The 144,179-nt window shown below is 44.7% G+C and overlaps 1 protein-coding gene and 1 long non-coding RNA gene across 2 annotated transcripts; one reads left to right on the top strand and one right to left on the bottom strand.

Annotated features, from left to right (window-relative positions):
• The first annotated feature begins 44,385 nt into the window (after positions 1-44,385).
• Positions 44,386-83,722, top strand: TGM3 (transglutaminase 3). Its single transcript, XM_084774233.1, has 13 exons — positions 44,386-44,489; positions 56,704-56,877; positions 57,364-57,603; positions 58,277-58,395; positions 59,721-59,849; positions 63,661-63,838; positions 63,939-64,074; positions 70,072-70,175; positions 71,782-72,027; positions 75,608-75,916; positions 78,833-78,990; positions 82,536-82,669; positions 83,083-83,722. The coding sequence occupies exons 1-13, from the start codon at positions 44,483-44,485 to the stop codon at positions 83,228-83,230; spliced, it is 2,082 nt and encodes a 693-aa protein (XP_084630359.1). The 5' UTR covers positions 44,386-44,482; the 3' UTR covers positions 83,231-83,722.
• Positions 83,723-101,274: 17,552 nt separating this feature from the next.
• On the bottom strand, positions 101,275-139,085 carry LOC311593589. Its single transcript, XR_014777772.1, has 2 exons — positions 138,861-139,085; positions 101,275-102,109 (listed from the first exon to the last, which is right to left on the bottom strand). It is a non-coding gene; the product is annotated as an uncharacterized lncRNA (long non-coding RNA).
• Between the last annotated feature and the right edge of the window lie 5,094 nt (positions 139,086-144,179).

Below are 144,179 nucleotides of genomic sequence, written 5' to 3'. Positions count from 1 at the left end.
CTCTCCAGCCCCTGGGATACTTGTTAAGCTTTTACATCTGCCCTGTGTTACACACTAATTCTGTATAATCTAGGATCAGCCTTACTATTTACTCCACATTGGCTGAAAAGCAGTAAAAGCACATTTCTGATCCTGTGCTGAGACTACAGGTGGGTTATAAACGTCTTAAGGATAATAGAAAGGATGGTACACTACCTTGTTTCCTCTTAGTGTCTTTTGGATGAATTTGTGATTTCTGTTTCCTTCTGTATGGCCCTTTTGCTCTTCCTATTGTAAAACATATGTGGCAGATAGTCCATGAGCAATCATTTAAACCCAATTGAATTAAAGAGGGGAGGGATAGCACAGTTATTCACAATGGTGCTATATGTAGAATTAGGAAGGTTAAACTGGAATTCTGGTCCTCACTCTCAAACTTTGTGTGAATAGCATGGCCTTCTTGGACCCACTTTTCATTAGCACAATTAAAGGATTCAACTAAATGGCCTCAACCTTTTCTTTCAGCTTAATGATGCTCATGAGTGGACTTGATTAGTCTTACAGGGCAATCTATGGAGGGGGAGCCCACTTGGGGTGAATAAGAGCCAGCAAAACAGGGACCAGTGGAATACAAGAGTGTGTCAATCACTCTCACAGGATAGGAGCCCAGGCCAAGCCCAGTGAGGCCAAGAACTAAAAGGAGACTGGGAAAGCCCAGGAGGTTGCAGGTGAGACATCAAATGTGTGCAAATAGACAGGGACAAGCCTGGGAGGCCAAGTTTTAGGGAATAATAACCCTTCAGCCCCCTCCTCCCAAAGACTTGCATCATATTGAAAAGAAAATAGCTATCGTCAACACTTCCATAGGTTTAGGGAAGAGAAAGCCCTACATCCGGTACGATACGTAGCCTGGGATGAGTGATCAGTGTCTGCATCACAGTCTGCAGACAACAAGGACATGAAACCTGTGGATGGGAAACTCGGGTCCACTCGTGTTGTTCTGCCAGGGCTTTGCATTCCCCTCTATGGATGAGCACTGGTCACATCACTGGTTTTCCGGTCTTTAGCTGTGGAACAAAAAGTATTAAGAGCTTAAACAAGTGCTGAAGTTGGCAAAAGGTGCCCTATGGTTTGCAGGGTTCCTACAACCTCTCTGCAGATGCTGCTGGAGCGATGGGTCAACGTCTCTGAGCTCTTACCCTGATCGCTGATGCTTTTTCTGGTTCCGGTTCTGAGATTTGTTCTGTTTCTATCTACTTCCTTTTGGTCCCACGCTTTAATGGTCATTCAAAGAGAACAGAGTTAAAAAACAGTGTCTCTGGGTGCCAAGCGGATGCCTTCACTTCCAGGCATCAATTACTTGACTCAGACCATTCTCATCCTCATCCCTGAGCCCTATTGTCCCCTCCCCAGCCCAATCCAGGGCGTGGCTTTTAGTCTCCCTTATCCTTTCCACATGCACCCATTCGTGAGATGCTGTGACGCACCCAGCCGTTCCTATTCCTCCTCTCCAGGGTTAATGAGTCACAGTGGGCCATAAAAGCTGATGTTGAAAAGGAACCTCACACTTGGATGAGACTGTTGGATGTACTCAAGGCTCCATCACACCGTGGAAGTTGCTGACTTTGGCAAATTTTGTCATCTGTCAGACAAAGACGTTTGATGCTGGTTTCACAAGTGACCCGCCAAGCCAGTTTCAGGGAGCACTCCGGGAGGAAACACAGCCTAAACATGTGACTCTTCTTCCTTGTGTTTCAGCCTTTTAATGACAGTGGTGCTTAGCTGTCATCTCTGGAGCTTCTGTGAGATGCCAAGCACAAAGTTATATGCTCCACGTAAGTTCGTTCATCTCTGTAACTCTGCAAATTTCAAGATGCACTCTCTGTTCTCCCAGAAGACCCAATCCCTCAGGCTTGTACCTATGTATGCACCAGCTGCAGCCTACCTTCCCCTTTCCATGCCTCCTGTAGAACCCAATGACCATCCCATCCTGGCCTTCCTCCCATCACTTGTCGCTGTGTCCCAGACCCAACTTGGGCGGGCCCTCCCTGCTGAACTACAGACCACACCTGCCAGAAGACTAGGTAGGTTGTCCTCAGACTTATGTTCTCTGTTCTCCCAGCAGACATTTCCCTCAGGCTCATCCCAGATGCAGCCTCCTTGCTCCCCTGTCCATGCCTCCTATGGACCCCACAGACCACCAAGTCCTGACCTCCCAGAAATCAGCACCTAGACAGCAGTGGGTCATGACCCTTTTGAGAATTGAGTACTCTTTTCAGGGACTGCCTAAGACCATCAGAAAACATAGATGTTTATAACAGCAGCAAAATTACAGTTATAAAGTAGCAATGAAAATAATTTTATGGCTGGGGGGGGTCACCAAAACATGAGGAACTGTATTAAAGGGCCACAACATTAGGAATGTTGAGAACCACTGACTTAGACCTATAATCATCCCAAAACCAGATGCCTAGACCCCAAACCTAGTTTTCCTGACACAAAACAACCTGGGGCACTAGGAAAAGACAAAACCTAAGAATAATAGGAATAGAGGAAGGAGAAGAATCCCAGCTCAAAAGCCCAGAAAATATTTTCATCAAAATCATAGAAGAAAAAAATTTCTATAAGGTACAAGTAGAGAGAACCAGAAAAGAAAGTCCTCTTGCCACATAATAATGATAACACTAATCATTACAGAACAAAGAGAGTCACATATAGAGGCCGACCTACTGGAATGACATCTGTGTTCTCAATGGAGACTCTCAAAGCCAGAGGGCCTGGACAGATGTGCTGCAGACTCTGAGAGGCCACAGATGCCAGAGCAGACTACTATACCCAGCAAAACTTTCAGTCATCATAGATGGAGAAAATAAGATATCCCACGATAAAGTCAAATTTAAGCAACATCTGCCAACAAGTTCAGCCCTAACAAAGATGCTAGAGGGAAAACGCCAACCTAATGCCAGAGCAGACTACTATACCCAGCAAAACTTTCAGTCATCATAGATGGAGAAAATAAGATATCCCACGATAAAGTCAAATTTAAGCAACATCTGCCGACAAGTTCAGCCCTAACGAAGATGCTAGAGGGAAAACGCCAACCTAAGGAGGTTAGCTACACCCATGGAAACACAGGAAATAATCTCACACAAGCAATCTGTAGACCAGGGAGGTTAGGTAAAGAGGAGGGCTCTGGGTGGGGGACATGTGGATCTCCTGGGGAAAGAGAAAGAATGGATTTTGCAGATGGACTGGAGGGTTCAGGTGGGAGGGAGGGTGGGGTGGAGGGAAAGGATGTGGCTAGAATTGGGGGGGGGGCATGTGAAGGACAGTATGGAAACATAGTGTACTAGAAACTTCCCGGAATCTATGAGGGTTATTCTAGTGAGAGTTCTTAGTAATGAGGAGTAAGAAGTCTGCACTGCCATCTCTTGTAGCTAAGCATGGCTCCCAGTGGTGGGACTGGGTTGCATTCGGTTGAGTTGTTGGTCACTAAACAAGCCAGGCTGGTGCTAGGACAGAAGATCACTCTCTTCGAACAGTCAGTGGAGCCCCATCACCAAGGACAGCACCCACTCAACTCATTGAACATGGAAAGGTCGAGGTGGCGCCTGCATGGAGCCTTCACCCCTGCATTCTGGTCTCTCTGGTCCAGGAAGGTACTCTTGCAGGATACCAAAAGAGAAACCTAGACACCAACCCAGCCCCAAAACCCTTGACCCACAATCTGTCCTGCCTGCAAGATGTGCAGGGGCGATGGTGGGCAACCAAAGTCTGATTTAACTTGAGGGCCACCACTCCACACAAGGGAGCTCATGCCTGACACTGCTTGGATGGCCAGGAACCTGAGACCAAATAGCCAGAGACCTAGTGTAAAACAAAACACAACTGGTCTTTAAAAAAAAACCCAATGAGATGATTTTTAAGTATTTTCTGCTATGCTCATAGATCTGTGCTACATCCAGTCATCATCAGAGAGGCTTCCTCCAGCAGCAGATGGGAGCAGATGTAGATGCCGAGACCAACAGCCCTACATTATGTGAAGAAAGTCTCCATTGGGTCCCTCCCCTAGGAGACCCAGGAACCCCTTGGAAGAGATGGCAGAAATATTGTAGGAGTCAAAGGAGATGTAGGATACCAGAACATGGCCTGCTGAATCAAGTAAGCAGGGCCCATATGGGCTCACAGAGACTGAAGTGGCAAGCACGGGCCTGCAGGAGTCTCCATCAGGCCCCGTGTATATGTGTTGTGGCTGTTAGCTTGGTGTTTTTGTGGGGCTCCTAACAGTGGGAGTGGGTGTCTCTCTGACTCACCTCTCTCTGGACTCTTTTTTTCCCTGCTGGGTTGCCTTGTCCAACCTCCATATGAGGGCTTTTGGGGCACCTTCTTGTATCTTGTTTTGTTGTGTTTGGTTGTTGTGTCTTGGGGGTCTGCTCTTTCCTGAAGGAAGGGTGGAGCAGGAGTGGATCTGGGGAAGACAGAGGTGGGGGACATCTGGGAGGAGTGGACAGAGGGGAAACTGTGGTTGGGAGGTATTGTATAAGAGAAGAATCTATTTTCACTTAAAAAAAGAAGGTATGGGACTTTAAAAATATTCTCTCGTTTTTTAAATAAGTCACAAAATTAAATCTTTGCCTCCATCTATCTGATCCTATGGTCCATTTTCTTTCTTCTTCCTCATGAAGAGACAATATGCTAGCTGTGGGTTTTGAGGGCGTGTGGCACTCTTGATAGAAAAATCAAAAATAAGAGGGAAAAAACTAATAATAAGTTGAAAGTTATTATAACTATATTCAGAAACTGAGAACAAATTATAAAGTTAAATCTTATTTCTGAATAGAAATAGAGATTGACATCAATGTAGACAAACCTGTCCTTGAATCCAGATTTTAGACTCTTTGAGACAGTATATTTGTCTATAAGTGAAAGGTCAGTGTCGGTTTGTAATGCCAACTGAAGGCAAATCATTATTAGTTAACTTGGAAAGCAGTCATCTTCTCAAGGATTTAAAAAAAGATATATTTACTTTTACATTTATGTATATTTGTATGTATATTACATATATGTATATTTCAAATATACATAAATATATAATAAAATATTTATTTTTGTTTTATATGCAAGAATGCTTGCTTGCGTGTGTAGATGTGAGTAACATGAGTGGCTGGTGTGGTTGGATCCTCTGGGACTGGAGTTATAGATAGTTGTGAGATGCCTCGTGGGTGTTGGGAACTTAATTGAGGTTGTCCGTAAGGGCAACAAGTGCTCTTAACCACTAAGCCTTGTCTCCAGCCCCCTTAGAGATCTTCTTAACCAAGACTGGGTGTAGCAGAAGATTCTATTAATATTTACTATTAACACATATAATTATTACGGCAGCTATTACTTAACCCGCTGTTATAGAAATAAAAGCACTTCTGGGTGCTTACAAAAGTTCTACAAGTTGGACGATGGTGCTGCAGCCGTGCATATCTGTAAAGGGTTATTATCACTTCTACTCATGCCTCCCCACACACAGCCCTGGAGACACTGGCTACTCGTTTCCCAAGGGACAGCATGTTATACCTAGACCCGCTGGAGGGCTGCCCTGTGGGGCGTTCTGTGAGCCCTTGGGTTCACAATGAGTAAGTAGTACAGCCACCACAGATTAGCCCAGATCCGCCACCACATCAACTGACCATCTCGCTTGCCCTGCTCCCTTTTATTTTATCTTGGGTTATTTTGTCCCCTACGCGTAAATCCTCCTTCTAAACTCTTTCCATACTGTGTTGAAGCTCCCTGACTCAGGCTTTGGTAGAGTACTAAACACACAGTAGCCACAGCTATGACTTATTACAGGGAAAAGACACAAAGCAAAATCGACAAAGAAAGGCGTATGAGGCAGTGTCCAACAGAAAACAATGTCCCGCGCCACTTTAGCAATCCTAGCAAATACAGTTCTACACGATATGCTGAATTTCCCTGGTGACTGCGGGTCTGATGCATCATTTTCAGGAGAGCTGACCATGCTTAGGTAGTCAGAATGCTTGCTGGGGCCAGTCATGCTGAGGACCTCTGCTTAGCCTGTTCTAACCTTGCAGATGCTCAGAAGCAAAGCCAGGGCTTAACATAAATCACACTGTCAGCACAAATGCGTTAACACAGATACAGAATAGGGGTCTCTCTTACCATTCAGGAAGTGGTGGGGCCCTTCCATAAAGCTGAGTCCCCAGTTGTTAATCAGCAGCTGATTCACAAGTAGCAGCCGTAGCGGCCGAATCACTATGAATGTAGCAACATTTATATAACTCCTGATTGTATTATGGTCCTTCCTGCGTAATAATGTGCAATAATGTGTAATAATATAAATGAGTGTGTTAAAAAAACATAATAAAAAAAAGAAGAAGAAGAATGGCAGGATTGAGTCCTGTGATGCTCTTTTCTTCACAGTCACTTCCTCAGCCCTTTCTTAGCCAAGGCACCTTTAGAAAATAAAAACTGTCACCAGGACCCAGTGCAGGATGGCTGGGGAAACCTGACATATGGGTCTTTTCTGCCACACAGGGTTCCTGTACCAAGCCAGGACAAACAGCTTTCATGTCCTATCCCTATAAAGCTTCGTAGGATCCTAGAGTTTTATGTGAACTCCTTTTCAGCTCTGCCCTGATGCCTTCCAGGGCAGAGGGAAGCAAAAGTCTTCCCTAGTGGGCCCACCTAAGGGCACCGCTGACAGTGATGGGGGCACTGTAAGCAGAGTGTACACTACTAGCCAGGCAGAACAAGCTAATGGCCTCCTTCCTATTCGGCTTCCTGGAGCGGGGTTAGGGCTCCCACCACAGGCCTCCAGTTCTTTCTAAGGAGCTGAGCTCAGCCCTTGGTGGTATGATTGCCTGAGGCAGTGAAAAGGTTGTCAAACCGAGGGACAAAATTACTGTCACAGACAAAACACTTATATGCAATTTAGCTAGAAAGAGACACCATATCCAGGCATCAATCAAGGCTAAAAATCATAAATTTGCAAAAATATTTCAACATAGATTTATATAACCTCCCACTCCTTTTATCCTGACCAGTCTAGAAAAGTCATTCGGGTCTTGAGCGCAGCTGAAAATCCATCAGATGAAAGCAACTAAAAAATGCTTTGTTGTTGTTGTTGTTGTTTTAACACCAAAAGCATGTTTGCATCTGGTGAGTGGCTCTCTCTGATTGGTTGTCTTATGCTGGAGTACCCACTAGGAAAAAGTAAAGCTTATCCTTATGGAGATGTATTTGGTTTCTGACACTCTACTGTTTCAACTTGAGTTCCCTCATCAGTGGCAACATGCAGGGTAGTTTACATTCTCTTTTCAACTTTCCCGTGTTGGTTGGGAAGATCACTCTAATTTTGCATAATTTCATAAATTAAAGACAGTCTAACTTGAAAACTTCTTGACATTTTTTCTTCAGTTCTAGTCAATACACCCAGCAAGAGGTATGCCTAACTAAGCAGCCTTGGTCAAGGTGTGGTCCCATCCAGTATTGATCCATCATTGGCTCCTCTAGTCTGTACTGAAAGGTTGTCTGACAGGTTGTCACAACTGTAGGACACATTTTCCTGGAAGACAAGTTCCTCCTTTGGCTGGCATCAGGTCTTAACTTTTTTCTTTTTGCATGAGATTCCTGAGGGGACTCCTGGTTCCTTGGGGGCCGCTGTTTGAATAAACAAAGAGCCAAAGGCAAGGGCGCACGTATTTCTCTTTAACGTAACTCTTTACCATCTCCTAGGATGGTTTCATGTCCCTTCTCTCTTCTTTCCTGGCTTATCTAAGCTTTGACTCTAAACGCTGTTGCTTCTCCCCACCTCTCTCTCCTTTGGATATACAAACTTTTGACATCTTTGGCTCACTCAAAGACAGTTGGACAGGCTTTTACCTCCTACCTGGAAGAAAGGACAAAGCCACAAAGAAGATTGGGCACCACTCATTCATTTCAGCTAGATTCACCGGGGCCTCGAACAAACAAACTTCTTTTGAAGTTGGAGCATCATCTTCAAATTCTACAAGTAACAATTGTTATTGTAAAGGCAAATACGGAGTAGCCTATGGACACAGATTTAGGTTACTCCAGATACCGTATTCCAATGTGGTGAACATTTCATTACTTTTTATAGTAACAGAACAAAGAAAGTTTTAAAACCAGATAGTTTAAGAATACATTGCTAGGAGTATCAGATAGGTGGGTGACAGCAAGGTGGGGAAATCTTTGTTCCAGGCATCAGATGGTATCTGGTGACATTCTTGGCCTTTGATGGAGGCTGGGGGTCTGTTTGTAAATTCTGAAAGGATTTGCCTAGCAGTACAGAAATGTTGGGACAGCTTTGCTTGCAACAGAACCTTCCTCTGCTTTTGGTGAACCTGGCTTTGGAACCTAGGCTCATAGAAAGTGTAATGGCCGCTAAAGCTGCTTCAATCATGGTTTCGGTTTCCTGTCTCATGAATTCAAAGAGTGAAACTCATGGACCATAGACAGTGAGTTTTAGAGAGTCATTGATTATAGATTCATAGGTGGAAGCTTAAGAGGGAGAGGGAGAGGGAGAGGGAGAGGGAGAGGGAGCAGAACGCATCTCTCATAGAAGGGAGGTCCCAGGAAATAGGGAGCCATCCAGCTCTTACTCTGGTGGCTTTACAGTGACTTACAGTAGATACTGGGCTGAGGTATGGGGAAGGAGATGAGCTGGTCAGTCCAGTTGGCCCAACAACCAGGTCTACAGGTGTCTCCTTTCAGTTTTAGTCACATCCTCACCCTGCGGATCCAGCACATATCCAGATGGAGGTGATGGTTTTTAAAAAGGGGGTAAGAAGACAGTAGGAAACAGACTCTATACTGGAATCCCTGGCCTCTGGTGAGGTCGTTCTGGGAAGTGCTTCTTTAGGGTGCCTCCTCTACCTGCCCAGTTCCTGTCTCCTGTTCTCATCACTAATGACACAAAGATGTTTGTTGGGTCAAACACAGAGATGAGCAATGAATGACTTTTAGGAAGGCTAAAACCGCCTAACATAATTTGACTTTGAACATATAAAATTCCAACTGTCTATAATCACAGTTCTAATCAGCCAGCGACCTTTGAAGAGTCCTTACATGGTTGTCTTTGTTTCTGGGAAATTCAGTAATCAATTTCCATCCTCCCCTTTCCAATAGTTCTCATTGTATCTCAGAGTCTATACTTCTGGCCAGAGAACTTACGACACTTACGTTGGGGACCCCAAGACTACTTCCAAGTTTAGTGATTTACCAGTGTTACCAAACCTGGGGTCACAGTCCATACTCCAAGAATCCAGCTTCAGCAATTCAACCTTGAGAAGCCAATTAGGATAGACAAATTTATGTTTAAAAGGCATTTTATCCGATGTAGCCCCATTGGGGGAGAGTGACACAGTGATCTAGTGGCCCCCTCAACATCCATCTTGGGGGTCCTGAAGTAGCTAAGTTGCCCCAGTCCTGGCACCATCCTTCCTACCATAGACTGAAAATAAAAAAAAAAAAAGTGGATTTCCAATCTTTTCCCAGTGGAGTCATGGGATCACTTGACCACATTTTTTTTTCATTTTCTGTGATTTATTCACATTGAGCAAATCTTTTCTATTTGCCGTTCATACTACCCATTTCTTTAGTGTATTGAGATAGGTAATCAATCATTCCTAGCCTTCTGGGCTGCCAGAGACCAGAGTTTTGACCCCAAACTCCAGTTATAATTCCTCTCAAGTGTTGTCTGTGAATTATTCTACCCATCTTATGGGTATGAATTATGTGTGTATAAATGTTTGGCTGTGTATGTGCATCTGTCCCATCACTTTTAAAAAGAAAACCTATTTGCAGTCCAAGCTCTTTGGATTATTAAATTAGTAAATCCTAAATGCTCCTTGGATAAAAATGAATGGAAGACATTTCCTGGAAATCTTCCCAGAGGCCCTCTTGTTGGCTTGCTTTTGTTTAATTTGATGCTGGGTTGTAGTTTCCTTGAAACAGTCTGGCTATGTAGGTCAGGCTGAGCTCAGGAGGCTGACTAAGCTTGTCAAGTGCAGGGATTATAGTGTTGTAGATGTAATGTGCCCTCCCAGTGAGAAACCGGTCCATATGTGTAGCCTTGAAGGCAAGCTCTTGACTCAAGTTTCTGGCTCACTGGTGCTGATGCCCAAATACAAGTTGACCCCAACAAAAGATTTTTGTTAGTTTATATATACCTTATGCTTATGCATTTTACATACTCTGCCATCCCCAAATCTCTTTCAGGTCATACTTCGAACAATTTACGCAGAGACAGGAGACTGTGCTCCCCTGCTACTACAACTGAGCAGAAGGTCTAGGTCCAAACCATGCATGGTCCTTGTGGTGCTATTTTCTTTTTCCCTTGTCATTGAAAGACAGGTACTAGAGCCATGTTTCTCAACCTGCAGGTCATGACCCCTTTGAAGCCCAAACTGTCTTTTCATGGGTGTCACCAAGACCACTGGAAAACATGACTTTTTCCATTACAATTCATAAAAGTAGCAAAATCGCAGTTATAAAGCAGCAATGAAAATAATTTAATGATTGGTGGCGTTCACAGCATTAGGAAAGCTGAGAACCACTATACAAGGGTGTCAATAGCAATGTTCTTTATAAGAGCTAAAGACGGCAAATAACCCACCTCTAGATTTCAGGATGGATAAAAATTTTCTGAGAAAGCACCAGGTTGATTTCCCAAGTGATTTTTACAAGTTTACACTGGAGAAGTGTTCTCCGTTCTCACATCCTCCCCAGCACGTGCTGTCAGTTGCGTTTTTGATCTCAGCCATTCTGATAGGTATAAGATAGAACCTCAGGGTTGTTTTGATTTGCATTTCCCTGATGACTAGGGACAGTGAGCATTTCTCTAAGTGTTTCTTGGCCATTAGATATTCCTTTGTTGAGAACTGTCTAGTGCTGTACCCAATTTTTAATTGGATCATTTGGTTTGGTGGTGTTTGATTTCTTGAGTTCTTTATATATTTTGGATATTAGCCTTCTGTCGGATGAAGGGTTGGTGAAGATCTTTTCCTGGTCTGTAGAGTGTTGTTTCATTCTGTTGACAGTGTCTTTTGCCTATGAAAGCCTTGTAGTTTCCAGAGGTCCTAAGAAATAATTCTGGCAATATCTTTGCTGTATAAATCTATGTGCCTAAGCAGTCAGACTTTTAGTCTCCTGTGCCAATGAGCTCAAAGTTCTTCCCAACTTTTCTTCTAACAGATTTAGTATGTCTGGTTTTATGTTGAGGTCTTTAATCGGCTTGGACTTTAGTTTTGTGCATAGTGATAAATATGGATCTATTTGCATTTTTCTACATGTAGACATCATTAGACCAACACCATTTGTTGAAGATAATTTTTTTCCATTACATGGTATTGGCTTCTTTCTCAAAAATCAAGTGTCCACAGGTGTGTGGGTTTATTTCTGGGTCTTTGATTAAATTCTGTTGATCAACCAGCTTATTTCTAGGCCAGTACCATGCTGTTTTTATTACTGTTGTTCTATAGTACAGCTTGTGGTGAGGGATGGAGATTCCTCCAGAAGATCTTTTAAAAAGGATTGTTTTAGCTATTCTGGTTTTTGTTTGTTTGTTTTTCATATGAAGTTTAGAATTGATCTTTCAAGATCTGTAAAGAACTGTGTAGGTATTTTGATAGGGATTACATTGAATTTGTAGATTGATTTTGGTAAGATGGCCATTTTTACTATGTTGATCCTCCCGATCCACAAGTATGTGAGATCTTTCTATCTTTTGATACCTTCTTCAATTTCTTTCTTCAGAGACTTGAAGGTTTGTTTTTTCCACACAAGTCTTTCACTTGCTTGGTTAGAGTTACACCATGATATTTTACATTATTTGTGCCTTTTGTGAAGGGTGTAGTTTCCCTAGTTTCTTACCCACTGAGCCAGCCTAAAAATAGTGATTTTTAAAAACACTTTACATAGACATAAATGCACAGCTTATTTTCCTTTCTTCCCATTTTCTTTCTTCCTTTCTTTGTTTTCTTTTTGAAAAAAAAAGTTTACCTCATTATTTATGTGATGTGAATATGGTTATCATGCATGAGGGTTTATGTGTGTGTGTGTGTGTGTGTGTGTGTGTGTGTGTGTGTGTGTACGCGCGCGCGTGTGGACTGGTGCCTGTGGAGGCCAAATGAAGGCTTCAGACCCCCTTGAGTTTGAGTTACAGGTAGGGGCTGTGAGCTGCCTCACACGGGTCCTGGGAGTTGAACTTGGTTACTCTGAAAGAGCTGAATGTACTTTTAACCACCTAGCCATCTCTCTTCCTTCCTTCCTTCCTTCTTCCCTCCCTCTCTTCCGTTCCTCCCTCCCTCCCTCCTTCCTTCCTCCCTCTCTCCCTTTCTCCTTTCCTTCCTCCCTCTCTTCCCCCTCCCTTCCTTCCTCTCTTCTTTCCTTTCTTCCTTCTTCTCATCACCATGTATTGGAGACCTAGGAAATAAAATGTCAATCTGAGAAGGAACTTGGAAGGACTATAAGTACCCTAATTATAAGTTCCACTTAGGATACTGCTGTGAGGCACACAGTGTGTTCAGTCCTAATAAGGACAAAACCTCAGGAAGAGGAAGCCATGTGCATAGTGACGTTAGAGCTAACAGCCTGGGAACGGGAAACAGAGGCCCAGAGAGATAACATCACTGACACCAGATTCTTTTTGTTGAAGGATCCAAGTCACCACTAGACATGAGGGACACACTTTAATGTAACTAAGAGTGTTCCAAGCCAAAATATTCAGTGTCAATAGAGTCCATGTGAAACTCTTCACCATCAAATCTTATTCTTCCTTTAGGGTCTCGCTAGGATATGGCTTCTAGTGAGAGCTGTACTGTCTCTGTTGAAGAGGCTTCCTCTCAGAGCTGTGAGGTACCTGGGCTCCCGTGCCTCAGGGTACCCCTGGGATGCTGTCCCAACTCAGGGCTGGGAAACCTTCCCAGCTCTCACAGTTGCGGACACCCTTCCACCTGAGTACCAGTAGGGAGGCCACACTACCCATCCAACAAAAGCAGCCACCACAACGTAACAATGGCTGCAAGTCTGTGGGCATCATTTTTTGTTTTTTTGTTTTTGTTTTTAGCTTCCCATGTATTATCTCTCACCTTGCTCTCACTTCCAGACCCTACCCTCTCAGTTCACAAGTGTTTGTACAGGGGCAAGACACATCGTGTGGCCAAGCTTGTCATCATGCCGGCTGAGCTCAGGAAGAAGTTTCCCCTCTCTAGGGTTGTCATGCACCAAGATTCAAATGTTGTAAATCATATGCTGGTTTAGAGAACAGACTTATCCAGGTGTGGTGGCACACACTTGTAATCCTAGCACTTGAGAGGCAAAGACAGGCAAAGAACTCTATGAGTTCGAGGCCAGCTAGATCTACAAAGTAAATCCAGGACAGCCAAAGCTACACAGAGAAACCCTGTCTCAAAAAAACTGAGGGAGGAAGAGAGGGAGGAAGGGAGAGAGAGAGAGAGAGAGAGAGAGAGAGAGAGAGAGAGAGAGAGAGAGAGAGAGAATGTGACCTACAGGAAATTTCTTTGGGTTTCAGGATATGGGTAAAATATTTTCTGGAACCAGCTTAGAAACACACTTGAGGCGGGGCTTAAGTGTGTACTTCCTGGCTCCTGATTCTTAGAAGGGGCAGAGGTAACCAGAAAAAAGCAGAAAGGTTCATGGAGTGAAGATTTTAAGTTATTTTTATCTAATTTGTATAGCCAAATTAATGGAAAAGAAATACAAAACCAAAGAAGCCAAACAACTTATCAGAAGCAAAATTTGGTGTAAAATGCATGTCATGAGCTATACACACTGAAACAGGAATAAGCATGAGGAAACCAAATTGGTGATCACTGAGGCAAATCAGGTTCTGCTTGTGGTCTGAGGCAAGTGGCTCATTCACACTGGCAACCGAGAGCAATAAATCAGTTCTGCATTGTTTTATAGTATCAGCCACACTGTAACGGTGTTCTTAGCGTATTGCCCAGTGAATATCAAGATGGAGCTCACTGCTCAATGGGGCTTGTTGTGGAATATTGTCAAGAGACCATTGTGATATCACATTATGATGGAATGCAGATTCAGAATGCTGCGGGAGCACTGGCAGCAGCTCATAGTCCCCAAACCTTCCCCAGCCCTTCGTGCCAACCATCCGGCTACATGAGGTTGTGAAGTCATCCTCCTGACAATGGGATGAGACACAGTCATGCCCTGAGCTGGGGATAAAAGACAGACACCATCTTGGGAGAGCGTGCATGCTGCCCTGGCTTGGGTTCTGGTGTACCCTTGAAATCGCTTTGCTGAATTACTTTTGCTTTGCTCATCCATTCCTTTGTGTGGCATTGAGACTATTTCTCCACAAAAGGAATCAATAAGCACCAGGAAGAAGCATATAAGGTTATGGATATAGAAACACACTATTGATTTTTTAAAGGTGCTATAGAATAAGAGAATTTTTTAGGTTCTGTCAATTTGGTCCTAAAGTAAAAGACTGCCTTTTAAAAATGTGTATTCCTGCTCTCTCTCTCTCTCTCTCTCTCTCTCTCTCTCTCTCTATATATATATATATATATATATATATATATATATATATATGTGTGTGTGTGTGTGTGTGTGTGTGTGTGTGTGTGCATGTGTGTGTGTATAACATATCATATATAATATATATGATAATATACAGCACATAATGATAGGCATACAGCCTAAGCACAGGATTTCTGACATGACAGAATTTGGCATGGGTTCCCACAAGTTATTACTGAAAGATGTATATCAGTTCATCTTGTAGTGTTTCAAATTTCCCCATCCTCACAGTGCTCTCGTATGGTTTATCCTTTCCTGTTGATTCCTGAACACATTTACCTTTCTCTTCATCTGAAGAGTTCCTTCCAGAGTCCTCTGATGAAATGGCTTAGCAGTCAAAATTCTTCTAGCCTGCTTGTATCATGGAAAGATTTCCGTTCTCTTTTAATTATGACAAGTAGTTTTATTAGTTACCGTAGTGTGTGTTGGCAGCTGTAGCCTTATAGAACTAAAATGCGTCATTCTAAGGCCATCAGCTTTTAAAGTTTCTGTTGAGAAATAGCTGGTTTTTTGTTTTGATGAGCCTGCCTTTAAGTGACCTGGTGCTTCTTTCTTTTGGCTTTTTTTTCACAATTTATTTATTTTTTACATTTAGTTTTTTAACTATTCTAAGACACAGAGTATTTCTTTATAGTCCTGTCTATTTGGTGTTATATATATTTCTTGTACTAGGAATGTATTTCTTTTCCCAGAGTTTGAAATTTTTGTTATAATTTTGCTGAAAATGTTTTTAATATTTTTGGGATGGAACTTTTCTATGTGCATGATTCATAGATTTGGTCTTTCCAAGGGTCTTGTATGTTCTTTTTGTATACTTTCGTTCTTCTGATCTGTTTCTATTACAAGATTTAAGTTTACCTAATGAGAATTAATAAAAGCTTAAAGGCATAAAGATCAAAACAAAAAGAAACAATAGAAATAGTTAATGTGTAGAAATGAGCATTACAGAATAACACAACATACTAAGCTATGGTTCTCAACCTGTGGGTCATGACGCTTCTGGAGGTCTCCTACCAGACATCCTGCATACCAGATATTTACATTACAATTCATAACAGTAGCAAAATTACAGTTAGGAAGTAGCAGCAAAAATACTTTTATGGTTGAGTGTCACCACAACATGAGGAACTATATTAAAAGGTCACAGTATTAGGAAGATGGAGAGCCACATTAAGTAACATTGTTGGTCAGAGAAAGAAGTACATCTAGAAGTAAATTTAAATAGGAATTCTTTTTTTTTCCCTCAACATTTTTCACTGTGTATGTGTATACAGGCGTGTGTGTGCATGTGCGTGGTGTGTGTGTGTGTGTGTGTGTGTGTGTGTGTGTGTGTGTGTAGACATGTGGAGGTCAGGGCACAACTTATGGGCATCAGTTTTTTCTTTCTACCACGTGGGACCCGAGGATGGGGGGCAAGGACTCCCACTTCTGCACGTACTTAGGCAGGAATTCTAACAGGGCCATCAACGGGAATCTAACATTTCTCACAAATAGCCAGGAGCCAGTCTAACTAATCGTAGTCTTTTGAGTGTTAAGTAAATAGCAGCTAGAAGATTTAATTATAGGGTAATTTTCTGATGAAAGTAATTCTTTCTCCTCTTCTGAGCCCCTTTATAGTTTCCTGGCACATGCTCTCTCCTCACTCTCACATAGATACGAATCTAGAAAAAGTTAGAAGCTAAGATCTGAGTGAGGGAGAATGTGTGGTATTTCTGAGCCTCGCTTAATATATATTTTCTGGTTACATCTATTTTTCCTGCAACTTGTCTGATTCTTTTTCTCCTTGTGGCTGAGCTAAATTCCATTGTGTATATGTGTCACCTTTTCGTTATTCGTTCATATACCAGTGGAGATTTAGGTGACGCCCTTTTCCTTCTTACTATGAGTACAGATGAAATAAACCTAGGTAAGCAAATATGTATGCAAATAGAGCTGTGTGGGTAGATGCCTAGTCAGTGGTGTTGCTGGATCACGGAGAAGCCCTATTTTTAGCTTGTTGAGAAACCTCCACGTGGTTTCCATAATGGCGGCCCCAGTTCGCGCTCCCACGTTTACCCCACACCTTTCCCAGCGCTTGCCATTTGCTTTCTTGATAATGCCATTGCGAAACTTGTGAGATGAAGTCTTAGGGTGATTTTAATTTCTGTGATGACCAAGGATGTTGACACTTAAAAAAAATACTCATCAGACATTTATATTTCCTATTTTGATAACTTTCTGTTTAGCTCCTCGGTCCATTTTTAAACTGAGTTTTGCTCCTGCTCCTGCTGCTGCTGCTGCTGCTGCTGCTGCTGCTGCTGCTGTGCTGCTGCTGTTCATCCTTTGTACATTCTGCAGGTGAACGTTTTCTCCCATTCTGCAGGCTGCCTTTTTACTCCATTAATAGCTTCCTTTGCACAGAAGCTTGCAAAGTTTATTCAGTTCTAATTGTTCACCCTTGGCCCTTCTTTTCTGAGGAACTTGAGTCCCACTCAAGATGTACCAGAGTTTCCCTGTTTCGTGAAGTATCCCCACTTTTTTCTCTCTAGCATTTCCAGAGGTTTTGGTCTTATCTTAAGGTCTTTGATACATTTGAGGTTTATATTTATTTATTTAGAGACAGGGTCTCACTATGTGGCCTTGGCTGGCCTGAGATAGAGCAGGCTAGCCTCTGACTCTCAAGTATCTGCCTGCCTGTGCTGGGATTAAAGGCATGCATTACTATGCCCAGCTTGGAGTTTATTTTTCTGGAGAGTAGAAATAGGATCTAGTCTTGTTCTTCTACATGAGAATGTCCAGTTTTCCCAGTACCATTTGTTGGAAAGGCTATTTTTAGCATCTTTGTCAAAAATCAGATGATGTAGCAGCATGGACTTATGTGTGGGTCTTTTTTTCTGTTTCATGACTACATGTATGGTTATGTGCTAGTACCACACTATTTTTATTACTGTGGCTCTGTAGTATAATTTGAAATTAGGTATGGTGATATCTTTGGCATCATCATCATCATCATCATCATCAGCAGCAGCAGCAGCAGCAGCAGCAGTAGTATTGCTCAGGATTGCTTTGTCTATCTGAGGTTTGGCTTTTTTGTTTCTTTTTTTTCTTTATTTGTCTTTCAAATGGATTTTAAGATTATTTTTCTCAGTATCTGTGAAGAACTATTTTACTAATTTTGTGCAGAGTGCATTGTATTTATAGCGTGCTTTGGGTACGAGGCCATTTCCACAATGCTGATTCTTCCAACTTAAGGACACAGGAGTCTTTCATCCTTTTAGAATCTCCTCCAATTTCCATCTTGAGTGATTTAAAGTTTCATTATAGGGGTTGTTTGCTTCGCTGGTTAGTTTTTTTTTCCCCCTAAGGTATTTTGCTTTGTTTTGACATCATTGTGAGCAGGATTGTTTGCCTGGTTTCTTCCTGATGGTGCTTGCTGTTGGCATATAGGAAGACGACAGGACTTGTGGCACTGACTTTTCTCCCCCACCACTTTGCTCGAAGTGCCTCTCCATCTCTCAGAGTTTCCTGGAGAAGCCATATATAGAATCAGAGCACTTGCAAACAAGGCACCTCTGACTTCTTTTCCATTTGCATCTCTTTGTTTCTCTTGGCTTCTGCTTGCAGCTAAGATTGCAAAGTCCACATTGAGAAAGAGTAAATTGAAGTCCTGCCTTGTCTTGTTTGTTTTTAGTAGAAATGCTTTGGGTTTTCCTTAGTTTAATTTACTAAGGTTGGATGGAGATTGTCATTCACAGCTTTTATTCATTCAGGTTTGTCCCCTCTTCTGAGTTTCCTCAGGACCGTTATCATGGAGGGTTGCTGGATGGTGTCAGCAGTCTTCTCTGCATCTATTGAAATAACCACATGATTTCTATCTTTGAGTCCATTTATGGGATGCACTAACGTTATTGGTTTGCATGTGCTGAAGTATTCCTGCTTCCCTGGATGATGACAACTGAACTTTTTAGTGCTGTGTTGAATTTGATTAGCAAGTATTTTGTTCGCATCTATGTTCATTATGGAAATTGGTCTATACTTTTTGTTTTTGTTGTTGCTGTTATGTCTTTATCTTGCTTTGGTATCAAGATAATGCTGGCATCATAAAAGCAGTTCTGTAGCATTTTTCTACTTTATGGAATTGTTTGAGAAGCATTGGTATTAACTCTTGTGTGAAGGTCTGATAGAATTTGATAGTGAATCCATCTGAGCCTGGACTATTTTTAGTCAAGATATATATATTTTTTTTAAATCACTGCATCAACCTGTACATTTTAATTACTTTACTTTTGTCCCTGACTGAATTGTAAATCTTCTACCTTGTTTTGTGCCCTCGTTTGCTTTCCTCCTATTTTATTGTGTGGCTTTCCACTGAGCATTTTATTTCGTTTATTGATTTTTTTTTGTTTTCTGTATTTAAGATTTTTCTTAAAATTTTATTTTTCATTATATTGAATTACACTTTCCTAACCTTCTTAAACTTTCTTGTTTCGTTCAGCTATTTTTTGCTGTCTTGGATCTCATTCCTAAGTTTTTGTGTCTTGGTGACTTTTATATATTTATAATCATTTTTTGAATTTCACATGTAATTCCATAGAAGTCCTAGTTTGTAGACTATTACCACAATCGATTTGGGGGGGGCACATGTTGCATTTGTCTTCCACGTTACTTGTATTTGTGATGGGGTCCACACAGCCGTAGTTAAGCTGTTGGTAGAAATGTTTATTCAACCCATCTTTCCTCTTTTGGTAGAAGTGCTTCCAGAGTTTCAGAGGGGCCAGAAAGCAATAGGTTGAAGTGTAATTTCCAGACTGTTGGGCTGCAGCTCCTAGCACCAGGCTCTATCTGCAGGACACCCCTGAGAGCAGACAAAATTGTTGGAACGGAGTCTCTTCCTCGATGTACTATGTATTCCAGTTGAACTGACCTTTGAGCTTCCAGGTGATTCTCCCCTCTGGCTCTGAGCTTGCCTTAGAAGCTCTGGTATTACAGATGTGTGCTAGCACATCTGGGCCTTTACGTGGGTCACAGGGGTTACCCAGATGCTCTAGCTTTCACTGGAAATGCTTCACCCCTTGAAAAAGCGAGGTAACGGCAGCTCGATTTCTCCTTAAATTATCTCCAACATCAGTGGCATCTTCAGCAACCAGGTCTTAGGTCAGGTTGTGAAGGGTGATCGATAGTCTTGGCAGTAGCTTGTGATGTTTGGGGGGAGTCTATGGGGCTGCTTTGTCCAATGACTCAATGAGATGTAACCAATTTCTGGCACTAGGGGTTTTACTTGGTAGTGTATGGTGTCTAGTTGGGCAATTACCTCCCGCATTATAGGGTAACACTTCTAGAGTTATAGGTTTATGCTTCTAGAGTAATGGGTTTCCATAGGTCTTTTCCAATGGCCCTTAGTGTTAGTTTCAAATAGGTCCATCTCATCTTCTCTCCTTACTCTGCCCACCCATCCCCCTGCCATTTAATCTTTGTATTCCAATTTTCCCTTTACTCATTTCTAACTCTATTCTATTTCCTCTTCTTGGATGATTTCCCCCTCCCATGTCTATTATGATCTCTCTAATCTCTGTGAATATTCTAAATGAAATAAGCATATTTTTTTTAAGGTTTACAAGCTTGCATCCACATATAAGAGGAAACATGCAATATTTGTCTTTCTGGGTCTTGGTTAGCTCACTCAGGATAACTAGACCCATCCATTTACCTGCAAGTTTCGTAGTTTTACTTTTCTTAACAGCTGAATAATAGCCCGTTGTGTAAATGTCCGTTCCTCAGGTGATGACCATCTAGGCTGTTTCCAATTTCTGTCTTTTGTGACTAAGGTAGCTATGAGCACAGATGAACAAATATCTCTTGTAGTAAGATATGACCAAGAGTGGCATAACTGGTTTTTGTGGTTAGATCTATTTTCCGTTTTTGGAGCTAGCTCCAAGCTGATTTCCCTAGGGGCTCTACAATTTTCACTCCCACCAGCAGTGAACAATTGTTCCATTTTCCCCGAATCTACTGTCATTTGATTTTACTAATCTTGCCCATTATGACTGGGATAAAAAGAAATCTCAAAGCAGCTTTAATGTGTTGAGGGTGGGAGCTGTGAGGCCCTTGACAGAGACTCTTCTGCATCCTTTATTCTCGAAGAGTTTCTGTGGACAGCACTGGCCAAGTTCTGCTGCCAACTCAAGATGTAGCATGAACCATCACCAAAGCTTTAGTGGCCTCTGTGCAACCAGGCAATTGTTTTTGAGCAGGGAAGACCTTCAGTAGTGTTCTCTGTTTAGGCTTTTATTTTCCAGTGTATCTTACAATGTATTTTGGCATGGCATGGCCACTGTCCTCAGATGTAGTTACCTACACAAGCCTTGCACAGAATGGAGTCTGTCTAAAGCTTTCCTCCCCCAACAAACTCTTTCAAGATTCACTCCCACTACCCAACTTGATGTACTTTTTCTTAACTTATCAAGTCTAATTTGCTGCTTGGGAGCATGGTGGGCCTACCAGTATTGCACCCTTAAAGAAAGCCGACTTCCCTCTCCTGGTGACTATCAGTTACTGATAGCTCTTTGGCTAAGGGTTAGGACTTAATTCATGTGTCCTCTATAGTCTATTCCAACAATGCTGTGCCTGTTTCCATGCTGATGCAATGTTTTTATTGGGCTCTGTAGTATAGTCTTAAATCAGCCATTTTGGTGCCTTTAGCATTATTTTTATTGCTCAGAATTGATTTGGTGATCTAGGGGTCTTCTGTGTTTCCATATGTATTTTAAGATTGTTTCTATTTCTAGGGAAAATATTGTAATTTTCATTTCCTTGAAATATGTAGGTTTCTTTTGATTTTTATGGCCACTTTTGCAATATTGATTCTTCAAATCTGTGGGCTTGAGCATGCACACATACCTGTCCCTCCATGTGTGTGAGTGTGCAGCTATATAAATGCCACAGTGGGCATGTAGAGGTCAGGAGACTTTGGGGGAGTTCACTGTGTCCCCCAACTTTGGGCTGTGCATTCCAATTGAACTGACCTTTAAGCTTCCAGGTGACCCTCACATCTGCCTCTGATCTTACCCTCAGATGCTCTGGTATTACAGACATGTGCTAGCACATCTGGGTCTTTAACATGGGTTTATACAGCCTACCCAGATCCTCTGGCTTTCACTGCAAATACTTCAACCATTGAAAAAGTGAGGTAACAGCAATTACTTTTAATGATGTTATTAATCCAGTATATAAAGCTATTTCCATTTTGCTAAGCGATCATTATAAAGATTATTGAGTTTTTTTTTCCTTCATAGCAAGTGTTCAATTTTCAGATTAAAGGCTAGCCATAGCAACTCCTACATGTCGAGGCAGAAGGATTACAAGTTGAGGACATCCTGGGTCACATCAAGGGAACCTATTAAAAATTATATTGAGATTGACTTATAGACTACGGTAGATCAAGCATGTTTCAAGCGTTTTGTTACCCCATGAGGTTCGTAACTATCACAGTGGCAGGGAAGTCACTTCAACTAAGGAATCGGTTTTCTTCTAGGGAGCGATAAGGACAGCATATTTGAATCCGTTCTCTAAGTATTAGTGGAATACCTCCTTTGTGCCAAATGCTGTGGTCTCTGTCCTGCAGCCAAGTCACTTAGGACCTTAGAGCAAGCTATTTCCAATCTCAAGGCCTCAGACTTCCTCCTTTGCTTTTGAGAAAATTAAGATATCTGGGGGTGGGGTGGGGGGGCAGATATGCAACAGCCAGAGGAAAAAGTATCTCCGGAAATGATTTGCTTAATAGAGAAGTCTTCAAAGGTCATTGGCACCAATCGCTTCCATTGACTCGGTACATAGGATGCTCACAATCTCTTTATTATGATTGTCAAAACCACCCAACCTCATCCATGGAAGCAATGAGTTGTCACACTCACGGTGTCACTGAGACCTTGATTTCATCACAGTGTTACAGGACGTCCTTTTGGGAGGTTCTAAGGAAGAGCTAATAAAACAAGTCATAAATTCCAAGGACTGCAAAATACTATGCAATCATCCCCATCTATTAGTGTATTTAACTGTGGGAAGATGTCGAGGTGTTGCAAGGAGTGCTGTGGGGACTTCATACTGCCATTGGGCTTGGAAATATAGTCACCTTTGTTAGCTTACAGGAATCCATGACTTATGTATGGCTTTAGCTTCAGGAGAAAAGGGAAATGGATCTATCCCCCATGGAAACCAGTCATCATTCAGCACTCCAGACAGGTGGGCCATCACAGGAAATCAAGTTGCCATCTCTCCTCTGGGAAAATTATTCTACACAGAGATTTAAGAAGGAGAAGGACTCAGAAAGTAGAGGTGTCAGAAACTTATTAAGTAGATAATGATCAGAAAATCGACTTAGGTTGCTGGACGAACTGGTGTGGTAATTGTCAAGCAGACAGATGAAAAGGCATGGCGATTGCTAATACAATTTCAGGTGATGAGCACTGAAAAAATAACCCCCAACATTCATGCATGGCCTTTCGCTTAGCAAAGTGCTTCCACAGCACTGGAGCCTGTACGTTACGCTGCTCAATTAGCAGAAAATGAGATGGTGAAAGTTATGGAACCGGTAAATGGCAAAGCCATCTGTAGGCACCGTGATTTTTTGCTTTTGTTTGTCCTTTCCATATCTTACTGTTGTTCAGACTGAAAACCAATGCCTTTCCCATCTTAGGGAATCTGTGGGGCTTTGTAGAGGAGTGAATGCAGAGAGGGCCTTGCATTTGAGCAGTATTCTAGCTAATCTAAAAACAAAGGAAGGTGGGGGCCTTTATTCTTTCACACACTTTTGTTTCTTATAGGCAAGGCAAAAGGAAAGGACAGTGGCTGTTCTTTTTCTTTACAGAGACAGTTATGTCTGCAGCTGGTTAATTGACAATAATGCCCAAGTGAAACAATGCCTGGACTTTTGAACTTGGCCTGTTCCCACGGTTCAGCTCTCTTTCAATGTTGGGCATTAGCTGCAAAACAAAGCTTTCTATCAGCCTTGAAATCATGTGTGAAAACAACTGGTACCTATAACTTCAGCTGTTGGTGAACTTTAATGTTCAGTAGATTAGGTATAGCGAATGCCTTTGTCCTGCACTTCCCTCTTATAGTTAAAAGTGCACTTACCTCATTTTCATGTGTATGAACATTTCACTTGCACACATGTGTGTGCCTGGGCCCAAACCTGGGTCCTCTGCAAGAGCAAGTGTTGTTAACTCTCCAGACCCTTTACTTGTATTTTTTTTTTTTTATTACACTGGCTTATTAGGACAAAATCTCATCCTAAACTGAAGGTCATCTGTTTTTCCTGTGCTTCTGGCCACAAAAGGTCACCACTAACAAACACTTCCCTGGGAGTGGACATTATACATTTAATTTAAAAGAAAAAGACTATTCTAGACCACATCTACATGGGACACAGATTTATTTTCATGGTATACTTAATAGTTCACCAAACCTTCCCACATACTGGTACAAAACAGATATCTAGACCAGTGGAATAGAACAATGACCCAGAACTAAACCCACACAGCTACTCTCACCTAATTTCTGACAAAAGCATTTTTTTAAACACACACACACACACACACACACACACACACACACGAGAAACAAACTCCACATCCACGTGTAGAAGAGGGAAACTAGACCCCTATCTCTATGCTTGAACAAATATTCAAAATTAATCAAAGATCCAAGGCTTGAGAGGCTAGAAAGATAGCTCCTTGGTTAAGAGAACTCGCTGCTTCTGCACAAGACCCAGATTTGATTCCCAGCATGCAATGGTGGTTCACGAATGTCTGTAACTGTAGTTCCAGGGGATCTGATGCCCTTCTCTGGCCTCTGCGGGCACCAGGCATGCAAGTAGTGCACAAACATACATGCAGGCAAAACTCTCATACACATTTAAAACAAGAAATGCGGGAGGGAACATATATGTGGCCTGCAACTTCCAGAGGAAAACAATCAAGGTATATGCAAACATAAAGAAGTTTTAAAAAAAAAGAATTCTGGCACAGGAAACAACTAAAAAAAATGAACAAATGAGATCACATGAATCAATGTGTGCACAACTAATGGAACAAACGCCAGAGTGATGTAGAAGCTTCCAGAATGGGAGAAAAATCTTTGCCAACTGGAACACAGGTAGGGGTTGATATCTTGAATATATAAGAGACTAAAAAGACGGACGCTGAGTTATTTTTAATACTGCATTTGCTTTATTTTTAATTGATGCATAAAATGTTGCACATTATGTGGTGAGAGAGTAGTGTTTCGATGCAGATGTACATTGTGCCGTGATTTCAAATCCTCTCTCCTGTGTGTTTGGAGACAGGCAATGCAGTGTCATTGGCCACAGTCTACCCTGTGGTGAAACAGTGGCCCAGAGCTCACCGCTCCTGTGTAACTGCATCTCTCTACCCCTCACTGTCTCTCCACAGCATCCTGCCTCCAACCTACTCCTACCTTTGCCAACCTAACCATTCTCTAGCTCAATAGGCTCATCTCTTTATGATTCTGGCCATAGTTTAAAAATCATTCCTCATTTGTCTTTATGTACCTGGCTTTATCTCATTTAACATAATGGATCTCCACTTTCACCTCTGCTTATTGCAAGCAACAGGACTCCATTACTTGTATGGCTGCCTAGAATCCACTACGCATTTACCACATTTTTAATCCTTTCATCATTTGACAAACATCTTGGTTGAACATCAGAAATGTAAATAAAGAGAGGAAAAGTGACTATTACTGGAAAGAATCCTTTATAAAAATGAGTTTCAATCCATAGAGATTCCTTTACTTGATTTTTTTTAACAGTTTGTGAGTTTTCCACTTTAGGACAGTTAATTTTATTTATTTATTTAATTAAATATTTTTATTTTTTATATATACATTTATGTTATTACACATATATTCAATTTTTTCCCCAGCCAACAATGTGCTAATGAACTTAATAGACAGTTCTTAAAAGAAAACACACAGATGGCCAGCAAATGTTTGGAAAGTGTTCAACATTCTCAGCCAGCAGGGAAATGCAAGTTAAAACTGCTTTGGGGGCTAGAGGAAGCTCAGTGGTTAAGAGTTACACATAATTACCCTGTTATTCCCGAGGACCAAGTTCCATTCCCAGTACCCATGTCAGCAGCTCGTCCCTAACTCCAGTCCCAGAAAGAATTCAGCACACACACGCACATGCACACATGCATGCATGCACACCCAGATACACATGTATACACATAACTAAAAAAAATAATCTCTAAGAAGAAGCTGTTTTGAGATTCTATTTCACACTGGTCAGGATGGCTAGCATCAAGAAAACAGTTGCTGCCAGGAGTATAAAGAAAAACCCTACTGTGGATGTAAACTGGTATAACCACTATGGAAATCAATACAAAAAATTTCCCCCAAAATAAAAATAAGACTGCCACATGAACTGCTAATACCATTCCTGAGTCTATATCCAAAGGACTAGGCCTAGCATTCCACAGAGACCCTTTGTTTATTGGTACATTATTCACAATAGCTAAGATATGGAACCAGCCTGGATGAATGGATAAATTAATTGTACATAATCACAAACAAATTTTATTCAGCTGTAAAGAAAAATGAACTAACAGCCTTTTCAGGAAAATGGGTGGAGCTAAATATCCTATGTTAAAGAAAATAAGCCAGAAAAATCTCAAATGCAGAACCTCTCTCTCTCTCTCTCTCTCTCTCTCTCTCTCTCTCTCTCTCTCTCCTCGTTGTGTGTGGGATTATCTGTGTCTGTGTGAGCTCTGTGTGTGTGTCTGTCTGTGTGTGTGTCTGTGTGTGATGAAATCAGTAGTGGACAATGAGAAAAGAAGGCATCTTAAAGGAGGTGAGGGTAATGAAATCTATGTGAGGTGGAAGCAGAAAAGGGCTGTGGGAGGGAGGGCCAGCAAACGAGGGACAGGTAGTTAGTGAAGGGGAGGGGGGAAGAAGGGAGGGGGGTGAGAAGAATAAAACAAATATGCACACAAACCCATTGTTTACTGTGCTAAGTAATGCTAGTAAACGTTATTTAAAGAAGAAAGAGAAAGAAAAAGAGAAAGAAAGAAGAAAGCCTTTCCACCAATGCAAACACTGTTCTAGAAGGATCTTGCACACAGTGCTCGGCACATTGGCAGCAATCAAATATCTTGAGTAAACAAATCAATCTCCATTGACAGATAATAAAACTGAGGCCCCAAGTGGGTTCATGGATGCGAGAGAGCCACGCCCGGGATCTGTATTTTCCGAAGTCGTCATCTGATCCAATTTCATCTGCCCCTTTTGAAATACTCTCCGTGGACTATAACGGGGGCGGGGGGGGGGGCCAGTCACACTTTTCCTGTAGTTTTTCATGAAATAGAGACCTGGCAGTATCTAAATTCTCTCTAGTCGTTCCTACTCACTGCCATGGCTACACGTTAAACAGTTATTCACTCCCCCTGGAAAAGCCATAAAAATATCAAATTAGCATTGGCTTCCAAAGTAGCCTAAGGCAGAGCGAAAATGGTAGGGAACAGCAGCCAACTTTCCAATGATCTATCTCATCAAGAAATCAGGCAGGAGAGCTAATCCATGAGCCACCAGGCACAAGTGTGAAATAATAACTGCTTGGTGAGAAAAGTAGAAAGTAAACATGTGGGAATCCCCCCGAGCAGCACCTGGCATTAATGTCTCTCCCAGATGGGAGAGCCAGATGGCCCCACTGAGAGAGTTTATTTATTCTCCGGGAGTTTCGGTATTGACGACAGAAATAAGAAATGGCTTCATTTTGTATGTTAATTTGATATTTTTTTGAGATTATAATAGACTTACACCATTTCCCCCTTCCCATTCCTCCCTCCAAACCATCCCATACACCCCCTCCTTGCTCTCTTTCAATTCATGGCGTCAAAGGTATTTATTATCAAACCTCACAGGAGGAATGGATGGTGCAGTTAAGAATGAGGGAAAGGATGCGACCACAAGTGCAGATGTGTGTGGACAGGTGTCGCATTGTCTTCTTTTGGGAATAATTGGGGTACTAATGGGTGGTCTCTACTAGAAGACCAAGGAAGCAATACCGGGCATTTCCCAGCACTCAGCTCTCCAAATTGAAGGGGAACTTAAGTTGACGGTTCTGTCCAACAGCTCCAAAGTATTGCACTACTGCTGCCGCTGCCGCCACCGCCTCTGCAGCCATCAATCAGCCTGTACCTGTCTTCAGTGCTAACAAGTCCACCATCCTGTGACACATCATTTCCTTTTTTTTGAGTTCTATAAAGTATTGCTTTAAGCTAAGCCCAGACCTCAGCGCTCATCCCAGCCAAGGCTAAGAGTGCTTCGGGACAACAGTTCATCAGTGACTAATCAGAATGCTTCTGTCCAGGGAGAAAATAGTTACAACTTACGAAAACCATCTGGGTTTCCAGACCTACCAATGCCAAGACCACCTGCCTGGCCACATATGAGGCTTGGAGGGTGGACCACAGAGATGCTCTGATCTGAGGAGGTACTTCCCTCTGGAACCACTCCTTTAAAAGTTACTGTTCACAGGTCAGAGGAGCAATACAGAATGAAAGGACCACCAAGGCCTGTGCTAGGTTGTCCAGCCAACTGGTGGCACCATATTGACACCTTAGTGTTGTCACTTACTGTTCCAGGTCTTGTTCTATCCTGCAACTGTGGGCCTGGCAGGGAAAGGGATTACCCCACCCCTGAGAAGCCTCCAGAGGCAGCTGACGCCTCCTCCTCCTCCTCCTTACTGGCTACATAGCAACCCCACCAAGCCATCTCTTGTAATTTTTAAGTTAGGGGAAAAAAAAGTTTATTCAGAGCAAACAATCTTACCAGCGTTTCAAAAGAAAAATCCCAGGGCAGGCAAGCTACAGATCCCAACATTGCCTGGAGGAGGGGAATGGAAAAGAAAAGGCGCAAAGTGTGCCTGTTTAAGTGGGCATTGAGGTCAGCTACAAGGAGAACAAGCATCCAGCTTTAGGGAAAGACTGAAGAATATCAACTTGCCATACTTAGGCTCTGTCCAGCATCTGTCCAGGAAAGAGACAAAAAAGAAGAAGAAGAAATAGTTAACGCCTTTCTGAGTCAAGACTCAGACACACAAACAGGCACTGCGGAACCTTACGGCGGCTGATGGGACTATCCCATCAATGCACTCTTGTCCCAGCATGTTAGGTGTAATGTGTGCTTTCCCAGCAGCAAGTCCCACCCATCTGAGACCTCGGAGGACTGAACGTAACTTCAGAGGACATACAGCCAGTAAGTGGACAAAAGGGGGCCACTGAGAAGCAGCTGTAGATTGACAGTGGTTTGGCCTTTGACTAGCTGGTCTCTCCCGTGGAACATCCACAGAAATTCTGAGGCAAAAGAAAGCTCAAATCCAACACCCTCCTGCTTACAGAAAATAAACAAGGGCTCAATGGCGCACACCTGCAATCCCAGCACTCAGGAGACAGAAAGTAAATAAATCCAGACCTGTAGCACAGAAGTGACCTATGCAGGGGCACATAGTTACATATATGTAGAAGGATTTTGACTTTCCATGTTAAGTGACCTAGGTGTCACACTGAACATCAACCGCGAGCCAGCAAGTACAGCAGGTACCTCAGCTTGACTGGATCTCCAAGACCGGGAGACCACAGCTAGCCCTGTTCCTCCAGTGTTGCTTGCTCACTTACAGCCTGGGTTTGGATCGCTGACTCATCAAGATCTCTTTCCACTGACATTCTGCGCAGGTTGTGGGGTTAGACACTCCAGGAACCACCCCCTCACCCACCAACTGCCATTGCGGTGTCAACAGAAGTCAGAGAAATGTACACGTAAGCCAATTGCTTTTCAGGATTGTGAGAGAATTTTGAGGGAGGGATTGGAACCAGACAACGGCTTGCTATTTGTGATGGATGAATTAGCGACACAGATGGTATCTCAGATTCCCACATGCTGGAACATTGCAGGGGCTGGACAACTTCTGCCCACCGAGGGCTTCCCTAACCTCAGGCCGTGGGCCTTGTCAGTGCCAGCAACACAGTGCTGTGAGGTTGCCATCATGTCTCATTGACCCCAGTGTCTGGCATGTGGTGAGAAGGTACCTTCTTAGTGACCAACAGCATTATTTATGGGAACAGGCAACACGGAAATGAGACCATGGTGTGCTCAAAACACCTGGCTTTGGATTATCTTGCTGCTTAGACATGCCTCTTCTTTTTTATACTTAAAGGGATGTGAAGAATAAGTATTTTCCAAACTATTTTGTAAAACTCTGTGTGTGTGTGTGTGTGTGTGTGTGTGTGTGTGTGTGTGTGTGTGTTTCACATATAAACACTCCCTTTAAGTAATGTGGATCACGAGATGTACCTGAGCTCCCTTTGGAGGCTCGCATAGAGTTTATAAAGTCTCAGAAGTCCTACAGTGGCAACATTAGCTTCATTTAGCCAATTTCCTCGAACAGGTTTTGATTCTTCCTCTTCAGATCTAAGAAACCAGTATTCTAGAGCATCTTTTTTTTTTTTTAAATGCTGGATTAGATAATCCTGAAATGCTTTGGTAAACCATTCTCTCTCACCCAGAGGTGATGAAGATTGTGGTGGAGAGGACTGTGGACTTTAGCATTAGATGACCTGGCTTCAAATATTCACTGCACTCTTTAATAGTTGGGCGGCCGTAGGTAAGTCCCTTAAAATTCCTTCCTAGGATCTCCTTATCTGTAAAGTGGGCCTGGTGATGCCTACCTACTGGGATTGCAAGCTATTGATTGGTGTTCAATAAGTTAACAGGCTTGTTTAACAGTATCCATAACAGCGGTTGACACGCTCCCTGCCCATAGTAAACACCTGTTACTCTGCTGGTTACTTCTCCACCCGTCCCTATCTCTGATGCTTTAGACCCAGCCACTATCGGGGGAGAATAGCAGAGAGGGATGCCACGGCCAGGTCCTCACATGAACCTTTGCTGTTCTTTTGTTTTCATGGACCAGGTGCTTGGTAGGGAGACGTAGGTGAAGGGGCCAGAGGGCAGGTGGCCGAGAATCCTGCTTCTGTTTATCAACCAAGTGAGTCATCTGTGCTAGGCAACTAGGTGCTGTTGGGGAACTAAGGGAAGTTGCAAGAATGCTTTCCATTTGTCCCGGGATGAATGCCCACAACCTACGACTGTGGTAGCAGGCCCCACGGAAGGCCTTGGGTTTGCCCAGGCAGAAGGCAAAAACATTCAGGAGGATCTGGCTTAGAACTCTGAAAGAGTAGGATTAAGAAGGCTTCTGACAAGGCCATGGCCACAGTGGGAGATATCTGGAAACAAAGCCATCACCTGACAAGCACGCATCAAATCTCCAGCTTGGTTGTTGGGGATGACTATTGTGAGGAGAGAAACAAGGGAGGGAAGGCTGGATGTTGGCGCTTCACTCTTTATGGGTCCTGAATGAGGTTCTGTGGCCTGAGCTTGCTTCTGTATGCTTCTCTTCCTACTCCCTCCCCACCCGAGAGCAAACTGAAATAAAAGAGCACAGGTATTGAGGACAATGGTGGTTTTGAGTGCTCCCCTGTCTTTGCTGTCTGTATATTCCCGGGGAATTACTTCATCTCTCAAGGAAACTTCGTTTCTTCCTGGGTGAGGTGACAATAATAATCTCTCCCTGGGAGAAGAGTGGCAAGGGCTGGGGGAGTCGCTGCTGATGGGTCCCAGCTTGTGACACACTGAACTCTCATATGAAAATGCTTTTGTCACTCCAAACATGTTTATTTTCATATGCCTTAGTACCCAACACAGCAAGGTCCGGTATGTCATTCACTGGTACAGGTTTAAAGTGGATATACAAGTTGGAAAAATAAAATAAAGGATTTGAAGGAAAATACTTAATAAATAAGAGCAAAGCAGATGTGTACATAAGGGAATGCTCGGGTAAATGGCTGAGGTTGGGAGATCTCACAATTGACAGGAAGGCAAGTGGGGTCAGGCACATAGAAGGAGGTCATATCCCCTCCTGTGTTTCCATATCCAGGAAAAGGAGGGAAGCTGGGCAGAAAAAAAGAGGGAGGTTTACATTTTTCAATGTGCAAGTCCGTGTTCTTCTGGCTAAAGCTCTCAGAGGTGTACAAATTGCCCCTTCCATTTTCTCCCAGCGATAGGTCTTAGCTCCCCATTAGGACATCCTCGCCCTAAGTCCTTTTGCCTTAATGGGAGCATTGTGGGTTCTAACAGCTTGTACCAGACGCTGCCCTCCGTCTCCAATACGCCTTCTGGAGACTTTCAGGTGGCAAATACTCTCCACAGGAAAAGGGAGGGAGGCAAGGAGAGAGCTAGAGAGAACAAGAGAAGGGAGAGAAAAAAGAGTAAAAGAAGTGTAGTGAGGTAGGGTCTAGGAACAGCAGGGTCAGATCACAGCCCTCAGCAATGAAAGGTGTCTTTCTTATTTGCTAAGACTCCCTCTCCCTCTCCCTCTCCCTCCCCTCTTCCTCCCTCCCCTTGCTTCCCCCTCCCCGCCCTCACATAGAGCAATGGATATCCAGAGAGGGTTAGTGACTTTCCCAAGAAAACAGAGTCCCTGAACTCAGCTGTCTCAATGTTTTGTCACATTCTTTGTTTTCCATTGTAGTGATCCCTAGCTCTAGAAGGACCAAGTAGGTCTTCTTTAAAATGGGTTCATCAGTGAGGATAAAACTAACACAAGCCAGGGGCTAAAGAGCATTAAAGTCCCAGGCCCTGTTAGGTGAAGGGCACAAAGCAATGAACATTAGAGGAGAGCCTGCTGCCTTGCGTGAGGCTTTGCTCCCCAAACGGAGGGAGGGCAGGACAGGGCATGACTGAAGAGCACGGCTCTTGCTGTTCCCACCAAGGTTGAGCCGAGTTCCTTAGATCCTCAGATAAATGTGTTTTGTTCTCATTTGCTTTATGACTTTAGAAAGCATTTCGGGTTATTTCGGTTATATCATAGTGGTTGTACTGGGAATCTGATGAGTTTTCCACTTTGTTGTCGTTATCACGGTCACTTTTTATGCTGTGTATGTGATTTTGTTGTGGTGGTGGGTTTTTTTTCCCCTCAAGGCTTTCTTCTATTGGTGTCATTGCTTGAAAAGACAATGTATGTACGAAAGGCACACTATGACCAGCAGGTCTATGTCCCATCTCTTCTTTTTTTTTTTTCTTTTCCCTTTATTAATTTATTCTTGTTACATCTCAATGGTTATCCCATCCCTTGTATCCTCCCATTCTTCCCTCCCTCCTCTTTTCCCCTTATTCCCCTCCCCTATGACTGTTCCTGAGGGGGATTACCTCCCCCGTATATGCTCAGGTGCCTCACCTTTGACCATGTCCCCTGGAGGGGGAGACCTGGTGGCACTCAGAGGAAGGACAGCAGGTTACCAAGAAGAGACTTGATACCCATCTCTTCACTAGCACTAAAAAGACACTTTGCATTGGACATGCAAGGCATGTATGGCAGCAACCCAGAAAGACAACTCTCTTTCTCGGCTCCTCACGGCTGAGGGGAGCAGTGACATTCAGCTTCAACAGAGCTGATTTCACCAGAAGTGGCTGAGGCACCTTTCCAAGACAGCTCATTACACAACCAGCTGCCACTGCTCTTTGCCCTTCTGCCTTCCTGCCAGAAACACAGGGTGTCACCCAGAGGTGCACGAACTATCTGTGAGCTTGGGGCCAGATAAAGCCAGATAGAACAAGAAGCAATCCTTAAAACCATGTACCAGCCCTAGATGGCCTGTCTAAACTTTTCATTTAGAGAGGAGAAAGATAAAAATCACTTGTGTGACTAAGTCCCATTCTTTAGGACTCCGTGACATGCAGCCAAATGAAATTCCCCAAGGACTCCGGGCATGGTGGCACACCTATACTCACTTTCAGGTCTTAGGACACAGAGGTAGGCAGATCAAAAGTCCCACTCCACCGTGGGCCACATAAAGAAACTCTGCCTCAGGTAGCTGAGACTTAGCAGTGGTATTTCAGGGGTAGAGTACTTGCCTAGCATGTGCAAAGTCCTGGGCTCAATCCTCAGTACCACAAAGAAAAACAGCAAAATCAGTGGCTATAGTTTTCCTCATCATCGGGGTCCTAGACTCTCTTCCCAGAGAACATGACAGCATCTTCTTTTTAACTCTTCCCAGGCATCATTACCTTGCATACAAGGATAACTGGATAACTACATCTATGCCTTTCTTTCTTTCTTTCTTTCTTTCTTTCTTTCTTTCTTTCTTTCAGGCTCTAATTTAAATGTAGAATCCTCAAACTTACGAGTGGGCAGGGGATAGAAAATACACTATGATCACCTTGCTCATTGACTCACACAGAATCAGGAACGGTAGAGGTGGCCATGTTTGTTGACAATCACCGTGCCGAAGGAGTGACGTTGCTGATGGGCTTGTGGGAAATGAGATAATGTAGTGGCTGAGGAAAAACCGAACCCTGCATCTCCCAAGGTCTCTAAGTACGTTAGAGACAAGCCTTGACTAGACCCCAAACCCCCAGAGAGCTAATGCAAGGCTTCTGTTTCACCCAAATGTTGAGGACGCAGACTCGGAGTCAGAGAATGTGCTGGGAAAATCTAGAGAAGTGGGGTGCTCGGAGCTTGCTGGAAGGAGACGGGAGAGTGATGATTCTGTCTCCTCTCCTGATCGCTCAGCAAAGGCCCCACAGATGTTGCCATATTGTGAGGGGCAAGCCTTGTTTGGATTCTCTAGACACTTTTTATGTCAGAAAAGTGAACAAAGCTATTTCTCCAAGCATCTGCTGACTTCTGTTACCTAGTCTGACTTGCAGTAGACAAGGCTGTAGCCTCACTCTCACATCACTTCTCTGGTTTACAGTTATTGGCATCACCCTGCTATGAGGACCCGTGCCGTGCCAGAACAAACCTCAGCCCTTTAAATTTGATGAGTCTCTTATTGTATGGCTCTCTTTACGGATGCACAGAGCTAAGATCTACACGCGGTGCCTGGGAACCCCCACTTTGCTCCTGAGCAGGAAGATTTAGCAGTGGGTTAATCTGATGAAGACCAGCGCTTCCAGTTAAATGCAGCCAGCAGACAGTAGATCCCCAACCATGAATTAATGGAGCAACTGGGGAACCAGCTCCGTGGAGGAGAACTTGTCTAGCAAGGCAAGTACAGTTCTTAGCACCAGACTCACTCGTGAAACTTCTTTAATCCTTTAAAGAAATCAATAGCAAGTCTTACTTTTAAAAAAATAATAATAATGGGTCCTGCCATGGCATTTGCATATGCACACAATGTACTTTGATCATATTCCTTTTTTTGCTCTCACTGTCTCCCTTTCAGTTCTCTGTCCTTCCTCTAAAATAGGTCTCCTTCCACTTATATGTCTCTTTTTCTTTTAATCTACATTCTGCATATGACAAAAATATGCTGCGTTTGTCTTGGACTCTGGCTTATTTCACTTAACATGTTTTTTATCCTCTCGCAAATAACATGACCTCATTCTTAATTATGGCTAACTAAGACGCACATATATGATATACCTCACCTCTGCTTTGCCCCTTCATCTAGAAATAGGCACCAAGGCTGCTTCTGAGACTTGGCTACTGTGAAGAGCACAGAGTGACGTGAACTTTGATTTCTGTAGGTGTGTATTCCAAGAGAGGTACAGCCAAGGAACTGGCTCTGACTTAAGTCATCCAGTATGTGACGAGATCAAATGAGGACAGACACTGTGCCTTTTGCACTTGCCCATGGCACCTTATTTCAGAAGCTACCAAAATTTCAGTATTATGGCCAGGGGGTCTTGAAAGCAGCTGATAGAAGAGCTGGTCACGTGCTGTCAGGCGTCATCCAGATGCATTCAGACTTCTCCCTACCTTTGTGCTAATGAGAATGCCCTTTCTTCCAGTTTCTCTTATATCTTTTATGTCATAGTGACACTGATCCCTGTTGTATTGGATTCTGTGCATTCTGGTCTCCTCTAGTTTATCACCATTTTAATAAAGGCAGGACTCTACTTCATTAATCCTTCCTCAGAAAAAGATACCTTTCTTATGTGTACATAATTTATGCATATTTATTATAGACACTGCTAAACAACAGAGAATATAAAACATTTGCATTTTGTTACCTACATTTTAGACTTTAAAATCTTTTCTGTTTGTTGAAGATATATCAAAATTGTTTATTTGTTTGCTGGTTGGTTTTTCGAGACAGGGTTTCTCTCTGTGTGTCCTTGGCTGTCCTGGACTCGCTTTGTAGACCAGGTTGGCCTCGAACTCACAAAGATCCACCTGCCTCTGCCTCCTGAGTGCTGGGATTAAAGGTGTGCACCGCCACACCCAGAGATATATCAAAATTGGATCACTCCAAATTCATGGTCATCCAGACTGTGTTGGTTACACTCAGTGGGTTACAGAACAAAACACGGAGACACAAATGTGGGGAAATTAGTTGGAGGAAGGAGAGAGGGGATAGAGATGGATGGAAACCATCAAATTGCTTTACATACACCACGAAGTTATCAAAGAGTAATTTCTTTAAAATGTGTCTTATATCTTACTCCATGTAAAAACGTGTCCAGGGAGTTTCTTGACTGAAAAGCAACGAGTGACCAAGATGACATCACAGAAAGACAGTTGGAAATTCCAGGTGCGCTGGCCATTGTGTGCCTGGCTGAGGTGAAAGGCGCTCATCAAAGGAAATAGCTTTGGTTCTGCAATTAAGGTCGCTATTTTGTGATTGTAGGTGAATCATTCATTTATTTGTAGGTCTTGGTCCTTTATCAGAAAAGTTAAAAGCTGAGCTTGATGGCCTCTGGTCTGTTTTCTTCCAGATAATCTGCATGATCGAATGAGCTGTCCTTGCGTTCTCTTTAGCGACAACGTGGCCCTCCAGGTGTGACATCAGGAGCCACATGGTGAGTTGCATTTTTTTTTCTGTGTTTAGTTTTCTTCTTCGTGCTCACAGATGGCCAAGCCAGTTTGGCAAAGAAGCAGATATGTCCAACAGAGACTTGCAACAAGTCAAGATCCACACTGATTTCCTTCCTAGGTCTGAGAACTTAGGGCAACCACTGGGACTGAACGTGGAGCCAAGCCCTCTAGTCTTCCCTACTGGCTCCAAGCATCACGCGCTCCACATAAAGCCATGTGCAGCCAGTGGAGCACAGACTCTCGCTCGCTCTTCTGGCATGGGTGCCTCTCCTTGATCATGATTTGTCTGAAATGCATCCTCTGTGATAAGCTGATCTCACTTATCTCCATAATCTCTTTCTGCAAGTTTCCTGCGAGTGATATGCATACCTTTTGGCTATTAGTTTATCATCTTTAAAGTTATCTGTTGCTTCTTGTCTGACTTCCTAAGTAAGGGCATCATTTAGAACTCACTGTGCTACCCGGAGCACACAGTCAAAGACACACACATAGACCTGACTTAGAAGAGATGATCAGATACCTGCTCTTCCTATAAGGTTTTGTTTAATTGTGTTTGGGCAGAAGTAGAAAACTGCGATACTAACAATCAAAGATGATGTTTTTGACATCAGATTCCCAAGGATCCACACCTTCCTGCTCAGCCCTGGATTGTTAACGTCATCACTAAGATCAGTAACATTGGGCTGTAAGGCTCAGGCAGGGGCCTTACTAAGGTTCGGGCTTTCCTGAGCAGGACTTGGGTCAGGCAGATCCTGGTGGGTCCACATTACCTTATCAAGAAGGTTAGCTTCTGTAAGCTAAGTTTCTTAGATGTGAAATGGGTTATTGTTTCCCAGGAAACCTTGGAACTTTTAGGAATAGTGGTATGTGTGTGTACACATGTGTGTATGTACATATGTATGTATGCACATATGTATGCATGTATGTGTATGAATATAAATATGTATATATGGGTGCATATATGTATGTATGTGTGTATGTATGTATGTACATACATATGTATGTATGTGTGTGTATGTATGTATAGCACTCCTCTCCTGAGGTATCTTGTATACCAAACATTGTCCCATAAATGGCACTAACAGACTTAAAGTATGTATTCTTGGGTACCTTGGGTACCTGACATGACACCCTTCTAAAGGAAGAGGACAAGGCAGTGAACCTGGACACTTACAAGGGCTGTGGTATAAGCCATCCGATTCCACACCACACTTTGAAGGTTGAGAAGAATAGCAGAAAGTGATAGAATTAATACGAACATGTCCTGGAAGGCCTGGGTGCCAAACTATGGAATCCAGACGTTAGGCCACGGAGAGCCACGGAGGCCTACAGGGATTACAAGGCAGTGGGAATGAGAGGCTTCCTGGTCACGATTCCTCAGGAATGTTTTCCAGATGTGAGAAAAGGTGGTTAGTGTTAGATAAAGGAAAAGCACCGTCACCTGAGGTCTTCATGAGCAGCCGAGGAGTGGAGGGACGCGTCTCAGCGTATCCGAGGATGAACTTCCTGATCCTTTCAGTGCGTTTTGACTCCAATTTATCAGCGGCAGCATCATATATCCTCCACACTGGGAAGGGTGAGTGCGGGCTGGACACCAGCGCTCAGGGAGCTGGCTCCTGATGGACGTCCAGTTGGCACTGGAACCAGCCCGGGAGCTGTCCACATAGACTGCTCTGAAAGATGTGAGACCCAGAACTAGAGTTGTCAGGGCGGGGCAGGGTGCTGGGGACCACCTGAGTGGGACAGCCTCTTTTCTTGTTGCCTTAAGAGGAGGCAGAAGGAAAGCACATGCTTTATATTCTTTTTTTAAATTTAATTTAATTTAATTTTTTAATTAATTTACTCTTGTTACATCTCAAAGGTTATCCCATCCCTTGTATCTTCCCATTCTTTCCTCCCTCCCATTTTCCCCTTATTCCCCTCCCCTATGACTGTTCCTGAGGGGGATTCCCTCCCCCTGTATATGCTCATAGGGTATCAAGTCTCTTCTCAGTAGCCTGCTGTCCTTCCTCTGAGTGCCACCAGGTCTCCCCCTCCAGGGGACATGGTCAAATGTGAGGCACCAGAGTATGTGAGAAAGTTATACCCCACTCTCCACTCAACTGTGGAGACTGTTCTAACCATTGGCTAGATCAGGGTAGGGGTTTAAAGTTTACATGCTTTATATTCTTTAAAAAAAAAGAAGAATGTTTATGCCGTGTGTGACGACCTGAGCTCATCAGCCCTTACATAACTCTCATCTCAGTTGAGCAGGCAACTAAAATAAAAGCTAAATCCACTGGCTTCGTGTGATTGAAATCTGTTACCATGGCTCAGCTATGCGCTACGTGACAACATAACTTTGACCACGTTCCAGCTGCTGATGTAGGATTCCAATCAATGAGGGGGGGTGCAGGGGGGCGGTGAACCGAGGCTTCTTCAGGAAATCTGCTTTTAGTTGTGCTGGCAGATTCAGCCAAACTTCTGTTTGAAAGAACCAAGCCCCAAATACCGCAAGACAGCCTTATAGACTTTCTGCTTCCTTGTCTGCTTCCCACACAATGTAGTTTATGATTTCACAGGCAATTTTAGACTGTAGGGTGAGATATTTGGGGGGGGGGTAAGGAAGGAGAGACGTGGTGGGGCGCCACATTCACTCGAGATCACAGAAGTGTTTGTGCATCCTTCTTGGTGCTTTTCTCTTTTCCTTGGTTTTCAGGACCCCGCTCCCCATACTGACGTGGTGGCAGAACAGGTGCGGGTCCTGGAGCAGCTGTTGGGGATTGGCTCTCCTAGTGGCAGAACCCGTGAGGGTCCTGGAGCAGCCACAGCAGCTATTGGGGATTCGGTCTCCCAGTCATCCTCATTCTGTTCTCCCTCATCCCGGGGAGAGAAACAAGCCATCCCATAATATCCCCCAAGACTTGTAGATAACCACTCTTTGTGCACTGTGCGTTCACATATGTGTGTCTGTGACCAGCACCCTGGACACGGAGAGAGGCCCACATAGAGCTTCACAGGGCTACAGGCGATAGACCATCAATCCCAGTATCAGGTCCGAGCAAAGTAGCAGCCAGACTCTGTGTGAAAGGGGTTTGAAAGCACGGGTAATGCCTAATAATAATTTCCTCTTTTAAATAAATTAATTTTCACTTTCTTAATTTCTTTTTAAAATTCTTATAAATTTCATAAATGATGTTTATATCATTCCACCCCTCCCCTCCCCTTCCTCTCCCCTCACATCCTCACCACGTGCTTTCTCTTACATTCATGTATCACACACACACACACACACACACAGAGACACACACACCACACACACACCACACACACACATACACATACACACACACACACACACACAGAGACACACACACACACACATACACATACACACACACACACACACCACACACACACACCACACACACACACACACACATACACACACACACACACACACACACACACACCACACACACACACACACAGAGAGAGAGAGAGAGAGAGAGAGAGAGAGAGAGAGAGAAGAGAGGAGCATTAAATAAACTCAGCAAATTGAACTTGTATGTTTATTCAGTGTGTGTGTGTGTGTGTGTGTGTGTGTGTGTGTGTGTGTGTGTGTGTGTGTTTAGGTTTGACCACCTGGCATTAGGTAAATCGATTAGGGGCCACATCCCTGGGGAAGATTAACCCTCCTTCCCACCAGTCAAAAACAGCCTGTAGCTCTTCTTGTAGGGTGAGCCCATCAACGTTCCTCCATCCGTGTCAGCTGGTATCTGTTGCTCAGGCTTTGTTTAGGCAGCCATACTACAGATGATTTTGTGGGTGCAGCCCCCCTGTCATATAGAAAGGGGCACAGCATATGCCTGGGTCTTCTGGCTGTTCAGGGCTTTCTGTGCACTGTGATAAGTCCCTGAGCCTTAGGTGTGGGGTTTGTGTTGAAGATGTATCTGGGCTGAACGACTTCCCGGAGCCTGTGCTTTTTGCGTTGTGAAACCTTGAGCACCCTAAATCCCTTAATTAGAGGGAGAAAAAAGGCAAATGATCAATGAGCTTCTCTCTTTAAAAGCCTCCATTTGCGTACTCCATCTTAGCTGGTGTCTGAGGCTGCAGAGTGTGGCCAAGCAGGAATTTCATCCTGTGCATAGCTGGCTGACTCAACTCTGAACTGAAAATCATTTAGCTGAAATTGTGACACAGCTAGCAATTATAGTTTGCCTGCAGGTTGGGGCTGTGGCACTGGCCGTGATGCAATCCTCCAGCAGCTGGCACTGGGTTCAGGCGGACTCCCTGCTGCACCGGGCTGCAGGTGAGTTTACAGGCTGCTGGCCAGCCCTGGCTGGGCAGGAGTGAGGGGGGGACAAGGGAAACTGGCCCAAACAATGTGTTGGGGAATATTCCTAGCAGTGACTAAGGAGTGGTTCTGGGTTTCCCTGTAGCTCAGCAGGATTTGTGGTCAGGCCACAGAGGTCAGTGTGAAAGTGTACAAGTCAAGGCCACACAACAGGCAAGCTTCTGGAGCTTGGATTTGCACCGGCATCTTCTGAATCCAGTGTCTGCATTCGCCTACCACACGGGTAAAGGCTGGTCTGAGGGAAGAGCATGTGACCAGGTGTCAGCACAGACACTTGTGGGTCCCCTTGCAAAACCTGCGACACTCAGAACTGTGCAATTCTTTAAGGATAGTAATGATTCTAACCATCTCAGCACCGACTCCCTGCACTGGGCCATGCCAGAGGATGTGCTAATTAATCCCTTTATGACTCCTTTAATTCTCACAACAGTTCTGCCTCGGTTTTACAGACAAGGAAACGGAAGCTCTGAACGGCGAGGTGACTTAACAAAATCAGAATGTGGATCCAGGTCCGCATGACCTCAGGCTCTTCCCCAGGGACAGTGCCACCTGCTTGTCATCTCTGTAGGCTGTTTTGTCATATCATTGGAAGGAATGCCCAGGGTCCAATTCCTCCTGGCTCTCAGGCCAACAAAAATACTAGTACTAATGAATGAGTTCTTCCTTCTCTCTGTACCACACTCAGGAGTACATGGGGTGACTCCATGCTCGACCATCACACTGGGTCACACACAGCAACGCTCAGGGCTCATGGTAAGATGGGTCCTGCATAGCTAAGGCCTTTCCCAGAGTCACAGCTGGCGGAACAGCAGAGGCCGCGACCACCCTCAAACCTCCACATGGGATTTGGGGCTCTCTGCCAGATACTTCTGGGGCCTCTGCTCTCTTCTTGGCCGTCTCCCAGGAGTAGGTGCCAAGCTACTTTTCCAAAAAAAAAAAAAAAAACATCAGAACCCACAAAAGGCCAAGTTCCCTCTCATCCTGGCAGGGACCTCGGAGACTAAGCAAACAAGATCTAGAGTCACTTAGATGTGGGTCCCCGTCCTGCAGTTGCACAGCCTTGAGCGTCTCTGTTTGTCCCCCCTTTACTATAGCAACAACGATCTGTGAAGATGGAAAAGGGTAATACGTGTGAAGGCCAGTGCTTGGTACTTGTTATCCTTCCAGTAATTCATCCACTCACCCATCCACCCATCCGTCCACCCACCCACCCACCCACCCACCCATCCACCCACCCACCCATTCACCCATCCATCCATCCACCCATCCACCCATCCATCCACCCACCCATCTATCCATCCATCCACCCATCCATCCACCCACCCATCCACCCATCCACCCACCCACCCACCCATCCACCCATCCACCCATCTATCCATCCATCCACCCACCCATCCACCCATCCACCCATCCATCCATCCACCCATCCATCCACCCATCCATCCATCCATCCATCCACCCATCCATCCACCCATCCACCCATCCATCCACCCATCCATCCATCCATCCATCTATCCATCCATCTATCCATCCATCCACCCATCCATCCACCCACCCATCCACCCATCCATCCATCCATCCATCCACCCACCCACCCATCCACCCACCCATCCATCCACCCACCCATCCATCCACCCATCCATCCACCCATCCATCCATCCATCCATCCATCCATTCACCCATCCATCCATCCACCCACCCATCCACCCATCCATCCATCCATCCACCCACCCATCCACCCATCCATCCATCCACCCATCCATCCACCCATCCATCCACCCACCCATCTATCCATCCATCCATCCATTCATCCATCCATTCACCCACCCACCCACCCATCCACCCACCCATCTACCCATCCATCCACCCACCCATCTATCCATCCATCCATCCATCCATCCATCCATCCATCCATCCATTCACCCACCCATCCATCCACCCACCCATCCACCCACCCATCCATCCATCCATCCACCCACCCACCCATCCACCCACCCATCCATCCACCCACCCATCCATCCATCCATCCATCCATCCATCCATCCATCCATTCACCCACCCATCCATCCACCCACCCACCCATCCATCCATCCATCTATTCAAACAGGGGCCAGAGAGATTGCTTAGTAGGTAAGAGTGCTTGGCAATCCAGGGCTAGATCCCTGAGACACACATAAAAGTCTGGGCATGGTGACACATGTCATCAGTACTAGAGCAGTGGGAGGCAGAGACAGGAGAATTACCCAGAACCTCAAGCACCAGCTAGCTTAGAGTAGCAGCATGATAGAACCAAGAGAGACCCTTTTTCAACGAGGCAGAAGGAGAGAACAGAGTCCCAAAGTTGTCTTTTGATCTTCACATATGCACTGTAACATGCATGCATCCACACATATGCATGACACATACTTTTTTTAATTCAAGCCGGTGTGTGGTTTCACCACATGTCAAGTATTCAACTAGGTTTTTGAGGAGCTCCTCCAAGGAGCGCAGTATAGGTGTAGAAACATTTTAAGCAGGTAGATAGTCACAACACAGCGCAGTATATCTTAAACCCTCCATACTTACTTTTATTTATTTATTTTTCGCATCGCTAGGAATTAATCCCAGGCCCTTTGCGCAGATGCCCTACCACTTGCTTTATCCCCACCCCCCTTTTCCCAGCTACCCTATAACCTGTAATCCTCCTGCCTCAGCATCTCAAAAACTGTGATTATAGCTGTGTCCCTACACAGTCAGCTACAGCTGAAGGTGACTGTGGGCCACTTGGTGTGGATGATGAAAACAAGACTCTGGTTCTCGGGAACTGCAGCAAAGGCTCTTAGCCATGGAGCCACCTCACCAGCACTTAATCTTCTTTTACAGACTGATATACAAACTGGGGCCAAGAAACAGGCCAATGACTCCTCCTACAGTCCTAGAGACAGAGTGTGTCAGAACTAGAAGTCAGTGGCTATTTCTAGTGCTTTCGTGGAAAAAGACTGTGGCCCCTCAACTGCTGTCTGATGTCAAGAGACCTTGGGTTTAGTCCACGTTGAGACTCATGTATTTGCTTTCCACTTGAAAACTCATGTCATATTAATCCTCCGCCCCTGTGAGGTGAGAGTGTGGGTACGATTATGCTCAAATCTAAACAAAGCTTCCAAACCTCAAGTTTGAGGGATGGCCAATTTGAGGGTCCAGCCAGCACTGGAACTGAGGGCCTTCAGCCCCCCCAAAGAACTTTCTATTACAGTCATCCCTGAGCACATGAACTGTGGTGTGTGTCAAGGACGTGGGCCCTAACACTACATGTGCACAGTGAGGAAGGATAGTGCTAAGTTCCAGACATTTTCGTGTCCCAGAAGCCTCTCTGGCATCAGCTCGGACCAAGTGTCTTAAGCGCTGGGGTCCAGGAAGCCACTTACCTTCGTAAGTAAAATAAGAAATCCTAAGAGCAACCCACTCAACTTTCATCTCCTTTCTTCTCTCCAAGGCAGTCTTGCATAAGCACGATGACCTTCCATTGGGTGACGGCTATGTTGTAAGTGAAACGTTTACAGGCACTACAGGAATGACCTGGTGCCTCGCCCACCTCATTAGAATTCTAATTGGGGTGTGTAGGAGAGGCTTCTATAAATGGTAGGGCAATCCTTGGCGCCTGTCTCCCCACACCATCTCTGACATTCCCAGAGGAGCCCCAGGAAAGGCAGAAGAAGCTGACCATGAGTGGTGAGTGTGGTGTCTCTCCAGTAGGTCCTTGTGGGAAACCCAGACTGCCCTCTGGGTCTAGCAGAGTAGCCATTTGGGAGAGCTGTCTGTCTCGGGGAGTCTGAAAGCTAGGTCTCAGTGTTTAAGAGTTATGTTCAGAGGTGACTTTACTCTAGAGTGCCTGCTGGCTTCTTCTAGCCTATTTCAGTGGTGGAACGTGGCCAGAGTGGATACAGGGGTGAGAGAGATACACGTGGAAGCTGAGTGTTGAGAAACCACCATCAGCTGGGATGCTCCTGAGTAAACTACAGGTCCTGTAGCCCTGGCGGGCTTCCTGACTTCACTCGCTGTGCGGAAGCCCGGAAGCAGACACCACGAGCTCCTGGCTGTCCCTACGAGCAGCACCAGGGAAGGCAGGCGACTGAAAAGGAACAGGAAGTGCAGGTTTTTTGACTCTGTGGTTACTGTCGAGGATTCAGGCCCTGTTAATTACTGCCTGTCATGGTGATCGGCCCTGGACCTTGACGGCAGCAATGCCAAACCCAAACAAGGCATGAGTCAAACCTGTAAAATCTGGTGAAGGATGGTTAGGAGCACAGAGTACCAACCCAGATGCGAAAGGTGGATGTGGCCACTTGTGAAAATCTCCAGATGAGGCCTGGACAGAGAATGCTCCCTTTCTCACCACCTAGTCCCTCTCATGAGTACAGGCATGGGTGAGGTGCTAATAAAAGGAGCTCTGGGGAACTTAAAACATCACCAAAGGGGCACGGTAATGTCATCTAGTACACTGATCTTCTGCCGGGAAGACACTGAGGCCTGGGAATTGGTAGAGCCTTATTAAGGTCAAACAGCAAGTTGGTAGGAAAAAAAAAAAAGAACCAAACCCCCAGCACCTTGCTGTCTTTCCTCTATGCTCCGAGTCCAGATCTGAGCTCATATGTGGTCCCTGGCAAGTGAGCAACCAGACCTTTTTCTTGAACTAGGACTCAGCTGCCTTCTTGCAGGGAACTGCCAGGAACTCCTCCTGAGTTCCCGGCTTCTTCATATACATCTACACCCTCCCAAGGCTATTTCCACATCCTTATTTCAGTTGCTTGGACCGGAGAAATATATCTATGCTCTTTGAAAAGCAGAGCATCTCTCTGGGCTTTGAGATGCTTATCTTGATATGCCAGCCCCCCAAAATAGTGTTTGCAGTGAAGACGGGCTACCTTCCTCCTGCCCTGGCTCAGTGGCCTCTCTCACCTCTCAGCATCTGCCAGAGGCAGAGCCCCCTTGTCCTCTGGGCTGCTCTAACTGTAAGCGGGCCGTTCAGGAGCGAGCCTGGTGAAGGGATTGGCTTTCGGCCATGTGCCTTCTAGTGGCCACAGATAGAGAGTCCTTACCCTCTGTGTCTGTGTCCTCACCTCTAACGTGAACGAGTCTCACCTGGGGAGTATTCATTAGCACAACTTATTAGTACCTGGGGCTTTCTTTGATGAGCCTGTTTCTTCCTTGCCTCGGGAATCTTAAGAAAACCTTATGAGAGAGAGAGAGCGCCATGTTGGGGGTGCCAAGGGAGAGTGGGAGGAGCAAACTGGGTGTGCATATGGTCGAGACACATTGTTTCCATGGATGGGATTGTCAAAGAATAAAGAAAAGATAGTCTATGTTTTAAAAGGGACACAACCCCATGAGATGAAATCCGCTTTCTACTTCCTCCCAGAGGTTTCCGGAGGAGCCCTTCTCTTAGGTTTCCCCCTGGCACAGTCACTTCAGCCTCCACCTCATCTCTCTTTCACACGTTCCCAGGTGTCCCTGGGTCCATGCATTCTTGTTCACCTCCAATGGTTTCCCTGCGTTGCCTCTACCCCACAGGGCTGTGATGTGCACATGGGGCACCCAGCCTCCTCCCTGGGGGCCAACATGCCAACCTGGGGTGTGTGCCGGAGGCTGGAAATCCTTTCTGGATCACTTGGGAGGCAAGGAAACAAAGCTGGGTCTCTCGGGCTGAGAGATGGCTTCCAACGGAGACGGGCATTCCCCTGGCTGAGCCTCCCCTCCTTTGGGAGAAGATGACAGTAGCTTCTCCTCTGCCTCCCCGGTGGAGCAGCTGCACAACTCCTTAGTGTGAAGGAGCTTTGACAGATAGGAAATGATGCATTGGCCTAAGGTAACTATCCTCAGCCCCAGCTACGCATTTAGACCCAACAAAGCTGCTTTTAAATGCCAGGGATGCTCCCAATCCAGAGATCCTGGTTTGATTGGTTTGGGAAGCTCTTGGATCAAGATGTCACTCCCCCTGCTGACTCCCCTATGTATCAAGGCTTGAAAGCCTCTGTCAGGAGAGATTACAAACTCACTCTTTAGAAAGGAGGCATGAGGAGTCCGTCCATCACCTTTTACCTGTCAGTGTGATGCCTGGGCATGGGGACTTGGCAGCAGCTGGTGCTCTCTCTCTCTCTCCGCCAAGCTCCCATAGCACCATGGTGGTTGGCTGCAGCTAGCAGCTTGGAGTCAGATTTTTGTCAAGCAAAACTGGATTCCAGTTGGGCTCGGGTTCTGTCTAAGCTTGTGATACTGGAGAAATAAGTTTGCCCGGCGGAAGGTACAAATCCCCTCATCTGTAAACTGGTATAACACCACAGGCTTTTGTGAGGGTTCAAAGATGCAAGGGTGATGCTCAGTGCCTGGCAGAGAGAAATCTCTAGCCTTCCTGGCCCTGGGTTGTTTCACTGTTACAGGTGAGGTACTCAGGCACGTGTGTTCTCCAACCTTCTAAGGTAACCTTAGAAGAGGCAGGTGTTGAGGTCTCACTGCTTCCTTTGTACTGTTGAGGCACCCACAATTCAGAGACACTGAGGTCCTTACCCAAGGCCTCCTGGCCTGTCCAGGGTTTATTACTTTTCACCCTAGGGAACTTTGCTAGATCTTTCTTCTGCCTACAAACAGATCCCAGCCTTGAGTGCCAATGGACATTGCTGTGTCCGCTACCCTGGGCTTGGGGGTATCTGAACACAGGGAGAAACCAGAAGTCATTGACACAGACTAGAAAGAGAGAAAGGAGGATGTTTCTGGCACAAGGTCCGAGGAGCCAAGGAGTGACTGGTCAGGACCTGGAGCCTGAGGGAGTGCCACTGAGAATGACTCAGTGACTGGGATCTGAGACCTGGCTTCTAGGCCTAGCCCTGCTTCTAAACTACCCTGTGGTTTCAGCTGGTCACTTCTGCTCTTTTGGGGTGTGGGGGCAGAAGAACTGGGTTTCCTGAAGTATAATATGGGAATTATGTCGAATTATACCACTATTTTCCAAGACGTCCACTGCGATCCATTTCAGATTGCGACATCAGTTTAGTGGACTGTGATCAGCATATTTTGCAAGGTGATGTAATCGAGAAAACATCAGAGTACATTGTGGTATATTCAGTTACAGATGGACGTAAGAGAACACTAAAATATATTTCTTGGTGCGGTCTCTGTCCTGAAATCCAGTCGGCTAAGCAACTTTTAGAATTCCCATTAGTTGGGACCGCAGAGCTGGCTTGCTCTTGCAGAGGACCCAGGGTTAGTTCCCAACACTCAGGTGGCGTCTCAACCATGCGTAACTCCAGTTCCAGGGAATCTGATGCCCTCTTCTGGCCTCTGAGGGCACCAGGCACGCACGTGGTACACTGACATACATGCAAGCAAATCACTCATACACGTAAAAACTAAGTAAAATATCAACATGAATTAACTTTACAAATCTATAGTATAAGAATGCATCTTTGTCTAAAGAAGATGTTTTAGGGAGCAGAGTCCAGACAAGTGTGTGTATGGGGGGGGGGAGCCCAGCTCCCTAAGTGTCAGTCCTGCCATGATGGCACCCTGCCAGCTCCTTTCTCAGCCCAACGTTTAGCAACCGGGGCATCCTCGCCTGTCTGCTGCCAGCAATTCCTTTATAGAGCAGGGCTGATAAGGGTCTGCTTAACTGATAGTAATCTCATTTTACAGTCTGGCATCTTCACATGCTGCCCTGCCAAATGTGAGCCACAGGAGAGATGCGCAAGGGATGCAATCATAGGGTCATAAGATTAGGCTTAATTGTAAATGATAGTGAACCCCCAAAAGCAGCGATTTAGAAAAATAAGCAACACAGAAGTCCGTTTCCTCTTTACACGAGAGATCTGAACGTAGGTAGATCCAGGAAGGGAAGGGAAGGGACAGGAAGGGGTAGTTCTCAGAGCACAGGCTCTGTCCAGCCTCACACCTTTCTACATCTCACCTATGGCCCTGCGTTATCTGAGATGGCCATCGCAAGCCCCATAACATCACTCTACACCACAGACAGCAGGATAGAAGAAAGGGGAGGAAAATAGGTCAAGCACGTTTGCCAACTGCTGTTAAAGAGGTTTTCTGTCTGGGTATGAAGGTAACGATGAGGTGATGTCACCTCAGCACTGGGAGGCTGAGGCAGGAGGATCAAAAGTTCAGGCGAGCTTGGTCATGTTTAAAGTAGTATAGACGTAAAATGAGGCCATACATTCAAGGCCCTCCTGGGCTAGCTACTGAGACTAGCTCAGAACCACAAATCCTCTTTTAAAAGAACTGAAGACAGAACTTAAAAAAAAAAAAGCTCACTTCATAAAAGCACTTTTCACAACAGCCAAAAAAGTAGAAACAACCTGTGCCCATCAGCCGAGTAAAAAGATAAACAAAATGTGGCTTATTCGTGTCATAGAGTCTGGCTCAGCCATAAGAGAAGGAGCCGTTGACATGTCCTCCAGCCTGAGTGTGCCTAGTGACAGAAGAAGGCAGAGTTAAGGACTGCCACATACTGTGTGATTCCATTTGTGTCATATACCCAGAGCAGACAAACTCCTAGAGGTGGGAAAGATGAGCAACCAAAAAAGGAGGGACCAGAGAGAGTTCATGCAACGTACAAATATAATGAAACCCACTGAAATGTACCTTAAAGTGCTTAAGACGTCAGTTTGTTTCTTATACATATATTTATGCGACTTATAAGACTCGTTGGAACTTCCATCCTACAAGTCACTGGCCAGACGAGACTCATATGCTGATGGGAGCCTGTGAAGTGCGCAGCCTATTAAAATAGGGGTTTTGTTAGGAAAGGCAGGGGGTAGGGGAACAAGTGAACACTAGGGTAGAATTTAGCATTCTCCCCACTAGGAATGCTGGGGCACTGATATTTCACGGGGCGGGGATGGTGGCAAGAAATGAATTCATCCTGACACTGGAGCAAAGCAGTAAACTCAGCCTAGTGTGGAACTGTGAGGTGGCCTGGAGGGAGACACCGGGGGCATTTGCTTGGAGGCAGTTGCTTTCTCCAGAACACCCCCCTGCCCCCCTTACCCCCCAATCTTCATGTAGGAAGCAGCTTTCAAAGCTTGTGAGTTATGAGAGAGTCTTTTCCCTCTATTTTTCCACAGTGGTGGGACTCAAACCCAGAGCTTTGTGCATTCTATCTAATCTAGTGCCCTGAACCAGGATGTACCGCACCCCCCCCCCCAAGGCCTTTCTTTCTCCTGCTGCTGATTTTTAAGTGCGTGACTTGATGGGTCAGTTGCAGGCCAGTGAGACCCTTTCTCCATCTCGTCCTTTCACCCAGAGTGGTATAGAAAACAGCTCCGAGACTAAAACATACCCATGAGCTCTCAACTTGAGGTGACCCTGAGATGGCTGACCCCCATCTCCCTTTCCCCTTCCTACTCTTCTGGAATATCAGACGGGTGCTCTCTCCAGAACAATGAGATTGGCATAGCCAAGGGTCCCTGGTACCCCACAAACATGAGTGATGTTTGGGGATGGGACAAGGTCTGAGACAGGCAGCCGGTGGGAGGAGGTTTTCTGACACATAGCTTCCCTGTGCCGCTCTCTCAGGGACAGCAAGGCAGACCACTCCTGCTCATTCCCTGTCCCTGAGGATTGTCCTTTGAGAGCATTTCTTCCCCTGTGGGTAATCTCTGTCCCTGTTTGTTAGCATACAGTGTCGGGGTAGACGGTGCATCCTGAGGATCTCTGACCATCCACTTACAGCAGCTTCTGGATTATGAGTCTTACCTGGGACCAAGAGAAGAGCTGGGGGTCAGTAAGATCTGGTGAATAGAAAGCACTGCTCCCTTCTAGTCAGCTTCTAGTCACCAAATGGGTGACGTTTCCAAACCAGCCAATTCTCTCACAGCGTTAACTAGGTGCTCTATGGCTGAACTCAGTCCTGGTACTGTTTGGAGTTAGCACAGACTCTATGAGACGAGGGCTCAGTTTCACAGGGTTGGGCTAATCCTACAGATGTGAGGAAAAAGACCACAGACTCAAATTACGGCCAAATTAAAGCAAGCTTTATTTGTGTGTGCATCAGAGCCGAACTGGCGGCTGCCTCCCCCTAAGATGGGTTCACGAGACCAGACAAGCCAATTTCTCAAGCCCTTTTTATAGGGCAAACCCAAAAGGTGGGGCGTTTTGCATGTAAGTGTGGTTACAGAAACGAGACTAGGCAACTAGGATTTTACAAAGTGGTTGAGAAGATCTTCCTGGAGCGTTTGTTACAGAACATTTCATGGTTACAGGGTGTGGTGCAGCCCAGCTCTGAGGGACAGAGACTTCAGTTTTACAGCAAACAAAACCGTAACCTGGCTACAGACTCAAAGTGGGAACAAAATAAAGCCCTGCTGGCTTCTCAGCTGCTCCTGGAACCTTGTTACAAAATTGGGAGCAGGGGGTGGGGTTATCCACTCGTGATCAAAGATAGGATAGAATAGCTCATAGAATTCCGGAAAATAACATATTTACTAGATTATAGGTTTATTATCAAAGGACACAGCTCATGCCAGGCAGATGGAGAGATGTGGGGAACAAGGTATGTCCTCACCACCCGGCAGCTCTGATATTCTCCAGTAGAAGCTCTCCACGCTCTCTTTTCAGGTTTTATGACGGCTCCATCACATAGACATTCTTGACTTATTACAAAGTTAATTAAGTATTAATGGCGACCGTAGTCATTGATGATCAAATCAGTTTTTCTTCCCTGAAGAACAGGGTCATGGTACTGAACTCCTTAGCCCTCTGACCAGATGGTTGGTTTCCCAGGCAACTAGGCTCTATCCTCAGGCTGTCGAAAGCTCCCAATCACCAGTTACCAGTTTAGAAAGACACTCACCCTTTCCAAGATTCCAAGGGTTTTAGAAGACGTGTGCCTGGGAAAGGCAGAGAGGCCAAAGATACATTTCTGATTGTGTCACACAGTGTAGTCCGTGCTCTGCTGATTTCTGGGTACAGGGTAGGATGCCTTGTCTCCCCAGCTTGATTTCAGTGGTCAGATTTCATCCATGGTATGTATAACGGGTTCTTTGTGCAGTCAACCGTCGACACACTGCATGCTGGTAACAAATGTGAGTCCACCTTTCCTTCTTCCTTCAACTCAAGGAAGCCTGGCGTACCTCACAACACCACTCAAGATTCTCATGACTATTTACCCTACCATACCCCACTTAGGAATGGAGTAACTATGACCAAGGCTACCCACATCTTGCCTCTTTCATTTGTAAAGCAGGTGACTCCAGATGCAGCTCACAGCATTAATGAGCTAAGGCATGTAAAGACTTGGGATGGTGGTAAAGCACATCAAAGGCCAGGAAACTTCAGCTAACACTCTGCTCATCGTCACCACCACCACACCGCATCTGACCCGTCTGCGGTATCCCTGGTGGGAAGGACCATGGGTCCTTACAGCCCAGGCACCCTGAAGTTCAGTCTCATCTTGGTCATTCCTTCCAAGCACAGCCACTGGCCTCTAGCATGACTGAGGAAGACAAAGCTGCAGCAGAGAGCATAAACGTCAGTAGAACAAAGAAGAGGGTAGACCTCTTGGAGAGGGAACGGGTGCCAGTCATAAATGTGGATTTCCCTTCCCTTCTAGCCTCCCCCTTTCCTCAGCAGAGGAACATCTGAGACACACTTTCTGCTCCCACACAGCTCATGGTCTAACAGAGAGTTTTACCTTCTGGTCACACATCATTTGGGAGCATAAAGAAACCCAGGGAGGCTCAGGGCTTCTGAAATCACCTGCCCCATAAAGGTCTTTTCTTTTCCTTCCTTCCCTTCTTCTTTCTTTCCTTATGTATTTCATTTTGTTTTGTTTTTCGAGACAGGGTTTCTCTGTGTATCTCCTGGCTGTCCTGGAACTCACTTTGTAAACCAGGCTGCCCTTGAACTCAGAGATCCACCTTCCTTGGTCACTTGAGTGCTAGGATCAAAGGAGTGTGCCACCACCCAGAAAAGCCCTTCTTTTCTTTGAAACAAGACAAAAAGCAAAGCTCTACCACTCGTCAGCATCTGGGATGCTCAGAAGGTAGTGAGCAAAGTTGTAGAAGACAGAGTTTTTAAAAGTTGGTGACCATTGCCCTAGACAATCCTAGTTCCTAGCCATATAAAGCTCTGTCCATCTCAGCATCTGCCACACAGTGTCCTAGGTCTGAGCTGTCTCCATCTGGCACTGTGTACAGGAATGTCCCTAATTTGTGTCAAATGCTCTAACTTATTCTTTTAATGAATATTTATTGGATAAATGAATGAACAAATGAATGAATGGGAGAATTTATGAATGAAAGAATATTTATTACCTTGATCCAGTGGCAAGATCACATTGTAAAATTCCTTTCTCCAAAAGTAGTGTTTGTCTCAACCATCCCAGAGAAAGAGCATCTGTCTGAAGTTGCTCTGGTAGAAGCCCCTATCCCTGAACACCTTCAGGACAGGACCTCTGCTCTAGACACACAACATGCCTCACTTTCCAGAGCCTTTGGAGCTTTTTTGTCTGGAATGGAGAATGTCCTTTAGTGTCCAACAAAACTCTCCCCTTTCAAGGTCTATGTAAATTGCATACTTAGGAAGCATGGTGAGATGATTTGCATGTGCACATTGTGTGGTGCTACATTCATGTTAGACAGTTCCATCTCTAACAGTCCAGAACTCCTTACTCCTATCTAACTATGACTTGGCATGCATTGGTCAGCATTTGCCCAGCTCTCTGCCCCTTCATAGTCTCCAGACTCTGGTAAGCACCATTCTACCATGGTGCCTCTATGAAACCAACCTTTCCACGTTCCACAAATGAACGAACCCGCATGTACTCTGTGCCTTGCTTATGGCGTTAACATAATGTCCTCTAGTTCTAGCCACAGTTGTACCAAAAAATGAGATCTCATTTTTTTTTGTTTGAATAACACTTCATTGTGCCACATTTTCTTTATCCATTCATGAACTAATTTGCGTTTAAGTTGTTTTTATTTCTTAGCTATTGTGAATAATTCTAAAAATAAGCTGTATGTGGCTGTGTATGCCTGTAACCTCAGCACCCAGAAAGATGAGCTAGGAAGGTCATGTGTTTAAGGTTAGCCTGGATATATAGCAAGACCCAAGACAGTCTGGACTGTACAGAAAGATTCTCACACCTCTCTGCCAAAAGCTAAAATAAACATGGAAGTAGCGATTTCTTTTTACTTATTTCATTTCCTTTGCTACATACCCAGGGTGGGATGTCTCACTCATAGTGCAGTTCAATTTTTAATTCGCCTTGAAGGACCTCCATACTGGTACTGTAATAATTTCCATTTTTATGAACAGTGTACAAGAGTTTCTCTTCTATTATCTCATATTACATCTTATCTTTTGTCATTTTGGCAGTAGTGATTGCTACTGGGGTGAGATAACAAATATCTCACTGTGGCTTTGATTGCATTTCCTGGTGGTTAGATACGCTGAGTACTATATACCAACATATACCATTCTGCTATTTTTATGTTTCCTTTTCAGGTCAAGTATTTTCAGTGAAACCTTTTCTGACTCTACAGACCAAAACAAGCAAACAAACAAACCTCTCTTGTTTACATTTCCCACGCACCTTTAGTTGAAAGAAAATGGGTTCGTCCCATATCATCTTTCACCACAGCTTTTTCTTGTCTTATCTACTGAAAAAGACCTTTGAAAGATCAAACTATGCTTCACATATTTCTACTCCCAACATGTCTAACAGTGGCTTATAAATAATAGGTCTCCCCCCTCACACACATACAGACAGACAGACACACACACAGATGCACAGATACACACACACACACACACACACACAGAGACACAGATAACACACACACACAGAGACACACATACACACAGTCACATACACACAGACACACACACAGACACACAGACACACACACACAAAACACACACACACAGAGAGACGCACAGATATACACACACACACACAGAGATGCACAGATATACACACACACACACAGAGACACACATACACATAGTCACATACACACAGACATACACGCAGACACACACACACACACACACACACACACACACACACAAAACTCACAGACACACACACACTTTGAATACCCTATATTTACCTTGTTGTATAGATTACATTTTAAGTTGTGTTCAAAACAAGTTTGCGTTGTTTGTTTTCACTTTATGTGTGTAGATGTTTTGTCTTCATGCGTGTGTGTGCATCACCTGTGTGCTCAGTGCCTGCAGAAACCCGAGAAGGATATAAGATACGCTGAAACTGGACTTACAGGCAGTTCTTAGCCTCCATGTTGATTCTGGGACTCTAACCTGGGTCCTCTGAAAGAACAGCCAATGCTCTTAACCATTGAGCCATCTCTCCAGGGCCCAAGACAATTCTTTCTTTCTTTTTAATCTTTTTATTTTTTCAAGACAGGGTTTCTCTGTGTAGACTTGGCTGTCCTCGACTCACTCTGTAGACCCAGCTGTCCTTGAACTCAGAGATCTGCCTGCCGCTGCCTCCTGAGTGCCCCACGCCTGGCTGACAGTTGTTTCTTGATGTTAGTTTTTCTTTGTTCATTTACATATCATCGCATTCCCTTGTCTGTCTAATCAGTCAAGTGGTATGCTAGGCATCAAAATATAAAGATCAAGAAGATGTACCCTCATGTGCAGTCAGTCTGTCAACACATATAAATTACAATGGTTTCTGACACTGGGATGTGTCTTCATATGTTCATCAAAATTGTAATTCATCATGAAAACAAAGACCAGTTTGGTTTGCATAGCCATAACTCAAAACAGTAAGATTTCTCAGCAAGCTTACTTGAGCTACATCTTATATATCATGTGATCTCTCAGAAGCCTACTGTAGTTTCACTCCAATGACTACACAGTCATCTGAGAAGGAGTGGAGGAGAGTGGCTTCTGAATTATTTGTCTTTGGGAACACTCCCTTTTCCCAGGGAGCACTTGCAAGTCACTTCTGCAAATATTCCCCAATCTCCAGGCCTGCCAATGCTCCTTAGAGTCGGGGCTGGTTCTCCAGTGTCCAAGGCTAACACTAAGAATTTAGCAATATAGGGGTAAAGGAAATAGAAGTCAGCGCTGGTTGGTTGGAGACTAGAAAATGCATCTGGGTGTTGGAGAAACTGTCTCCTCTCAGATCTGTTGGAGCTCTGAAGAGACAGTTCTCTTTCTTTTTTTTTCTGTGTGTGTGTGTGTGTGTGTGTGTGTGTGTGTGTGTGTGTGTGTGTGTATGTGTATGTGTTCCCTGGGTGCGTGTCCAGGAGTGTACTATTTGGGATTGTGCTTAGGAACGTGTTGTCTGTTGATTTTGGGAAGCCTTCCTCGATGCTCCCCACCACATTCCCTAATCAAAGACTTTCCCTGGACCTGGAGCTTGCTGTTTTTCATCTAGATTGCCTCGTGAGCCAGCTCTGGAGCCCTGCCTGTTTCCATCCCTAGTTCTGGGGTACAGGTGCGCACCGACACACCCAACTATTTATGCAGGTGCTTAGGATCGGAACCTAGACCCTCACACTTTCACAGCAAACACTTTACCCACCAAGCTGTCTGCCTGGTCCCTCTTGAAACTGTTCTAGCTGGTTGAATGATGATTCCCTGAGTGTTCAGCCTACTCCTCAAGGCCTAACAGCAAATCACCAGGTGGCTGGAGAGATTCTGAGCAAAGAGGATAGTGTGTGGAGTGGCTTAGCCGTCTGGAAGGTGGGCATTGACATGATCTTAGGTCATGCAAACTGGAGTATTTGAGTACAGAAAGGCTGAGTGGGAGCCAGTGGTGAGTGCTCTGCTGTGCAGAATCGGAGCTTGTGTGTCTTAATGTGACGTTTCTGGACGTTCAGCTCTGCATTGCCTCCTTGCCCTTGGATGCCTTTCGGGCATGCTGCACACTTGTCCCCTCCCCCTCAAGCATCTACTTTCTGCCTCACAGCTTTAGAGATCCAAAATGTCAACTGGCAGATGTCGGCGAATCGGCGAGCCCATCACACAGAGAAGTTCTCTAGCCAGAACCTCATTGTGCGGAGAGGATTTCCCTGGGAGATGGTATTGTTCGGCACCCGAAGCCTTGGGTCTGGAGACGATCTGAACTTCGTCGTTTCCACAGGTACCTACTCTGCCCCCTCCACACATGTGTGCTGAGTTGCCCGTTGGGACCTTTGGGCTATGTCGTTGATTCAGGGTGACTTTGGAAACATAAGACTTGTCCTCTTCGAACCAGGAAGGATGCGGTCTGCATGTTCCCTAAGTTTCTTTGAACACTATGATGAAGTGCTGTTCTGGAGGAAGTCACAGAGCAGTGGGTCTCAACTGTCCTAATGTTTCAACCCCCTTGATACAGTTCCTCATGTCATGGTGACCCGCCCCCCTCCCTGCCCCCTAGCCATAAAAATCATATCATTGCTACTTCATAGCTGTTAATTTTGCCACTGTTAGGAATCATAATGTCAATCTCTGTGTTTTCTTCGTTGACCCTGTGACCCACAGATTGAGAACCACTGACCTAGAGAAACTGGAAGTAGCATCAAGGCCTGGTGTCTCCTAAGCCCTACTGGCACCCTTTTGGGTCCTTCACTTTCTATTTCTTTGACAGGTCCCCAACCCTCAGAGTCAGCCAGGACAAAGGCTGTTTTTTCAGTCGCTGGGAGAAACGCAAGTGGCTGGAGTGCAGAGCTCAGAGCCAACAATGACAATAATCTGGTCATCGCTATTGCCAGTCCTGCCAATGCCCCCATCGGGTGGTACACCCTAGACCTTGAGGTCTCCTCCAACGGCAGGGTCTCCTCTCTGAAACTCGGCACCTTCATACTGCTCTTCAACCCATGGCTGCAAGGTAGGTCTCTAAACCACCACACTCCCACGGGGGCCCTGACAGAAGCCATGGGCGTGGAAAAGAGAGATGGTTCAGATGCGTTTCCTCGTGGCCTGAGAGCTGATTGGAGAAAGTTTGTGGGCTGTTAAGGGAGCAGAGATGCTACTAGTTAAAAGGTCTGCACTTACCCAGCTGTGCGGTTCTAAGCAGTTACACTGTCTCTTCTCCTCTTCCTCAAATGCTCCCAGCTAAGTGTACATCATGCTGTTATTTTTCTGGGGCTCCCACAGGGATTGTCTGAGCTTTTATGTACAAATAGCACAATGGATTCTAAGAAGCCATGACTACAGTAAAATTCTACAGCGTGGCAGTATCCTTCTATCTGAAGGAGCAAGTAGCTCGCCCTTGGGTCCCATTTTGAGAGTTGTAGGCTAGCTCAGCTTCTCTTTCTACCTGAGTTCTCACAGTGCAAGCTGGAAGTGTCCTATCCCAAGACTTCATTCTTCAGCAGAGCTTGGGGGATGGGTCCAAAGTGACTGTTGCTCTAACCCCTATACCAGTCTTCAGGAGTGGAAGGAGAAGTGATTTCATTGGTTCACTAAGATGTCTGGGGGGGTTTTTTTTTGTGTTCTCTGCCCCCACCTCTCCCTCTCCCTCTCCCCTTCCCCCTCCCCCCCCCCTGTGTGTGTAACAGCGGATGATGTCTTTATGAGTAACCACGCCGAAAGACGAGAGTATGTTGAGGAAGATTCTGGCATCATCTACGTGGGCAGCACAAATCGAATTGGCATGGTTGGCTGGAATTTTGGACAGGTAAAAGGACCATAAGAAAATATACAAGGTGCTCAGGGCTTACAGCAGATCCGCCTGTTTTTCCTGCCCTTCTGTCTAGTCACTCATTCGGAACACGTGTCTAGTCTGTCCCAGGCGCCACGCTGAGCACTAGTGATTCAGACACATATTTCCTGCTTCAAAGGAGTCGCAAGCTAGTAGGCAAGATGGACTCATTGATGAACTGATGGAGTGAAATATTTCTGATGCCATGACACACAAATAATAAAAAGACCTAGCCAAAAAAAACCACCACCAACAAACAAAACAACAACAAAAAATAGAAACAATCTTCAGGACAATAGTGTAGCGTCTGCCATCCATCTCACACAAAAAGCTCCATTGTTATGTGACAAAGCTCCACCATGGTATATAGTTGGCCTTTCAAAGCCATAGTCTTTATTTTGTATTACCATCTGAATCCAGAGAGTTCTCAGGTTTTCTCAGCTTAGAGAATGCTTAGGAATGCCTTTTTCGCTTTCCTTTTTCCAGGTGATAAGTAAAGGTATTAGAATAAAGTACCCTGGGCAGCCGGGGCACCTACACACCCAGAAGTGTGTGGGCAGAGGCATGCTTGCCCATTCCACTATGTAGCTAGCCACAGCAAGTTTCTAAGCTGAGTCTATGTGTTGACTTCATTAAAAGGAAGAAAACGGTGAGCATATAACACACCCAAAGGTGGGAGCAGGGCTATTTTTGGTGGAGTGGTTTGTGAAAGCCTTTTTTAGGAAGGAGCTCTTGAGCCTGAGGAGGGGAGGGAAGGAAGGCTAAAAGAACATTCCAGGAAGAAAGGGAAAGAAACACAAAGACGTATGGCAAGAAGAGCTAGCATGTGGGACCATTCAAGTTTGTCGTTTGTAAAAAAAAAAAAAGAAAGAAAGAAAGAAAGAAAGAAAGAAAATAAGAAAAAAAATAGTTTTAGATGTGTGTTCAGCCATACTGTTTTATTTTTACACCTATTTTTCCAGGGATCTAGATGACACACTCAGGACCACAGTCAGAGGCACAAAGGAACTCAGAGATGAGTTTGGCTTGATCAGTTAAGCAGGTTGAGAAACCAAGGCCAGAAAGGCTGACTTGTTCCACAGCAAGCTGGGAGTGGGCCGCACTGACTTTCCTGTTCACATTAGCGGAGTGGGTGGATAAAGGCCTGTCTCAGTGGCTGCCCCTCAATGGCCCTTAGCTCTGAAGGCCACAGAGTGAAAGGCCTTGGGCAGGTCCTGCGGTCCTTGCCTTTGTGCTTTCTTTAATTAACCAACAAAATGCCTCATGTCTTTCCTCTTAACACGTGGTCCCACCATTAACAGTTTGAAGACGACATCCTGAACATCTGCCTCTCCATTTTGGATAGGAGTCTGAATTTCCGTCGAGACCCCGCTACTGACGTGGCCCGCAGAAATGACCCCAAATATGTTTGCCGGGTGCTCAGTGCCATGGTAAGTAATGGAGCGCGATGGCAAGCACCACTTATTGGTAAAGGAACTTTAAGGAAGCACTTCATTCATTCTCTGAACAAAGTGTCATCTCCGAGGCTTACTGCCTCCATCTGCTAACCTAGGCCTAGGCTTGGAAACTGCTAGTCTCCGCACAATCTAATCTAGGCCTAGAATGTTTTCAGCCTCCAAGACTTACAGCTGATTAAGCTCACACTTTCTAGTTCTTTCTGAACTCTGGCTGGCTGGTTCAACTCAGCTGTTCTGGCTCAAACTCCTCTCCAAGCTGACTGACTCCATCTGGGTTCTGACTGAAATGCTCTGCTTGGTCTCAAACTAGTTCTAGTAATCGGTTCTAATCTTCTGCTTCCTTCTCCTTCTCTGGCTTCTTCTGTCTTCGCCTGTGTCTAGCCGGTTCTCTCTTCAACCTCTGTAAAAACTCTCCTGGTAAAAACCGCCTCTGAATTCCACGAACTGAACTGTCACAAACTCAGCTCCACTGACTCAACCCAGCTGCTTCTCAAACAGAACTGACTAGAACTCAGATACCTGCATGCCTCTATCTCCTAAGTGCTGGGATTAAAGGCGTGTGCCACTATACCTGGACCTAAACTTTTCTTTACCTGAAACTTGCTCTACCTTGGCTGGCCTTGAACTCAGAGATCTGCTTACCCTGTCTCCTGGGATTAAAGGTGTGTCTGTATTCCAGTCAGATCACACAGACCGCGAAGGTATTTGGATGTGATCTCTTGCCAGAGCAGCCATGTTCTGAATTAAAATTCCTCTACAAATTACCATATGCTGTGTGACTGCTTCTCAGGCCCACGCACGCACTCTGAGTCTCATGCGAGCCTTGCCAAATGTGTCTGGTAGCCATGGCCTTGCCATCTTGTCAGTAGAGGACACGGAACTCCTGTAAATGAAAGGGCTTGCCTAACATGCACAGTGACTGAGCAGCGAAGGCACAAGCCGACTCAGGCATGGCTGGTTTCAAAGCTTGTTTGAAGCTCACGGCAAGGCCTGTCTTAGATGGTACGAGAACATATTAGGTGTTCACCGGGGATGTGATGGGTGGGTGGATGAAAAATTAGACCTCTGCTACATCATGAAGTCTTCTAGGAAGGGAGGTGTGTGTCCAGTGAGACTGTGGGCCTCCTTGGCAGCATGGAACGCTCAAATGTCATGACAGGAGGAGAGAAGATTGCCTCATTCATTTTCTAGACAGAGAGAGAGGCTCAAAGAGGTAATGTGACCGGTTCACAGTGACACAGTGAGTCAAACAAAGCCTTGAGCTTTCTGTCAGGGCCTCTTTTTAGTTCCATGAAACCTATCCTATCACAGCACACACACAACACACACATACATAAAAATACACACATACATATATATATACACACACAAACACACAAATAATACACACATACATTATATATATATATAATATATACATACATACACACAGACATACACACACACACACACACACCAATCCTGGAGGAATCCATGGCTCTGCACTCAATACGTACAGAATATCTCCATCAGAAAGGCTTTACTGGCTTAAAAATTTAAAGGCCACTTGATGTGGTGGCACTTGAGAACCTGAGGAGACCAGAGGTTCATGAGCTCCTGGTCACTCTAGGCTTCACAGTGGGACCCTGTCTCAAAAAAACAAAACAAAACAAAACAAAACAAAACAAAACAAAGGCTAAAAGTCAAAGTGAGTTCTTTCACTATATCCCTCCTGAACCAAATAATCATCCAGAAATATCTCAGCATCTTTTTATGTTGGGCCACGGCTTATTATCTTGGACTATTCCCAGGCTGCCCAGTTTCCTCGCTAGAAATCTGAACAAGCTTTGGGCGGCATGCTGATGCTTCGCCTTAATTAGGGAGGGCTTCGCTCAAGAGCAGGATCTGCAACGGGGCCTCACAGGAAAGAAGTGAGGTGGACCCAGAGACACTCAGGACCTTCAGATCCACCAAGCCTAGAGTAGCCAGGATAGAGACCTGAGCAAACGAGGACTGGGCTGAACCTTGGAGAAGCAAGTCACTTGGAGAAGGGGTAGCCATTGGAGGCAGGGGGTCAAGTAAAACTAGAGTTCAGGGCCACTTAAAAAGCCAAGCTTCCTGCCAGCAAATGGAGTAGGTGAGTCCAGCCTTGAAGCCAGCTGGCTCTGGCAGCTGCTGACTCACTCTCAGCCTGGGGCCAACCCACTCTCTATCTCAGAGCTAACTTCCTCAGACCTGCCTCCCTGATGCTCTCTCCAGACCCTCCTGTTGGGCTGGGCCAGGCCAGGAGCTAATTATGGCTTATGCAGAGCTTTGAAGTACTCGGCTTACAGCCAACAGTGACCTTACCCCGAGCACCCTTGACCCCAGAGCTTGCTAGCAAGCTGCCCATCTTCCACATCCGAGGACACCCTAGCTTGCATGGTTACCACTAGAAGTGATAGAGAGCTCACCTCTGGGCTGGGACCTTTTGCCTCAGCTGGGATGCTTCTGTGTCTGCTGTCCACTTTCATAGGCCGTGGCACACTTACATGTGCTCCTGAGAGAAGGAGCAGATCTGAGCAGCTGAGGAGTCTGTGAGGGCCCAGTCTAGCCTCCCACTGTACAGCGGGGATACAGAGCAGGGCTTAACAGGCTGTGGAAGCTAGGCGAATGGAGGTGTCCCTTTGATGGATCTACTTTTCACTGCCCCTGTATTGGAAGCTGAAGGTGTAAGGGTCAGTGGGACAAACTGACTCCCCCAAATCACCAAGGAGACAGGTGACAGGAAGGGCTTATGAGCTCCTCTCTCACCTGGGGGTGTATCAAGGTGAATGTGAGTCTGCCCGGTGCTGGGGATAGAGCCCAGCTGCCCACATGCCAGGCGAGTCCCCTACTACTGAGCTATATCCCCAGGTCTCCTTCTATAACTTTTATTACGGGGGAAATCTTGGCCTCCACAAAAGTAGAGAGAAATTCCAAGTCCTCAGGGATCCGCCATCAGCTCCAACAACTCTTTACTGAAGGCTGCTCTCACTTCATCTCTGACGCCTTCTCCACAGACGACTTGGTAAACCCCAGCACTGCCACCTTTGATATTATTTCATCAGTAAGCACTTCATGTATGTCTCAGAAGGAAATGGAAAAGTAGAACTCAGGTCCCGTGAGTTCTCACCCAGTATTCTGCCAATGCTGTATCGCATTTGTGTTCCTTGTACTAGAGCCATACTTAAGGCGAATGAATGAATGAATGAATGAATGAATGAATGAATGAACAAATGAACACATGGATAAATGGATGAAGGAGGAAGAAATGGCAATATTCCATTTTTATTTTTTCTGAGACATTATATGTTAAAGTTTTAATTTTTGGAGGGCAGGTACACACACACAGACACACACACACACACACACACACACACACACAGACAACATAGTTTCAAACCACAGACACCACCACCCACCCACCCGACCCACCCCCAGCCAAGCAAACAGCCGTTGTCTTCTGCAAGCAGGACTTCTGGGCCCGGTCTTGCTGATGATGATCGGTGGTGTCTCCTACTCCGGTGTCATCCTGCAGGACAGAATTGATGTCATTCAGGAGCAATCAGACATAGGCCCATGAAACAAAGTCCCTCGAACCTCATAACCCGCCTCCACTTCCTCCAAAATGACTTGTTACAGTTTTCATTAGAGAAAAGTGCACTCAAGGCTCCATGGCTTCCTCGTCTCCCATTCCGTGCTCTGAATTCTACGTTATTGCTGTAAGCAGGCCGTGGTATTGATTCACTTGGCATGTGTGTGTGGGGGGGGTGTCTCTGCACAGATCAATGCCAATGACGACAGCGGCGTCATTTCTGGGAACTGGAGCGGCAATTATTCAGGCGGCGTGGACCCACGGACCTGGAATGGCAGCGTGGAGATCCTCAAGAACTGGAAAAAATCTGGCTTCAGGCCAGTCCAATATGGCCAGTGCTGGGTCTTTGCCGGTACCCTCAACACAGGTAATTCGGGTGCGGTGTGCCTTGTGAGGGTCAGTGGGCAGTGACGGGGCGCGTCAACGTCTACCACATCCCGCATCCTCATACTCGCTTTGGCTCGTAGCGCTGCGTTGCCTTGGGGTTCCCTCTCGGGTGATCACCAACTTCAACTCAGCTCACGACACGGACCGAAACCTCAGCGTGGATGTGTACTATGACGCCATGGGAAATCCCCTGGAGAAAGGCAGCGACAGTGTGTGGTAAGCAAGGGACCATTTCCCTGGGCGCGGAGCACCAAACTCGAGGCGCTCTCCACCTTCCCCTGGAACTCGGCTTCACACTGGAGTTAGAAGGAACGTGGCATGGGCTTAGTTCACAGTAGCAGTGCTGGTACCAAGTCACTGACCTCGCAGGACCCGCAGTGCAGCCCTTGGAAGGGTCTGATGCTGGTGGGAAACGGGGTCAGAAAGGCCAGGAGACCACTCTAGCGTCTACTAGGCCTGGCCCCAGTTGAGAAGTTAAAATTTGAAGCTACTGATTTCTCAACCAAAAATACAAATTTATCTTAGTTCAAGCAATCCATATGACTTAAGGTTTCTCTCTCCCTCCCTCCCTTCCTTCCTCCCTCCTTCCCTCCCTCCCTCCCTTTCTCTCTCTCTCTCTCTCTTTCTTTTCTCAGGAGGGATTACTTTGTCTTGTTAGTGCTATTTTGCTATTTTTTGCTGTATTTCCTTTTTTTTTTTTCAACAGAGAATCACTCTCTGACCCAAGATAACCTCAATCTCAAGATCTTGCCACTTCAGCTGGCGAGTGCTGGGGTTACAGGTGTCCACCGCCAGGCCCAGCTTATTTTCTTAAGCAAGGCAGACTGTTCCTGTGGGGCCTGTCACCCTCACTCTCCTAACTCCTTTGATGGATCTCTCCTCAGACAGCAATGAGAGTGATAATCACCCTAAAGCGTACTTCCTGGCAGCTGTGTGTGGAGAACCAGGCCCAGATGGTGTCAGGCCAGAAGTCCCGAGCCTTGTTCCCCACCTGCTGTGGACCTGTACAAGCCGCCATGTCCTGCTGCTCCCAATTTTCTCCACCACTGAGGCATAAGAGTTGGTCTAGGACTCGGTTACCATTCAGGCCTCTCCCCAGCTCTTATGAGCCTCAAGTGCATTCTTCTCCTCAGACCCTCAGACCCTCAGACCCTAGCTGTACCCTCCAGAGACCACACGTTATGTATACCCAAGGAGAGCAGAGCTACTAACATTTTATAGTAAGCACGGCTTAACTTTAGGCAGAAAAATCTTGGGCCTAAATCTTTGTGTCATAAGTGTTGGGAACTTTGCATGTAAGCTGCTGTCTACACGAGCCTGCCTTTGCAGAAGGCGAGGATGGATTTGCGTTAGGCACTGGGACATTCTTAGCGACGGTTCAAGCAGCTGACCCATGTCTGCATGTCACCTACATTTCTCCATGGTGACAGTCACATTTCACAAGTCAGGACATAGGTATTGTTACTCTATTATTCTCAGGCCCAATGTACAGGACTGAGGCACAAAGAGGTTGAATAATTTCCCCCCCAAAAAAATCTAACTGGAAGACAGAGATGCGGTTTAGAGGTAGATTGAACTACAGAGCGCCAGAGAACACCGTTGCTATTATCCCTGGCGAAGGCTCGAGAAATCCTAGAGCTCCAATCTGGGTATTTTCCAAAAGAGGTTGGCAGAACAGTGTGGTGTGGAAGATGGGGTCTGGTCAGGGGGTGCTGTCTAGCTCACCGGTAGAGAAGCTGGGTTCCTGGGCCCCCTTTAAGCAGTAAATGCCACTGCCTGATAAAACCAAACATGGCTCAGGGGTGCCACAAAGAAAAAAAAAGACTTGCCCAGCATCACACTGTGAATTTGTAACTAAGCTACAGTTGGAATAGAATAGGTCTCTATTAACACTAAGAACATTAGGACTAGAAGCAGTCTGGGGGAGGGTCCTGGTCATCTTACAGAAGAGACAATTACAGCCAGCCCTCTGGATGAGTTCCACATTCATAGACTCAACCGACTATGACCTGGAAGCATAGTTACGCCTACTGTGATTTTTGTCTGTCTGAACACTGCAGACCTTTGCTTTTCATTATTCATTCATATATGATAAATGATATCATACAACTATATTCACATTTACATTGCACTAGGCATTATAAGCCACCTAGAGATGATGTAAAGAATATGACGATATATGGAGATTATGCCAAACATTATGTCTCTTTATGTACCCTTACGTATAGTACTCAAATCCTTTTGAACACTGCAGTTTGGTTTCCTGAGGGGATCCTGGAACCAGCCCCTTGTGACCTGTAGCTTGTCTGAAGATGAACAACTAGGGACAGACACTCTCACTGACTGCAAGTTGCTTAAATTACTTTTTTTGTTTTTATTGTCTGGGGTTTTTTTTTCTCTCTCTCTCTCTCTCTCTCTCTCTTAATTTCCCACCTTATAATTGAAGGGCTGGGTTAGGAATCGGCTGCAATTTCTTCCAGGGCTTGCTTTTAATCACACTCACAGCCTCTAATGGAGTACACCTTTTCCTCAGGCCACTCCACTGAGGCTGAGTTTGGCCTCAGAGAGAGAAGCTTTCTTGGCTATCCAGAGCCTTTGCTCTCTTCAGGAGCAGGGTACTTTGTGGGTAGTTAGTGGTTTTGAGTGCATACAAAGAGCAGCGGCTGGGAAGTGAAAATGCAATCACTGGATGAGGTACACGGCTCAGAGGTAGCAGAGAGATCTCCTCAGCACACTCCCCAGATCTGGAACACCTTCCTGGTCAGATAGTGCGTGAGGCCATGTTTGGAGTTTACCCGCAGAAGGAACTGGGGTTTGAGACCACCTTCTAGGCAGGATCTTCTCCACCCTAAGAACTCAAAAGTGACAGAGCTCCAGACAACCTCTAGAGTCGTGGCTGGTAAAGATCCAGGTTTGCGTTACAGCTAGTGTAGGTGGGGAGCTGGGAGGAGCAGGCCTCTGGGGCTATTAATAAACACTGAAGTCATTCTGAGGTGGGAAGTCTGTCTTTTCCAGAGCTTTTTTTTCTCCTCCTTCTTACAGGAGTTTTCAATACATAAGAGAAATGAAACTCAATAATGACCATATTGTTCACATGCTTTAGTGTTTGATGGTTTCCTACGCATTCTTTGGAGTGTTCTTATTGATTACAGAATTAATACATTTTGCAAAGCTCGAGAACCAGCTGGCACGTGTAATAGACAGGTGCACCCTATTTCTTCTCATATTTGGAAGCCAGCCCCTTCGTGCTTTCAGCCATAGGATTGGTCTGTTTGTTTTTTGTGTGGGGACAGAGACTAGAGTCTTTCATTTTTTAATATTTATTATTTGTTTAAACTGTGATGTGTGCATGTGTGTGATGTGTGTGTGCGTGATGTGCATGTGTGATGTGTGTGTGTGTGATGTGCATGTGTGATGTGTGTGTGATGTGCATGTGTGTGTGATGTGTGTGTGTGTGTGTGATGTGCGTGTGTGTGTGTGTGATGTATGTGTGTGTGTGATGTGTGATGTGGGTGTGTGATGTACATGTGTGTGTGTGTGATGTACATGTGTGTGTGTAATGTGTGATGTGTGTGATGTGTGTGATGTGTGTGTGTGTGTTTAATTGGGGGGGGACCATATGTGTGCCACAATGAACACTTAGAAGCCAAAGAACAACCTGTGGAAGTCAGCTCTCTCTTTAGTGGTGCGGCTTCCAGGGATATAACCTAGCAAGCACCCTTTATCCACCAAGCCATTCCTCCAGCCAGAGCCCAGGATCCTGCCCACGGCGGGAAAACACTACTGTTGAGTCACATCCCCATGGCAGGAAAACACTCTACCGCTGAGTTACATCCCCAGTCAATCATATGTTTTTGAGTAAATAGTATATTATAAACACACTCTCCTTGTCATTAGACATCCTTCCAAAGTGAAATTATTTAAGTGTAATGTGATCAATCTTATCTTTACACTGTTACCACATTCCCTGCTAATACTATATTTATTTCCTCTTTCTCTCTCTCTCATACTTGAATTCAAATTTGCTCAGTGTAAGACGGCACCACAGTTAATGAATCATAAGAAGGATGACTAATCATTTCCATTCTAGAGAGTCAGGGATTAAAGGCTCTATATCAATGGTAGAGTGCTTGCCGAACATACAGAAGGTCCTGGGTTCGATCCCTGCCACCACACAGAAAAAGAGAAAATATACTGACAGCAGTTAGAATACTTAATTTTCTATGTTCACACTGTTTTGGCTATTGCCATTTTTACAGTACACACAATCTTCAAAATATCCATTTCTTTTCCTTAACTCCTCTACAATTTCTGTAATTTTATTATTGCTCTGTGTGTGTGTGCGTTTGGGGAGGGCTGAGTGGCAGTGAGCACGGGTGTAGGTCAGTGAAGTCCTTTGTGGCTCTGACTCTGACTCTGCCTTTCTACCTTTACCCTACTCCAAAGATCTGGCTCTGGGGTCTACAGGGTTGTGTGGCAAATATCTTCACCTACTGAGGCATCAAGCCGTTTTCTAGCTTGGTCTTGTTATTAATTTTCTGTTTTCATTTTATTTTAGAAAACCTAATTACCAGTTGATTTGGTTTGTTTGTTTGTTTGTATATTTTGTGGAGTTTGTTTTGTTTTTTGAGCTCGTGTGTCACTATGTAACCAACCCAGTCTGGCCTGGAGTTCACAGTCTCCTGTTTTGGCATCCAGGATGTTAGCTGTGCAGGGCACACAATGCATTCGTTTGATGCTCCTACTTTGTATTAAATACTACCTTCATTTTGCTTGTTATTTATTTTACAGCTGTGTGATATTTCATTTCTGGCTGTGCAACAATTTATCTGGTTATTTCTTTACTGGTGACTTTTTCTTCCAACATTCTTGCTCTCACGAGCCATGCTGGGGTGAGCATCTCAGCCTGAACACCTGTGTGTATTCACGAGGTTTTTTTACACTGGAGAAATCCCTCATGGAGGAAATACTGGCTTAGTGAGTATGCACATTGTTAGAGATTTTTATACTCATTGCCAAATTGCACTTTGCAAAGGCCATACTAATTTAAATCCTTACCTGAAGTGTGCGGTAACACTTGCTTTCTTACCTAAAAGCGAACAAGGCCCCCAGCTAAACTTTAATCTCTGCTGGTCCAGGAGGCAGAATCTGCATAACTGCCATGGTTACTCTTTGTCATTGCAATCTTCTTTTAATAGCATCGAGGCTAAAACTAGTGTCATACGTTCAGTCATCGTTTATCCTGCTTATGAAGGCTGCTCATCGCTCTTCATTGGCATATTTTTTCTTTTATTTTGCTTTTATTAATTTGTAAGTCTTTTATAGCCATAATGTGGTATGACTCTGTCTGGCACATATGTTGTGTCTGGCTTTCTGCTCTATTGCTTTTTCGTCATCTCCAGACCAGATAATTCAAGTGATCTGCAGATCTCTCCTCATGTTCCTCCTCCTCTCTTGTAGCTATTCTCCTAATAAACTCATCAATTGCATTATTCAATTTCAGATATCAGGGAGGTTGAAGTTAAAATGTTCCGCTCGATCCTTCTGGAATGTCTCTATTTATCTGCCAGAAGTTCCTTTCTTTTTGGTCTCTGTGGATATATTTTCCTTTACATCATTGATTCTGGTTAGAGGAACTGCTTTCAAGTCCTTGTCTGAGAGCTCCAATGTCTTTTCTCTTGAGGCTAAATTCATGTAATTGGTCCTGTGTGTGTTGAATTACTTTGGCTTATACTCCAGGTGTGCTAAGTGGCTGTGTTCTCTTACTCTGCACCAGCAAACCCACAGGGGACCCTGATTGCAAATTGCCTCAGCACAGTGGGAGCAGCTTGGGTCCATCATTTTTCTGGGCTACTTGATATGTCTCAGGGTTCATAGTTTAAGGGTCACCCAGACATGTGAGTAGTTTATAGATGAATTTGGGTTCCTTTCTCTTGATTCTTACTTTTTAGAGCAGCGCCTCCACTCTCCTTGGTCGTCCCAAGCTCTGTTTCCTGTGTCTCTGAGCCTCAGGTTACCGCCCTAGGAAGATTTTATGGAGATGATGGCCTCCAGGACTAACAGAGTCTCTTGCCCAGGGAGCACCTTCGGGGAGGATCAGGGAGCACCTTCAGGGAGGATCAGGGAGCACCTTCGGGGAGGATCAGGGAGCTGTGTTGTTTGGCTGGAGGTGTGGTATTGCCCCTCACTTGTTATGTGGCCTTCTCTCTGCAGGAATTTCCACGTCTGGAATGAAGGCTGGTTCGTGCGGCCTGATCTAGGCTCCCAATATGATGGATGGCAGGTGCTAGATGCCACCCCCCAAGAGAGAAGCCAAGGTAGGAGCTGCTCTGAGCTCTACTCTGTCGCTTACAGGTGAAAGTATCCCCAAAGCCCTCCCTAGCACAGGGCACAGTGGGATGAAGAGCGTTTTTCACAGAGTTCTCCTTATTTCATGTTGTTCACGCTGCTGTTCAAACGCTGGTTTCCTCTGAAGCCCCTCCAGCTGTTGTTACCGCTAAGGAGCCCTGGTATATGTCAAGTAATGGGGTGGGGGGGGCGGGGGAGGGGGGAGATAGCCTCCCCTGTCAACAATTGCTTCCTACCACTGCCACCAGCAGCATGGCCCTCCCAGGACAGGAGCCCTGTGGATTCAGTCCCGTTTTTCCTGTATGTGATAGGCCCAAGGCAACAGGTGCTGCTGCTACTGCTCCCTCCTGTTGCCTTCGGAGAGGCTAGGCTCCCTTTAAATGGCTGCCTTGACCCTCTTCAGGGCCTGTGAGCTTGCTTTTGCCTTTTACCTCCTACTCTCCCATCAAAGGATCCCCTGCTCTCTGGGGGTGGGGGGGCCTTTCTTCTTCTGGCTCTAATCACTAAAGAAGCCTGTCTTGTCTTTTACCTTCCTTTTGATGTGTTTCTTTCAAACAATAGTAGTAGTAGTAGTAATGATAATAATAATAATAAGTGTATATAATTGAAACTATCGATGTAACTCAGAAAATTATAAAAATATGTAGAACAAAAATGCACTCGCTGTCACCCTGATATCCTTACCCTACCCAATAACATCTGACCTTTCTAACAAAAACAAGGTATATTGCAAATTTCGGGCTGGAGGGGAACCTCTGGACACTGTTTAAACTTTTCGATGCAACTCAGAAGTGCTTATAAAATTAAATGAATGAACTGTGACCATGTCAAGAAGTAAAAACAAAGCAGAATAGAAAGGAGAATAAAATAAAATATCAGAATTAATAACACTATTGATTTGTTAAATGTCTCATATTTGCAAGATGTCAAATTTACCGTCCACGACTTATGATTTTTAACAAAAATCTAGGTCATTCTCCTCCATGTATAAAATGTTATGTGTGCATCTTTTTGTTTTGTAAACAATGTGGACTAACATATATTCATATATGTATATAATATATAATGTGTTTGTATGCATATACATATATATTATGTGTATATATTTCTATATGTGTCCATCTTTGTCTAGCCAAATAAACTATTTGTGTTGACTACTGGAGGAGAAAAGTAAAGGTTGGGGTTAGGAACTCAGAGGAGCAAGTAATTCCATGCATTCAATGTTCAGGAAAGACTTCTAGAAATAGGAAGTCGATACACCTCTGGGCTAGAGTGAGTTCAGAAGTAGAGAGGCAGCACTTCAGGGCAAAACCAGGATGACATCAATGGATCAGCCCAGGTGAGACGCATACAGGATATACAACTGAGCCAGTCTTAGGTAGAGCTGGACCAGAGACTTGTTACAAAGTGATGGTGATGGGTAGCTTCTGTACGTCAGACCGATGGGTCACAGTCAGGGCTGAAGTTTGCCAGCAGAAAAGGCAGAGAACTCAGAGAGTCAGATCCTAGGCAGGCTGGAGTGGATGAGATTAGCCGTGGTTTGTATACATCCAGACTCTGCATCTTGGCCATCAGGTGTGTTCCAGTGTGGTCCTGCTTCAGTCATTGCAATCCGAGAGGGTGACGTGGACCGGAATTTTGACATGGTCTTCATCTTCGCTGAGGTTAGTGCTGATCGCATCACTTGGATCCATGATACTAGGACTGGCAGCCAGAAGCAGAATTCTTTGGACACTCACTCCATCGGCAAATACATCAGCACCAAGGCAGTGGGCAGCTACTCTCGCATGGATGTCACAGACAAGTACAAGTATCCTGAAGGTAGGACTGGTGCTCACAGAGTGATGTCACATGGTGTTGCTTGGTGATGAGCGGACAGCTTTGAGAGTACAAGAAAAAAAAAAAAGCCCTAACCTGGCAACCCTACATCTCAGATAGTTCTGTACAAATGACAGGATGTCTCTCTACCATCAAGTGCTCAACTGTTGTTTTCAATGGGGACAGAAGCATCAAGGGCAGCTATAGTACCTGGGGGAATTAGCCTAAGAGCACAGACAATTGTACAACTTCACTGATGTCACTATGATTGTAAATCAGAGAGAGAGGCATGGTCCTCAAGGCCTTTGGCACACATTTCTCTATCAGTCCATCCCGCTATTCTCCAAGATCATAGACAGAAAATGCCATCTCAACAAAGAAATAGACAAAGAAACTCAGGGATGTGGACTTGTGCCATCTACAGTCGTAGCTCCCATGCCCTAAGAAGTCCAGAGGTCTGACTACATGAGGAGGCGAATGCCATGGTCCCTGAAGTCCTCATCATCTGTGTCACTGCTGTCCTTCTACAGAGGACAGAAGCCTCTGTCATCTCAGAGGCCACCTGCTATGAAGCCGCCTTCTCCTTATTAGATTTGTCACTCAGAAGTTGCTTTGAGAACCCACAGCACAGCAGTTCTCCATCTGAAGGTGTAGTTAAACTTTAGAAATAGCCCAGCAGTTGTTCTGGCAGGCCATGGGTGCTCTGCAATGGCCTGATACTTCACTCTTTCTAAAATACTTGGAAATAGTTGGGTCAGTGCTCAAGTGATTCTCACAGTCAATTTCTGGGAGATGGGGAGCAAGAAAAGAGCCCTTCAAATGTGCCCAGAGTGCTCCTAAAATCAGACCAAATATCTGACAACTGTTGGCTATTGGTGTTACCGAGTGTTCACAGGAGAAAACGGACTCCAGGAGGCGGAGTCTGACTCCAAGGCCAGGGACATCCACTCTGGGTACCAATGGGTGCGGGTTGCCCTCAGTCAACAAACACTGTTGAGATTCTCTAAAACAGAAACACATTTGTTGGAGGATGGGAGATCATTGGAAGGAGAACGCACACCCCGTAGTAAACTATCACTGTACTCAAAGGTAAAGAGAATGTTTTAGCAGCAGAAATGAGGAATGCTACATCAGACGTTTGGAGACAGCACTTTTTTTGGCCACAGTGGTTAATGACTGAGGTGGTGTTGGTGCAGGGTTGAGTGGACAGCTGCCTGGAGGATGTCCTCAAGGTTCTTCTGTCCCGGCTTGCATTTGCAACCTCTGTAGAGGCTCACGGTTCTGGCAGTCATTTTGCCAAAGCTACCATCAGGCATCTATGCAGAAAAACTCTTCGCTTGTAACTCAGCTTCGGTTATCTATCTCTTTACTTATTTTTTTTTTATGATGGACACAGGTGAGTGTACTTTATTCTGACAGCTTTCACGGGCTTTTCCCGAATGTCTACCCCAGGTGCCCTGTAGATAAAACAGCACAGAATGTCGCTGGAGAGGCAGGTGCCAGACTGGTATTTTCAACATCGTGGTGTAAGAGATGAGTCCAAGGAACAGGAAACAAATAAGCCAGGACAGAAGGCGACTGACTCTCCTTCCTGCCTACCACACTTATAACAGCCTTCATAGGATCTCTGATTTTCTTGTTCCCTTGCCTACAAAGCAAGAATAGCAGTGTCTCTCTTGGCTTGGATTTTAATACGAAAATGCACACCAAGTGCTAAGTACAGGGCTTGGCACACAGTAAGGACTAGGGCGGTGATCTTTGGCCATTTGGATGGCTGCACCCTCCCTGGAATAATGCCTTCCCACAGACTATTTAGTGAGGTACTGTTTACTTGGCTGTAGGAGCCTGCGGCTTTCCTTATTACTCTCACACTTTGGTCCGGCTTCTGTGGAATCCTAGCAGCCTGCTAAGCAATGGAGAGAGGGACCTGGTAGGAAGCTCCCTACAGAACTCCTTGCCAGTACCTCGGCTCATACATGACAGCAGGATGGAGCAGCTGTATGATGTTACCCAGATCTTCTTGCCTAATGATGCCACTTGGTCTCAGAGGGCCCCGGGCGGGAAAAGCTCATAAAATGGGTTGCTAAGCATTTACACAATAGCAGTACTGTGGTGAGAAAAACAGCAGCAGGAAGCATAGTCTTGAGTAAGCTCAGCAGGTGACCTATATAGGCTCTGGAACCTCCTTGTGCAAATGCCTGCTTCAAGGACTCAGGCACAGGGGCTCAGTCTCAGCGCAGCCTTCAGCCGTGGGTGTGGACTGGCAGCTCAGGCCGAGAATGGAAGGGCATCCAGTGGAACCTAGCCCTCCAGGAGCTCTCAAGCCGGGTAATCTGGCCACCTTCTTGCAGCAGGGTGGGTACAGGGGAGGGCCCTTAGCCCAGGCTCTATCTGGATCCCTGAAGACGAGTCCCTCCCTTTCTTCATCCAAATCCCACAGTCATCCAAACCAGTAGTTTCTCTTAGATGGGCGAGCCTCTGAAGTCCTTGCCAGGGAATTTACATAATTCATGGAAAGGACTCACTAACTTGTAGAGTACTTATCTTAAGTCTTCTGGTTTACCTTGAGGTTGTCACCAGTTGGTTGGGGAATGCCTAGGGGCCACAAGTGCCAACATGGTCACTCTTCTATGTTCTTGGGAATCCAGGATCTCCTGCTGTATGGTACCTGTGTCTTCAGGTCAGGGCAGGGAGCAAGAGGTGAACTGCTTAGTCAGCCTGGGCTTGGAGCTGTTTGCTGTGTTCTTTAGTGTGCCACAGCCTTTAGGGTGTCACCAATGCTCTCTGCACGCAGCCATCTACTGTCATAGCCAGCAGCACCTACTGGAAATGCAGCCTCTTGTATTATTAGCCTTTGCTGTTTTGAGACTCCAAATTTCTCAGCAATTCAAACCAGTCTTATCAGCCATGGGAAGTTCTTGTTGACTTGCACAGACAAACTCTGTGTCACTTTCTGACTCTCAAAGTATGTTTAGACACAAGGCAGGGGGGCGTGGAAGGGTTTGGAGGGTCTTTCTCCTAACTTTGGTTTCACTTAAGGATTTATTCTAACTCCTCTCAGTTCAGTTTTGCCATTTGTTTCTCAAGGATCAGTTTGTTCTTCAAGTCTCACAAAAGACCTCTCATCCAAAGAAGGAGAAAAGAAGTGAGAAAGAGATGAAGGAAAGGAGGGAGGGAGAGAAGATGAGAGGAAGTGAGAGAGGAAGGAAGGAAAGGAGGAAAGGAGGGAGGGGGAGGCATGGAGGGAGTTAGAAAATGAAAGAAATCTAATTGAAACCAAGGAAATGATGAAGCCCCATAATAAGGTTTGCGGAAACTGAGCCAGCTTTCCCTGTGGCTTCCTGACAGTGTTGTCTTGCTTGGGAAAGGACCAGACACCAGCTGGTCTGGAAGCCTTATTCTAAGAAGGGTTAAGGGGGACCTGACAAGATCAGACACTTGCTGGGAGCAACTTGAGCCCATAGAAGTGGTGTCAATGTTAGTTCTAGATCATTCAGGCAGCTCATACTGTCCATCGTCTGAGTCACAACCACATCCCTGAGGAACCCTTGTTCTGTTTTTTGTTCCTCTCACCAACACACAGGTTCCAGTGAGGAAAGGCGGGTGCACGCAAAGGCTTTGAGCAAACTCAAGCCTAATGCATCTTTCGGCCCAACGTCCGCAAGGAATTTGGCAGGGGAAGAAGGGGCGCCCAGCATTTCTGGGAGGTTCAAGGTCACTGGTGTACTGGCGGTCGGCAAAGAAGTCAGTCTGGCCCTGATCCTTAAAAACCTGACTAATGATAGGAAGACAGTGACAGCGCACATGACAGCCTGGACCATCGTCTACAATGGCACCCTCGTCCATGAAGTATGGAAGGACTCCGTCACAATATCCTTGGATCCTGAAGAAGGTAACTTCTCCTCTAGTTGGTGAGACTCAGTAAGTTTAAGGAGATGACCACCGAAGGCCTCCTGCTGGGCTTTCGGTGAGTCAGCTGACTATGGGACTATGACTTATGAGTGGCCTCCGTTGGTAAGCCTTAGTTCTGACTCTCTAGAAGCTGCTGTCCTATGAACAAGGCCAGTCACGATGATGCCAACTACATATTTATTACACTCTAGCAAAGGGAGAAGGGAGGGTTTGGCAGTTCATAGCCACAGCACAAGGTCCTGTATGAGTTTGTGCTACCCTGAAAGACTTTCAGAGTGAATGTAACCTCACCTGCCCTAAAAGGGGTGGATTTCAAAACTCATGGTACAGGGGCAGACACAAGGCTTGCTTGTGGCATAGCGATTAAGGGCCAGTGATGAGATGTTGGTCCTTGGTTTTCTGTTGTTAAACCCAATGTCATCTCCTGTTTGCTAGGTTTTGTTGCTACTACCCTGCTCTCATTCCCCTCACTGCCCCCCAAGTCCTGTTGTAGGTTTGGCCCTGGATGGTCTGTGATAGATGCGGGGGACTTAAATCCTTGCCCCGTGTCGCCCATCGTTTTCATGACTCTTGATGACAGTGACAGGTTTTCTTGGAGATCTAAGCACTTGGGAGGTTTGGTGACTTGTTGCTCCAGGGTAGGCCAGATGGGAAGGGAACAGGGTGGGGCAGAGGAGGTTGGTTTTGTGGGATTAGAATATAGGTGTTGCCCACATTGGCAAAATCCTTGAGCTGTTATGAAAAGTTTAGGCTGACAAAGCAGATTAACAAGGGTGGGGTGGCCATTTGCTTCTATTAATCAAGAATTAATAGAAACTGATTAATTATACAGCCTGTCCTGAAAGAATTCCAAGAGAAATTGATCTGTGTTGCCTCTGCTTAAAGGCAGCATCCCTTCACAGCTTGTCTTCCATCAGAAATTTCAGGATCAGGAGCAACGGTCATTATTATTTACCTCTGACACTGAGAGAGAGAGAGAGAGAGAGAGAGAGAGAGAGAGAGAGAGAGAGAGAGACTTTTTTATGGAAGGAGACTTGGGGATAGAACTCAGTGTCTCCTGAATGCTAGGCAAGAACTCTACCAAAGGCGCATCTCTAGCCCAGGACAACCCGTTTCTGTAGGCCAAAAATATTCCACATGAAGGGGAAACAAACAACTTAATCCTCTGTAATAAAGAGCAGAGTGGATGGAAAGCAGAGAGGAGGCGGGTGAAGGGGTCCTAGAACCCTGATGCTCAGGGACTTCTGGATGAGCCTGGGTGGGTTTCCTTCCCTCTCTGAGCCTCAAAGTCAAACCACTGAGAAGGTTGGATCAACTATTTCAAGGATGCCTTCCCTTCTCCTTGCTAGGGACAGCTCCAGCCCATCCTCTCAGTAGCAAAAACAGAGGGAACTTCCTCTTAGTTGTCTTACCCCTGAGGCCACTCAGCACAACTGTAGGAAGGAGGGCAGTGCCCAAGACCAGCTGGAGAGGGAGGAATCGCATCAGTCCACAATGTTGGGAGGCTTTTGTGGAGTTAACGTGTATATCAGTGATAGAATGTGTGCTTAGTGTGCACAAGGCCCTGGATCCTGTCCCCAGCATGAGAGAGAGAGAGACAGAGACAGAGACAGAGACAGAGACAGAGACAGAGAGAGACAGAGAGACAGAGAGAGAGAGAGAGTTCCACTGAGGAAACAAGTCCAAGTGTGGTGGAAATGTACCTAGTTAATGTATAGAATGACAAGAAAGTGTGGCTTTTTTTTTTTAAAGAAGAGGTGGCTTTTATACAGTGGGGGCTGGGTAGACTCCAAGTTGAGGATCTGAACTTGATCCCTAAAATGGCAAGGAGAGACCATGGGAGGCTTTTGTTATAGAGCACAAGAGGAGTATCACGTCTTGTTGTTGTTGTTGTTTGTTTGTTTGTTTTTTGTTTTTCAAGACAGGGTTTCTCTGTGTAGCTTTGGCCATCCTGGACTCACTTTGTAGACCAGGCTGGCCTCGAACTCACAGCGATCCACCTGCCTCTGACTCCCGAGTGCTGGGATTAAAGGCGTGCGCCACCACGCCCGGCTAAGTGCCATGGTATAGAGAACATGTGCTCTTTAAAGCTTTGCCTTCCTATCATGTGGACAGCTTTGAAGCAGGAGAGCGTAGAGGGAGGAAGCAAGCTGAGGACACTGTCACACTCGAATTGCAGCTTATTAGATGACAGGGAGAACTGAGGCATCGATTTGGCCAATGCTTCTGCCTCCCTTCCTAGTCATTACTGTGTTGTCAGCCTTATTGTTGCTGCCATTAGGCAATAGGTTAGCATCCTTCTTCCCCTGTCCCTTAGAAGGACATTCATTCTCTGACATTTCCCAGGCTTGGGAGGGGCAGCTGTGCCTCAGACCGTCAAGTCCTTAATTTTGGAGTCCACTTGCTGGCTTGCATCCTGGCACCTCCCCAGTCCCTATTCTGCACCCTCCTGGCACTTCCTCCATCCCTGTTCTGTACACACACCCCAAACACACACACACACACACACACACACACACACACACACACCTGCTAAAAAACCACACACACACACACACACACACACACACACACACATCTGCTAAAAAACCACACACACACACACACACACACACACCTGCTAAAAATCCAAACCAAAAACCACACACACACATACACACACCCTTGCTAAAAAACCACACACACACACCTGCTAAAAATTGAAACAAAAAGCCACACATACATACACACACACCTGCTAAAACTCCAAACCAAATACCACACATACACATGCATACACACACACACACACACACACACACACACAAGAGCTGACTACTAAAGGCTTTGAAATAATAGGCTACCGACAGAGCTCATCTTTCCACCTGGTCCACCCACTCCCTGCTTCTCCTTTCAGAAATACAGCATCCTGTGAAGATTCCATACTCTATGTACGATAGATACCTGAAGGCAGACAACATGATCCGGACCACAGCCATATGCAAAGTGACCGATGAGGCTGAGGTGGTGGTGGAGCGCGACGTCATCCTGGACAACCCTACTCTGACCCTGGAGGTGAGAGGATGATGGGACAGGGTGCCTCCCAGAAAGAGCCTCGTCCTAGGAAGCCCACTAGCGACCAGGAAGTGAGCAGAAAAGGCAGGGTTTCCCCTAGGGATGTACACAGAGCCCTGTGGATCTAGCCGCCCTTTGTCTGATACACCTGTAGTGCTTGCCTCTTGCTGTACAATCCCACTGCTGGTTTCCCAGGTCCTCGTGGTATATGGTCCAAGTAATTTGTGTCAGCACTGGTCTCACCTCTCCTAGCTCCTAGGATTCGTAGCTCCGTAGCTCCTAGGGTTCCTAGCGTCAGGACAGGGGACCCAGGGTGTCACCTCTGATGCAGGGCCCCATTTCCTCATGTAGCTAAGGTCCAGCTGTGCTTCAGGATAGGAGTGGGCTGACCTCAGGGGCTAGACAGTCATGGTGGGACAGTAGTTCCAACCTTGGGCCTTGAACCTAAGGAGACTTGGCCTTGCGTCTGGCCTCCAGTGTTTATCAGCATGGAAAGTGAGCAAGCCCTTTAGCTAAATCTGTTGTTCCAGCTGTCAGGAGGATGAGAAGATGCTTGCCTCTCAGAGTGTCACTTCCTTAGGGTAGCCTCTCTTGATAGATCTCCACAGATCAGGCCTGGTCATCAGTTATGCACCACCAGAACATTCTAAACATTTGTCCCAGATGAAGGCATACCTTTGTATAACAATTTGTTCCCCTGTCTGATAGTCAATGCCAGTACAGCAGGTGTTAATGCTGTCCTGGGGTCATCTCATTACATAAACGTCAGAAATCAGAACCAGCACCCTCCCTGGGTCACGACCATAGCAGATATAGTGGCTCAGGGCTGCCATGCCTCCCTTCCCAGAGGGAAGGTGCTGCCAGCCCCTGCGTGGCTCCTGCATGATGCATCTCTCTTGCTTCTCAAGGCATCTCCAGGAAGCTCTCCCTGTCCTCCCTGTCCACTGATATGATGGACAGCTGAGTGTTTTCTCCAGCTCCCAAAGCTGGGGAACAATACTGGGCGGTGACCAGCTCAGCTATAAGAGCACTGCGCCCTAAAAGGCTGAGCATTTCAATGAAGTGAATTTTCTCCCTGTTTTATTCCCTAATCCTCAAACATCCTTACATAGTCATCTTTTATTCATGTATTCATATTCAATTTTGCTCGACAGTTTTGGGATTCCTGTATGATGTCTAATTTATCTTTAAAGATGCTATAATATTTTTATCACTGATGCGGTCAAGAAGTAGGCCTTACTGAACTTCCTTGAGTATAAGATACACCCAAGTTTCCTTCTCTCGAACACGCTCTCCCCTCATTGGAGCTTCTAGAAAACAGAGATGCTTTAGTCCACTAAATATGTCAATGTGTGGTTCGCTTGGTACAGCATCAGATTTTAAACTCATGATGAGAGGATCTATAAAAAAAATAATACTCTGGGTAAAATTCTGTTGTCACTGATTGGTAGTTAACATGGGTTAACATGGGCCTTAGACCATGGGATCAAAAATAAAATCTGAATATTTTCTTCTTCTTCTTCTTCTTCTTCTTCTTCTTCTTCTTCTTCTTCTTCTTCTTCTTCTTCTTCTTTTTGTTGTTGTTGTTGTTTTGTTTTCAAGACAGGGTTTCTCTGTGTAGCCTTAGTTGTCCTGGACTCGCATTGTAGACAAGGCTGGCCTCTAACTCACAGGGATCCACCTGCCTCTGCCTCCCAAGTGCTGGAATTAAAGGCGTGCGCTGTCACCATCACACAGCAAAATCTGAATTTTTTTTTTTTCAAGACAGGGTCTCTCTGTGTTAGCCTTGGCTGTCCTGGACTCACTTTGTAGACCAGGCTGGCCTCGAACTCACAGCAATCCGCCCTCCTCTGCCTCCCGAGTGCTGGGATTAAAGGCGTGCACCACCACGCCCGGCAAAATCTGAATATTTTCTAAAGGGGTGAGAACCTTCAAGTTCATGACTAATGTTTCTCGTCCAGTCTTCCTCATGCATTTGTAGACCTGAGTTAATACATGACCATAAAAAACCAACTACTTGAAAATACAAATGAGTGTGTTTATAGACTTGGTCAAGAAACAACAACAAGGATAAATATACAGATGTATAAATTTAATGTCTACAGTAACATTATGGCACTCTTCCTATAGCACTGTCATATACTGATAGCACAAAACCTATGCTTTTCTCTTCAAATAATTTCATATACTTTGAGTTACAAGGGAGAGATGACAGTATTCATGATGATTAATGTGTTTCACTTATTCAGTCTATTGTTACATATTACAGTGTCGGTCAAACACTAGCCTAGGCTTTGGGGCCAGGTAGGCCCTTCTGTTTCCCAGTGTGTGAGTTTCCAAAGCTGTCAAATCAGTCTGAACTTGGCCTTTGACCCTACGCAATGATAGCTATGAGCATGAACAACAAGAAAAACAAAAACCAAATGAACAAACTCAGCAGCCCTCAGTGGCTCACAAAGGAAGACAAGGAAATCTGCCAGTCACGCAGTTTCAACATCTGTTTCCAAAACACTCTCTTCCTTTTTCATAACGTCATTTGTTCCTTGCTAGATGGGAAGAGATAATTAATTATCTCTCCTTACCGCCTATGTCTGCCCAGATCATGGCTGATGCTTAGCAGACAAACAATAGCTTTACCCTTTCGGGGTGAGTAGTTTGTGCTGATTATATGGCCCCAAATCCTGCCATCCATCGTCTTCTGTGACTCCAGCCTGGTTAGTGTTGGAGCCCTGCTGAGACCTCAGAGTGGCACATGGAAATTCTCTGGGCTTTCAAGGCTGAGAAGGAAATCGGTAGCTTGGGTGTCACCACCAGGAAGCAGCCTGGCCCAGTGCTTCTGACCAAGCTCAGAAGGGACCATGGCTATGAGTCTGTATATGAGCAACCTCAGAAGTCTTTGGTCCATCCTCAGCACCTGTGGAAGCTCCCAGGAATGGCTTTAAGGAGGAAAAAGAAAAGAAAGAAACAACTAATAAAGGGGCTGGGGTGACAGTTAAAAGTATATACTACTCATAAGGAGAACCCATGTTTGGTTCCGAGCACCGTGTCAGACGGCTCACAATGACCCGTAACTCCAGCTGCAGGAATTGGAGGTCCTTTTCTAGCCTCCTGAGTGTGTTCACCAACACACACACACACACACACACACACACACACACACACACTGGTTGCTGGTTTTTGTTTTTTTTTTTAAGGAAAAAAGAAAAGACCCAACCATTAAGCAAGAGGTTCAAGAAAACTAACTGACAGTGGGTTCTCCTCAAAAGCAGGAGTGGTCCATTCTGGATGAGCTGAGCACATGCTTCAGTCACGAAGAACAGCACGGGTCTCTTTCTGAGCCTATGTTTCCCATATACTGTGGGGATGGTGGTGACGTCTTGGTAGCTCACGCGGGGGTTAGAAGACCATCTGGCACTTAGGACTAAATGAAATGGCCCTCCCTCCTACAGCCTAGGCAGTCTTTCTCTCTCACTCCATCATCACACTCAGCTTGCACAGCCAGGGGCCGCACAGCTAGCATCTTGACTCATGAACCCTCCCTACAGGTGCTGGACCAGGCTCAGGTGCGGAAGCCTGTGAACGTGCAGATGCTCTTCTCCAACCCCCTGGACGAGCCAGTGAAGAACTGTGTGCTGATGGTGGAGGGCAGTGGCCTGCTGCGTGGCAACCTCAAGATCGAGTGAGTCCCGGGCCTGAGCAGCTTGGTGGGGATGACCAAGAGTGGGAGAGGAGCCTTTAGGTGGGGCAGGCAGAGCACTCTCTCTGGCCTCAAATATTCATTCTTTGTGGGGCTTGGTACTCAAGACTCCACATTTGCATTTGGTTTAAAGTTCATCAGACTTGAAGCCCCAACTGTCAGTGCTAAAATCTGATGTGTGTAGAGCTTAGCATATTTGGGAGACAGGAAGATTACCTGTCCCCTCCCCCAGCTAGATGTCACAGAGCTGAAGGGAACCAGCTCGCCCTCAGAGGCAGCTAGAAAGAGCTGAACTAGTGGCAGCATCCTCTGATAGCACCAGAGCAGAACTTAGGGCCCTCGATGGCCTGAGCCTTCTAGATCGCACAACACCAATCCGTGTCCTTTCCCATCAGTGTGCCAGCCCTGCGGCCCAAGGAGAAGTCCCGGATCCGATTTGAGATTCTTCCCACCCGGAGTGGCACCAAGCAACTGGTCGCCGACTTTTCCTGCAATAAGTTCCCGGCCATCAAGGCTATGTTGTCCATTGATGTGGCTGAGTGAGGGGCCCAGAGGCACTCCCACAAACTCGGGTGACGCGGGCCAGACAGCGCTCTCCTGTGGAGTGAAAAAACTGCTGCCCATTCTGTCCAGCCTCAGAAGGCCTCCGTGTCCCCAAGGCTGCCAGACATGGACTTCTAGCAAGCCCCTCACCCAACCCCCTTCACCTCAAGCTAGGCCAGGTCCGCCCTGGTCTAGGACTTGATCATTTTTTGCACATTTTCCTCATTGCTTCCCTTGGAAATGCCTGTTCTGTGAGCCCTTGGTCCCTCCGCCGACCTCTTACACCCATCAGTGCTGCGGGTGGAGCAGTACCTACCCTAAAAACTCAACTCACAGTGGGAAGAAGCCAGCCTGGACTGTTTGCTCTTTCCCCAGACCGCAGTGGGGACACGCTGTTCCTCTCTCAGCCTCCGAGGAAGGCAGGCAGTACTCAGTCACATACTCACATCCTTACAGTCAAAATAAAGGTTAAACAAGTGCCATCCCACAACACCAATTCCATCAGACTGCGTTGCCTCGGGTTGTGAAGGGGGGCGGAGAGGGGCTGAGTCACCCGGGAGGCTTTAGTCCACTGTGTACCAATGTTCATAGGAAACATGTTTGTTTCTTTGTGGCTGTAAGGGCAAAAGCAAGGAAGCACTACAAGGCAGTTCAGGAAAACTTCCTGAAGAAATGCATCACACAAAAAACGAGGCTGCTTTGAAAAGGAACTCTTTGTCAAGGCAGGCTCTAACCCAGAGGTTCTCAACCTGTGGGTCCCGACCCCTTGGGGAGTTGAACGACCCTTTCATAGGGTCACCAAAGACCATCAGAAAATGCAGATATTTACACTATTATCTACAACAATAGGAAAAGTACAGTTATGAAGTAGCAACAAAAATCCTTTTATGGTTTGGGTGGTCGAGTGCCACCACAACCTGAGAGGCTGTATTAAAGGGTCACAGAGTTATGAAGGTTGACAACCACTGGTTTGATCACTGTGTGTGCTTAAAGAACTGTTTTGGGACCTTTGTACATGTGTCAGGGAGAGAGAAAAAAAACTTCAGACTATGCGTTTTCAGAAAACTTAAGGCAAAACAGGCTCTTCTCACACTGGGCTCCTCCTTGCTCTGTTAGTCGATTTTCTGTTGCTCTAACAAAATACCTGAGGCTGGACCATATCCAAAGAAGGGAGTTACTCTGCTCACAGTTTGGAGGGTTGAAAGTCCAAACAGCTCTAGTGTGGACTTCCTGGCAGGTGGTAGCCGCATAGATGAGAGGAAAAAGTCACATTAGCAAGATGGGAAGTCAGAGAGCGTGGCAGGGCCAGTCCCTCTGTGTCACAACAATTCACTCTCGTAACTCGGGGTCTCATAAGAACTGGTTATCCCTCCTGGAGGCAGCACTTCTAATGGCTGCCCAGTAGCCCTCTCCCAAAGTTCTCCAATACAGCATAGCAACACTGAGGACCCAGCGTTGGCTTCACGAGCCTCCAGTAAAAGCTCAAGCTGCTTCAGAGCTGTAGCACTCCCGTGGTCCAGCACTCCCGTGGTCCAGCGCTCCCATGGTCCAGCGCTCCCATGGTCCAGCACTCCCATGGTCCAGCACTCCATGGTCCAGCACTCCTATGGTCCAGCACTCCCATGGTCCAGCACTCCCATGGTCCAGCACTCCCGTGGTCCAGCACTCCCATGGTCCAGCACTCCATGGTCCAGCACTCCATGGTCCAGCACTCCCATGGTCCAGCACTCCATGGTCCAGCACTCCATGGTCCAGCACTCCCATGGTCCAGTGCTCCCATGGTCCAGCACTCCATGGTCCAGCACTCCTATGGTCCAGCACTCCCATGGTCCAGCACTCCCATGGTCCAGCACTCCCGTGGTCCAGCACTCCCATGGTCCAGCACTCCATGGTCCAGCACTCCATGGTCCAGCACTCCCATGGTCCAGCACTCCATGGTCCAGCACTCCATGGTCCAGCACTCCCATGGTCCAGCACTCCCATGGTCCAGCACTCCCATGGTCCAGCACTCCATGGTCCAGCACTCCATGGTCCAGCACTCCATGGTCCAGCACTCCATGGTCCAGCACTCCCATGGTCCAGCACTCCATGGTCCAGCACTCCCATGGTCCAGCACTCCATGGTCCAGCACTCCCATGGTCCAGCACTCCCATGGTCCAGCACTCCCATGGTCCAGCACTCCCATGGTCCAGCACTCCTATGGTCCAGCACTCCATGGTCCAGCACTCCATGGTCCAGCACTCCATGGTCCAGCACTCCCATGGTCCAGCACTCCATGGTCCAGCACTCCCATGGTCCAGCACTCCCATGGTCCAGCACTCCATGGTCCAGCACTCCCATGGTCCAGCACTCCCATGGTCCAGCACTCCCATGGTCCAGCCTCTTCTCCCTGCAGCCAGGAGAGTCTGTGCTTATCAGACAGCCACAGCACTATCACCCTTACACAAACTCAGCCGATCCCGCAGCATTTGCCCACTGAAATAACCCCCAGCAGTTACGCCCATGCCTGCATTCCCAGCCCTTGGGAATTTATGGCAGAAGGGTCAGACTCTGAATGCGTAGGGTTCAGAGATATCAAAACCAACACCGACAATGATGCTGCCTTTGGTTTCATACTCTCAAGGAGATTCTTAAGACCGAGCATTAAAAAGTCTATGCCAAGTGTCTCTCCAAGCCAAGTGCAGGTGTCTTGATAAATAAATCTAATAAACTTTCCGCCTTACTTGGTTCTGAACAATTTTAGGAACAAAATGGGCTGGAGAGATGGATCAGCGGCCAAGAGTAAATGATGCTCTCCTGCCTGAGTTTGATTTCCAGCCACCATATGGCAGCTTACAACCATCTGTAACTCCAATTCAAGGGGACTGGATAGCCTCTTCTGACCTCTACAGGTACCAGGCACAGACAGACAGACAGACAAGCAGGGAAAACATCCATATACAGTTTAAAAAAATTAAGAAAACAGTATGACAGTTGACATTTAAAATTATGCCTTTTATGTCTGCTCATGTCCCACTGACTAGAACTTAGTTCTGTTCCAGAAACAGCTGTTGCTGCTACTTTGTCCACCTGGACAAAACTGGGCTCCTCTGCCTCCCTCGGCTAGGTATTCCCAGGCAGCCTCTGTTAGCAGCTGCTCAAGTCAGTTTGGGCCCTCGTTGCAACCTGGCTTGGAGCCCTGAGCTCCTTTGACTCTGTGCTTCAACCCTTTTTTTGCCCCCATTGTGCACTTCCGGTTTCATGCTCCGCCCCCTGGCCAAGCTTCCCCAGAGAGTACCTTGCAAAGCTCAGACTCCCAAGCTCAGGCTTCCAACAGGACGACGGACGATGGCCCTGAAGACGTGATGCGGGCCTGATACGTGGAAAGGAGAAGCAGAAGGAAGGCACACTAGTGGCGATGTGGTGTGGCTCTAGGAAAACTGCTGCCAGCCCTGTGTGAAGCAAGTCCCCATGGAAACGTTTCCACGGGACAAACTGGTCATGGTTAAGGCTGTCCTGGAAGACCGTAGCCTCAGCTCAAATGTTGAGTCAGGTCCCAGAGCCATGGGTCCTGCATTCTTAGGGCAGCAAGATTCTAGTAGGAAATCTCTGAGGCAGCCCACTTCCATGTGGAACCTGAAGGTACTTCTGACCCTTTTATGACCACTTCTAGAGCAGGCTGGGACTGCTTTAGCTCCGCCTGTTCGAGTATGCTCTCCAGGGTACATTGTGTCCCTAACACCGCTGAGAAGAACAGTGTGCCTCATGAGAAGTCTTTGGATTACTTAAGTTGTCAGTCTTATCACACCTCACCCTTAACATTCATACGGTAACTCAGCATCCAATTAAGCGCCACCTTAAAAAAAAAAAAAAGACTCAGATCATTGGTGTTGACTTTGCTGATCAACCTCCAGAGCTAAGTTTAAGTGAGATAACACACATTCTTATTGGGTAAGGCACTTTCAGCTGAACATATCTAATCACAGTTCCTAACCAATTTCCTTTTACTGTTATTCTTGAGCTGCTCCCACATCCCAGACATTGCTCTAGGAGTCAGGTGTACAAAGATGAGGGATTCCAGCTCCTGACACCAGTGAGGACATCCAGACAACAGGTACAGAACCAAAACACTATGGCAATGAAGATACTTAATTAATAGGAAAATAAAGCAGAAAAGGGAAATAGGTAAGACAAAACAATAGTACCCATACAAGTTTTGAGTAGTGCTATGACAGATTTCAACCTAAAATATTAGTAACCACATTAAATATGAAAGGCATAAATACCTGAACTAAAAGATAACCCCTGTCTGGATCTAGAGAGATGTTTCAGCTCTTCTAGAGGACCCAGATTCAATTCCCAACTTCCACATGGTGGCTCACAACCACCCAGTTCCAGAGGATCTGATGCCCTTTCACTGTAGAACATGGGCCCTCCACGTGTTGTTTAGACATATATGAAGGCAAAATATTCACACATAAAATTTAAAATGAATATAATTTAAATGCTTTTTCAAGATAAATACTGCCAAGTTGGATTTTAAAAGAAAAATTCAACTACATGCTACTACAAAAAGTGAATCTGGACTATAAAGTTGATATGAATTAAATGCAAAAGGATACAAAATTATGTGTTATGAAAGTAGTAACTGAAAGGAATCCAGAATGCAAATACAAATATGCAAAATAGATGAAAATATTACCAGAGACAAAAAAATTATATTTTCTAATGGTAAAATATAAATGCTTCAAGAGAACTCTAAATTATAAATAACTTCAGTTTTCTTTGACCATGAGGACATTAGAATCAATACCAAATATGCCTGTCAAGCCCCTAGATGTATTAAAACTAAATGAAAGCCTTCAGAATAGCTAATGGATGAAGAGGAAATAGAAAAGAGAACGGCTTTGCAGAATTTTAACAGCTCATCAGCATGTGTAGGGTGCAGTAAAAGCACGGCCAGGAGGAAATTTGTAGCACTATGTTCCTACATAGATAGTCCTCAACTCCTATTTTTTATACTTTATCATGCTGCAAAATTAATACATTAAAATTTTTTCAAATTTTGAATTTTGATCTGTTTCTAGAGTTGTGGTATATGGTACCATGTCTCAGAATGCTAGGTAGCATTGTGTGGTTGGACCATGATACTTCGTGGATTAGGCATGCTACACACATTTAGCTTATGACATTTTTGTGGGTCGGACTATTTAATGTTTTATTAAGTGTATGTTAACATATACCCCTCCATAATAAGGTTGCATTGCATATTGGTTACTTTTCTGATTTTTGTGTCAAAATATCTGACAGAGACACTTAAGGAGAGATGTTTATTTTGTCTCACAGTTCGAGGGAACACAGTCCACCATGGTGGAGAGCTCATGGCGTCAGGAGCATGGAGGCTGGCCACATGACATCATCCATAATCAGAAAACAGAAAGTGTGAGTGCTAGTGTTCAGTTCACTTTCTCCTTCTGATACTGTCTGAGGCCCATTTAGGACGGGTCTTCCCACCTCGTCTAGATAAGCCCTTACAGGCTTGCTTCCTCAGTGGTTCTGTGTTTGGAGCCAGACCAATCCAAGCTTTCTTGGAGGTCCTGATGAATGGACAAAGAGAACATGAGTTCTGTGTCCTTGCCTGGGAGCAATTCAGGCTAAGGTCAGGGCCAGGCCTTCAAATAAGTTAGGGTTCCTGAGAACCCAGCTTTCCCCTCTGAAGAACTACGGTGATCAGTCCTAAGGCAGCTGCATCTGAGGTACCCTGTGTTCTCTTTGCTAATAGTGTGTGATTTAGTTTCTTCTTGGCACATTTCCCCATGAAAACAGGCTATAAGGTGATGCGCTTCCCAATGATCTTTTTTGGCACACCCCATCAGCATGTGCCCTCCCACTTAGGCCCAGGTCGGCTCCAGGTCCTGCCAAGTTGACGGTTAATATCAACAGTTGAACATTGCGCGTTCCATGCATGGGTGTGATGTCTTGTGATCACACTCACCTCCGCTCCCCCATCACTTGTGCCCTTCTTTTTCCCCACTTAGTTCCCTTCCCCTTTTGTGTATTTTTGCTGTTGTTGATGATGACCAAATGAGTCCCTTTGGAGCTATTTATTGGGGGATGAGTACCTCACCAGGTTTTATACCACAGACAGAAATGAACCCATGAAATATGTTCTTCAGCTCTTCTGATAAGCTATGTAGCTGTTCCCCACCCCCAAGCACATGCACATATAAGCACATGCACACTCACATGTGCGCACGAACATACACACAAAAGGGCCAAACAGGTACATGAAATCGTGAATAGATGAATGTGATGAAATCACTACTTGACAAAGCTGAAAACAATGTCATGTCTAACTCTCTGCTAATCCCTGCTCCAAGTATTTTATAGATGTTTATTTAACCCTCGCAGCAACCCTTAAGGAAAGTGTTGCCATTATTTCAATTATACAAATGAAAGGGCTGACAAGAGTTTCTAAGTCAGAGGTTTCCCAGGTTAGAGGAGGGCAGAGCTAGGGTGCATCTCCAGGTGGATTGCCTCAAGGGTCTAATCTGTGCATTATGCCTAACTACCTACACAGAGTCTACTATGGGATCCAAAGGGCCTCGGTGTTACTGTAAACATTTTTTTAATTTAATTAATTTATTCAGATTACATCTCAATTGTTCTCCTATTCCTTGGATCCTCCCATTCCTCCCTCCCTCCCTCCCGCTTTCGCCCTGCTCCCCTCCCCTATGTCTGTGACTGAGGGGCACCTCCTCCCCCACTGTATGGTCATAGGCTATCAAGTCTCATCTTGGTAGCCTGCTTATTTTTTCTCTGAGTGCCACCAGGCCTCCCCACCAAGGGGGAGTGGTCAAATATGGGGCACCAGAGTTCATGTCAGAGCCAGTCCCCGCTCGCCACTCAACTGTGGAGAACGTCCTGTCCATTGGCTAGATCTGAGAAGGGTTTCGATGTTTACTAAACATTTTTGAATGCCTCCTTTCAGCAAGGTCCAGCAGCTGCCGTACCACTACTTTCTTTCTTTCTTTCTTTCTTTCTTTCTTTCTTTCTTTCTTTCTTTCTTTCTTGTTTATGTTGAGGAAGTGTTAACATAGCAGAGGATGCAAGAGCCCTTTCCCCTGAAATCAATCTCTTCACCGCCACCCCCTGCTTTAGTTCTAGGTCAAATGTTCTATTAGTCAGGTCAATTCTTCTATAAATTGAAGCCGGACTTTTTGGCTATTTATTGGGTTATTTTATCGAACACCCTTACTCCACCCAACACTAGGTAGGTGAGAAAGAAGGACAGAGAGCAAAGTGGATGTCATTATACTGCCTGCTGATTAGGGGCATTGAGTTCCTTGGGGCAGGGTTAATCTTTGCCAATAGGATATCCATTTTCTTCTTCTCGTCTCTTTATGTATGACCACTTGACAAACTGCTACAAACTGCAACCAACAGCAACAGCAGCAGCAGGAGGAGGAGCAGGAGGTGAGGAGGAGGAGGAGGAAGAGGAGGAGGAAGAGGAGGAGGCCCTTTCAGGGCTCTTGCATTTATATATCCTCTCAAGAGTTCTCAGAAATACAAATGTCCCCAGAATTCCAAATGTCATACAACTTGCAGAAACTATCTGCAGCTGGACAAATCACGACCCCCCTGCTAAAGCACCAGGCAAATCATAGTCAGCTGCTGTGGACAGTCTGAAGCAGCCCCATATCTCACCTGGGATTAAAACAAAAACATAACATTTCTGTGTTTTTAAAGGAACCAAAATTCTCACTACAACGGACCTTGATTTCAGTTGCTTTGTGACACTTGTCTCAGACAGCCAGACTCAACCTAGAACCTATGGGTCTCTCTCTCTCTCTCTCTCTCTCTCTCTCTCTCTCTCTCTCTCTCTCTCTCTCTCTCTCTCTCTCCTTCCCTCCCTCCCTCCCTCCCTCCCCCCACTGGCACTAAGAAGGATGAGGGTTTAGAGAAGTCCTCCCCTTTTCTTTTATTCACACCAGCCTTCCTGTACCTTTATGTATCACTGCACTTTATTACATCTCTGTCGATGGGTTCATGAGTGGAAACATAATCAAAGCTGCTTTTTAAAAAATGATTGAGTGGATCATGTTACAATATATGTACAACTCAACTTTCAGTTGCTACAACAAATTAACCTAAGATGGAGGAAAACCACCCACCTCATGGCCAAGATGCAAAGAGAATGAGAAGCTGGTACCCCATTACCCCTTAAGGGTGTGCCCCATTAACTTAAAGATGCCCCCACTAGGTCTCTCCTCATATAGCCACCACCACCTAACAATTAATGTCATTGGCTGGGGACTAAGGATTCAATACATGGATGCTCAGGGGACAGTCGAGACCCAAACTATAGCATCATAGTAAGTTCAGTGTCGTTCCTTGGTAACTTGTGCCAAGCTGTAATGCAAATGGAGAGTTAGTACAACAATCCTATCAGGCCCCCTCCTCAGATGATCATCTTTCTTATTTGTGCTGAATAAGCCTGCACCTTCAGCAGGCCTCAGAAGACAAGAGGGATCAGTATGCAGCAAAACCTTACTTACTTCTTATCACTTCTGGTGTGAATAATCAGGCGTTATATGTTGAGGGCTGGACTGATGAGCCGAGGCGTTCCCTGAGGCCCTGGCGTATGGAGAAGAAAAGCAACTCCCTCTCTAAACCCAGGAACAGGCTTAGCAGAGCTGGCAAAGGCCTGGGGCCAGGCCTTGGGGGGCTGTAGCTCCAGATCCTGAAAGCCCAACTCTTCCCAGCTTTCGGGCTGTGGCCATCAGTCTCTGTGTGTAGTCTGTAATGTTCTTGGGATGGCCTTTGTTCCCATTGTACAACACTGTTTGATTAGCTTCCCGCTGGCTTTGCCCCGTTGTATGATAGTTTCTGCTGACTCTCTCCCATTTCTTCCCTGAAAATAATATATAAAATGCTGAACTTCTTTATGAACTTGCTTGACATAAGACATAGTTTATGCAAGACCTCCTGGTCCCAGACTTCCTTCTCTATCTTTTATCTTCTTATTTTCTGATCCCCCAGTGGCCCTCTCAGGATCCTGTCACTGAAGAACAGCCTTCTGGTCCAGGTCATTTACAGCCAATCTATAACAGATTATTCTTGTTTCTAATGAAATTTCAATATTTGAGCATGTGCGGCCACATTAAAGTATTTTATGCAAGTACGTTAGCAACATTAAAGCATCGTCAACGTGTAAAAATAAAAAAGGACTTGTTATTTTAGAAGAGACAGTTACACTCCCCTACTTCTCCCAGAGGACATGTGTAAGTGTTGGTGTTTTATAGTCCTTAGAAATAGGGGAGAGACGCCCCCTAGTGGTATATTATAGAATTACATGCATCTGTAAATAAATCTGATGGCCTATGGGTTCTGTGAGGTTGAGGGTTTAACTCTACAGAACGACACGGTGCACACTTCATCCTGCATGCTGTGCTGTGACCTTCTGGTATCACCAGGCCATAAAACTACCAGGACAAGGTTCCAGTGAGTGGTAAATGATTGATGATCCCCTACTTATAGTCAAATTGTAAGGATTCGGGTGACAATGCTTCTTGCTTTCCACAGGCTCACAGACTGGGATGGGGGAGCAGGCGGGGGAAGGGGGAGGTAGGAGATAGATGACTCTGAGTTCTCAAATATACACAAACCACAATCCAAATAGTGATTAGTGCTGGGGTATGGGGGGGGGGAGGAAGGGTGACGCTTATATGTCACTGTTACTTGACAAGGTTTAGAGTCACCTAGGAGACACACCACACCTCTGAGCATGTTTGTGGAGGGTATTTCCAGAGAGTTTTAACTGCAGCATCAAGACTCACCCTGAATGTGGGGAGCACTGTGGGGAGCATCATGCCGTGGGCTGGGATTCCGGACTAACAAGAAGAAGAAGACCGCCCACAGAGCACAGCACACAGCTCTCTCTACTTCCTGATCGTGGATGCACAGGCCCAGCTGCCCCGCATCCCTGCCAAGCCCAGCCAGAGCTGCTCTTGTTGGGGCTCCTTCTCTGCCCTCCCGCGATAGACTGTGCCCTCCTCAGACTCTGAGCTAAAATAAACCTTTCTTTTTCTTTCTTTCTTTCTTTTTTTTTTTTTAACTAAGCTGCTTTTGTTACAGTGACAAGAGAAGTGCCTCGTATTTAGTGGAAGTTTAGCAAGCCAGAATACATGAGAGCTGTGGACAGGAAAGGCCCGGCTTATGACGCTTCAGAGAAGAGCCAAGAGCCTGGCTATGTTCTCCCCGGGTCCTGGAAACCTGAGTGAGGATGAATTCAAAAAGCAATAAGCCAAGTTGTTTGGTGGAGAAAACTGCACGACGGAACGGTGTGTGGTCTGTGATATGGTTGGAGCTTACTGCACTTAGCTCTGTGCTGAGAGGGTATAAATAAGTGAAAACTATGCATCTCGATGAAGGAAAAGAATGGGTTTAAGGCTTCAGCCATGCAGGGCATAGAAAGCAACTGTACTTGTTGAAGAGATTAATGCTATCAAAGAGAAACTTTGGTTCATTCAAGACTCCTGCCCCTGACCACCCCACATACACACGTGCTGGAGACGTTAGAAGACTTGGCACTCCTGGCCCAGGACACACTCCTGTCACCCTTGTGTGAAGTTCAGCTGGTGTCGCCAGAGGTCGCAGCTTAGTCACCATGTCTAGTGTACCTCTCCGCCCCACTGTTCATTCCAGATGCTGAGGCAGCGGACTCAGAACCCACTCTCTCCACAGTATGCTTCTATACACCCCACATCCGCTCCCCCTGCAGTATGCTTCTGCACCCCCACACACTCCAGCTGATGTGAGAAGAGGGGCACCCCTTTACCCTGGTGCACCAAGTACAGCGCACAAATGAATCTAGACTGGTGAAGTCTGGTGCTGTGACATTCCCTCTGCCACCAGCACTTCCCAGTGCGGGAAGCCAGGGCAACTTACCTGTCCCCAGCGTTGTACATCCCCTGTGCTCCATGTACATCAGGCTCATGAAGTCAGAGGGCCCAAGACATCACCCCACTACTCCCACACTCCCACACTGACCTGTGAGGTCAGAAACTGTATGGCTCGCCTCCTTCCAACACACAGGAAGAGGTCAGTGGTGGTTCTCCCAGGCTTGCGCAGGTTGCATGGTCACCTCAGCTACCCCTTTTGAAATTCAAGCAACACTGAACTGAACCAAGACCCATCAAGCCAAGGAAATACGAAGTACCGAAGGAAAGAGAAACCTGTTCTTTAGGATTCCCAAGTGTGGGATCAGAATGGTCTAGTGAGAGAACAGGTGATGTTAATTCACTAGAAGAGCAATGACCTCGTGTAGGAGCTTAATTGCTACCAGATGAAAAAGATCCTGTGACCAGACTCTGGGAGGAGATATGTAAATGAGCCCAGAACTGGCGGCTGGGCGGATTGAAGACTTGGGATAGATTTGGCTATTCATCGCTGCCCTTCAAAATGCTCCTAGAGAAAACCACTTGAGGGAAGGCTTCAGGGCTCCAGCTCCTGCTGAGTCTCTGGGGTCTGGTTACCCCTGGTTCCAGTGGAAGAAATCTGGCAGCTCCTGACCGGGACTGATATCCTTAAGGTTTTGTTTTTGTGTCAATTAATCCTCATTTCCTACTGTTTTGGTTAATCTGGTTATAACTGACGTAGGCTCGGTCAATAAATTGTTAATAAAATTTTTTCGTTAAGAAAATTAAGTCTACAAAGTACCAAACCAAATGCTCGTTAAACATAATTGTGCCAGAAAGACTTGATCAACAAACCAATGCATCGAGGCAGGCACATCTCAATGCAAAACACAAGTAACAAGAGAAGCCAACACAAAATGTCCTCGCCCCCTCCCAAAAAAAGTTTTACCAACCCCATAGTAATGCACCCCAATAGAGTGATTTAGATGAAGTTCCAAACAAAGAATTCAAAAGAACTAATATCAACATGTTCAAACAGTTCAAAAAGAACACAAATAAACCTGTGAGTGATTTTAAAATGATATGAATAATCTCCCGAAGGGAATCCTGGGAACACAAACAGCTGAATTAAATAAGGGAATCAATTCGGTATGTGAAAATAGAACTCAACAGAGACAGAAATACTGAAACCAAGTTAAAATGAAACTGAAAAGGAGATTCTATAAGTCAAATAAACAACTCAGTGGAGAGCCTCAGGGCGGAAGAATATCAAGACCTGGAGACAGCATAGAGGCTTAGATCATACAGCCAAACTCAACGGCAGATATTTTAAAGTATGATGGAATATACATGATCTCTGCAACACCATGAAAAGGCCATATCTGCAAATTATAGACAAAGGAGAAACATTCTAAGGCAAAGTCAATAAAATATTTTCAATAAACTCATAGAAGAAAATTCCCCAAGTATGTTGGAAGAAATGCCATCCAGGTACAGGAAAACCAAATAAACAGAGCTATAAAAAGAATTTCCCCACATACTGTTATAGTGTGTAAAAAAAAAAAAAAGGAAAGAAACACAAATATTCAGAACAAAGAAAATACATTAAAGTGTCAGGAAAGGGGCTGAGGCACATACATAGGCAGACTGGTGAAAATAAAAGCAAATTCGGTGGAAATTCTAAAACCTAGTAGGGCTTTAAAAGATGGATGTTCTGAAAGACCACAGCTGCAAACCCAGGTTACCGTGTCCAGCAAAGCTGTCATGATTCAAGGGAAAGAAAAACTGTACACGACAAAAGCAGGCTAAACCAACTTCCAACCACTAAGCCAGCACTCCAAAGGATACTGGAATAAAATCTATGCATGGAAGAGAATAATAAACTTGTCCAAGAGGCTGCAGGAAAAGAAAGAAAGATGCCTGGACAGTTACTAAACAAATAGGACCAAGAAAACACTAAACACTATATAATAAAAAATGAGAGGAATTAATATATCTTTCTGTAATAACCCTGACTATTAAATGGATTTGGTTCTTCATTCAAATGACACAAACTAGAAGACTGGATTAGGAAACAGAAGCCCTGAGCTGGTAAGATGGCTCAGTGGGTAAAGGCATCTGCTGCCAAGCCTGGTGACATGAATTCAATCCCCAAGACTCTCTTTATGAAGGAAAAAATTGACTCCCACAAGTTTTCCTCTGACCTCCATGCATGCACCATAGTGTGTGTACACATGTACACACACACATACACACTCTCTCTCCAAATAAGTACATACATTTATTTATTTTAATTAAAATAAAAAACAGGATTCTTAGGACTACTGCTTTAAAGAAACACACTTCACCATCAAAGATAGATACAACCTTGTCCACAAGACTGGCTGGCATACGTAGTACTGATTGGATTTGAAGTCCACTCCATAGGCAGAAAACCATGCCTTATTAGTTAAACCAACTCAAAACTCTATGCTGAATTGCCCTTGATTGCCTCCAAGAGCCTGGAGTTAAGACCCTGTTGCTGGAAACACCATGACACAGGGGACATAGAACAATAAAGCTGGACCTGACCCAGAATCATCATCCTCCTCCTCCTCCTCCTCCTCCTCCTCCTCCTCCTCCTCCTCCTCCTCCCTGAGGACTGGCTGTCATAGCATCAGAATATGTTATACATGATACCAAGGGGGAAAGCAATCAATAGCCCCGCTCGGCTTCAAAGCCTATGAACCACAACAGGGACAAGCCAGGAAGGATCCCCAATACTGCAACAGTAGCACTTTTATCTCGGCCGGGGGGGGGGGGGTGTGGATGGGGGGGCATTAGGGGTAACCAACAGATGTTCATTCGCACTGGATGCCCACTCGACAGGAGGGAATTCATGTCTGGCACTATAAACCTAGTCAATTAGCCATGGCTGGAAAAGTCCCACACCCTAGAGGAGAACCTACTGCCGGGTGATTTCTAACATAGTCTAAATACACCAACATATAAATGGAGCTGTTTCTTCTGATCAAAGATGCCTCTTCTTTTTTTTTCTTAATTTTATTATTTTAATTTTTATTATAATTTAAATGATTAAAACAAACAAGGGAGAAAACAAAACAAAACAAAACAAAAAGCTGGGCGTGGTGGCGCTCGCCTTTAATCCCAGCACTCGGGAGGCAGAGGCAGGCGGATTGCTGTGAGTTCGAGGCCAGCCTGGTCTACAAAGTGAATCCAGGATGGCCAAGGCTACACAGAGAAACCCTGTCTTGAAAAAAAAACAAACAAAAACAAAAACAACAACAAAAAAACCAAAACCAAACAAGCAAGCCACCTGTCTCAGCAGCTACTGAAGTGGAAGTGGGTAGAGAAAGAAAAAGGCCACGCCATTTGAGGCAGCATGGAGGTCAGACACATGGCAGACGAGCAGTCATACGGTGGAGGAGTGGGGCCTTTAAAAAGAGTAAGGACGTCTACAATGGTGGGCAGGGCAAAGGTTAGGGAAGACAGAAGTCATGTGAAAACAGAGAAGGGAAGGTTACGCTTCTCTGAGTAATTTAGGCAAGTGAGCAGACTTACAAATTAGCGTGGCTGAGCTCTTTAAGGATCTGCAATACCCAATGGGCAGCTTGTGGGTCCCCTAGGAAGAAGAGCGGGGCTGTCTCTGATATGGACTTTCCTGCATGCTTTTCAGTCACTTCCTTCTAGCATGGCTCCCTTGCCATGCCATTGTGGGAGAGGGTGCGCTCAGTCCTGATGCGGCTTGACGATGAGATAGGTTAGGGGGCTCCCCTTTTCTGAGGGGTAGGGGTGGGGGGATACGGGGAGGAGGGAGGGTAGGACCAGGAGGAGAGAAGGGAGGGATGTAAAGTTAGCTAGTTAATCAATTACTTATCAAGAAACACACTTTAGGGGTTGGAAAGATGGCTCAGAGGTTAAGGGCACTGACTGCTACTCCAGAGGTCTTGAGTTCAATTCCCAGCAACCACGTGGTGGCTCACAACCATCTATAATGAGATCTGATGCCTTCTTCTGGCCTGCAGGTGTACATGCAGGCAGAGCACTGTATACATAATAAATAAATAAATAAATAAATAAATAAATCTTTTTTTAAAAGAAAGAAAGAAAGAAAGAAAGAAAGAAAGACACTTTATTGGTATAGACACCCAAAGACTAAGAGTCATAGCATGTAAAACAATCTATCAAGCAATTAGTAGACTTCAAGTCAAAAAGCAGTCAAAAGATTAATAAGGTCACTACATTATCAATAAATGGGACAAATCATCAAGAAAATATACTGGCTTTGTTGGGCTTCTTGTGAAGTTCCTGCCACCTCCAAATTCTTTTCTCCTTCTCCCCATTTTTCCACAAGACTCCATATGTATTGCCCAATGTTTGGCTGTGAGTCTCAGCATCTGTTTTGATGTGCTCCTGGGTGGAGCCCCTCAGAGGACAACTCTGCTAGGCTCCTGTCTGTAAGCATATCAGAGAGAGTATCGTTAGTAGTGTCAGGAGGTGGTTCTCCCCCATAGGGTAGGGCCAGTCATTGGTTGGACATTCCCTCAATCTCTGTTCTACCTGGTCTATCTTTATCCCTGCACATCTTATGGGCAGGGTGAATTTTGGGTTGAAGTTTTCATGGGTAGGTTAGTGTTCTCCTCCCTCTACTAGAAGACTTGTCCTCTTCAGTTTCTATGGCCCCTGCTACTAGGAGTCTCAGCTAGAGTCCCTCTCACATCCACCCTCCCAGGATCCTACCCTGACTTAGATCTTAGCTTATCACAGAGATGCCTCGGCCCACAGCTTCTCTTTTCTCTATAGGTCCTCTGTCCTCCCGCCTCTGCTCTCCCCAGGTCTGATCTCCACCCTCATATCTCCCTGTGCTCGCTCTCCTACCTTGTTCCCACTCTTCAACCACTACCTATGGGTGAGATTTAAGCATCCTCCCTTGAATCCTCCTTGCTGTTTACTTTCTTTGGGTCTGTGCATTGTAGCGTGTTTATCCTGTACTATACGGCCAAATCCAAATAACCAGGGCCCAGAGAGACCTGATGACACTGAAGCACCAACCGAGGGCTCTGCATAGACTGCACCTAGGCCCCCTACAAAGATGAAGGCGATGGGCAGCTCAGGCTTCATGTTGAGTTCTTTCGTAAGGGGAGCGGGAGCTGTCTCTGACATGGACTCTGTTGCTGGCTTTTGGGTCAGTTCCTCCCTGGTGGGACAGACTTCCCAGGCTACAGGGGAAGAAGACAAGCTCAGTCCTGACACAACTTGATGAGCTGAGGTGGATGGGAAAGGGAACTCACTTTTTTTTGAGGAATAACGGACGGGGGAAGGGGAAGAAGGATGGAAGGTGGGACTGAGAGGTGGGGAGGGATGGCGCTACAACCAGGATATAAAATAAATAAAAATAATCAATTAAAAGAAAAAAGAGCATTTGTAAATAAATATGTAGCCAGGCACAAGGATAATGAGGAGTAGGGACAGCCCCCTGTAATATTAGTGATAGCCAGCAGAGGGCGAGCTAGAACAGAATTACCCTGAGGAATTTGGCAAGTGCCAGTGCTAAACTCAAAACCAGTGACTTTAATGGGCAGCGAAGAGTGAGAACCAAGGTCCCCAACGAATGTTATTAAAAAGTATATTGGAAACTTGTTTTAAAAATACGCAGTCTCTTCTGACATGGGAAGGCAGGGTGTTGATGTAGAAGTGTAGATGTGTGCCAAGCTCTCCACTTCTCCTGGTGTCCATCTGTCGCTAGTCCTAGTCACCGCGACAGGAGCAGGCCTTTGTACCCAACAGCCTGTGCCCATGCTGCAGACTCTTATTCCCTGTCTGTGACTTTAGTTAGAATGCCAAGGACCCAGCCCAGCACCATGTGTATGCAACTGGAAGCACAACCTTGTCAGACCCAGTGCCTCAGTGTCACAGCTACCTCAGTGACAGCTACCACAGTGTCACACTCTGGTTATCGCTGCTCTGGATAGGAATGCTCCCATACACCTTTGCGCCAGGCTCCGCATTCACAGGATAAGGCAAAACAAATACAGTCAGCCATGATGAATACATTTCGACCCAAGTTTGATGCTGTGGTGTGGTGCTTGACAGTATCTAGAGTCACGTGGGAGATGGGCCTCTTAGCGCATGGGGGGACGGTGCCTTGTGTTAATTGGTGGTGGCCATTCCCTGACTGGGTTCCAGACAACGTAAGTGGAGAAAGAGAGATGAGCAACAGCGCTCGTTCATCTGGTGCTTTCTGCTTCTGGACTATAAATGGATGTGACCAGTTATCTTAATGTCCCTGTCACTGTGGCTTCCTGGCAACAGAGATGAGACTGTAGCAAATAAGCACCTGTGAGCCAACGTAAGCCCTCCACCCCTTCAGTGCTGGGGGTGGGGGTGGGGTGGGGGGTGTTCGGATCTTGTTTTTGACAAGATCTTGTTGTCCTTGTAGCCCTGGCTTGCCTAGAACTCAGGTACAGACCAGCTTGCCATGGAACTCACAGATGTTCCTCTGTCTCTGCCTGCAAAGTCCTGGGATTAAAGACATGTGCCACCATCCCTTGCCCTCAATTTGCTTTTGCCTGGGTGTTTTATCATAGCAATGGAAAAGATACTGAAGACAGACGGTGTGGCGGTTTGACCAAGAATGGGGCCCCCATAACCTCATATACTGAGTGCTTGGTCATTAGGGGAGGGGCGCTACTTGGCAGGGTTTAGGAGGTGTGTGGCCTTGTTGGAGGAAGTGTGTCACAGGGGACAGGCTTTGGAATTTCAGGGGCCCAAGCCAGGCCTAGTGGCTCTTTCTTCCTGCTGCCTCCAGATCCAGATGTAAAACTCTCAACTACCATGTCTGACTGTGTGATGCCATGCTTCCCAACACGACGATAGTGGACTAACCTCTGAAAAACTGTATGCAAGATCCAATTAAATGCATTCCTCTACCAGCATTGCCAGGATCATGATGTCTCTGCACAGCGGTAAAACACGGACTAAGACAGGTGGGTACCAAAGACTGTACTGTCCTAACCCCTACTGTATATATGTTTGAAATTTTCCGCAATAAAATATATGCATCCATGAAAACACACATTCTGGGGAGGAGATTCAGCAATGAAGACCTCTACAGAGTAATGAAAGCAGCGCCAAACTTTGTGAGAATCAGCTTTGCAAAACGTTTGAAATTAACCAAATGTGCAACAATCTGATAAACACTCATTCAAAAAAACAACAACAACAGCAAAAACCTTGCTGAATCTCAATAAAAGGACTAGACTCGCGCCCTTATTTCTTGATCTACTTCTCTTCCCCATTGTCCATGGGAACCTTGAAATCCAGAAGTCACAGGAGTTACATCTGCAGTCATCAGGCCGCGGCCACCAGAAGAGCCAGGTTTTGGACCTTCAGCAAGTTCCCCAGATGGTAGAGTGCTTGCCCACCACATGTGAAACCCTGGGCTGTATTCCTAACAGAGAAGGGAGAGAGGGGTGGGAAGAAAGGTCCCTGCAGAATGTCGCTACTGTCTGATGCAGAACGGTCTGTTTCCTGAAGTTATCTTCATCTGATCTGCCCCGGAGCTCTTTCTGCAGGAAAAATCCCATCCTCGGGATGTTTGTCAAATGTTCAGCTCAGGGGCTGTCTGGGACAGTGGTGCCACCTGGGTCAAACAAGAGCCTGGCAGAACTGTAAGACTGTGGGAGTAAAATGTCTGACATGAAAAGATCTAACTTCGTCCTGAGGATGGAAATAGATCTGGTCCTGCATCTGTATCTATATCTCTATTGTCTACATCCATGTCGACATCATCTATCTATGATGGGAGGGGATGCTCACAGACAGTGGAGCAATCCCTCGTATTTCCCATCTGGCTGGTTTTAATGCTCTGCTCAGTGGTGTCGCATAGTTAACATTTTTCTTTATTCTTCTCCTTTTGTTTCTCTGATGGGATCATCTCGATGCACTCTCTTCAGGGTCCATTAATTATTTCTTCTGCCATCTGAAATCCAACCGGGATATAAAGGTTAAAGCAGAGCTGTAAAATTGTGAGCCTCTTAGCAAAAGATGAAAAGACTTACTTTTTGTGGTGGTTTGAATAAGAGTGGCCTCCACACATTCGTATATCTGAATGCTGGGTCCCCAGTTGGCAGAACCATTTGGGAAGAATTAGGAGGTGTGGCCTTGTTGGAGGAGGTGTGTCACTGGAGGTGGGCTTTGAAGTTTCAAAAGCCGGTGTCAAGCCCAGTCTCCTTCTCCCTCCCCCCCCTCTCTCTCCCTGTGTGTGTGTGTGTGTGTGTGTGTGTGTGTGTGTGTGTGTGTGTGTCTGTGTCTGTGTGTATGTATGTATGTATCTGTCTATCTGTCTCCCATTTACACACACACACACACACACACACACACACACACACACACACCTTGTAGTTATAGATTAGGAGTAGATGGAAGCCTCCATTACTGCTCTGGTGTCACACCTGCCTGCGTCCTGCCACTCTCCCTGCCATGATGGTCATGGACTCACCCACCTAAAACTGTAAACAAGTTCACAATTAAATACTTTCTTTTATAAGTCGCCTTGGTCCTTGTGTTCCTTTACAGTAATAGAACAGTAAGTAAGACACTGTTCAAATAATGTAAGAAAATCGCTGATTAGTAGCCGACCATTAAGCCATCTCAGCAGAAATAAAAATTGTAGAATCAAAAAAGGTATGAATCTGATTATATGGAATATTCACCTTTTGATAAAACAACTATAAAACAGGAAAATACCATTCTAGAAAGTAAAGTATCCAATAAAAATTTATCTAAAGGAGATAATTTACTTACCAGACTAAGACTTTTAATCAGATATTATACGTGTGTGTGTGTGTGTGTGTGTGTGTGTGTGTGTGTGTGTGTATGAATGCATATCTGAAAATCAAAGCAAAACAGTGTTTAACCATCTAGAACGGATGTTCTCTACCTTCCTACTGCTGTGGCCCTTTAATACAGCTCCTACTGTGGTGGTGACCCTAGCCATATAATTTGTTTTGTTGCTACTTCATAACTGTAATCTTTCTACTGTTACGAATCATAAATATCTATATTTTCCAATGGTCTTAGGTGACCCCTGTGAAAGGGTCATTCAACAACCACCAAAGGGGTTGTGATTCACAGCTTGGGAATGCCTGATCTAGAGAATATTAGCATAGAACTACAAATTATAAACAAGAATCAAATACAAAATTTAAGTCTGAAAAGTGTTCGGCTGGAGAGATGGCTCAATTGTTAAGAGCACTAACTACTCTTTCAGTGGACCTAGGTTCAATTCTCAGCACCCACATGGCCACTTAAAACTGTCTATAACCCAGTTCCAGGAGATTCAGCTTCCTTTTCTGGCCTCCAAGGGTACCAGGCACAAAAGTAGTATACAGAAATACACACAGGTAAAACACTCACACACATGAAATAAAATTTAAAACTGAAAGATATAATTACTTTTCATAAGCTTAACTGAAAATTTAAAATTGACCACATCAAAGAAAAGTAAAGGGATACCAATAAGAAAAGAAGAAGTAAAAATATCTTTACTTGTTAATGATAGGATATTATACATAAGAGATTCCAAAAATTCCACCTGAAAATATCTAGAAATAAGCAACAATTTCAGTAAAGTGTCAGGATGCAACATCAACAGCAAACACGCTGAGAAAGAGACAATGGGCACACCCATTTATAATGCTGTCAAAGAAAATAAAATATAAATCCAACAAGGAGGTGAAATTCTTCTATAATGAAAACTTTAAATTTCTGAGGAAATAAACTGAGGAAGGACACTAGAAAATAAAAAGACTTTCCATGCTCATGAATTGATGGAATTAATATTATGAAATGGCTGGTCTATCAAAAGCGTCTACATTCAATGCAATTCCAATCATATCCACAACAGTTTTCACATAAATAGAAGAAAAACTCCTAAAATTCATATGAAACCATAAAAGACTGAAGATATTTTTTAAAAATCCTGAGGAAAAGAAAGGTAGGAACAAAGGGAGGGAGAGAGGAGAGAGGGAGGGAGGGAGGGAGGGAGGGAGAGAGAGAGAGAGAGAGAGAGAGAGAGAGAGAGAGAGAGCTGAAAACAGTGTTGGAGGGATTAGCATTCCAGATTTGAAGCTATATTACTGAGCTATAGTAACAAACCAATATGGCACTGGCACAAAAGCAGATGTGTAGACTATTGTAACAAAGCCAAAGACCCAAACATTGTAGAAGGCTCGAAGTTCTTGCACTCACAGATAAGGACTAGGGAAACCCTGTTAGCCATACTGGATTGTCTCCTGAACAGAAGAGGACGTGTATACATGTTTTCCATCCAGAAGGGTTAGAGTCTGTAGTTAAAAGCCTAGTAACTTGTGCTGTCTGCAAGGCCAGGCCACACCTGAATCCTCCAGACTATTATTTTTATCCTAGGCTCTTCCTCCTTAGAACTTTATCTTAAGCGCATTGTTTCTCAGTCAATAGAACCCATGCCTAAGAGAGATGTCACAGGCTCTTTGCACCTTAGTGACCTAGACTACACCAGATCCTCCCATAGGAGGATGGAACCCATTCTTATGGAAGAGGTCACATGTACTTTGCAAACGAGTGTCAATGTGTTCACAGCTTAAACTTCATTGTGAGAGTTGTCACCAGGAAACATTTTCCTATGTTGTACTATACTCAAATATGAGTTTTGAGTAATGTTGAACTGGATTTCCACATTGGCTCATGTGCATCAATACTCTGCTGGTCCTGGTGTTTGCAGAGACCCCCACAAAACATGAGTACATGAACCACAGTCATCTGGTATTTGACAATGGTACCCAAAACATACACTAAAAGAAAAACTAGAAATCTTGAAGGTCAGTATATACACACAAAGCAAAACTCTTCACCTGTGAAACAAACAAAACCAAAGTCATGAAATATGCAAATAAATGGATATGATTAGAAAATATTATATTGAGCGAGACGACCCAGACCCAGAAAGAGAAATGCCATCTGTAGCTCTTAGGCCTGAATCATCAGATGTGCCCACCTGCAGGAGCAACTGCAGAAACTGAGAAAGTGAAAAGGAACGATGGGGCCAGAGAGTAGGAGTGTTAGAGAGGAGAAGCAGCAGAATATAAGTGAAATGAAGGACATGCATCAGTTACTTTTCTAATGCTATAATACAACACCAGGACAAGGAAGGGTTTATCTTGTCCCAGGGGGAAAAGTTTCCACCGCCATTATAGTGGAGAAGCAAGGCAGGCGGTAGGTGAATAAGGTGGAGAAGCGGGGCGGTAGGCAGATAGGGTGGAGAAGCGGGGCGGTAGGCAGATAGGGTGGAGAAGCGGGGCGGTAGGCAGATAGGGTGGAGAAGCGGCAGATAGGGTGGAGAAGCGGGGCGGTGGGCAGATAGGGTGGAGAAGCGGGGCGGTAGGCAGATAGGGTGGAGAAGCGGCAGATAGGGTGGAGAAGCGGGGCGGTAGGTAGATAGGGTGGAGAAGCGGGGCGGTAGGCAGATAGGGTGGAGAAGCGGCAGATAGGGTGGAGAAGCGGGGCGGTGGGCAGATAGGGTGGAGAAGCGGGGCGGTAGGCAGATAGGGTGGAGAAGCGGCAGATAGGGTGGAGAAGCGGGGCGGTAGGTAGATAGGGTGGAGAAGCGGGGCGGTAGGCAGATAGGGTGGAGAAGCGGCAGATAGGGTGGAGAAGCGGGGCGGTAGGTAGATAGGGTGGAGAAGCGGGGCGGTAGGCAGATAGGGTGGAGAAGCGGCAGATAGGGTGGAGAAGCGGGGCGGTGGGCAGATAGGGTGGAGAAGCGGGGCGGTAGGCAGATAGGGTGGAGAAGCGGCAGATAGGGTGGAGAAGCGGGGCGGTAGGTAGATAGGGTGGAGAAGCGGGGCGGTAGGCAGATAGGGTGGAGAAGCGGCAGATAGGGTGGAGAAGCGGGGCGGTGGGCAGATAGGGTGGAGAAGCGGGGCGGTAGGCAGATAGGGTGGAGAAGCGGCAGATAGGGTGGAGAAGCGGGGCGGTAGGTAGATAGGGTGGAGAAGCGGGGCGGTGGGCAGATACGGTGGAGAAGCGGGGCGGTAGGCAGATAGGGTGGAGAAGCGGCAGATAGGGTGGAGAAGCGGGGCGGTAGGTAGATAGGGTGGAGAAGCGGGGCGGTGGGCAGATACGGTGGAGAAGCGGGACGGTAGGCAGATACGGTGGAGAAGCGGGGCGGTAGGCAGATAGGGTGGAGAAGCGGCAGATAGGGTGGAGAAGCGGGGCGGTAGGCAGATACGGTGGAGAAGCGGGGCGGTAGGCAGATAGGGTGGAGAAGCGGCAGATAGGGTGGAGAAGCGGGGCGGTGGGTAGATACGGTGGAGAAGCGGGGCGGTAGGCAGATAGGGTGGAGAAGCGGCAGATAGGGTGGAGAAGCGGGGCGGTGGGCAGATACGGTGGAGAAGCGGGACGGTAGGCAGATAGGGTGGAGAAGCGGGGCGGTAGGCAGATAGGGTGGAGAAGCGGCAGATAGGGTGGAGAAGCGGGGCGGTAGGCAGATACGGTGGAGAAGCGGGGCGGTAGGCAGATAGGGTGGAGAAGCGGCAGATAGGGTGGAGAAGCGGGGCGGTGGGTAGATACGGTGGAGAAGCGGGGCGGTAGGCAGATAGGGTGGAGAAGCGGCAGATAGGGTGGAGAAGCGGGGCGGTAGGCAGATACGGTGGAGAAGCGGGGCGGTAGGCAGATAGGGTGGAGAAGCGGGCGGTAGGCAGATAGGGTGGAGAAGCGGGCGGTAGGCAGATAGGGTGGAGAAGCGGGCGGTAGGCAGATAGGGTGGAGAAGCGTGGCGGTAGGCAGATAGGGTGGAGAAGCGGGCGGTAGGCAGATAGGGTGGAGAAGCATGGCGGTAGGCAGATAGGGTAGAGAAGCGGCAGATACGGTGGAGAAGCGGGGCGGTAGGCAGATAGGGTGGAGAAGCGTGGCGGTAGGCAGATAGGGTGGAGAAGCGGCAGATAGGGTGGAGAAGCGGGGCGGTAGGTAGATACGGTGGAGAAGCGGGGCGGTAGGTAGATAGGGTGGAGAAGCGGGGCGGTAGGCAGATAGGGTGGAGAAGCGGCAGATAGGGTGGAGAAGCGGGGCGGTAGGCAGATACGGTGGAGAAGCGGGGCGGTAGGTAGATAGGGTGGAGAAGCGGGGCGGTGGGCAGATACGGTGGAGAAGCGGGGCGGTAGGCAGATAGGGTGGAGAAGCGGCAGATAGGGTGGAGAAGCGGCAGATAGGGTGGAGAAGCGGGGCGGTAGGCAGATAGGGTGGAGAAGCGGCAGATAGGGTGGAGAAGCGGGGCGGTGGGTAGATACGGTGGAGAAGCGGGGCGGTAGGCAGATAGGGTGGAGAAGCGGGGCGGTAGGCAGATAGGGTGGAGAAGCGGGGCGGTAGGCAGATAGGGTGGAGAAGCGGGGCGGTAGATAGATAGGGTGGAGAAGCGGCAGATAGGGTGGAGAAGCGGGGCGGTAGGCAGATAGGGTGGAGAAGCGGCAGATAGGGTGGAGAAGCGGGGCGGTGGGTAGATACGGTGGAGAAGCGGGGCGGTAGGCAGATAGGGTGGAGAAGCGGGGCGGTAGGCAGATAGGGTGGAGAAGCGGGGCGGTAGGCAGATAGGGTGGAGAAGCGGGGCGGTAGGCAGATAGGGTGGAGAAGCGGGGCGGTAGGTAGATAGGGTGGAGAAGCGGGGCGGTAGGTAGATAGGGTGGAGAAGCGGCAGATAGGGTGGAGAAGCGGGGCGGTGGGCAGATAGGGTGGAGAAGCGGGGCGGTAGGCAGATAGGGTGGAGAAGCGGCAGATAGGGTGGAGAAGCGGGGCGGTGGGTAGATACGGTGGCTGGAGCAAGAAGCTGAGTTTTGCCATCTGGAACCATAAACATGAAAACCGCAGAGGAATGTTCTATGAGCCCTTTCCTCTAAGTCCTCCATGGCTGTAAAGCCAGCACCACATGGACAACACTGGCACATTCAGCTGCTAGCTTGGGGCAAATCCTGGTCCCCTCTGGACCACATTTGCGGCAGCTTTTGGTTTCAATTTCTTCCTAAGAGCAGAAAATACCTTAGCCCCTTTTCCACAGCTTGGAAGCTTAATTGGGTGAGCTCCATGCCTGAGGGCATCCCTCCCTCTCCTCCAATGCAGATCAAACCTTGTTTTACTGGTGTTAATCTCCTTAACAATTACGCATGCATAAAACAGAGAAAGCAAACTGAAATTGGTGTGCGTACTTACATTCCCAAAGCCCACCTCCAGTGCCACACCTCCGCCAGCAATGCCACACCTCCTAAACCTTCTAAAACAGTGCCACCAACAGGGAACCAAGTGTTCTAATACATTGAGCCTATGGGGGACATTCTCATTCAAATTATCACAAGGAAAATGGGGGGTTGAGGAGGGAGATCAATACAGAAAAGGCTTGGGGGGGAAGAGATGTATAACTCTAAGAAAGTTTGAACCATGAAGAATAGTATTGCTTTGTAGTTACCTAAAATAACAAAACTCCAGTACTAAACATGACAAACTTCTTTTCAAGGTTATTCAATCAACAGTCCTACCCAGCTGTGACAACTATGAACCACAACAAGGACAAGATGACAAGACAGCCCTAAAGATACAATAGTGACAATGATATCTTGGCAGTAATCAATAGCTGATTGTACTTAAGGCTTGCTCAGCGGAGGTAAACCCATGTCTGGTATTGGAAACCTAGCCAGCTACCCAGGACTGATAAGGTCATAGGTCTTAGAGGAGAACTTACTACTGCTACTCTACTGAATCATTTTAATTCTTTTTTTAAAGATTTATTGATTTATTATTATGTATACAGTGTTCTACCTACATATACAACTGTAGGCCAGAAGAGGGCATCAGATCACATTACAGATGGTTGTGAGCCACCATGTGGTTACTGGGATCTGAACTCAGGACCTTTGGGAGAGCAGGCGGCGCTCTTAACCACTGAGCCATCTCTCCAGCCCCCATTTTAATTCTTAAAGTCTAATACTTATTCTTAGACCACAGATAAGTATAGCTCTCAACCCTCATCAAAGAAGTTTCTCTTTGCAGGAGATGGAGACCATTACATCTGGAAAGCTACTTCTGGAAAATCTGAAGGTAACAACTAATCATAGGGTGATTGGCCCAACTGATAATTGATACATTTGAAACACAATCTCAACGCCCATGGCTCAGGGAACATAAAGGAAGAGGAGGCAGAAAGACTGTAGGAGCTACAAGAGGGGGAATGGCTGACTCTCACTAAGAAGGGAAGATAGAATAGACATTTTGGGTGGTCTAGGGGAGGACACTGGACAGGGGAGGAAACCAGGAACAGGAGGGATCAGGTTGTCGAGGGCATCTCTGGAATGCGCTAGAAACCTAAGGCAATGAAAATTCCCAGGAATCTGTAAGGGTGACCCTAGCTAACCCTGGCTAAGACTCTTAGAAATGAGGGAAATGGAGACTGTGCCAGCCATCTCTTGTAACCGAGGAAGACTTCCAGTGGAGGCATCAGGACACCAATCCAGCCACAAAACCTTTGGCCTACAATTTGTCCTCCCTACAGCATGTGCAGGGACAGGAACCTAACATAACCATCATCACAGAAGCTTCTGATGGAAACAGTGTGGAGACACACAGCCAAACATTAGGCAGAGCTTGGGAAATACTGGCAGAAGAGGAAGAGGAAGGACTGTAGGAACAAAAGGGTCAAAGACACTACAAGAAAGCCCACAGAATCAACTAACCTGGGCCCATAGGGGACTCAGAGACTGAACCACCAACCAGAAAGCCTGCATAGGACTGACCTAGGCCCTCTGCACATATGTAGCGGTTGTGTAGCTTGGTCTTCATGTGGTTTCCCTAACAAATGGAGCAGGGGCTGTCTCTGATTCTGTTGTCTGCCTTTCAATCACTTTCCCCTAACTGGGCTGTCTGGTCTAACTTCAATAGAAGATGTGTCTAGTCTTATGCCAAGGGTGGTTGATATCTTTTCTGAAGAGAAATGGAGGAGGAGTGAAGATGGGGAAGGGAGGAGGTAGGATTGGGAGGAGAGGGAAAACTGCAGTCAACATATGAAGTCAATTAATTAAGTAATTAAAAACACAAGTAGTGGGCTGGAGAGATGGCTCAGAGGTTAAGAGCACGGTCTGTTCTTCCAGAGGTCCTGAGTTCAATTCCCAGCAACCACATGGTGGCTCAAAACCATCTAGACTATGATCTGGCGCCCTCTTCTGGCCTGCAGGTGTACATTCAGGCCGAGCACTGTATACATACGTAACAATAAATAAATCTTTTTTTAAAAAACACACTCACAAGTAGCAATAAAATGAGTACCAAAGGAGGGAGTGAGAGCTAGAAGACCAGAAAGTCTGCTCTGAGTTGTGTCTCCAAGAGATGGCAAAGAAACTACACCCATATGATTGCCTAACCAGGCCTGAGCAAGTACAACACCAATAAACATGCTAGCATAGAAGGAGTAAATATTATGGAGCTCCACCCCAGACAAAGAACCACTGCCAACTAATAACTATTGAGAAAAGAAGAGTTGATCTTTTAATTTGGCTTCACACTTAATAAAATTCCTGATTGTATCATAGTTCTTCTTGCTATAGGCAGTCTATTGTATATACATGTAATAAAAAAGAAAGAAAAAAAGAAATAAACTGTTGCATCAACAAAAAGAAGAGTCAATCTTATCCAGTGTGAGTATGAGCTTCCTAATTTGTTATCTAATACCAAGTGGTAAGCCCTGATCATTCATATATATGATATATATTATCACTAAATACATTTATCAGATTATATGTATATCTTTGTGAGTATAAAATAATAATTAAAGAAAAAGATGCCATGGATTTGAAAAAGAACATGGTGTCAGGGACACAGGAGAAGTTGCAAGAAGAAGATAGAGATAAATAATGTAATTATATTTTAATTTTTAAAATAAAAATTGACTACAGGTACTTGACTTTGGATTTCAAGAAGACTAAAGGAAGAAAGTAGTGGTCTTGGAGTGAGTCAGTTGAGATTATTCAATCATGTAATTGTGTGATACTATTGAGTGTACAAATATTCACTTAATAGGACATGATGAATAAGATGAGAGAAAGAAATAGATAGAAAGATATTTGATGAATATGCATCAAAATTATCAAAATCTTATAAAAATATATTAGTATATAAGTCCAAGAGACTCAATAAATTCCAGATAACATAAGCTAAAAGAGATGCATACCTAACACATTAGTAATCAAACAGTTTGCAGATGATAAAATAGGGAATTAAGAGTAAAATGAATTGTTACATACAAGAAATTTTCAACTAGACTAAGATCTAACTTCTTGTCATGTTAGTAGGATAACACATGCAAAAAAATTTTTTTGAGACAAGCTCTTACTATATAGCCCTGACTGGCCTGAAACTCAGCTATGTAGACCAAGCTGCCCTTAAACTCATAAAGACCTGCCAAACTCTGTCTCCTGAATGTTGGGATTAAAGATGTGTGTCACCATGCCCAGCTGAGCTATTTATTAAACAGCACAGAAAACATGGCATGGGAAAGGGATGAAGGACTCTTTACCAGAAATCTTTAACCGAGTCTCACAATGTAGAAAATAACTTTACTGACTCCAACTAGTAAACATCATTTCAAACAGATATTATAAAACCATATATGATGACTAGTTGTCATATAAGCTTGCTTTCATAACACTCTCTTTCTCTCTCTCTTTCTCTCTAGATCAGGGGAATGGAAGGTGTATAACTTAAGATTAGAGCTATGCATTCATTAGCTTAGGTTGTAAAAGCTTATTGCGTGGCACGTAAGGTCACTTCCATTGTCCTCTTAAAGGCCGTTTAAAGTATACAGCAGGACAGCAGGTTAATTGCATGGTCCTAAGTGCTCTCGAGGGGTATTAATAACTTCTCTGGGAGGTCTGGGAAAGGTCCAGCCTTTCTAAATGCAAGAAATGTTTCTATGAAGTTGTATTACTACACAACAGTGCCCACCTGTAAGTTCAGCTTTGGGAATGAGACAGGTAAACCTGGAGGCTTGCTGGCCAGCCAGCCTAGGCACAGTGGTGAGTTCCAAGTTCTGTGAGAAACATTGTCTCAAGAAATAAAGTGGAGAGCAACAGAGGAAGATGCTTGATGTCAACACTGGGTTTCTTTCTCCTAGTGTGTATGAATGCACAGTGCGTGCGCGCGCGCACACACACACACACACACACACACACACATACACACACACACACCTTACAGGACTAGAATCAATGTGAGTTTTTCCAAAAAGAATAGGTGCTACCCAGAAAAAGATTTTCTGAGCAGAACACCAATAGCATAGGCACTAAAACAACAATTAATAAATAGGATCTCATGAAACTGAAAAGCTTCTTTATGACAAAAAAAAAAACACCATCATTTGAACAAAGCAGTGGGCTACAGAATGGGAAGATATTTTTACGAACTACACATCCAAGAGGAGGTTAATATAAAAAATATATAAAGAACTAAAAAAAAAAACTTGGACATCAATAAAACAAACAACTTAATTTAAAAATAGCAGGGTACCAAGAAGAGACTTGATACCCTATGAGCATATACAGGGGGAGGAGGTCCCCCTCAGTCACAGTCATAAGGGAGGGGAGTAGGGGGAAAATAGAAGGGTGGGAGGAACGGGAGGATGCAAGAGATGGGATAACAATTGAGATGTAATATGAATAAATTAATAAAATATTTTTTAAAAAAGAAAAAATAAGTAAATAAAAGTGGGGCACAAATCTAAACAGAATTCTTGAAAGAGGAAATTCAGATGGCTGAGAAGCACTTAAAGGTTCAACATCCTTATTTATCAGATAACTGAAAATCAAAACTACATTCAGAATGGCCAAGATCAATAAAACAGTTGACATCTCATGGTGGCAAGGATGTGGAGTGAGGAGAACACTCATCCACTTCTGCTGGGAGTGCAAACTTGTACAGCTACTATGGAAATTAGTGTGGTGGTTCTTCAGAAAGATGGGAATTGATTTACCTCAAGATTCGGCTATACCACACTTGAGCATATACCCAAAGGATGCTTCATTCTACCATAGAGACGCTTGTTGGACCATGTTCATTGCTGCCCAATTCATGACAGCCAGAAACTGAAAACAACTTAGATGTCTGTCAATGGATGAATGGCTAAAGAAAATGTGGTCTGTTTACACAGTGGAGTATTACTCAGCTGTTAAAAAGTGAAATCATGGAAGTTGTGGGTAAAAGGATGGAACTAGAAAAAGAAATTATCCTGAGTGAGGTATCTCAGCACTAGAAAGACAAATATGATATGTGTCCCCTTATATGGGGATGTTAGCTGTTAGGTCATTGATAAGCAAGCTACAGTCCATATAACCACAGAGGTTAGGTACAGAGGAACGGACTAGGTGAGAAGGATGAGTCTCCCTAGGAAGGAAAACTAGAATAGAAAGTTATGAATGGACAAGCAGGTGCTGGAAAAAGAGCATGAAACAGGGAGGCAGAGGGAAGAAGGGGAAGAGTGAGGGAATATGAGGCTATTCTAGGGGTTTATAGAAACCTAATATAATAGAAACTTCCTAAAATATATACACATAGGAAGAAGTGATCTAAATGAAGTCACCAAGTAACAGGGAGACAGACTTCCAACTGGACGTTTCTCACCACCATCTCTGGAGTCCCAAAGGCACTTCAATGGGACTGAAATTTTTGTTTTTGTTTTCGTCTTTGTTTTTTTTTTTCTTTTTTTTAGCATTTCTCCATAGGAGGGGAATGGGGGAACTAGGCAGGATCAGAAAGGGGTGAGTGAAATTTACTATGCAGGTTAAAGAGAATATAAACCAAGCTGATTAGGACTTACCATCAACACCATTCAGGAAGATTGGGGCCCCAGAAGGTTGAACCAGAGAAGGTGGTCAGGGTTCAAACCTTAATGCCAGCATCTAAAGAGAATGTAGTTTTGTTTTCTGCCACATCCAGGGTTTCCTGAGGTGCATCATACAGATGGAGAATGTGGGAGCTAGGATGGCCTCAGGGCTTCCTGTGTCTCATGAAGGAGGGGAACCTTATTCCTCATTAGTTCCCCATAGCCCGGGAAAATAATCAGGGTATAATGGTTAATAGTGATTATCAGTTGATAGGATCCAAAATCACCTAGGAAACAAACCTCTGGGCACATCTTCAGGGAAGTTCCTAGGTTGGGTTGGGGAGGGAAAATCCACCCTAAATGGCTGGGAGCCGTGGCACAATAAAGGGGTAGAGTGAGCTGACCACCAGCCTTTATCTCTTTGTGACTGTAGATGCCCTACGACCAGCTGCCTCATGCTCCCACCACCATGTCTTTGTCACTGGGATGACGCACCCTCAAACTGTGAGCCAAAATCCACTCTTCCGCCATGAATTGCTTTCATTGGGTATTTTGTCATGACGATGAGAGAAAAACATAACGTGAGGCATTTATCCTTTTTCAGGTTTGACCTGAGCTTTGGGTCCTTAGAGGATGCTCAGTCCTCCCTCGTGAGGGAGAGTGGGACATTCCCGCTTTGTTTTGCAGTTCACACGTGGTTGTAGAGAGGCCTGTAACTTAGGGGCCTTGAGCAGTTCCAGCTGAAACGGTTTAGCTGATGTCTTAGCAGAAAACAGTCCTTTTACCCAGGACTCGGTCAGTCCCTGCGGCTAAACTGGACAGCTCTTGGGGAGAGACCCGGGTTTCCTGAGGTGGGCATGGAGAGGCTATTGTTGCTGGTCTCTCTCTTACTTGGCATTCTATCTATTAATGGCTGTGAAGGCCATGTCTAATAACGTAGGTCTAGAATCCCTAATCTAGTTTTTGACTGTTTTGGTTAATATCCAGATAGGCTTGGCTTATGAAGTATGGTCTTCTCTCCTCTGGACTCACAAGGATCAAATCTGTGGACTGCATACACTTTTCAGCTAGCCCAGATGGAAAGAGATTTTCAGAAACTACATTGTTTCCTGTAACTTAATATGATTAATTGCTTTACTAACTAGAAAGCCCCTCTGATAGATAAGCAATCACACAGTCTCTGTGAGTGTTCCTACTCCATTCCCTACATCGGCGACCTGAAACGACCAGCAGCGTTCCATGTCAGGACAGGAAATGGAGGCTGGCCAGGTTGTAGTTGAGCCTATGAACAGGAAGCACATTTGCCGAGGTACTTGCTAAAGACCAGACATGGAACTTTCCTCATGAGTGTGTCAGGTGGTCAGGGTGACATAGGCATCCTGACAGGTTAGGTCAAAGCCATGGAAATCATTTGGAACTCTTTAATGAAGGTGGAAGGATTCTGGCTAAACGACCCTAGGTGCGATTACATTTGAGACAGGCCAAACATGGGGGAAAGGAACAGGTCTTAGAGCGTGCCAGATCCTCAGCGGCCACCTTCCAGAGGGAAAGGATGTTTCCCTGTGGGGAGGAAGTAGCTCTGAAATGCTCTTTAAGTTGTGGTCCCTTGCAAGTGTGGGATGGAGAAAATGCGGCTGGGCAGGGAGGTAGACCAATTGAAAAAAGTCCCATGTGTGGGAAGGAGAGATGGGGAGAAAGAGGCTAGAGCCAGGGTGGAGGCATACTCATTAAGCAGCTGCGTGGCTGGCAGCGAGGGCAAAGCTGGAGTGACCACAAATAATAGATCAAGGAACCAAGTTCAGGAGTAGGGACTTGTGTAAGGAAGTTGGTGACATACGATGACATTCCTTCCATAGACAAGAGCCCAAACGGTGGATGATGGGTCGTGAAGACTTGGGTGTAAATTATCTCAGACTTCCTTCCTGAATTGTGACAAAATAGGTCTAGTTATACAATTATAGCTTTTATGTGCCATTAGGCAGCTTGAGTTTCTTGGTCCCAGAGTGGGCATTTCTTACAAAGGAACAGGGGGTTTTTTGTATTTGTTTTTTGTTTCCCCTTTTGCAAGTCTGAGGATAAAACTTAGATCAGTTTTTCACAACATGTCCTACAACTGAGACTGTGAGACTCGTCATGAGTCCTACCAGAAGTACATCAATTATCCTAAAAGCATCCTTTTGAGGTTTCAGGCATCCAAGTCATGGGTGAGACCCAGTCTCACCATGCTTACTGGAACAAGGCACTCACTGTCCAAGAACAAAGACCTCCTGACTCACAGAGGTGAAATACAGTTTCATTCTGTAGCCAAATCTGTCTGGTTGGTAACTTTCAAGTGGTAAAAACTGGACAGCTGTGTAAGAAAGGGTAGCTGAGTAGCTTGCCATACTAAAGAAAGCAAAAATCTGGTTGCTTATTGTGAATCTCTTGGATCCAGAAGCCTGGCTAGGAAGGAAAACTGAAGGCAAATTTTTCATCAGTTATGTGTTCATCAAGGGCCAGTAAAGAAAGGAGAGAGCAAGTAAGGCCTCACAATGTGTGTGGATTTGACATAGATGTTTGGTTGCTATCCCTGGGGCACGATATTAACAGTGAGGGAACTTCTTAAAAACAGCTCTTACCATTTGGAAGGAGCCAAAGGGAAGCCCACAGGGCTCTTAGCCAGCCATGACAGGCACCAGAGTGAAGAGAGAGATCAAGCGGCCTAGACCAGCAAGTCATTCTTCAGTGACAATGTCCTGACAAAGAGGTCCAGGAGATCAGAAGATAGAGAGATAAGTTTGGGATCAGGAGGTCTTGCACTAGCTTATGTCTCATGCCAAGCAAGCTTACTAATAAATTCAGCATCTTATGTACTATTTCCAGGGAGAAATGGGACAGAGTCAGCAGGAAACTAATTAAACGATGTTCTACACGAGGAACAGATACTATCCCACAAGCTGGTGCGTACCACAGCCTTGGGGCTGGTAACTATAATCCTGTCAGGTGGGAAGACTTGTGTTCTCAAGCTCTGACGCTGAAGCTCTTTCAAAGCCCTGGTCCCAGGCCATTACTGGCTCTGCCAAGCAAGTTCTTGCTTTTACATAAGGAACTGTGTTTGTTCCTTCTCCTCCCAGCCTTGGGGAAAGCCTGGGTTCACCTCAGCCCTCAACAATCAGGAAGCCAGGGAAGAATTTTCCAGCCCGGTGACCAAAATGTTGTGCCAGAAAAAGGGAGCCTAAGTGTGGAGGTAAATTATTTACCAGACAAGAATTGATATAAATGTTTTAGTAAATAAATGGGCCAGCATGATGGCTCAGTGGCTAACGGCTCTTGTAGCATGGACTTCACAACTCGGCTTCAATCTCCAGTAACCACATAAAGGAAGGATGTGAGGACTGACTCCACAAGATTGTCCTCAGACTCCACACGTGCGACACACACACACACACACACACACACACACACACACACACACACACACCACACACCACAAATAATGTTTTGCTTTTTTTTAAAGAATAGTCCATTTGGACAGCAACATTACAGGCAAGGTCTCAGTGAGTCAGCTCACTGGGAAGGAATGGGGTCCTTTTATAACAATTAAGAGAAGTTACTTGGCTTGGTCATATGGCCATTTTATAGGGTAGTGTATAAATAGAGCTCACCAAGGCAGCTCACTGTCTTGTTAGGTAATTAGTTTTATAACACCACTTGCCCTTCCTGAGACTAACTATTTGGGATGACATGTCAAGGGTCACTAGGAATTAGGCTTTACTTATTCAGACAAAGCATTTCAAGTCACTGGGTCAGGCTCCAAACAGGTAGGGTTTGACCATTAGAGAGTATAGAATTTAGCTTTTAATCTCTGGAACTTTTATTTCTGTCCTTTACCAAGTGCCTGGTGAGAGGGCTCAGAGGTGAAAGCACTTGCTGCCAAGCCTAAAGACCTGAGTTTGATCCCCAGGTCCCATGTGGCAGAAAGAGAGGACCAATTATACACATGGGTGCACATACACAAACACACTAAGTAAATAAATTAAATTTTAAAAAATTAAATCAGAGGTATTTTAAATAAATAACTAAGTTAGTCAAGGAAAAACAAGAACAAGCTAAACTCAAAATCATTAAAAAGAAGCAAATATGATTAGTGGAGAAATTAATAAAACATAAAATTTTAAAATGTGGTGGTTTGAATGAACATGTTCCCCATAGGCCCATAGGGAGTGGCACTATTAGGAAGTTAGCCTTGTTGGAGTAGGTGTAGCTTTGTTGGAAGAAATGGAGGCTGGAGGGGGGGTGGCTGTGCAGGCTTTGAGGTCTCAGAAGCCAGGCCTAATGACTCAACTGTTTCTTCCTGCTACCTGCAGATCCAACTGCAGAACTCTCAGCTCCTTCTCCAGCACCATGTCTGCTTGTGTGCCACCTTGTTTCCTGCCATTATGATAGTGGGCTAAGCCTTTGAACTGAAAGCCAATCCCAATTAAATATTTTCCTTTATAAGAGTTGCCATGGTCATGGTGCCTCTTGGCAGCAATAAAACCCTAAGACAAAAGAACAATAAAAATAATCAGTGAAATGCATTTGATTCTTTGAAAATATTGACAATACCAGCCAAAGTAGCAAAAAGAAAGAGATAAAAGGTATAAATTAGTAAAATTCCAAACAAATGGGAAGATACTACAATAGATAGCAAAGTACTTTAGAAAACCATAAGTATATACCTTAAAAACTCATATGCCACTAAAAGTTAAATAATATAAATGAAATATGTAAATTTATAAATCTAGATAACCCACCCAAATTAAACTGAGGTGACACAAAGTATTTAAATAACTCTGTAACAAGCAATGATATTGAAGCTGTGAGTTTAAAAGAGTTTAAATGCATTCACTGTGGAATTCTACTAGATCTGAAAAAAAAATCAACCCTTCTCAAACTGTTCCACAAAATATTAGAGGAAGAAACAGTTCTAAACTCATTTCACAATGCCAGTATTACCCTGGTACCAAGACCAGATAAATACACCACAACAAAAAAAGGAAAATTATGAACCAATTTCCCTGATTAATAAGACACAAATATTTTCAACAAAATTCTTGAAAGCTGAATTCAAGAACGCATAAAAAATATCATTCACCATGATCATATTATTTGCACTCCAGAGATGTAGGGGTGGTTTAGTATATGTAAACTCAGTTATGTTATATAAACATGTTTTTGTTTTAATCCAAGTAATGGGATATGGGGTTGTCCGCAGCAACAGACTATCTGCCTTGTGTGGCTCTGAGAAGGGCATGGTCTTGCCAGCTGTAGTTAGTTTAATTCTGAGAACTCGGGAGAGGGGATAAATGTCAGAGCCCAGAGAGAGATGAGGAGCTCAGAGAAAGAAGAAGGCTGCTCGTGCTTCCCCCACGCCCCCCTGATGCTCCCGGTTGCTGTTGATGCAGTGTAATGAGCGTAAGTTGAGGATATCTTGAAGTGAAGATTGGATGTGCCCCCAAGGATCTATTTCCTTAAACAGCAGGAAGTAGCCAAAGAGAACCACGCCCTTTCTCCCCCCTAACCTTCTTTCTCTCTTACATGGTGTTGGAAAGGACGGGGTGGAGGAGGAAGGATGAGGTATAAGAAGCTAAATTAAAATAAATAATAAAAAAGCACCTATGATACATGTTAAAATTTTGACATATAAATATATATTACAATAAATATATAATATATTAAAAACTTTTATTTAGTTAGTATATTTATTTATGTACCTAGTAAAGGTATGTACATATATATATATACATATACATACACATCTCACTGAAAGATATTTAATATCCAGCACACACAAAAAATTATAAGAACTAAGACTAATTGTGCTAGCTCTTCTGCATATATGTAAGGTCATTTAGCTTGGAGGTTTTGTGGGACTTCTAACAAGGAGAGTGAGAGGTACCTCTGATTCTTTTGTCTGCTCTTGGGACCCTTTTCTTCCTACTGAGTTGCCCCATCCAGCCAGCCTTGATATAAGGGTTCGTGCCTAATCTTACTGTGTTTTGTTATGCTGTGTTCAGTTGATATCCATAGGAGACCTGCTCTTTTCTGAAGGGAAATAGAGGATCAGTGGATCTGAGGAAAAGAGAAAGCAGGGGGGTGGTGGGTACTGAGAGGGATAGAGAGAGGGGAAGCTGTAGTCAGAGTATATTGAATGAGAGAAGAATAAATAAAAAGAAAAGAAAGATGAGCTAAGGAAGTGAACAGAATCCTCGAAAGTAGAAACACAGGTGGCCAACGAATATCTTCCAAAGTTATACAAGTTAAAATGGTTTTGAGGGAAAAAAATTAAAAATGGTTTTGAGACTCCCATCTCTCCAGTTATACCAGCTATTATCAAGAAAACGGATGACAACAAATTCTGGCAAGAGTGTGGGGAAGAGAAAACTTTATCCACTGTTAGTGGGAGTGCAAACCAGTACAGCAACCGTGAAGACCTCCAGTGTGGAAGTTTCTCAGAAGACTGGAAGAGCTATCAAGGAGGCCAGCTATCACACTCATGGGCACATACTCAATGGACTCTCCATCCTACCACTGCACACTTGAACATCCACCATGGCTGAACGTCCATCAGCTGATAAGCAGATGATGAAAATGTGGTACACATATAGAATGGAATTCTATTCCGCCATATGGAAAGATGAAAATTTGCAGGAAAAAAAAAGATAAAATTGGCAGATACATTAAATGAGGCAACAAAAAGTATAACTTGTAACTAGGTTCAGAATGACAAACACCACCTGTTCTCCCTCATGTACAGATGCTAGCTTCTTTTTTGTATGTCTTCATTTTTTGAAGGAATCAGTGTATATAGAAACCAGGAAACTAGAAAGAGGCGCATGCACTGAGGACGGTGGTGCAGGCTTTAAGGATGGTTGGCAAGGGCAGTAGAACACATGAGATAGGAAAGTGGAAAGGTGACTACTGGAACTTAGGTGGGGGAGCAGGGAGACAGGGAAAGATCTAACAAACCAAGATGTCTGGCAATACCGTAAAGACCCTTGACACTTGGCAACCCATTTAAACACAATCTGAAGCATCTACACGAAGGCTCCTTGTATATCTGTAACTTCTCCTAGAAGTTACAAATCATTACATTAAAATCCAGGTTCTGGGAAGAGACTCCCTGAGGCCTCCAAAACAGTACAGGCAATCACCATTGTGACTGGCTGCCCATCATAAATAGACAAGATTCTATCGCCGAAGCTACGACATGTTCTGGCTACAGGACAAGAGAAATTAGAGAGGCTATTTAGGAAGAGCTGCCATCAACAGTCTAACTCAGCTATGGGCCCTGCTTGCCACACTACAGACCAGTGAGGCGAGATATGCTCAATGCAATACCAATAAATCTGTTATGCGGATAACCAGTCACATTAAGACTGGGATTGATAGGACAGACACTGATTTAGATACAAAACTTCAGACTCACCTAGATGAGATAGATAGTATTTTCTTCAAGGTTGCCAAATGCAAATGAGCTAAACATTTTGAATGTGGCTTTTATATATGGCTTTCCTGACTGTTTCATAACTGTTCTTACTGTATGTAGCTGATTATAAATAAATTAAATAAATAAAATGCACAAAAAGAAAAGAAAAAAAGACTGGGATTGAGGCATGCTTCACAGGAGGGAATCCACACTGCTGAAGAGATCATAGACCCTAGTGGGAAAGCCACAGCAGATTTTGTTAAATAGACCTGATGTGCTTATTAAATTGCCTTCTAAATAATTACATTCATCCCGATCGATTGGTGAGAAAGAAGGGAAGCAAAGTTGGACCCCTGGGAAGAAGGAACTGAGGAGTAAAGGGGACAAGAGGGGTGAATGGAAGGAATATGACCAAAATATACTGTATATATGTATGGAAATATCATAGCAAACCCATTATCATATATAGTTTACATACACTAATAAAACATTTATATTGAAGGAAAAAGTTATATCAAAATCTGCAATGCAAACTTACATACAAAAGGAAAAAAAATGTCAGGATAATATAAAATCTTTTGTCAGTAACCCTAAAACCCAGGAATATGTGCAATGACATATCCAAGCTTTAAGCATAATTGTCGACACAATTCCTCTATCCGACAGTCTCTCTTAAAATTAAAGGAGAAACTGGGACATTTGAAGAGAAGCACATGTTACGGCAATTCATAACCAAACCAGCACTGCATAAAATGTTTTTAAGAATACTATACACATAGGGTTAGAAAGATGGCGTGGTGGGTAATAGAACTCGTTGCTCTTTCAGAAGACTAGATAGAGGTGGGTTCCTGGCACCCGTTTTAGGGGGCTCATAGCTGTATGTAACTCCAGCTGCAGTAGATCCATCCGGTGACCCTAGCCTCTGCAGGCACCTGCATTTGTGCGCACATACCTACACACAGTTACACACACCCACACATATTTTAAAATAATACAAATGAAATTCTCTTAATTTTGAAAAACACTACACACCAAGGAATGAAGAAGATAATTCCACTCACAGGAACACAGGAGAAAATATTTTTCATGAAAGAAATACATGAATACAGGAGATGCAGGAATGAATCCTTCAGGTAAGCCGGGAATAGCCAATAATCCATCTAACCAAAGTAACAGATAAAGCTAGAAGAACAGCAATGCTCTCAATCATAACCTTGAATTAAAATGGCCTCAATTCACCCGTTAAAAGATGCAAACTAACTCCCTGGATGTACAAACTTGATCAAAGTATTTGTTGCCTCATTGACAAAGACATCCCAACAGAAAGTCAAAAGATGGGCAGCCGTCTGTGAAGCCAACGGAAGCTGTAAGCGAGCTGGCACAGCTATTCTAATATCTGATGAGGCAATCTTCAAACAGAAATGAATCAGAAGTGATAAAGAAGGCCATGGCATGGTAAGGAAGAGAACAATTTGCCAAGAAAATATAATTGCAAATATGCACCAAATATTGGGATTCTCAACTGCATAAAATAAACATTAAAAAGTATGAAGGTAAGATAGGTCCTTATACAGAAATAGTGAGGGACTCTAGTGCCCCACTGTCATCCATGAAGAAATGGTTCAAATTAAAAATCAACAGGGAAATTTCTATGTAAACTGTAGCACCGATAAATTGAATATATAGGATTTCTACAGAATATTCCATCCAACAGAAAGAGAATTCACATTTGTCTCAGCAGCCCATGGATCCTTCTCCAAAGTCAATACAGTATGGACCTTAACAAATACAATAAATAGAAGTCTTATTTTCTATCTTATCATCCTATAGTAGAATAAAACCAGAAACCAATAGTCAAAAAGTTTGGAGATTAAACAATATGCTTTTGAATGAGCAGGTAGTCATTGAATAAATCCAGAAAGAAAGAGTCCTAAAACACAACCAAAACGCTATCACAATGTATCAGAACCATTAGGATACAACTAAGGCGGTTTTAATAGAACCGTTTATAGCTTATAGTTGTGCGTGTTTCTGTCTAAGTTGTCAGGGCTAGAGCTGGGGCCCCGGAAGGCCTAGCATCACCTCCCCATCTCCCGTTACTCTCTCCTTGCTATAATCTCTTTCTTACATTCATGTATTTTGTTTTGGTTTTTTTTGTGTCCCTCTGGGTTTGACCAGAGCTAAAAAGTGTTGGGATCTGAACTATTTATTGGACTCTGATGGGTACCCCAGTGCCTATTACAGCTGAAGTTAATGGCTTGTCCCCTCCCACAGACCAGCAGGGGCCTAAAACTCAGCAGGAAGGAAGTGGAGAATCCCAGGAGTCTCCTCCTCCCCCACCACTGACTGTTGAGAAGTGCTGTCTTACACAAGCCCGGGAAAGGTGCAGCAGCTCCCATGAGTTTGTGGCTACACTTGCTGGGCCACGCCTAGCTGACATCTCACTGCCTTCCTCTATCTTATGGCTCTTACATCCTTTCTCTCTCCTTTCTCCAGTATTCTATAAGCCTCAGAGCGGGTATTATAAATGATGTGGGTTTTTTTTTTAATGCTGACACCTCATCTGTCATTTATTCTCAGTATCTTGGGTGGCTAAGAGTCTCTGCATTTGTCACCATTCTCTGACATAGATGCTTCTGTGATTGAGATTGAAAGTCGTCTTAACTGAGGCTGGAAACACAGGTATTTAGAAGGTAGTTTGACATGACACCTACTGAGCTAACTATCTGTGGTGATAATGCCCCATACAGGACTTAATCAAACTGGAACTGAACTGGGCACTTCTTCCCTCCTTGCTAGCTTTCAAGTGCCTGGGGGGGGGGGGGGTGCTATGAAGGCTGCTGGGGAGGGAAAGGCATCCACGGTGTTATCCACCCGTGATAGAATGTACAAGAAACTTTTCAGAAAAATAGTGTGCCCAACTGTTATGGGGATAAACAATGACTCTGATTAGATTTGAAGCCTGAATCACAGAAACAATCCTACGCTTGGTACTATGAGTCTAGTGAAAAACTCATGCCTAGAAATTGTCCATATTATTTTTATCTCAATCTTTTTCTTTAATTATTATTTGTGTATATAGATACATATAAAAATATAAATACAACCTGCTGAGTCCATTTAACTTTACTCCTATGTACACGTTTTTAGGTCTGGTCACTTGGTCAATTAGGGGAAGACTAATTATCCCTACCTCATCAACCACTGAGGTGCAGTTTCCTAAGTAGTCAAAAGCCTGACAAAAATCAGTAGGAGCCAAGCAATTATCTTTTTAAGAATCTTGTAAAATCTTGAAAAAATTATACATACCAATTTAGTTAGTATTTATTTTGATAAGATTTAAAAAGCACCGCCCCTGTTTCTATTACATACAGAGTTAGCTTCTACAGAGCCTGAGTGTCAGGGCTGATGGAGTTCTATCTCCTATGACTGCCATTATGAAAAGGAAAGTTAGTCAGAACAATTTTGACAAATGTGTGTGGATAGACACATCCACTATTTTAACAACAACAACAAAAAAAAAACCCACACATTTATCATTTGCATATTCCTGAAAAGCAAAAGCATAGCAATATTGCAATTAAATAGTTTTAATACACATTATTTAGAGTTATTAGCATAAGGCATTTCTGAGCCCTCATAATTTTCATTAGACTATTAGAAAAGTAAAATATAATTTAATCTCATTTTAGAATTCATCTCGGGAGAAAATCCTGATCAAAATTTATGTTCCCAGTACAAAAATTTTATAATAACACAGTTTTATTCCTACAATGAATATTGTTTTTAAAACTAAACCACTTCCAGGGCCGCTTCCAGGGCTAGGCAGGTGAGAGAACTTGCATGTAAGCCTGATGGCCTGAGTTCAATCCTTGGATCCTACAGTGAAGCAGGAAAGACCCAACTCCTGAAAGTTCTCCTCCAACCTCCCTGTGTGGACTATGGCATGTACACACACACACACACACACACACACACACACACACACACACACAGGGAGAGAGAGAGAGAGAGAGAGAGAGAGAGAGAGAGAGAGAGAGAGAGAGGGAATGAACAAACAAGTAAAATGGATTGAAAAGAACATCACTTAAAAATGAAAGTAAGTACTCTACTTTCAATAGTTTGTGTGTTTATTGTCTCTTAAAATATTTATTTTTAGAAAATTATCTTGGAGATACTGTAACTAGATTTTTTTTTTTCTCCCTCAGCCTCAGTTTCCAGAATTACCATTTGAAAGCACCAACCTCAAACCATTCCACTGGGAAGAAAGCTGAAAATCAGCATTTTAAGTAGCTACTGTTTAGGTAGGCATGACTGTGGTACAGTCTGCAGAGTTAAATTAGCTACTGTTTAGTTAGGCATGACTGTGGTACGGTCTGCAGAGTTAATTTTCTTCAACTCAAAATTATAGGGCTAATTATTAAGTTCCTGCATTTTAGTTAATTTGTTTGCACACACATTTGCACACACACTTTAAAATAGGCATGCAAATCCACTTCTGGAGGACACCCCAAAACACATTTTGGAAGAGACAAGGTCTATAAATGAGCTTGCTGATACAGGAAACTTTGGGATCTCTTAAGAGCGACAGAGCCCTCATCAGATACCGGATGAATTTTCACTCAGGAAGTAACACACGAGACACAAAACTCTCACCGAATCCATGGACTTCAAATTTTTGTCTTGAAATCTCAAAGAGTGAAACTTATGGAGGGCGAGTTTTTATAAATAAGTATTTTTTTAAAGGAAGCTATAAAGAAGAGAGAAGGCAGAGCCCTGAGTGGCAAGTGGATCTCAGGAGGGAGACATCACTCAAGATCACCATCTCTGAGTTAATAAGGCATTTGTGGGTGGAGGCGCTGGAGAGGGGTGATCAGGTCAGTCAGGTTTCAGTCACACCCTCATATATAGTGTGTACGAAAGAAGTACTCTGCTAAAATAAGGAGGAAAGGGCTCATTAAGAAAAACCTTCTGGTCAGTCTCTGCTTTGGCACTAGGGACCTTCCAGAGGACACAAGGCTCAGACCCAAATAGTTTACCTAGCTCTCTCTCCCCTCCTCTTTCCTAGTCAGCTTGCCTAGGATAAAGCCTGTCCTCTTGGCCTGACGCCCTTGCTCTGGGACTGTCCTCATGCCAGCTCCCTGGTACCAGCCACATGTGGTTCAGACCCAGGGAGCCTGTCTGGGCTCTCTCTCTCTCTCTCTCTCTCTCTCTCTCTCTCTCTCTCTCTCTCTCTCTCTCTCTCTCTCTCTCCCTCTCTCCCTCTCCATGACTCCATTCCAGTCACCCAAGTCCCATGGTGGCATGTCAGGGATAACCTTTTTTTTCAGCCTGTCCCCTTCCCTCACCAAATTCCACCTGATCCCCATTAGGGATCCTTCAGCCATCACATGTGACCCAGAGTCTCACAGCCCTGCCAGGTGCCTTACTGGAACTTTCCACTTGTCCTATCCAGGCTTGAGAGCCAGGACAAGACCACACTGCCAGGAAAAATGCTAGAGACATCAGACTGTAGCAAAGAAACAGAGGCATGGGGAGAAGCTGTGTCTCCAAATCAGCAGACAAACAGAAACGGAAATCCCAACCATGTTATAAATTGTCATTGCCCCTGATTAAAAGGAAAGAAGGAAGGAAGGAAGGAAGGAAGGAAGGAAGGAAGGAAGGAAGGAAGGAAAGAAGTGACTCTAACAACAGCAAAATCACAGATTGACCCCAACACATGACAGTGGGTGAACCCAATACCCTACTCTCACAAATAGACAATTAATCTGGGGACAATGCTAAATAGAGAAATTATGTTATTAAATAACATTGTGAATCAAATGGACCTAATATCTACAGAACATTCCACCTAAACACTAAAGAATGTTTCTTTCTTTGGAATTTCCTCCAAAACTGAGCATATATTAGGACATAAAGCAAGACACAAAACTGGAAAAACTGAAATCACATCACACCTTCCATCCCCCTAAAATGGGATGAATCTAAATAGCAGCATCAGTAGAAATGACAGAAAGTACACAAACTCATGGAAACTAAACAATACACTGCTGAATGGTAACTGGGCAAAGAAAGAAATCAACGCCGCAATGCCTTGGAAAAGCAAAAGCAAATAACACTACACACACACACACACACACACACACACACACACACACACACACACACAAAAGAAGTAGACAGGAAAAAATAATCAGAATAACTGCTGACATCAATGAAATAGTAACAATAACAAAAATACAAAGAATCAATAAAACCAGTTGACTCTTTGAAAAGATTAACAAAATTGACAAACTTTTAGCCAAACTAACCAATAAGAAAAGAGATCTAAAAGAAATATATACATTTGTAGATTTATATGCCCTACAAAAGCTAAATCAATATGACAAAAACAAGTTTTTAAAGAACCCTAACTCCCAACGAAATAGAAATGGTAATTAAAATTTTCTCAACTAAAAAGCCCAAGGAAGCCAGATGTGGTGGTCCACACCTGTAATTCTAGCACTCAGGGAGGCTAGGATTGAACTCTGTGAGTTCAAAGCCAGCCTGGCTTACAAAGCAGGTCCAGGACATCCAAGGCTACACAAAGAAACCCTGTCTCAAAAAACCAAAAAAAAAAAAAAATTAATTTAAAAAAACTCCCAGGGAAGATAGATTCAGCATAGAATTCTATCAGAACTTCAAAGAACTAAATTATTCCACAAAACAGGAAATGAAGGAACACTTCTAAATTCTTTTCTAAGAAGCCAGTATTACTCTGAAACCAAGACCAGATGAAGGCTCAACGGACAAATGAAATTTTTAGATCAATATCTCTGATGAACATTCAAGTATTCTCAATAAAATACTTGCAAATTAGATTTTCAAAATGCATCAAAAAGATAATTCACCATGATCAAGTTGGCTTCATCTCAGAGGTAGAAATGTTTCAACATAGGGGGTCAATATATGTAACTCACCACACAAGTAGACCAAAAGACAAAAACTACATGATCATTTCATTAGACAAGATTTCATTTGACAAAATTCAATATTCAATCATGATAAAAGTTCTAGAGAATCTAGGGCAACAGAAGACACATCTCAATATAATAGGCAATACATAGCATGCTCGCAGTCAACATCTTGCTAAGTAGAAAAACATCAAAGCATCCATCACTAAAATAAGGAGTAAGAGAAGGATGTGCACTCTCCCTTCATATTCAGTATTGTACTGGAAGTTTAAGACAGAGCAAGAAAAACAGATAAAGACAATAAGGAGGATGCAAAATGATTCTATAAGCAAAAGACCTTAAAGACTCCTGCAATTAAATGCATGCAGCAAAATAGCAAGATATAAAATTATATGCAAAAGTAGTAGCCTTTTTATACACAGATGACAAATATATCAAGGAAAAAATCAAGGAAACAGTTACATTTATAATAGACAAAATAACTTGGAGTAAATCTAATCAGGAAAGTGATTAGATTAGACTTTTTAATGTCTTAAAGTAAAAACAATTTTAAAAATAAAGCAATTAACACATTCCGTGCAATCCTCATCAAAATTCCAATGAAATTTTTCACAGAAATTGAAAAAAATAATCTAAAACATCATACAGAAACATTAGGCTGTTCTAGGACAGCCAACACACACACACACACACACACACACACACACACACACTGCGGGGGGATATTTCACTGCCCTATATTTCAAGGTATACTAGAGCTATATAATTTTTAAAAGCATGATACTGGAATAAAAATAGATTCTTTGACCAATGGAATAAAAATGAGGATTCACACATACAACCAAACTCTGACAGTCACCTGATTTTTGACAAAGAGGCCAATAACACACACTGAAGAAAAGACAGCATCCTCAACAAATGGTTCTGGTCAAACTGGATAGCTACATGGAAAAGAATGAAACTTAATCCTTATCTCTCAGGGTGGAAATATAAGACTCTCACAAAACTCAACATGAAATGGATCAAAGATCTCAACATAAAACCTGGTACCCTTAATCTGACAGATGAGAAAGTCACGAATGTACTTGAGTTCATTGGCACAGGAAGAAACTTTCTGAACAGGTCCAATAGCACAAGCGTCAAGACCAACAAGCAATAAATGGGAGCTCATCAAACTAAAAATCACCTGTAGAGCAAAGGACGCCATCATTTGAATGAATAAGCAGCCTACACGGAAAGATAAATCCTTACCAGCTATTCACTGGACAGAGTGCTAGTATCATGAATATGCAAAAACCTTAAAACCTTAAACATCAAGTAATAAACCCAATTTTAAAAGGAAGGATGGAGGACAGATGGTGATACTCTCTAATCCCATCAGAAAGGAAGCAGAGGCAGGAAGATCTCTGTGAATACTAGACCAGCCTGTTCTGTACTGTGAGCTCCAGAACAGTCAGGGTTATGTAAAGAGACCCTATCCCAAAGTGATGGGGGCAGGGGTAGTGGTGGTGGAGTAAAACAGAGTTCTCAAAAAGGCATAATACAATGACTGAGAAATTTTGTTTGTTTGTTTGTTTTGTTTTGTTTTCAAGACAGGATTTCTATTTGTAGCCCTGGTTGTCCTAGAACTCACTCTGTAGACCAGGCTGACCTTGAACCCATAGATATCTGCCTGCCTCTGTCTCCCAAGTGCTAGAATTAAGGTGTGTATCACCACTGCCCAGCCCCCCCCCCAAAAGTAAAAGTATTCAACATCCTTAGCCATCAGGTATATGCTAATTAAAACTTTTCAGATTTCATCTTACCCAAATCAACATGGCTAAGAACAACAACAAAAAATCAAATTATGAAAATGCTGGTGTGACTATGGGGAACAAAAATTTTATTCACTGCTGGCAGAAATGCAAACTGGTGTTCCCACCTTGGAAATCAGTGTGGAGATTCCTCAAAAAGCTAGAAATCGATATATCACATAATCCAACTATACCTCTTGGGCATACACCCAAAAGACTCCATTCTACCATAGAGACCCTTGCTCATCCGTGTCCATTAATGCTCTAGTCCCAATAGCCAGGAAATGGAAGCAGTCTAAATGTCCATCAAATGATGAACGTAAAATGAAAATGAGCTACAACAGTTACAAATAGAACATCACCAGTCAGTTGTTAGGAGAAATAAAATCATAAAATTCACAGATAAGTGGAAGGAGCTGATAACCATCATTCCGAATGAGATAACCAAGACCCAGAAAGATAAATGTTATCTCTTCTCTCTCTTTTGTAAATGTTAGCTTTAAATCTTTGGATACATATGCTACTTGAAATACCCACAGAGGTCAAGAAAGTCCATAAGGGTGCATGTGAGGAGGGGAGAAAGAGCAGAGCCCTATAAAGGTTTAAAGAGATAATGGTACATGAAGAGTTTAATGCACAGTGGGATGGAGGGTGTGAGGGATTGGGTGTAACTAACACTAAAGACATTTAAAAAGTCAGGCACATATATAAAGAGTTTAAACAATATTACCCCATATAGAATAATAGAATAACAAATTTCATAGGATAACAAACAAAAAGATCAGTTCCAGGAACAGGTTATCCTCTGTGGATTTATTGACAAGGGAGCTCCAACGGACTCCCAAACTTAATGAGATATTTCCAATGATTTTGGTTAGCCCTCCATCACTTGACAGGAAGACCCTATTGATGAGGACTCCAAACGCTAGATTCTTATAACATGGAGAAGTCAAGCTGATGCTCACCTGAAAATTACATCCTACTTGATAGCTTTCATCGTGCTGAAACTTTCCATACTGTGAGAAGAGAAAGGGGATCACAGATCTTAATTTGGGGTTCCTGTGAGCTACAGCAATGGGCACCCTGACATGACATGTCTACTGATACAACAGTGGCATAGATGTGGTGGGGGTAACCAACTATTTTCTTACTGTTTCTAAAGTCAGCTACACAGTTGAAACCTTTCCCTGGCAGTGTCATTATGACCCATAATCTGTGGCTAGAGAGGTCATAGATCCTAATACAAATACTCGGCTAAATGGACATAATATTAAACCAACCCCTAATGACTTATCGTTAGAGTCACCCTTCGTTAGTGAAGCTTCTTCACGCAGTAAATGTTAATTAACACAGAGACTCACAACTGACCAAATCACACAGAATATGAAACTCTGGAGTGCTCAGGCCTAAACAGAGCATCTATATTACGCCCCCTTAGTCCAAGGCTCAGGAATTATAGCAGAATTGGGGAGGGGTAGAAAGATCGTAAAGCCACAGGTGATGGATGATTACAAGGAAACACGGTTTGCTGGGAGAAACAAAGGGGTTGTTGTACATATTGGATTCACACCAGTCAAGATGGTGTGGACTAGGCCTGTGCAGGATCAGACCAGACAAAGTTTCTGCGTGTAGAGGGGAAGTGTCTGTCCTCAAAGTCCCAACCTTAGCAAGTGAGCTACAGAGACTTACCAGCTGCAGGAAGAGGGACAGTCAGTTTTCTTTAAGGCTGTGGCCCCTTACGGGTAGACCACCCCCAGTGAAATCCATCCACCCAAGAGTATAAGGGCAGCAGAAACTGTACTTGATTGGTTAACAAAAGAAAAAGGACACTAAGTTGGGGTGAAGCTGAGAGGAGTCAGGGAAAGTGTGAGAAAAGGCATTGTATGCAGTTCTCAAAGAACTGATAAAAATAGGGACATTTTTTAAAAGAGAGAATATGTTGTAAACACTACAAATACTTCAGCTGAAAGAATATAGCTGATTTTTTAAAGCAAACAAATAACACCAGATGCACAAAAAAAATCCTAAGATATTAGCATAAGAAACAAAAGAGCCAAGACATAACTCCTCCAATAATTATTAATCCTACAATAGTAGCATCTAGTGAGAATGAACTATATAAATTTGTGGACAGAAAACTAAAATAAAAATGGTTATAAATAAGTTTAAGGAAACCAGAGGATTAAGATCATTATTGAGAATACAAATAGCTAAGCAAAATAAAGAGATGTGTGGTGTAAGAGAGGAATTTGATAAAAAATGATGGAAATCTAGAAATGAAAAAAAAATAGGCCAAAGAAAAGAGCTCTGTGGAAAGTCTCACCAACAGAAGGGATCTAGGAAAAGACAAAACATCTGACGTTAAAGACCGGGTGGAGAAACTGAGACAACCCAGGCACGGGCACAAATAAAAGCACAGAAAGTTACCAGTGGGAATCCCAAGATGTGTGTGGCACTCAGAACAGACGAAATCTACAGATGAATACACATAGAAAACCTTTTATGAGGATTATAAAGGAAAGTTTCCCAGAGTTAGGAAAGAGTTGTTAATCCAGACACAGGAGGCATTTAGGGCATCTAACAGCCGGAACCAGAGAAGAACCACCACTCATCATAATATACCCAAAATACAAGATACGCCGAACAAAGAAAGTGCATTGAAAACAGTATATAATCTACCAAAAATTAGCCAACAAGAGACAAACAAATTAAACAGATCTCTAATATGTATTTAAATATCTCCCAGCTGAAAAACCAGACCACCTCCAGTTGGCTCACTGAAGAGGTTTGCCGATGTTTCTCAAGATATCTTATAAAGTAGGAAATGAAAGAAAAAAAATCTAAACTCATTTTGCAATTCCAGTATTACTCTGGTATCAACAGCAGATAAAGACACAACAAAAGGGGAAATTGCATGCCAATTTTCCTGATTAATGTAGACACAAAAATCCTCAACAAAAGAGTTACAAATAGAAGTCAAAACTCTCTCAAGATTGTTCATCACAACCAAGTTGACTTCATTTCCAGAAACATGGGAATGGTCCCATGTTTAAATAAGTAAATATTATAAATTGCACAAATGGATTCAAGGACAGAAACCACATGGTCACCTTCATAGGCACAGTAGAGGCTTTTACCAAAAACCCCAATGTTCCTTCAGAATACAGTCTGGCAGAAACTCAGAACAGAAAGAATGTATCTCCACACAATAAAGGTTATGTGTGACAAACCTACAGCCATTATATTAAATTGGGGCGGGGAAATCTCAAACTATTTCTAGTAAGATCAGGAGAGAGGCAAATTAAAGGGACATGGCAAGAAAAAAGAGAAATCGGAGTAACCCCCTTTGTAGAGCATATAATCATACACACAGGAGACTAAAGACTCCACCAGGAAACCCTGAGAATTGATAAGGACTTTCAGCAAAGTGGCAGGAGACGGGAGAGGGGGAGTGTTGAGAGTGCAGTCGGATGTAATGTATATAAAGACTAAAAATTTAAAAGGCAAGAGAATTAACACAGAAAAAATCAGTAGTATAACTTTAACGCAAAGGCAATGGTGGCACCTCCTGCAGTATTCCCCCTCGGGACTGTCTGTGCTGTCCTTGGTCTTTTGTGCCTCCATGTAATTTTTGAATTGCTTTTTCTGCATCTGTGAAGAGTGGCTTTGCAATTTTTGTTGAGATTGCACTGAATCTGTAGATTGCTTCTGGTAAGATGGTCGTTTCCATGACATTAATTCTTAACAAGGCTTGAGCATTGTGTTTCCGTCTTCTAATGTCTTCCTCCGTTTCTGTCTTCAGCGTCTTAAAATGTCTGTTTAGAGGTCTTTTATTTCCTTAGTTAGGTTTATTTCCAGATATTTAATTGTTTGTATGTGGCTATGGTGGGTGGGTTCGTTTCTCTGATTTATTAGCGTATTTGTCGTTGGCATATAAGAACGGCACTCCTTGTATGTTAATGTTGCATCCTGCCACTTTGCTGAGCGTGTTTATCAACTCTAAGACATTGTTTGTTTGTTTGTTTGTTTGTAGAGCCTTTAGGGCCTCTTTATGTAGAGAAACATGTCATCTGCAAAGGGGGACACTTTGGGCTCTTCCCCTTTGCTTCTCTTGTTTTGTTTTGAACTTTTTCTTAATTCTTTGTGAGTTTCATGTCATGCACCCCCGCCCCAGTCATCTCCCAGTCCCCTCATATCTGCCCTCTACCCTTGCAACCTCCCCCCTAAAATAAAAAACACAACAAAACAAAATGTAAAAAACACCTCATTGTGGGAGCTGTAGTGTGTCCCACGGTATACCGTTCTGTCCATACATCTCTGCTTGCAAATGTTCATTGCAGTGAGATCTCTGACTTCTGTGGCATCACGGACATTGGATCCTCATCGGGACTCCTTCTGGTTATCCAGTTGTTGCCCTGCGTCATGGAGACCCTGCAGCTTTCACATGCCCCAACAGTTCACAGATGATGTAGATTTTGGGGTGCGCCGACTCAAAGTCCTGGACCTTGGCCTGGGTGGTAGCTAAGCCCACAGACTCTCCCTTATCTGCACCGTCAGGCCAAGCGCTCCAGCACTGCGGTGGCTAGGCCACCCAATGCTGCCATCAGCAGGAGGTGGGGTCAGCTCTCTTTCTCTCATGCCCTCAGAACTGTCTCACCCTTACCCATGCCTTCAGAGCCAGCTCCACTATGCTACCCAGTCAAGGCATGGGCCCACTCTCTCAGAGGGCTGGGCCAGCTCTCCCACTCTTACACCCTTGGGGCTGGCTCACCCGGGGCCTTTGCCATCGGGGCCAGCTCCATTGTGCTGCGCAGGCATGGCTAACTGGCGTGTTTTCATGGCCTCAGGGCTCGCTCTACCTACCTACCACAGGTGGCAAGGGGCAATCGGGGAAGCGAATCACCCCTGCACGCAGGCCGATGAGTGAGAGGCCCAGTTTTCCCTTGCCCACACCCTTGGGGCCAGCTCACCTGTATCCCCTCCCCTTGCAGGATCAGCTCTGCGGTACTGCTGACCAGACCAGACGCGGGGCCTGCTCTCCTAAGTGCTGCTACCTGTGAGAGAGATAGGACCAGCCAGCTATCCAGAATGCCAAAGTCAGTGAGGGGCGAGGCCAGCTCTGCACGCTCCCGGGACATCCACGCGGTCCCTGGTGGCTGTCCAGCCCAGGGACATCCCCATGTTCTTTAGTGGTATATGAGCCATGAACAGTGACACCGACCCATGCCACTGCATAGCCACCAACCAAGACATGGGCTTAGAGGCAACACGGGCTAGGACTTCACCACGGCCTCGGGTGGCAGGGCTCGCTACTCACAACAGGCTATTTCTCTCCACCCTCATCTCTCCAGCTCCATCTCTCTTTACAGTGCTCGAACTGTTCACTTCTCTTTCCCTCCCCTCTGCCCACTTGCACATTGCGGTGGCTTCTGCTACACGCCTACGAGCATCTCTCCCTGCCTGTGCCGGGTCAGGATGTCTGCCTCTACCCTTCCTGCTTTGCGCAGGGGGCAGGCAGGCCTCTGTGTGTCCTCTGCCCACCTGCCCTGTGTGGCAGAGGGTGAGTTTCTGGGTGTCTTCCTGGCAGTGCTGTGTGTGGCACGTCAGTCTGCAGGTCCTGCTTCTCTTGCTGTTTGGCATAAGTCTTCATGCAGAGAGTGAAGATACTTGGATTGGTCCAGGACATAGACCGGCCTGTTTTCAGGTTTTTCTCTATCTTAGTATAATGCTGACCACAGGGATGTCATATATAGCCTTCATTACACTGTGGCATCCTAGTCTATCCACATCCAAGGCTCTGACCATGGATACTGGATATTTTTTCAAAAGCTTTCTCCACATCTACTGAGATGATGCTGTGGTTTCTGTCTTTTGTTTCATTAGTGAGATTAATTATGTTTGCTTATGTGTGTCAAATCATTCCCACATCGATGGAATAAATCCAATTTGATCATGATGAATTATCTTTTTGATACTATGCTGAATTCAGCTTCAGGGGACTTTATTAAGTGATTTTTATATCAGTGTTCATTAAGGAGACCATGCTGCAATGTACTTTACCTGATTTTGATATCAGAGCAATACTAGCTTTATAAAGAATTTAGAAGTTGTTTTTCCTTTCCTGTTTTTTTTTTGGTGTCTGTTTTAATGCCTCCCTTTTCAGCTCTAGTTTTATTTATTTGAATCTTCTTTCTCCTTCTTTTGGTTAACTTGGCTAAGACGTTTGTCCGTTTTGTTTATCTCCTCAAATAAGCTAATCTTCATTTCATTGGTTCTTTGTACTTATTTTTTAAAATTCTGTTAATTCCTGCCCTGAGTTTGATGGTCTCCTCCCATCTACTATTTTGAGGCTTGGCTTATTCTTCTTTTCCTGAAGCTTTACGGTACATCATTCTTTGTTTCTTATTTGTTTACTTGAGATCTCTCAGGTGTTTTCATACAATCATTTCATGCTCTAAACTCATATGACTGCTTTCATTGTGTCCCAAAGATTTTTGTGTGCTATGCTTTTATTTTCATTCAATTCTAGAAATATTTTTATTTCGCGCTTGACTTCATCAGTGTCTAACAAATCATTAAGGAGTGCGTTGTTTAATCTGGATGCGTTTGTATACTTTCTGTGCTACTGATGCCTGGTCCTGTTCCATGTGATCAGAAAGATCCTTTTGCTTAGAGCAACTTTTCCACTCTTTTACCCTGAAGTGGTGTTTGTATGTGGGCTCCAGGGATTCGAACTTGGGCCTTCATGTTTGCAGCTCCACTATCCATCTCCTCAGCCACTAGAACTTAGCTATTAAGTGTTCCATTTGATGAAATTTGATTACCAACAAAATCAAGATGGAGAACACTTCCATCCCTTTTATTGTTCTGAGGCATAAAGTTTGCTGTTTTAACCACTGTTGTTCATTATTTGTATTTATTTTGCATATTTGGTACAACTGTTTGCACGTGTGTATATGGTATACATATTTGCACATATATGGGCACACATGTGTGCAGATACACTAGCATGTGTGTACATGCATATGGAAGCCAGAGACTGACATCAGATACCATCTCACTCACTCCCTGCCGTAGTTACTGAGACAGGGTTTCTTTCTAACCCAGGGCTCACCAAGTAAGCCAGCCTGTTAACAGTGGTGCAATTCATCAAACTTAATAGTCAAATTCTAATTTTACTCATAACAATGTGGTGTTTAATTATATGAAAAGTGTATCATATTCAAGTTCGCATGTCCATCGCCTCAGCTAACGTGTAAGAAAATTCTATCATTAAAAGTCAGAATCCCTCAGGTTGCTCTTTCCTGGCTACAGCAATCAGTGCACATCTTTCCATAGTAACTCTCAATTCCTCCAATAAAAAGACACAGACCAGACAGGATTAGAAAACAGAGCCCATATTTTTGTTGCCTCCAAGAAATGTATCTCCCCACCAGAAATAAACACCATGTCCTTTGGTTATATTTTGTCTTAAGATACTTCATTGAAACCACACCTCATGGTGTAAGCCTGCAATCCCAACTACTGCGTAGCTAAAGCAGGAGGGTTACCAGTTCGAGGCCAGCCAAGACAGCCCAGTGAGACCGTGTCTCAAAATTATGAAGAAGAGAGGTCTTGCTGATTCTCTCTCTGTCTCTGTCTCTGTCTCTGTCTCTCTATGTGTGTCTCTGTGTGTGCGCCTGTTTCTCTCTCTGTCTCTCTCTTTCTCTACACACACACACACACACACACACACATACACACACGAAATCCATATTCTACAAGGTTCAATCATGTGTGTAAGAGTGGGGGAAGATGGGGGCGGGGTCATGTGCCACATTGCATGTGTGGATGTCAGGGGACAACTTTTGGAGTCAGTTTTTTCCTTTTTCCTTGTTTCTGAAGTAGGCTGTCTCTTGTTTCTGTACTACTCGCCTGGGATGACCAGCCTATGAAATTCTGTTCAGTTCTCCTGTCTCCACTGCTCACCCCTTCATAAAAATTCTAGGGTTAGCTGCACACCACCACACCTAGGTGTTTACATGGGTTCTGTGGATTGAACTTGGGCATCAGTCTTGCTTGGCAAGCATTTTTACCAGCTGAGCCATCTCCCCGCTCCAGGACTTTCCTTCTAATCCAGTGGTTCTCAACCTGTGGGGTCACAACCCCTTTGGGAAACTTCTATTCCCAAAAATATTTACATTATGTTTCATAATAGTAGCAAAATTACAGTTATGAATCAGCAATGCAAATAATTTTTATGCTTAGGGGGATCACCACAACTCTATTAAAGGGTTGCAGCATTAAAAAGGTTGAGAGCCACTGTTAACCCTGTGTGTGTGTGTGTGTGTGTGTGTGTGTGTGTGTGTGTAATCCTGTTCCTGGTGTCATGCCCGTGATCTAGAGGTGCTTGTTTAGATACCTACTTAGCCTGCCCTGTCCTTGCTCCATGCTAGCTGTATCCTTTCACACTCTAAACTACATACCAAGAATAACTTTCCTAAAGATTCTTCTCATCAAATACTCTGTTTCCTCTCAGGTTTTCATTGTGCTGTACCTATTTCTCCCTTCTTCTTCCACATTAGGCTCCTTCTGATGTCCAGTAATCCCTGCCTGTTCATAGTTAAGAGTAGGGGCCACGAAGCTGGCTGGACATTCTGAGGGTATACCTGTTGAATCAGCGCATCCTTGCGTGGTGACTGTTCATCAGAGCTGTCCAGCTGGGAGTGCTTTAACTGGCAGCGTTCTTCGGCCATTCTTTTGTACTCTGTCAGACTCCTCCTGAGTGGCTGCAGCATCGTGGCTGTAACTTATGGGCAGAACATGGTGAGTCCGCATCTCCACAGCCGCTGTGAAGAGGCCCCTCCGTTTTCAATGTGACATCCCTGCTTGCAACAGCTCTTCAGGCACAGGCCTTCAGCTCTCCTTTACTCTCTCTAAAAATAGTAAGCCGTGGGTTTTTGTAGAGCTGGGAAAGAAAAAGTCATTTGGCCCGCAGAGTAAAAAGACCTAGGATGGGCCATTTCATAAACAGACTTTCAGCCCATTTCTTTTTACTTTATCACCATGAGCTACAGCCCCATTCTAACCTCCACTTACAGAATAATCTGTTAAATGGCAGCGATCTGAAGAGGATTATTCAGTGAATACTAAGTAGGATTGTTATCATTGCCTGTACCTCACAGTTATCAGGTTAAGAATTATTTTTCATACATGCTATAGCATTTCCTGGACTTCCCTCTGCTTTCCAGCCACAAATGTTTGCTGTTTTCCCCTTCTTCCAGGCTCTCTTGCCTTTTTTTATTTCTAACCAATACATGATAATTGTTCATGAAGTGTTTCTGGGGCATAGTGTGGTATTTTCATACATACACCCAATGTGTAAGATTTGAATCAGGTTTAAAAAAAGAAATTTGTTACCTCAGATGTTTACCATTTCTTTGTATTGGGAAAGTACAAAGTCCCTCTTGAGGATACACTGCAGCAGATAGTAAGTTATCTTTAAGCACAGCCTCACAACACACACACACACACACACACACACACACACACACACACACACTGTGCTATTCATAGACTACTAGGACTTTGCTGTCATTTGATGAGACTTTAAGAAATAACCACGAATGCCCACTGCGGTTTCTGATGCCCATGAGTCTTTACTTCACTATCCAACAAAGCTCTCGGGGACGTGTTCCTGTGTCTAGTCAAGCAGCATTCTGTCTGGCTGTCGGGAGTGTGAAGCTAACTGCACCTTTGTGGTTTTCCGGACACCGCCTGAGCTGACAGACTCTCACATCTAAATGTTTCCATCTTTTCTTCATTTTCATCTCCCTTAAGAGCTTGGAATTTTCTCTAAGGACAAGAAATAATGGGAGTTAGATTGTACGAATATTTTCCCAACCAATTCAATTTGAGATGTAATAATAATAATATTTAAAAAAAAAAGCACTTATGACTTTAGCACTCAGTGGAAGAGCATCATTCTCCCAGCAGAATTAAATTACTTCTATTCTGTTTCCTAGGAAACCTTTGATAAAAATTTTTCTCTCCCAATTCTGAGCTGTTTATGTCTCTCTTAGAAATGGCCAATTTCTACCATGTCGCCATAATTATTATGTGTTTGTTTTTCTCTCTTATAACATTGAGTTCCTTTAAGGGTAGATATTGTATATTACTCGTTTTTATCTTCCCCCACCCATTATCGTCTGGACAAAAGCTGGTCTTCATAAACCTTTTTATAAAAGGATGAGTGAAGAATGGCAGGGTTCCAAACAAGGAAACTCTGCATGACTGTGTCTAACTTCCCACCACTCTGTAGTGCCTTGCCTAGCACAGTGTCTCTGTGTGTGTGTGTGTGTGTGTGTGTGTGTGTGTGTGTGTGTGTGTACGTGTGTCTGTATGTGTCTATGTCTGTGTGTCTCTCTGTGTCTGTGTGTGTGTGTGTGTGTGTGTGTGTCTGTATGTGTCTATGTCTGTGTGTCTCTCTGTGTCTGTGTGTGTGTGTGTGTGTGTGTATGTGTGTGCATGTGTACGTGTGTCTGTATGTGTCTATGTCTGTGTGTCTCTCTGTGTCTGTGTGTGTGTTATGTATGTCTCTGCATATCTGTCTGTGTGTATATGTGTCCGTGTGTTTGTGTGTGTGTCTGTGTGTGTGTGTCTGTGTGTCTCTGTGTGTCTGTGTCTGTGTGTGTGTGTGTCTCTGTGTCTATGTGTGTGTGTTATGTATGTCTCTGCGTATCTGTCTGTGTGTATATGTGTCCGTGTGTTTGTGTGTGTGTCTGTGTGTGTTTGTGTGTGCGTGTGCATGTGTACGTGTGTCTATGTCTCTCTGTCTCTCTGGGTGTATGTGTGTTTCTGTGTCTATGTGTGTGTGTTATGTATGTCTCTGCATCTCTGAGTCTGTGTGTATATGTGTACGTGTGTTTGTATGTGTGTCTCTGTGTGTATGTCTCTGTGTGTCTGTGTGTGTCTATGTGTCTGTGTGTGTGTGTGTGTTATGTGTTGTGTGAGATTATGAACTGCAGAATCTTAAGCAAAGCAGTAGCCAGGACAGCAAGGAAAGCACGGCCAAAGAAACTCTTTGGGTTTCTGCTGGGCTTGTCTCCAGTTACAGCAATGTTATCTACAGAGTAAAAGAATTACTAGACTAGAAAGTTATGATTAAGAATAAAGAGCAATTAATAAACACTAACAACGTTCTACTCCAGCCGCCCAAGTTCCGGTTTTTACTGCATCCGTTCTCAGTTGACAGGTAGAAACAACCCACATGTCCCGTAAGCCACGGGAGTAAAACACGGTGAATGGGAGTAAGTTCTCAAAAGGATGAAGAATGGGATTTTAAACCACTGATTAATCTTTATGAGCCCTGGGCCTTCGTGAGTCCCAAGAAAAAAATTTTTCACCCTGTATCATTTGCACCTTTGACACTTCCACAAGGTCTTAGAGAGATGACTCAGTCCTGACAACATGGATGCTCAGGCTATCAGACTGGCTCTTCTCCAGGATGGTATCTGGGGAGTTCATGTGATTACGACTCATGTGATCTGTTTACAGAGATATTTGTCTGCTCTGATCCTTGACAGGTGACATTTGATGAATGCTTATTTCTAGCTATCCTTCAGGCCATGATGTTGGCTCCTGGATTCCTCAACCCTCACCCCCACCCATGGGCCTCTAGCTGAAAGTTCTCAGTCTGCATGGTTTCTGTTGCAAACCCAGACCATTCTTTGTCAGCGGACCTTTAGATCACATCTCTACTTCCTTTCCTCAGTATAGAATTTCTGGACTCCTACCTGCTGTGGACATGAGCTGTCTATTGAGAGGATGAAAAGGCCCAGTTGTGCTGCTAAATACCTGGAATCTCAACATCCGGGAAGCTCAGCAAGAAGGATCCTGGGTTGGGACCACCCTAGATGCGCAGCAAGGCTTGTCTCAAGAGGATGAAGAGGAACTGAAGAGCTACAGAGTCAGCAGCAACTCACAGCCTCCAGGGTGATGTCCAGAACCTCAGAACTGGCCTGAAAAAGAGAAGAAACCAGTAGCTGCTGCTGGCCTTCCTGCTCCATCCGTGCCAGCAACACCGCTGACAATATCCTCTAATTGCAGGCTTCTACAGGAATCTTGCTTGCCTGGGCCTGATTTGACAAGCTCAAGTCAAATCCCAGCGGTTCTACAAGCGAAAGAAGTGGAGACCTGAGCTTTTGTGTTCCAACATTGGATAATGAGTCTGAAACTAGAAATTTCTAACATCCAGTAAGAACATCCAAAAGGGCTTGGCCAAGGCTCGGGGATGGCCCATTGGGTAAGAGTGCTTGGTCTTTGGGTGTAGAGACCTGAGTGTTACTCACCAGCAGCCACATAAAAATCAAAGGACATAGCCATGCATGCTTACAAACCCAGCATAGGATGGGGCAGAGACAAGCCAATCCTGAGAGCTCACTGACCAACTAGCCTAGCCTAAATAGTGAGCATCAAGTTCAGTGAAAAAGATCCTATCTCAAAGCAATAAGACAGAAAGTGATAGCACAGGATACCAAACGCTATCCTGTGGCCTCAGAAAATGCACACACACACACACACACACACACACACACACACACACACACACACACCACATCCACTTACTATACACACCCACCACACACACACATACAATTTTTTTTAATTTTACAAAAAACTAGGTGGCTCAACAATATGCCACTTTTTAAATGGAGCCAAATTCCCTCTTTGATTTTATTACAAAAAGGCAAAGTTAGAAGAAGTTAATAGTGAATATCATATGTCCACCACCTAAGGCCACATTAACATCTTCCTGTACTTGTTTCGTCATCTGCCCATCCAGCCATCCAACCACCTTGTCTTTTTGCATTTCAAGATAAATTCCAGACATTATTACTCTTGATGTTAAATTCACATTAAAAGAAATATGCAATCTTTTTACATTTATTTACTTGTGCATGTGGAGAGTGGGGTGCCCATGCATGCCATTGTGCCTGTGTGGAGGTCAGAGGACAGTTTGCAGAAATTAGTTCTCTCCTTCCACCAAGTGGCTCTGGGGATCAAAATCCAGTGTCAGGCTCAACAACCTGCGCCTTTACCTGCTGAGCCATTCACCCGCCCAAAGTAGACAAAGCATACATGTACATTTGCTGAATAAGTTATTACAGCATTTTCCTTCACACACACACACACACACACACACACACACACACACACACACACACACATACACACACACAATCTCTATCCCTACACCAGCCCCAAAGAAGGCACTAGCTACTCATTTTTCCTACTGTAGCTACTCAACAAAAGCCCTCTTAGTTTGGGCTTTTTGGTGAAACTATGTAGCTACTGCTATTTTCCCACCTTGGAAATTTGGCTCAGAGAAGTGAGATCCGGCAAAGAACTTGTCTGTTTCTGCTCTAGGCTTCTTCTTCCCTTCCTACCATCTTATCTAGAGATGGAGGAAAGGACATTCACTAAATGGTATGTCCAAAGACCTCCAGCTGTAGCTTACAGTTGCGTTCATTGTCAAGTCTACTAGGCATATCTCTTGTTGTTGATGGAAGTCTAGAGTTTGCTAGCCCTCCTCTTGGCAGAGTCTACTTTTAAAGACAACATCAGCTTAGGAAAGACTACATCAAATAAAAATATAAAACAAAAAAACCTAACCAAGTAGTCCATCCATCCTGAATGGCAGTCCACTGTAATTGGTCTCCTCTTCCCTGTCTCTGAGTTACTGAACCCTTTGGCTTCCATGGGTAACCCTGTTAACAGGAGACTCAGACAAACCTAGTCCAAAACTGCTGTTTCTATCATGGAATGCATGAACCAACATGAGCTAAGGAGAAGATTTAGAATCAGATGACAGCTAGACATTAATAGGAAAGACGGCACAGGCGTTTTACATCCCAGTGGCTGACCCTTTCATGCGCATAGGAAAACCTTTGTTCAATGGATTTGGGGGAGAATGAGTAAATGGAAAA

Source organism: Acomys minous (assembly GCF_964271855.1).
Source record: "Acomys minous genome assembly, chromosome: 3".
Taxonomy (NCBI): Eukaryota; Metazoa; Chordata; class Mammalia; order Rodentia; family Muridae; genus Acomys; species Acomys minous.
The sequence above is the reverse complement of the archived record's forward strand: the minus strand, read 5'-3'. Positions and strand labels throughout refer to the sequence as shown.

Excerpts from the sequence above, each read along its gene's own strand:
- TGM3 (XM_084774233.1), top strand. Across the intron at positions 59,850-63,660 it reads GCCGGGTGCTCAGTGCCATG|ATCAATGCCAATGACGACAG; the intron begins GTAAGTAATGGA and ends GTCTCTGCACAG. Across the intron at positions 63,839-63,938 it reads TGCCGGTACCCTCAACACAG|CGCTGCGTTGCCTTGGGGTT; the intron begins GTAATTCGGGTG and ends TTTGGCTCGTAG.